The following is a 115,640-nucleotide window of genomic DNA, read 5'->3' as shown; positions in this document are numbered from 1 at the left end:
GTCTGCCCTCAAATTTTACAATTCTGCCTTAGCCTCCTGGGGGCTGGGATGACAGGTGTGCTCCACTTCTGGCTTTTTGTGATTAATTGGTGGTAAGTGTCATGGACTTTCCTGCCTTGGCTGGTTTCAAACTATGATCCTCAGATCTCAGCCTCCCAAGTATCTAGGATTACAGGCATGAACCACTGACATCCTATTGATTTTTTTTTTCTTTTCACTTTGCAGCCAGGACTTTTATTCAGTCAAAATGAGTAGTCTGTGACAAAATCAAGTTCAGGAGAGAAGCTGCAGAAGGGATCAGGGGTTGCTGTATTTTTAAGTATCTGAGATAACTGCCAGGCACGATCATAAACACCTGTAATCCCTGCACTTGGGAAGCTGAGGTAGGGAAACAGAAAGCTGGTCTTCAGTTAGTAAGATACAATCTCAGAACACAAAAAAGCAACTAAAAATGAGATGATGGGCGGATAAAAGTTTGCAGCAAAGTACTTATCAAACATCAGATCCTTCACCAAAATGAAATGATTGGCAGTTGAACTAAGGTTAACACCAGCGGTGCTATTTAGTCCTTACCAAAGTGCCTATTCGTGCATTCTGTGGATGCTGATGAGGTACCATAGTTGCAGTATTGAATACAGACTCCAGAAACTGCCACCTGAGGTCTGGAAAGGTGGCTTAGTGGTAGAGTGTTTGCCTAGCATGCATGAAGCCCTGGGTTCCATTCCTCAGTACCACATAAACAGAAAAAGCCAGAAGTGGTGCTGTAGCTCAAATGGTAGAATGTTAGCCTTGGGCAAAAGAAACTGAGGGACAATGCTCAGGCCCTGAGTTCAAGCACCAGGACTGGCAAACAAAAAAACCAAACTGACACCTGAGTTAAGGTCCCAGCTCACCCCTTCTTGGCCTGAGATACTTTGCTCATGTAAAATGGGACTAATAATGGCACCCCATGGATGTTTTGGGTACCTCTGCATAGTCAATATATGTTGAGTTTGAGGAACACAGTATATCTGTGTTGACTCTTGCCTCTTTTCAAGTACTTTGTGCTAAACTAGTAGTTCTTGGTCCTTGCCCTATTAGGGAAGTTAGTTAATCTCAAACAAATGTGGGGTTGTGAAACCGACACATGCCAACAAATGAGCAGCAGAGCCCAGAGAAAGCTGACCTGAAGAATGGTGGAGAGCTGTTCAGATGAGGAGGAAGGAACAGCTTGTGCAGAGATCATCCATGGTGGGACAAAGCTTAGGGACATAAGGAGCAGAAGAAAGGCAAATGTCCCCAAAATAGAGAACAAGGGACTGAGAACTAGAATGCTGAATAGGGACAAAGCTACAGAAAATCTTGCATGCCACGCAAGCAGTTTTGTATCCTAAGAGCAAAGAGGGACTCTTGGAAGGGTGTTTTTTTTTTGGGGGGGGAGGGGGGGTTATTTGTTTCAGTTTTTGGAGACAGGATCTCAGTATGTAGCCCAGGCTGCTTTTCAAATTCTGTCTTCCTGCCTCAGCCTCCTGAGTGCTGGTATTGTAGGGCTGTATTACCATACCTACCTAGAAAGGTTTTAAGAAGGTTAGAGGCTGGATGGAAAGGGGATGTGTGGGTTCAGAGCTCAGTTTGGAAGTCATCACTGTAATCCAGGTAGAGGTGATACTTAGGAAAAGGAGAAGTGTATATGTAATGGCAGAAACAAATACATGGCACTTAGAAGGTGCCACTATGCCTGATAGATTTCTGTGGTACAGATGGATGGCACTTTGCAATGTACTCTCAAGGAGAAGAATCAGAGCCCACCTGATTTATTAGAATGAGGAGGGAATGATTTATTAGAATGAGTACATGGGGCTTCAAGTGGCATGTTTGAACCATGTATGGATTACATATGTTTTGATATAATTCTCTGTAATCTTTTGTATGTCAAAAATATTCATGAGCCAGGCACTGGGGACTCACGCCTGTAATCCTAGCTACTAAGGAGGATGAGATCTGAGGATCACGATTCAAAGCCAACCCGGGCAGGAAAGTCCGTGAGACTACCTCCAGTTAACCACCAGAAAACCAGAAGTGGAGCTGAGTGTCCTGCTTTCTCTTCAGCGTATGTGGTTGGAGAGTGGGGTTTTCAGTTGTTTGATCTGCATAAAAGCGGTATATTGGCCCTTTGTGGGGGGGATAGTAATAGTAATGGGGTTTGAATCTGGAGCCTTCTTTTCTTTATTAATTTATTGTTATTATAGAGGTGATGTACAGAGGGATGACAATTGCATGAGTCGAGTAACGAGTACATTGCTTTCACACAGTGTCTTCTGTTCCCTCGTTCTCTCCCAGTCCCTCCCTTCCATCTCCACCCATAAGTTGTATAGTTCACTTTCACCAATGTCCTGTGAGCTTCACTACTGCACTTTTCCCTTGAGTTCTGTGCCTGCTCTCTACCTTCCTGAAGATATACATGTGAATACACCATACATAAGGTAAAGAAGACAGAATTATCAAAAACTAAAAACTTTGCCGGGCACCAGTGGCTCACGCCTGTAATCCTAGCTACTTAGGAGGCTGAGATCTGAGGATCATGCTTCAAAGCCAGCCCGGGCAGGAAAAATCCAAGAGACTTTTATCTATCTCTAGTTAACCACCAGATAACTGGAAGTGGCACTGTGGTTCAAGTGGTAGAGTGCCAGCCTTGAACTGAAGAGCTCAGGGAGAGTACCCAGGCCCAGAGTTGAAGCTCCATGACCCCCTCATGAAAAAAATACTAAAAACTTTGTCTCTTGGGATTCCTTTCAGTATGAGTGTTATTTTATATAAATATGGAGAGGCACTTAGGCATTGCACTCCTGCATTTCTCTCCTAACAGTAACCTCTTTTGGTCTCACTGTTTTGGAGTATCTAGAATCCTGTATAATTTGTCATATCCCAGTGTGTTTTAGATCTAACTTCCACATATCAGCAAGAACATGCGCTGTTTGTCTCTCTGAACTTGACTTGCTTCACTTAACATGATTTGTTCTATCCATTCACTTCCTGGCAAATGACATTATTTTATTCTTTCTAATAGCTGTGTAAAATCCCATTGTGTATAGGTACCACATTTTTGGGATCCACTCATTTATTGTGGGGCATCTGGGCTGTTTCCATATCTTGGCTATTGTGAATAATGTGGCAATTAACACGGATATGCAGACGTCCTTATCATATCCTGTGGAGCCTTCTTAATTAGACTGGAGCCATGTCTCCAGCTCCAGCTTTTTTCCTGGTTAATTGGAGATAAAAGTCTCCAGGGTTTGTCTTCCTAGGCTGGCTTTGGACCTCAATCTTCAGATCTTAGTTTCTTGAATAACTAGGATTATAGGTATAATACAGGTGCCCAGCTCCAAACCCATGCTTTAAAATGATAAATATTCCCAGAGAGATGTGGAAAGGTTATTTGCATGGAACAAGAATAGGAAGTTGGAAGTAGGTTGGGATATTGCAATCATTAAAACCCACTAGAGGATCCTAGCTACTCAGGAGGCTGAGATCTGAGGATCGTGGTTCAAAGCCAGCCCAGGCAGGAAAGACCGTGAGACTCCAATAAACCACCAGAAAACCGGAAGTGGTGCTGTAGCTCAAGTGGTAGAGCGTTTGCCTTGAGCTGAAGAGTTGAGGGACAGCGCCCAAACCCAGAATTCAAGCCCTACAACTCACCAAAAAATAAAACCCAGTGGAGGTAGCCAGATGTTTTCTTCCTTATTTTTCTTGTGCTTGAAGGCAGGCATTATACCATTTGAACCATGCCTTCAGACCTAATTTTGTTTTCTTTTTTTTTTTTTTTTTGGGTCCGGTCGTGGGGCCTGAACTCTGGGCCTGGGCCCTGTCCCTCAGCTCTTCAGCTCAAGGCTAGTGCTCTACCACTTGAGCCATAGCGCCACTTCTGGCTTTTTTCTTTTTGCTTATGTGGTGCTGAGGAATTGAACCCAGGGCCTCAGGCATGCAAGGCAAGCGCTCTACCACTGAGCCACCTTCCCAGCCCCCTAATTTTGTTTTCTTATCTATACAAAGTTGTCCAAAACATTCCAAAGTTACATTTAAACCAAGTAAGCCTTACATGTGTTGAGAGGTCACAAAAAAGAGGGATGGTGCGTTTATGGGACTTGGTCTGTGTAGGTGGAATGGATACAAATTTGATGTCCTGGGCCTGCCACAGAACCTCACTGGAAGATCTAGATAATGTGGGGATTCTAGTGTGTACATCAGGCACAAACCTGTACTTATCTCTGGATATTTTTGCCTGCTCTTGTGATTTTTCAAGAAAAGTTAGGGGTTGGGAATGTGACTTAGTGGTAGAGTACTTGCCTAGCATGCATAAAGCCTTGGGTTCACTTCTTCAGTACCACATAAACAGAAAAAGCTGCAAGTGGTGCTGTGGCTCAAGTGGTAAGAGTGCTAGTCTTGAGCAAAAGAAGCTCAGGGACAGTACCAAGGACCTGAGTTCAAGCCCCAGGACTAGCAGAAAAAAAAAGAAATGTGTGTGTGTGTGTGTGTGTGTGTGTGTGTGTGTGTGTGTGTGTAAGAAGCTCAGGGACAGTACCAAGGACCTGAGTTCAAGCCCCAGGACTAGCAGAAAAAAAAAGAAACGTGTGTGTGTGTGTGTGTGTGTGTGTTGGTGTGTGTGTGTTGGTGTATTGGTCCTGGGGCTTATGCTCAGGGCCTGGGTACTGACCCTGAGCTTTTAAGTTCAAGGCAAGCACTCTACCTCTACCACTTGAGCCACGGTTCTGCTTCTGGCTTTTTGATGATTAATTAGAGATCAGAGACTCATGGACTCTCCTGCCAAGGCTGGCTTCAAAACATGATCTTCTGATCTCAGCCCTCTGAGTAGCTAGGATTACAGGTGTAAGTCACTGGCACCAGCTATTGAAATGAAATTTTTGTTTTTGTCACTTGTGAGTATTGAAATCATGGCCTGGGTCTTGTCCCTGAGCTTTTTTTGCTTAAGACTACTGCCCTATCACTTTGAGCCACAGCTCCACTTCAAGTTTTCTGGTAGTTAATTAGAAACAAGAGTGTCATAGAATTTCCTGCCCAGGCTGGCATTGAGCCATGATCCTCAGATCTCAGCCTCCTGAGTAGCTAGGATTACAGGAGTGAGCCACTGGTGACGGGTGAAACTTGAATTTTTATGATACCTCGTTTTAAATTTTTTGTTCTCATTGGTGTCTTGAGACAAGGTCTTCTTGTATAGTCTGTGTTGTCATTGAACTTTTTTTTTTTTTTCTGGTCCTGGGGCCTGAACTCTGGGCCTGGGCACTGTCCCTCAGCTCTTCAGCTCAAGGCTAGTGCTCTACCACTTGAGCCATAGCGCCACTTCTGGCTTTTTTCTTTTTGCTTATGTGGTGCTGAGGAATCGAACCCAGGGCCTCAGGCATGCAAGGCAAGCACTCTACCACTGAGCCACCTTCCCAGCCCATCATTGAACTTTTTCTTTTGTTGTTGTTGGTTGTGGGGCTTGAACTCTGGGCCTGAGCACTGTCCCTCAGCTCTTCAGCTCAAGGCTAGCACTCTACCGCTTGAGCTACAATGCCACTTCCAGTTTTCTGGTGGTTTATTGGAGATAAGAGTTTCACGGACTTTCCTGCCCGGGCTGGCTTTGAATTGTGATCCTCAGATCTCAGCCTCCTGAGTAGCTAGGATTATAGGTGTGAGCCACCAGTGCCCAGCTCATTGAATTTTTTGTGTGTGTCCTGAGGCTTTTTTTTGGTCCTGAGGCTTGAATTCAGTGCCTAGGCACTATACCTTCACTTCTTTCCTCAAAGCTAGAGCTCTACCACAAATCCACTTATGGTTTTTTGGTGGTTAATTGGAGATGAGTCTTACAGACTTTCCTGCTCAAGCTAGTTTTAAACTGTCCTCAGATCTCATCCTCCTGAGTAGCTAAGTTTATAGGCATGAGTTACTCGTGTCCAGCTTTGGCACTGAACTGTTGATCTACCCTGCTTAAGCTTCCTAGGTCTTACAACACTGCCATGCTAGCACAAATACTTTGGCTTTTTTTTTCTTTTTTGGAATATTTGAAATTTTACAAGTTAGTATTTAAATTTTAAATAGACTTAAAAACATTGTGTAGGGGTTGAGGATATTATAGCTTAGTGGTAGAGCATTTTCCTAATGGTACATAAGTCCCAAGGTTCTATCCTTAGCGCCACCACAAGAAAAAGGATGTTTTGAGCTCACCCCTATAATTCTTGCTGCTCAGGAAACTAAGATCTGAGGATTGTGACTCAAAGCTTGTACTGGCAGAAAAGCCCACCAGGCTGTGTATCAAATCAGTTGGGGCATGACTCAAGTGGTAGAATGCCAGTTGTGAGCAAGTAAGGTGAGCGAAAGCTTGAGGCACTGAGAAAAGTTCCTGAACAGGCAAAGAAAAGAGGAAGAATGAAAGCTTGCAACCTCTGGTGTGCTTTACTGTACACAGTGGCCTCTGGCAAAGAACTGTCCAGTTCTTCCTAGGTCCAAGAATCAGGTGTGGAAGTGAGGGCTCACATGTGTACTTCTGCACTTGGGCATTATTTAGTATTTTGCAAGCTAAGAGGAAGAGAGGAAATGACCCAGAATGAAACATTAAACTCTTCATAGTAGCTTGTCCTGTTGGAGAAGTAAGTCTGGGTCCCATCCATTCCGTGAGGTTTGACTACAGCTTGTGCATACTTCTTGAAGCCATTGTAAAGTATTGACTTTTGGCTTTTCCCTCAAACTTAATGAAGTTGCTTAAGTGAGATGATAATTTTGCTATGAGCAGCTCACAGGAATGTAAGGTTTTGGTAGCTTCTACCAAAATGGAGCTAGTACATGCTGGGCCCAAGCTCTGGCTGGAAGAAATCAAGACAAAAATAATGCTCTGGTAGTCTGCTGAGGCAGAAGGCTGATCTTTTCTGGAAGTGTTGTTGAGGAATACACATTGCCATAAATGGTCTGATCCTTTTCTCAACAGCTGAGCTCACCCTCAGGACTTCATGAATTGCACATTTAGAAGTCCCAGCTGAAATATATTTCTTGACTTTTCCATCAGTTCTCTGGAGTAGGCCAGGATTTTAGTTGTTGTTTTTTGCCTGGGGCTTGAACTCAGGGCCTAGTCACTGTTCCTGTGCTTCATTTGCTTAAGGCTAGCATACTACCACTTGAGCCACTTGCAGCTTTTTCTGTTTATGTGGTACTGAGGAATTGAACCCAGGGTTTCATGCATGTTAGGCGAGTGCTCTACCACTAAGCCACATTCCAAGCCCTCAATGTCTCTTATCTGTGCTAGGTTCTAAGCTCCATGCACACATAACAAGTCTGCAATATTTGGTATTATAGACTTAGTGGCTAGTACCATATACTTTTGCCCTGAAAGCTTTTGTAATCATCTTTCATATCCAGCCTTTGAATACTCCCCTCAGGTTCAGTGCTATGTGACTTTCCTGACAAGATTCTCCTGGTATTTCAATGACCATGATCTTTTGATTAGTGATGAAATGCACATCTGCCATACCAAATAGCAGGTTGTGAGGTTAGATCACATTGCCACTATATTATGACTTGAAAAAGTGTGTTAAGGCTGGGGTGTGGCTTAGTGGTGGGGTGTGGCTCAGTGGTAGAGTGCTACTAAGTGGGAGACTGAGTTCTAGTCCCAATATCAGAGAGTGAGAGAGGGAGAGAGAGGGAGGGAGGTAGAGAGAGAGACAGAGGGTCAGAGAGAGAGGGAGGGAGGGCGGGCCAGAGAGAAAGCACCAGTGTTGTTCTTACTAGACTCCTGTTTCTGTAATGCTTATATGCCAATGGGAATTTTATCTAGCATTCCAGGCATGATCAAGGATGGGTCATGAATGACAAGGATTTAAAGGTAACCACATGATTCCTCACGTCCTTCTGTGTTTAGTGCACACTTGGATCATAAATGGATGATGTGTGTAGTAGAATGAACTCAGGGCTTTGCCCATGCTAATAAGCAAGCCATGCATTCAGCTTTATCTCTAGTACATTTATTTGTTGGAAGAAGTGAGGTATAGTCACCAAATTAATGGGGCAAGCAGAAGAGTGGAAGTAACACAGTTGCTCCGGCTGGTGTAACAGGCATGCAGCAAGGTAAACAAGCTCCACTGGGAGGAACTTGTGGCCTCATTTCAACAGCACCTGCAAGTTGAAGTCCGTGCAGGTTGGGAATTTGTGAGGGCATTTTTCTTTTCTTTTTTTTGTCGGTCATGGGGCTTGAACTCTGGGCCTGGGTGCTGTCCCTCAGCTCTTCAGCTCAAGGCGAGCACTCTACCCCTTGAGCTACAGCGCCACTTCTGGTTTTCTAGTGTTTTATTGGAGATAGGAGTCTCATGGTCTTTCCTGCCTGGGCTGGCTTTGAACTGCGATCCTCAGATCTCAGCCTTCTGAGTAGCTAGGATTACAGGCATGAGCCACCGGCGCCCAGTGGCATTTTTCTTTTTTTTTGAAACCTGCTACCTCTACCAGTCTTGGTGAAATGTGTTGTCATTTAACTTCCTAAATTCAGATAATTGTGTTATTAACCAAAATCCATACCTAAATGCTCATAGAACAGTGCTTAAGATGATAATGATTGGCCGGGCGCTGGTGGCTCACGCCTGTAATCCTAGCTACTCAGGAGGCTGAGATCTGAGAATCGCGGATCAAAGCCAGCCCGGGCAGGAGAGACCGTGAGACTCCTATCTCCAATAAACCACCAGAAAACCGGAAGTGGCGCTGTAGCTCAAGTGGTAGAGCGCTCGCCTTGAGCTGAAGAGCTGAGGGACAGCGCCCAGGCCCAGAGTTCAAGCCCCACGACCGACAAAAAAAAAAAAAAAAAAAAAAAGATAATGATTGGTTCAATAATGTCTCCCTTGAGGAAAGAATGCACTGAGTGAATTCATTATATAAACTACTTAAAATAGAGCCAGGCCAGGCACCTGTGGTACACACCTGTAATCCTAGCTACTCCAGGCTGAGATCAGAGGATCACAGCTCTAAGCCAACTCTGGGCAAGGCACGAGACTCATCTCCAATTAACTACCAAAAAGCTGTAAATGAAGTTGTAGTTCAAAGTGGTAGAGTGCTAGCCTTGAGCATAGATGCTCAGGGACAGCATCCAAGCCTTGAGTTCAAGCCCCATGACCAGGAAAACAAACAAGAAACCTAACTGAAGCAAGTGCAGTCACACTCCTCAAATGTGGGCACTTGCCATGAGGAAGCCAGGCAATGAAGCCATGAATTTAAACAGAAACACCTCCAGATATGCATTTGTGAACCAGTACTTTGTAGTTTTTGGTGAGTATGACAGTGGAGGTTGCAGGTCTGAGCTCACACATAAGAGCATCACAGGCTGAAAAAAGCCAGGCACCGGTGGCTCATGCCTGTAATCCTACTCAGGAGGCTGAGATCTAAGGATCACCGGTCAAAGCCAGCCCAGACAGGAAAGTCCTTGAGACTCTGATCTACAAAAACCACCAGAAAACTGGAAGTGGCGCTGTGGCTCAAGTGGTAGAGTGCTAGCCTTGAGCTGAAGAGCTGAGGGATAGCGCCCCAGCCCTGAGATGAAGCCCCATGACCAACCCCCCTACCCCCTCACCCCAAAAAAAGGCTGAAAATGTGTAGCTCTGGTTATAACCAGGTGCCAGGTGACTCATTCCTATAATCCAACCAGCTCAAGAGGCTGAGATCTGAAAATCATTGTTTGAAACCAATCAGGGCAGTAAAGTCCATGAGACTCATCTCCAAAAAGCCAGAAGTGAGAAATGGCTTGAGCCTTACCTGGCACAAAGAAAAAAGTTTTAAACAAATGAAGTTAGTAAACAGAACGTTCTTAGATGAAGAACAAATTCTACCACATAGAAAGAAATACAGATACTAAGCATAGAAAAGGGTGGTCTCTATAACCTTCAGTGGTAGATATGATCTCCATTTGTATAGTCCAATATAGTAGTCACAAGCCACCTATTTACTGAGCATCTGCAATGTGGCTAGTACAACTGAGCAATGTTTTATGTAGGTTAACAGCTGCATATGGCTAGTAACTGCTATAATGGACAGAAAAGTGTGGAACTTCACTTGCTGAAGAAATACCATCAGCAGGAAGGGAGAAAGCTTAACTTTCTCTCTGTAGCCAAGAGTCATGTAAGTGAGGGCTGGGGATATTGCTCAGAGCTAGAACACTTGCTTAGGATGAGTAATTCAATCTCACACTCGTAAGAAAATGATGGGTGGACTAGAATTGTCGATACACTTGCACAGTTTGTCAAACTGATGACAGAGTGTTCATGTAGGGTGAGGGCCAAGGGGTGTCTTAAATGGACCACACAGTATATAGTCTGTTTGTGCCAGTACTGTGTCTTAAACTTGAGCTGAGCACTCAGCTTTTTTGCTCAAGACTGGCACTCTACCACTTGATCCACAGCTCAATTTCTGGCTTTTTGTTGGTTAATTGGAAGTAAGAGTCTCATGTACTTTCCTGCCACGCTGACTTTGACCCTAAGGTTCTCAGATCACAGCCTCCTGAGTAGCTAGGATTACAGGCTTAAGCCATTGGAACCAGGCTATGGTTGTCATTTTAACTAGTGTATAGTTCATCTGCTGTTAGCTATTGGCAGTCTCCTTGGGAAAGCACAGATCAGGTAATAACAGTAAACTATGTTCCTTCTCTACTAATTTTATCCAAATGTAGAACAAGTTCAGTAGTAAAAGCTGTAGCTAAGATACAATGGAACAAAGGGATGTAGTTCTTTGCAAGTGGAAATAATAACCCAATCATCTCCAAACTGGCTCACAACTGAAGGGGAAAAAAATGCTAGCAAGGTGTAGCTTAATAGTAGAACATTTGTCTACCATTCTCAAGGTCCTGAGTTCAATCACATTACCATTCATAGGAGGAAAATAGAATGCAGCACGATGAACATCACCAAAAGCTTGTTTTATTTTTTATAGTTTGCTAAAACAAAAATCACTAAGTTTCTAGTGGAGCTCCATAAAGTCTCTAGCACATGCTGGGTTTAAATTTAGTATCTCAGACTTGTTAGGAAGGTGTTCTACACAGCCATATCTATATGCCTTTGCTTTAGTTTTTAGCTAAGGCTTTTTTTTTTTTGTGGCCAGCAGATGGCCTTGAATGGCTAACTTCCTATGAATGCCTTCCAGATAGCTTATAGATATAAACCGTGACTAGATTATTTGTTGAGATGTGGGTCTCCATAACTGTTTTGCTCTGGCTTAGAGTCTTGAGTCTCCTGATCTCATATTCCTCTAAGGCAGGTGAGATTATAGGTGCACACTACCACATTCAAAACCAGATTTTGTTGTTGGTCGTGGGGCTTAAACTCTGGGCCTGGGCGCTGTCCCTCAGCTCTTCAGCTCAAGGCTAACTCTACCACTTTAGTCACAGAGCCACTTCTGGACTTTTCTGCTTATGTGGTGCTAAGGAATTGAACCCAGGGCCTCATGCATGCAAGGCAAGCATTCTACAACTGAGCCACCTTCCCAGCCAAACCCAGGTTTTCTTCAACTCAAAGTTTTGTGTGTGTGTAGGTCCTGGGGCTTGAACTCAGGGCCTGGGCACTTTCCCTGAGCCTCTCTCTGCTCAAGGCTAGCACTCTATAGTGTCACTTCTAGTTTTTGAGTGACTAATTGGAGGTAACAGTTCATGGGGACTTTTTTCTGCCCAGGCTGGCTTAGAACAGCCATCTTCAGATCTCAGCCTCCTGATACAGTAGCTAGGATTACAGATGTGAGACATTCGCTAACCCTACTGAATCGTGGGAACATTTTCAGCCTCTTACCAAAGAATAAAGGAAATCAGGACATCAGTTTTACATTGACATTTTTATTAACGCCAACTGTTTTTAATTATTTTTTAAAACGATAGCACAAAGTTTCAAGGAAGCAGTCTCACAATCTGATGACCTTCCAAAATACAGTTAAGCCACACCAAATATGAATTTGTTAATAACAAAATTTTTTTTTTAAAAAAACAGGAGAAAGAAAAATAAAAAGGGACAGAGGAAGGGAAAGATTTACACTTCAAACTTACTAGATTCGGTAGGTGAGGCTCATTAGTAGGATACACTGTGGAAGCAGAGTGGCACACATAGGCGTAGTCTGTTTTTTAAACCAGTTACCACTAATATGTGGGCCCTGCAGCAATTACCACTGGCTTCTCACATGCACACGAACTAGGAGAAGCCAGATTTGGGTTGATACTGTTATAGAGAGGTTCAATGATTGGCCTGCCAGACAACCAAGACCATTTTTAGCAGAATAACTCCCTCAGAAATCTTTGTTTCTATCTCACCTAATATTTTCTTCAAGGTACTTAAAAGTCATCTTAAAAGAGAAAGAAAAAAGCAATGTATATCAGTTTTTTATTCAATGTGGCTATGGGAGATGTTTCCCTATTATTTCTTGATCTCTAAGGACACTGGGAGTGGGGACTGGGATAGACCTAAAGGGAAGAAAAACCCACAACAGGGTAGGTTTTATAGTTTTTAACTTTTTTTTTTAAAACTTTTATTAACTTTTTTCTTTTTTTTTTTGGGGGGGGGGGGGCAAGAGGGATCACACAGAAGGGAGGCGAGGAGGAAAACTACAATCCTTGGTTCAAACTGAGTTATACAGGAAAAGGTATCTTCCTGGTCAGACCCCATGCCCTTTCCCCTCAAAACAAAACAAAACAAAAAACCCACTTGTAATTATACACAGACTCCGACTATGTAATACCTCCTTGTCAGCCTTTTGTGTTTAGCTATTTCCAGCAATGCACATTATCTGGGGTTGTAGGCTGCTTGCAGAACCCACTTCACAAAATTCCTCTTCCCCAGAAGCCTCTAGTTTCCTTTTGGTAGGTTATAAAAACAACATCTGTCATTAGCAGGAGAGTGTTAAATACTTTGAACCACTGACAAGGCTTCAGGAAGTTTCACAGTTTCATTATGCTCTATTTTATTACTATCATATTTACATTTTTATTTTTATTTTTTTTGCTGAATTGCTGATTTTCCTTTTTCAATAGTATTCAATTCTGGAGTGTGAGCAGGAACCCGTTAACTACATTCATTGTCCAACCCCCACTGGTTTTAAAGAAGACTCCAAATTCTTGGCATATGAATCAGCTGTTCCGTGGCTCCACCTTATCCCTGCAGGGAAGCAGCAAAACTGCAGCAGTGGCTTGCTCACACTCATGGTTCACACTGCTGGTGGTGAGGCTTTTCGCTGAAGGAGGTACTGATGGATACTGTCGGCATCTCGCTTTAGCCAAGCAGCATTCAGCAGGATATTTTCACAACACTGCTGGATGGTACGCTCAGCTGAAGGAGCTGGGTGACTCTCAAAGAAAGCCTGGTGTCAAACAACCCAAAATGTAGAATCACTCACTGCTAGCAATAGTAAGAAGCTAAAGTCACAGGTATAAAAAAATACTCTCTGGTTTAAATAAAGAAGACATAAGCCTCAATCATGAGAACTGACCACTGCTGCTTTTAGGCTAAAATAAGTAACCCTATGGCTGACCTGCATATAGGAATCTTCCTCCAAGTATTAAGTGTGTAAAATCTAATCTTTCTCTAAGAAAAAAAAAAGCAAAGGAAATAGTGTTCTAGATTGAAAAATGAAAAGTAAGCACTACTTACCTTAACTTCTCCAGCCATTTTATCAACTGCAAATCCCTCAACTGACAGCTGAAAAACAGAAGTAGTAAGTGAACCTAAGAGATATGGATCAAACTTCCACTTAACAACAACAACAACAACAAAAAAAAAAACACACAAAAAAAATTCAGTTTTCTCCTCAGTTTGTTCTAGAGGATGTAGAACACAGAACTTTTTTTGTTTGTTTTGTCAGTCTCAGTGCCTGAACTCTGGGTTTGAGTGCTGTCCTTGAGCTTCTTTTGCTTAATGCTAGCACTCTACTACTTCTGGCTTTTTCTGAGTAGTTTGTTAGTTTTTGGTTGGTCATGGGCCTAAACCCTGGGCCTGGGCAGTGTCCCTCAGTTCTTCAGCTCTTCTTTACCACTTGAACCACAGTGCCACTTCCAGCCTTTTCTGCTTATGTGGTGCTGAGGAATTGAACCCAGAACCTCATGCATGCAAGGCAAGCACTCTACCACTGAGCCACCTTCCCAGCCAAAAGAAACTTTTTTTTTTTTTTTGTCATTCGTGGGGCTGGAACCCTGTCTGGGCTTGGGTGCTGTCCCTGTGCTCTTCAGCTCAAGGCAAGTACTCTACCACTTGAGCCACAGTGCTACTTCGGTTTTCTAGTGGTTTATTGGAGATAAGTCTCATGGACTTTCCTGCCGGGGCTGGCTTTGAAGTTTAATCCTCAGATCTCAGCCTCCTGTGTAGTTTAGGATTACAGGCAAGAGCCACAGGCTCCCGGCTCTGAGTGGATTATGAGTCTCATGAGGACTTTCCTGCCTAGGCTGGCTTCAAACTGATTCTCAGATCTCAGCCTCTTAAGTAGCTAGGATTATAGACATGAGCCACCAGCACCTGGCCAGAAGCTTTAACTATTTGAGGAAACTTTTAACTTCCCCAGTGCTGGAACAGAACCCAGGCCTTCACTAGGGCTAGGTAAGAACTCTACTACTGAGCTATATCTCTAGTCCTTGAAGAAACTGCAGCAAAGATAACAGCTTATGGGCCTAATAACTCATGGATATCACTCAGAATATCCACATATTACAGGCTACTCAAGTTTCACAAACCTTTTTTTTTTGCCCATCCTGGGGCTTGAACTAGGGTCTGGGCACTGTCCCTGAGCTTCTTTTACTCAAGACCAGCACTCTACCACTTGAGCCACAGTGCCACATCTGGCCTTTTCTGTTTATGTGGTACTGAGGAATCAAACCCAGGGCTTTATGCATGCTAGGCAAGCACTCTACCACTAAGCTACAGTCCCAGCCTCACAAACCTTTATTAGTCTGGATATTAAGAAACCTCCTTGGTATCGATTATAAAGTTCTTCCCAGTTGTCTTTTATAAACTTCCAAGCAGCTTTCCTTCCATGCTTGCTGCCTCCAGCTACTCCACCAATTACTGACACAGTATCCTGTGGACGTACCTCTTCCTAAACAGATAAAGAAGTTTAACACATCCAAAATATCTTTTAGTGCCAGAAAGTACAACATATTGTTGAAATACTGAAGAACCATATTGAAGACATAAATTCCTTGTTTCATGAATAAGTGGCACCAGAAGCTTCCAGCAAAGAAGAAACAATTAACCTAAAGACCAGTCAAACTGAGAATGAGGCACAGACAGGAATAAACAAAAAGACAGCTCAACAGATACTGCTAGAGTCCTATAGGATAAAAAGACAAAGCAAGCAACAAAGGACAGCCTCCCAATTCATGATCCCTTTTTTCACTGTTCTACTAATTACCACCTCTCTCAACAATTCAGATTCTCACCACTAGTGGGAAATAGCAGAAGTTGGTAACAAAAACAACAGTTTTCCCAGAAGGGGAAGTACTAGTTTAGTGTTAAGGTAGATCAAGATGATTCTGAATCAAAGACATTGACATTTGCCTTAGATCAATTAGCAACAGTTCCCTCTTAAAGCAGTTTTCCTTATAACTTACTGAAAGTGCAAAAGTGAGGACTTTTTGAATCAGTTCAGGTGAAAGAGTAGCCCCAAGGACTCGTTCAATTCGGTTTTTCTCTTCTTGCATATCAGCTTGTTTGTGTAGCTATAGGGAAAAATAATAAAGACAAGGATAGTTAGCTCTGCCCTGGAAATTCTGTGGATGCTTACATAAGCTTCTCTTCCAATATGGTATAACTTCCATCTTTCATTCTCATGGGTAAGACTAGAATTACATTAAACAGTACACTTGTTCAGATGGCTGGGTACTAAATTTGTCATTACAGTAAATCATTAGATCAATAGCCTGTCCTTTCTAAACCATTTAACATCGGGATCTAACATCACAATCTGAAAAGTAAGCTCAGCAACGGTGGCTCACATCTACAATCCTGGCCACTTAGGGGGATCAAATCTGAGGCTCTCAGGAGGAAACCAAGTCAGACAAATCTGTGAAACTTTTTTTTTTCGAGGGGGGTCCGGTTGTGGGGCCTGAACTCTGGGCCTGCGCGCTATCCCTTAGCTCTTCCTTCAGCTCAAGGCTAGCACGCTACCACTTGAGCCATAGGCACCACTTCCGGCTTTTTTTTTTTTTTGCTTATGTGGTGCTGAGGAATCGAACCCAGGGCCTCATGCGTGCAAGGCAAGTGCTCTACCACTGAGCAACGTTCTCAGCCCAAATCTGTGAAACTTCTATCTCCGATTAGCCAGCAAAAGCTAGAGTAGAGGAATGGTTCAAGAGGTAGACCTCTGACCTTGAACAACAAAAAAAAAAAACAAGGGAAATCTAGAGGGCCTGATTTCAAGCCCTGGTACTAGAGGAAAAAAACTAATTAGCTGGGTGCTGGTGGCTCACACCTATAATCCTAGTTACTCAGAAGGCTGATATCTTAGGATCATGGTTCAAAGCCAGACAGTGGCAGGAAACTCCATGAGACTCATCTCTAATTAATCACAGAAAAAGCTGGAAGTGGCACTGTGGCTCAAGTGGTAGAGTGTTGGGCTTGGGCATGGTCCCTCAGCTCTTCAGCAGCACTCTACCACTTAAGCCACAGCACCACTTCTGGTTTTCTGGTGGTTAATTGGAGATAAGAGTTTCATGGACTTTCCTACCCAGGCTGTATCAGAATCGTAATCCTCAGATCTCAGCCTCCTGAGTAATTAGGATTACAAGTGTGAGCCAGCAGTACCCAGCCTAATTATTAATCTTATGCTAGTAAAGAGCTGGATACTGTAATTATTAATTTTTTTTTTTGGGTCCGGTCGTGGGGGCTGAACTCTGGGCCTGGGCGCTGTCCCTCAGCTCTTCAGCTCAAGGCTAGCGCTCTACCACTTGAGCCACAGCGCCACTTGCGGCTTTTTTCTTTTTGGTTATGTGGTGCTGAGGAATCGAAACCAGGGCCTCATGAGTGAAAGGCAAGCGCTCTACCGTTGAGCCACCTTCCCAGCCCCAGTAATTATTAATTTAAAAAAAGATGCATTTGAAAGGTACAGTGAATCATAGTCCCTCTACAGTTGGCATGGTGGTACACATCTGTAATCCCAGCTCAGGAGTCAAAGGCTCCTGACAAAAGTACAAGACCTTGGGCTGCGAAGGTGGCTCAGTGGTAGAGTGCTTGCCTAGCAAGAATGAGGCCCTGGTTTCGATTCCTCAGCATCACATAAACAGTAAAAGCCAGAAGTGGTGCTGTGGCTCAAGTGGCTGGGTGCCTAGCCTTGAGCTCAAGAGCTGAGGGACAGCGCCCAGGCCCAGAGTTCAGGTCCCATGACCGACCAAAAACAAAACAAAGCAAAACAAAAAGTAGAAGCCCTATCTCAAAATCAAACTAAAAAGTAAAACATCTGGGGCTGGGAAGGTGGCTCAATGGTAGAGCGCTTGCCTTGCATGCATGAGGCTCTGGGTTCGATTCCTCAGCACCACATAAGCAAAAAGAAAAAAGCCGGAAGTGGCACTATGCCTTAAGTGGTAGAGCGCTAGCCTTGAGCTGAAGAGCTGAGGGACAGCGCCAGGCCCAGAGTTCAGGCCCCACAACCGGACCCTCCCCCCCCCAAAAAAGTAAAAGATCTGACACTACTGGGGTTTGAACTAAGGGCCTAGGCAAGTACTTTACCAGCCATTTTTATGCACTGGTATTTTTGACAGGATCCTTGCTTTCTGCCCAGACACTCGTCGGGATAGTGATCGATTTTGTATTTTTATTCCTGCCATAGCTGGGATGACAAGCATGTACCCTCTTTCAGGCCATGGTGTCCAGCTACTGGTTGAGAAAGTCTTGTGAACTTTTTTACCTGGACTGTCCTTGAACTATGATCCTCCTGATTTTGGTTTGCCAAGTAGTTAGAATTACAGGCAAAAGCCACTAGAGCCTAGCCCTCTTTATTGCTTTTGAGATCTGTTTTGCTACATAGTTCACATGATCCTTCGGCTTCACCTTTTTTTTTTTTTTGGTCATGGTGCTTCATCTCAAGGCCTGGGTACTGTCCCCAAGCTCTTTCTGCTTAAGGCTAGTGCTCCACCATTTTGAGCTACAGCTTCACTTCCAGTTTTTTAGTGGTTAATTGGAAATAAGAGTCTCGGGGGATTTTTCTGCTCTGGCTGGCTTTGAACTGTGATCCTCAAGATTTCAGCCTCCCTCCTGAGTTGCTAGAATTATAGGCATGAGCCACCAGCACCCAGCTTGCTCCAGCTTTCTTGTTTTGGTGCCAGTCCTGGAGCTTGAAGTCATGGCCTAGGTGCTATCTCTAAGCTTATTTGTTCAAGTCTAGCACTCTACTGCTTGAGCCATAACTCCACTCCTGGATTTTTTTTTTTTTTGGTGATTAATTAAAGAGTCTCATGGACTTTTCTGACCCCCTGGGCTAGCTTTGAATTGTGATCCTCTAATCTCAGTTTCCTTAGAATCTAGGATTAAAGGCATGAACCACTGGCACCCAGTTTGCCTCAGCCTCTTTGGTGCTGAGATTACAGGCATGTACCACTCTTATTTTTAACTGCATGAATGTGGAATGTAAGTGTCATAAAGAATAAAAATCACTATTATATGTACATTGTCAAACCTATGTTGAAATCATATTATAGTGCTGTTTTTAACCAGAGTTTATTTATTACAGGTAAGTTTTATTTTCTTCATACTTTTCTAGTTTCTAAACCTAATATTTTCTTTTCTTTTTTTTTTATATTTTATGATGAGCTTTATTATTTTATCAGTGAAGAAAAAAAATAGGCCATAAAGTAGATGAAACTAATTTTTACCATTAGTGTGAAATTTGGTTTTGGTGCTTACCTAATTTTGTATGCAGATTGGTTGCTGTCTGGAGAATACTATACAAAAATACTTTATGGTATCAAGCACAATTAAGTCAACGAATTCCTGCATGTGACAGACAGTTAACTGAAAAGATGACACACGAAGCATCTACTGTCAAATCCCTGTTATGTCATATACAAGCTAACTTACAGACTGCTGGAGGTGGTTTAAACCAAGCCCCAGAACTTATGTCTATCAATGGTCAGTATCTTATAAGCAACTTCTGATTATAAATACATGAAATGATCTACACCTTTGATTTTGTAATTGTTTGCAATTATTTGTAAACCTAATATTTTCTTTTAAAAAAATTTTTTTTTTGGTCAGTTGTGGAGCTGTTAATTGGAGATAAAGAGACACACTCTGGGCATGTGTGAGCTGGTGGCTCACGCCTGTAATCCTAGCAACTCAGGAAGCTGAGATCTGAGGATCTCAGTTCAAAGCCAGCCCACGCAGAAAAGTCCAAGAGACTCTTACCTCCAATAAACCACTAGAAAACCATAAGTGGCACTGTGGCTCAAGCGGTAAAACTCGCCTTGAGCTGAAGAGTTGAGGGATAGCGCCCAAGCCCAGAGTTCAAGCCCCATGACTGACAAAAAAGAAAAGAAAAGTCACGGACTTCTCTATCTCAGCTGGCTTTGAACTGTGATCCTCAGATGTCAGCCACTTGAGTAGCTAGGATTACAGGCGTGAGCCACTGGCGCCTGGCCTAAAATTTCATATAACAAATATACAAGGGGCTGGGAAGGTGGCTCAGTAGTAGAGCGCTTGCCTTGCATGCATGAGGCCCTGGGTTCGATTCCTCAGCACCACATAAGCAAAAAGAAAAAAGCCGGAAGTGGCGCTGTGTCTCAAGTGGTAGAGCGTTAGCCTTGAGCTGAAGAGCCGAGGGACAGCGCCCAGGCCCAGAGTTTAGGCCCCATGACTGGACCAAAAAAACCAACAAAAAAACAAATATACAAAATTTTTCCTAGTCTGACACAAAATATACTGAAAAAATCAGAACTGCAAACATGAGGTACTTCTCTAAGACAACTAAATTTTCAGACCGTGTGTGTGTTTGGCTTCTTAAACACTAGGCACACTCAACCACTATACACCTATCCTGTACAGACTCTCTTGATCTTTTCTCTCCCTTAATATTTAACAATGCTTATATACTTGGAGAGCCTATCATAGTTTGCAGTTTCCTCTGAATTTTTCTGTTTGTGACAGGGATTGAACCCAGAAAGCCTCTCTATGTCACTAATCCTCACTGCTAGCCCCTTTTGGATTCTCTTAAGAAGCTGTTCTACAATAGATCAAATGTCAGAAGGCCTGGATTATCATCACCCTATTGCTTCTAATTGGCCTTGTAATCTTGACTAAGTCCTTACCAGCATTGGGTCTGTTTTCTTATCTGTAAAATAAAGGATGGGTGAAATGACAGATGATTTTTGTTTTGGGTCAGTCCTGGGGCTTGAACTCAAGAGTTTGGACAACATCCCTGAGCTCTTCTGCTCAAGGCTAGTGCTCTACTACTCGAGCCACAGCTCTACTTCCAGGTTTCTAGTGTTAATTGGAGATTAAGAATCTCCTGGACTTTGATGCCTGGGCTGGTTTTGAACTATAATCCTCAGATGTCAGCCTCCTGAGTAGTAGCTAGGTTTATAGGCGTAAGCCACCTGTGACCTGCCCTGACAGGCGATTTCTAAGGGGTTTTAAGCTCAGAGACTGCACTATTGCTTTCAGGAAATTTTTCCTCCAAAGAGAACGGTTATACAAGTCCACTAGATGGCACTTTAACACTCTATTTCAAATATACAATTAATTACTTAAATCCTGCCACATTATTCCTAAATTATCAAGAAAATACAATTCTCATGTCTCACCACGGTTTCTTCCCCCTCCGCCCCCCGGGCCTGGGCGCTGTCCCTCACCTCTTCAGGTAAAGGCTAGCGCTCTACCTTTTGAGACAATACCACTACTGGCTTTTTCTGCTTATGTGGTGCCAAGGAATTGAATTCCCAGTGTCTCGTGAATGCAAGGCAAGCACTCTACCACTGAGCCACCTTCCCAGCCTTCACCATGATTTCTTGAAGAAACAGTTGTTTCTTTATTGAAGCTCTTTCCATAATAAAACTGACTAAATAAACTTGCAGCAAATGAATGAAAACCAGAGGATGGTGGCTCACATTGTAATCCTAGCTACTCAGGAGTTTGAGATCTGAGGATCCCGGTTCAAAGCTAGCCTGGGCAAGAAAGTCCATGAGACTCTGGTCTCCAATAAACCACCAGAAAACCGGAAGTGACACTGAGGCTCAAGTGGTAGAGTTCTTGCCTTGAGCTGAAATGCTGAGAGACAGTGCTCATGTCCAGAATTCAAGCCCCACAATTGACAAAAAAAAAAAAAAAAGCAAGGGGCTGGGTAGGTGGCTCAGTGGTAGAGCACTTGCCTTGCATGCATGATGTCCTGGGTTCGATTCCTCAGCACCACATAAGCAAAAAGAAAAAAACCAGAAGTGGCGCTGTGGCTCAAGTGGTAGAGTGCTAGCCTTGAGCTGAAGGACAGCGCCCAGGCCCAGAGTTCAGGCCTCACGACCCGATCCCCCCCCCCCCCCCCCCCCCCCCGTGTGGCTCAAATGAGAGAGCACCTTGAGTAGCAGAAGCCAAGCATGAGACTGAATTCAAGCCTCAGTACCAGCAAAAAACAAAATGCTAAAAATATAAATAAATGCAAATTCCTATTAAACATACACACTTTCATACTTTTGTGAATTTGTTTTTTTCTTTTTGCCAGACCCAGGGCTAGAACTCAGGCCTCATACTCTCAGCTGGTGCTCTATTTGAGTCATACCACCACTTCCAACTTTTTGCTAGTTAACTGAAGATAAAGAATGAGGATGTGTCTGCTGGGGCTGATTTTGAACCTTAATCCTCAGCTCTTAACCTCCTGAGTAACTAAGATTATAGGCATGAGCTACCAGTGCCCAGCTTTGTGTGAATTCTTAAAATTGTGCTATGAAATTGCCATCAAATTTTCAGAACTCCTATTCCATTTATGGAACAGACTAATAATAGTATAAAGTAGGGGCTGGGAAGGTGGCTCAGTGGTACAGCACTTGCCTTGCATGCCTGAGGCCCTGGGTTCGATTCCTCAGACCACATAAGCAAAAATAAAAAAGCCACAAGTGGCGCTGTGGCTCAAGTGGTAGAACACTAGCCTTGAGCTGAAGAGCTGAGGGACAGCGCCCAGGCCCAGAGTTCAGGCCCCATGACCGGACCCCCAAAAAAAGCATAAAGTGCATAATTCACTCCATGCACATAATTTAACATACCATGGTTCATAAAATATTAATGCCGATAATACTAAGAACCTTAGTGTTTAATTGAAAGGGCAAGTTAGATACCTATGGCTTATGCCTGAACTCCTAAATACCCCGAAGGCTGAGATCTGAGGATCCTGATTTGATATTGGCCTGGGCAAGAAAGTGAGTGAGACTTCTTTTTTTGCTGGTTGCTGGGCTAGAACTCAGGATCTGAGTGCTGACCTTGACCTCTTCTGCTCAAGACTAGGGCTCTACCACTTTGAACCACAGCTCCACTTCTGGTTTTCTGGTTGTTAATTAAAGATAAGAGTATCAGACTTTTCTGCCATGGCTGGTTTGAACCATGGTCCTCAGATCTCAGCCTCCTAAGTAGCTAAGATTTACAGGTATGAGCTACCAGGGACCTGTGTCAGTGAAATTCTTATCTCCAATTAACTACCAAAGAAGATGGAAATGGAGCTGTGTCTCAAGAAGTAGAGTGCTAATAGTGAACAAAAAAGCTCAGGGACAGCACCTAGGCCATGAGTTCAAGCCTTAGAATAGGAATCTAAAAAGATAAATAATAATTAAAAGGATAACCTCCAAGCTGGGCACCAGTGGCTCATGCCTATAATCCTAGCTACTCAGGAGGCTGAGATCTGAGGATCATGGTTCAAAGCCAGCCGGGGCAGAAAAGTCTGTGAGATTCTGATCTCCAATAAACCACTAGAATACCGGAAGTTGCGCTGTTGCTCAAGAGGTAGAGTACTCGCCTTGAGCTGAAGAGCACAGGGACAGTGCCCAGACCCACAGTTCAAGCCCCATGACCGACCAAAAAAAAAATAAAAAAGGATGACCTCCAAACTCAGTCATTCCTCCCAGCCCCCCAGGTACTAGGACTTGGACTCAGGGCCTCAAACCCTGTGCTTGCTCTAAGCTAGCTAGCACTCCACATCCCTAGCTCAGCTTTTTGCTAGTTAATAGGAGACCGGAATTTTTAATTGATTAATTTTAATTGGTTGGCGGGAGATGGACTTTTCTGTCCTGGTTGGCTTTAAACCACCATCATCCACATCTTAGCTTCCTGAGTAGCTACAATTACAGGATTAAGGCACAAGCACCCAGTTATAACTTTTATATTAGAAAGGAAACACATGTAACTTTTGATACAATTTGAGGCAGTTTCTTTTCTTTTTTTTCTCTGTCATGCGGCTTGAACTGGGGGCCTGGACATTGTCCCTGAGCTCTTTTTGCTCAAGGCTAGTGCTCTATTACTTTGAGCCACAGCAAAACTTTCAGTTTTCTGGCAGTTTTTTCTGGAAGTTGGCTACTGGCTTCAAACCATGATCCTCAGATCTCAGCCTGAGAAGCTAGGATTACAGGTGTTAAGTCACTGGCACCTGGACTTTCCCTTCACCTTTAATGTAATCAATAGAGTCTCTTTTTTCCTAAACTGATAAGGAATGGACAAAGACCAGAGAGAGCACTTTTTTCACAGTACTAGTTTCGATTCAAACTTTCAAACAGGTTGCTACTTTTATAAAGACATAGGAGATTTTATCTGTAAAAACTAAAGGCTATGAAGAAGGCACATGAGTTATTTTCTTGTTCACTAATAAGAAATCCTGAGACATGAAAAACTTTCCTCCTTCCTTCTCTTCCCATTTTCTTCCTCCCCTTGCCCCCCCCCCCCCCCCAAAATGACTTTGGCATCACCTTGGTGGTATAAATGAACAGACATTATACATTTTCCCTTGGCTTCCTTTCTTCTTAACTAGGCAAGTATTCTACCATATCTCTAAACTCTCCAGCAGGTCCTTAATACATGCGTGTAACAGTCATGTCTTTCTTTTGCCAGAACTTTTCTTTAAATCATTTAAAGTTGTATTTTGTACATCCAAGTTAAAATCTGGAAATGAGACCCTTTTTCTAATACACTCACCTTTAGCATAATATCTAAGGTAGTGCTATCACCATGCTTCAAAACAGTCAGATAGACCTATGAAGAGATAAAGGAACATAAAAAGTAGTCATCTGGAGGCATGAGGGGGTTCTGGAGTTTGAACAATGGACCTCTAACTTTCTGGGTAGGCACTCTACCATATGAACTACGTCAACTTTTTTTTTTGCTTGAGTTATTTTTCAGATAGGTGCTCATGATTTTGCCCAATGCTGGCCTCAGACTGCAATCCTCCTACTTATGCCTCTCAGCAGTTAGGAATTATAGGTATGTCCCATTTGTTCAGCTTGCTGATTAGATGAAGTCTCACTAAACTTTTTGCTCAGGCTGGCCTCAAACCTCAATCCATTTGATTTCTGCCTTACCAGTGGCTCAGACGATAGATATGTACAACCCTACCCAGTAAAAAGATGATGAGTTCACATATCTAGTTTAAATATTCTAATGTTAGGAAAATATATAAAGCAAGCTAAAAAATGCAGTCATGTGTGATATACAACTGAGAGCCCATGAACAACCAAAGATGTGGATGACAGTCATGACAGAGAACAACACCAGATCTCTTAGGGGAATATGCATGGCTAATATCCTTTAGCACTGGAATTGTCGGCTGAGAAACTTAAAACAAATGAGAAGCTGGTTATTTTCTTAAATTGCTTATGTTAAAAAGGAGCTAGACACTGTTTGTGGGGTGGTTTTTAGGTCAGTTTGGTTACTAATAAGTTGTATGCTTCACCGAACGAGGCAGGCAGCTAAAAGTCAAAGAAATACATTAAGAAAACTTACAGGACTCCTCAGATCAGCAGAGAGACTCTGTTTTCCTTCCACATGATCCTTAAACCGACGACGGGCTTCTTCTAATGTTGCCTTATGTCCTGCTTTTCCTAGTTTTCCCAGAACCAAACCCCTTAAGAGTGCATCTAGATGACCTGGTTGAAAAGAAGAACAAAAGACTACTTGAAAAGTCTGTTTTAAAAAACTTGCAATTATAACTGTGTCATGCCAAATCTCTCATCTTGAACAATTACCCAAATACTGGAGAAAACATTTATTTCTATTTCAACTTATCAAATCTTAAGAGGAAAGGAAGTAACAGATTAAATTTGCTCACTTCATCTATACTCACAAATGCCAACTGTTAGAAGTTAGTAAGTATTCAGTCTGATTAACAGTACTGCTAAGAATTACATGTGAAAAGCAGCTCATCTTCCCCCCCCTTCTTTTTGGTGGGTGGGGGGTCAGTCTTGGGGCTTTAACTCTGGGCCTGGGGGCTGTCCCTCAGCTCTTCAGCTCAAGGCTAGCATTCTACCACTTGAGCCACAGTGCCACTTCTGGCCTTTTTTGTTTTTTTTTTTTTTTTACTTCTGACCTTTTCTGCTTATGTGGTGCTGAGGAATCGAACCCAGGGCCTCATGCAAACCTTCCCAGCCCCTTTTTCCTTTTTTGTTGACTCAAGTTCAAGAAAAAGAAACATATAGAACTAGTATTCTCTGTGAACAATAAGTCAAAATTTTAGGGTTTCTTTTTTGAGTGGCACTGATCTTTGAACTCAGACCTTGCAACTGCTATGTAGACTTCACCACTTGAGCCACAAAAATCCCCTAGTCCCCACCCCCCAAATTGTACAATCTAATGGATTATGAGCCAGTATTGGTGGCTCATATCTATAATCCTATCTACTTAATAGGCTGAGATCTGAAGGTTGCAGTTTGAAGCCAGTCAGGGCAGGAAAGTCCATGAGACTTTTATATCTAGTTAACCAACAAAAAACAAAACAAAATAAATCCCACCACCAACAACAACAAAGTAAAGCTAATAAAAGTTCAGAGACAGGGGCTGGGAAGGTGGCTCAGTGGTAGAGTGCTTGCCTTGCATGCATGAGGCCCTGGGTTCGATTCCCCAGTACCACATAAGCAGGAAAAAAAAAAAAAAAGCTGGAAGTGGCACTGTGGCTCAAGTGGTAGAGCGCTAGCCTTGAGCTGAAGAGCTGAGGGACAGCGCCCAGGCCCAGAGTTCAGGCCCCACGACCGGACCAAAAAAAAAAAAAAAAAGTTCAGAGACAGTGCCCAGGTCCTGAGTTCAAGCCTCAGGACTAGCACACACGCATGCACAGTCAATAAATTATTATTCCAAAGACTTGCAAGTAGCAAATAAGCCCATAAAAAGATGTTCAATGGCCAGGCACTGATGGCTCATGCCTGTAATCCTAGCTATTCAGGAGGCTGAGATCTGAGGATCATCATTGAAAGCCAGCCCCAGGCAGGAAAGTCCATGAAACTCTTATCTCCAATAAACCACTAAGAAAACTGGAGGTGGCGCTGTGGCTCAAGTGGTAGAACGCTTGCCTAGAGCTGAAGAGCTGAGAGACAGTGCCCAGGCACAGAGTTCAAGCCCCATGACAAAAAAAAAATAAAAACAGTTCAGTGGGCTAAAGCAATAGCTCAGGTTATAGACAGCCTTCCTAACAAGCATAAGGCCCTAAGTTCAAACCTAGTACATCCTCCCTCAAAAAAAAAAAAAAGAAAAGAAAAGAAAAAGATGCTGAACATCATTGGTCACTAAAGAAATGCAAATACCAGGCTGATGCTGGTGGCTCACGCCTGTAATCCTAGCTACTTAGGAGGCTGAGCTCTGAGGATCACAGTTAAAAGCCAGGCTGGGGAAGAAAGTTAAGTGAGACTCATTTCCAAATAACCACCAGAAAACCAGAAGTGGTGCTGTGGCTCAAGTGGTAGAGCACTAGCCTTGAGCTGAAGAGCTGAGGGACAGTACCCAGAACCAAGTTCTAGCCCCACAGCCGATTAAAAAAAACAAAAAAACAAATACCAATCTATACTTATTGTTATACTACAAAGTGCCTGCCTATATTTATCTTATATTACAGAGGGCCCACCTAGTAAGTGCAAGTTTAAACTATAATAACACCAAGATAAATAAAATGAAAAGGACAGGCAATAGGTGTCGGTAAAAATGTAAAAAAAATTGGAACCCTAAGTCCTTTTGGTGGAGATGTTAAATGGTATGGCCACTTAGAAAAATAGTTTGGCAACTCCTTAAGCATAAAGTTATCACATGACCTTCAATTTTACTCTTAGCTATCCAAGGGGAATGAACACACACACACACACACACACACACACACACACACACACACACACACACACACACGTACAACTATTTATAGAATTAATGTCTGAAAAGTGGAACCAAAACAGATGTCCATCAACTAATAAACAATAAAATGTGTTGTGGTCACACAATGGAATACTACTGTACCATACAAATCATTAAGATACTGATATATGCCACAAAATATGGATGAGTCTTGAAAGCATTATGCTAAATGAAAGAAATCAGGCACAAAAAAGTCGCATATGAATCTATTTATAAAATGCTCAGAATAGACAAACTTGTAAAACAGGAAGATTAGTAGTTGCCAGGTAGTAGACAATGATTGTCACTGAACCCAGAACTTCTCTGGAAAAAAATACTGAAGCAGGTATGATGATTACATACTTATAATCTTAGCATTCAACATGTCAAGGTAGCTGTAAATACTATGTGCATTATAATAACTCTCAAATATTTATCCTGTTTGGCCTTCTGAGCCGTCTGCCTTAAGATGTTCAAAATTACCTAAAATTTAAGATGTCCAGTATCAAATTTCTTGATTCCTATTTGCACTTAATGTTGCTTCTATAGTAATTCTCTCCTTTCCTGCCTCCCTTCCTCTTTCCTCTTCTCTCTTGCACCTCTACTTGCTTTCTCTCCTCTCCTCTCCTTTTTTTTTTTGTGGTATTGTGGTTTGAACTCAGGCTCTTGTACTTGCTAGGCAGATATCATCTGAGCTAATGCCACGCCCTACAATAAGTCTTGACTTGATGATTCCTTTTTTTCTGTCACTTGCTAAATCCTCACAATAGTTTCTATACATAGAACATATTACCTGCAAGTGCTCATCACTGAAACTCAAATTACTCTCAATAGTTTCTTTTCAGTTTGTTCTTCGCTTAACCAAGTAATTCAAATCATGTTTCTCTGCCCAAAACACTAAAATTAGCATCTCACATCACTAAATGTGAAGTAAAATGTATTACAGTTTAAGTTCTATAGGATCCAATCTTACTTGCCTTCACACTTACTTCTGTCTGACTTACATTTTCCTGCCTTAGGTCCTGGGTACTTGCTATTCCCTTTGTCTGGACCACTTTTTCCTAGAGAACCTCACATCTCTCCTCAGGTCTCTGCTTATACTCCAAAATCACTTTATAAGTTTCCCCAACCATTCAAAATAGAAGCTCATAGTACTTCTTTACCTTACTCAATTTTGATTTTTGTTATAATTGCTACCATGCAGAAAACAACGTATTTAAATGTCTGCTGGAGTCTCCCATTAGGATGTAAGCCTTACAGGGCAATGTTTTTCCTGCTTTTATATTATTAGCTCCTAAAAAATGGACATTTACTAGCTGTATAAATATGTGTTGATTCCATGAAGGAAAGATTTAGAGTGCCAGGTATTGCAACTATTTCTCTTATTCCATAGGACTCTGAGATTAACAAGACATGAATGTAGCTCAGTGGAATAATGCTAGCATGTACAAAGCCCCTGGGTCTACTCCCCAGCACCACCATTCAAAACAACAACAACAAAAGACTCCAATATTAAGACTAATCAGGAGAAAATGCCATCATTCATTATTAGTAGATGGAAGTAAGTTATAAAGCCTTCAAATCACCATTTTCAACATTTAAATGGAAAAAGAGAAAATACATGATTACAGGGCTAGATGCATGGCTCAAGTGGTAGAGCACTTGTACAGCAAGCATAAGGTCCTGAGTTCAAACTTCAGTATTGCCCAAAAAATAAAAATAAAAAATATGATTATAGAAATAATTTAGAGAACAAATCCTTAATTCAGAAAGCTAGCTGTTGTGTTTCTAAGCATCTTTAAAAACTGTATCTATGGTACCTTGAATATATGATAATATAAATATGAAAGTCTGTTTAGCTTTTATTGACTATCAACAGGTCTTTGGAGCTATATAATACCTTTATTTCCATCAGTCTGCAGAAATCATATTTAGCAGTGGATACATACATGCATTACTTTTTCTATGTTGTTGACCCATGTAATTCCACTTGTATATTAAGACTACTTGTTTTATTTTCTGCTAGTTGAATATTTACTAATATCTAGCAAATACAAAGGAAATGCTAATTAAATTGCTAACCACTAAGTGAGTCTTTCCATTCAGTATATTTATTACCTTCTCCAGGTTTGGGGTCCCAGCCCAATCTCTCCCCTATAGGTGAAAAGACATCTTTCACAAACTCCTGGATTTCCTCATAGAAGTCTGTGTGGGATAAGAGAGTTGAGAGAATCCCCAGGTTACAGCTCAGGTCGCTCCATACAGTGTAATTGGGTTCATTCACAAAAGCTTCCATGACTTTTAGAACCTCTACAGTGCTAATGATTCCAGCTCGAGCCTGGGATAGGAAAAAACATAAATTAACCTATCCTTCAAACAAAACAAGACAAAACAAATGAGCATGTACTTTTGGAATTATCTAACAATGTTTTTTGTATAATGACATAAAATTATAAGCTCAGAAGAACATGGTTAAAGCAGATAAAAATTCTGACAACACCCCTTATTTTTTTGTATTAAAAACTTAAAAAACACATGTAACTTCTGTAATTCAATGCAACATTAAACCAGTTAACATCTATTTCTACTCAGTTTCTAGGACTTTTTGTTCTAGAATTTTTCATACTTTCAGAAAATCGATAAAAAATACTTGGGGCTTTGGTTCTTGACAGAAGTTGCCTCAAAACTGAATGTGCAAACTGATAATTTAGACCTCTCCTTTACTCATTTCTAAGAGTGCAAACTGGAAGGTTCTACAAATTTAGAGTCTTTTCAGTAATAATACAATTAAGAAAAGGAATTTCTGTTCAGCAGCCATCTGCATGAACGGCTCACTCTCTAGGGATAGTTCTCCCCCAGCAGATGCGAAGGTTTTTTTTTTGTTGTTGTTTTGGGGTTTTTTTGGTTGGTCCTGAGGCTAGAACTCTGGGCCTAGGCGCTGTCCCTCAGCTCTTCAGCTCAAGACTGACTAGCACTCTACCACTTGAGCCACAGTGCCACTTCTGGTTTTCTGCTGGGTTACTGGAGATAAGTCTCACGGACTTCCCTGCCAGGGCTGGCCTGAAAGAGGATCCTCAGATCTCTCAGCCTCCTGAGTAGCTAGGATTACAAGTATGAACCACCAGCGTCTGGCTAGATGTGAAGTTTTATGCATCAATGCTAATGTGTGTTTATACAATGGAGGATCTAAAACTAGTGACTGTAGAAGGCAGGGAAAATTTAAAGGCCAATTTAAATGAATACTAAAAGGAATTTGACTCTGTGTGTATGTGTGTATGTGTGTGTGTTTGCACACACACTGCTTTGAGGCTTGAACTCAGGGGCAGGGAGTTGTCCCTGAACTTTTTGCCTCTAGGCTAGCAGTCTATCATTTGATCTACAACTACTCTTCTAGCCTGCTTGCCCCCCCCTTCCCTCTCCCTTTCCTTCTGCCCCCGCCCCTCTCTCAGGTTAATTGGAAAAAATAGCCTCATAAGACTTTTATGCCCAGGTTGGCTTCAAACTGTGATCCTCAGATCTCCGCCAGTAGCTAGGATTACAGGCATGAGGCCACATCCCTGGCAGAATATGACAGGACAATTTTATCTTAGTCAAAGATATCCAGGAATTACCTAAATATGTTGGAGTCACAAACACAATCCTACTAAATGTAGCCTTAAATCCTTTCTGGAAAAAAAGCCAAATATAAATGTAATTCTCAAGTTAATGTGTTATAAACCAGAATAACAGTATTTAAAAAGCCTAGCTTGGGGCTGGAAATGTGGGTTAGTGGTAGAGTTCTTGCCCTAGCATGCATGAAGCCCTGGGTTTAATTCCTCAGTACCATATATAAACAGAAAAAGCTGGAAGTGGTATTGTGGCTCAAAATGGTAGCATGCTAGCCTTGAGCAAAACAAGCTCAGGGACAGTGCTCAGATCCTGAGTTCAAGCCACAGGACTGACAAAAATTTAAAAAAAATTTAAAAGTTTAGCTTTTTGGTAATTACTTTGTACCTCAGTAAAACATAAAATCACTCTGAATTATTTTTTTAAAAATCAGCAGACAGCTCACGCCTATAATCCTAGCTACTCAGGAGGCTGAGATCTGAGGATAACAGTTCAAAGCAGCCTGGGCAGGAAAGTCTGATCTCCATTTAACCACCAGAAAACTGGAAGTGGCGCTGTAGCTCGAAGAGCTCTGTGATAGCACCCAGGTCCAGAGTTCAAGCCCCACAACAAATTAAAATTTAAAATCACTAGAGAAGATTTTCCAGAACTCATATCTATTTCTATTAAAACAGCATCCTTTGTAAGGCAAAAAGTCCTTTCTTTTAATAGAAATAGATATGAGTTCTAGAAAATCTTCTCTACTGATTTTTTTTTAAATTTGGCTGTTGTGGGGCTTGAACTCTGGGCCTGGGTGCTGTCCCTCAGCTATTCAGCTTAAGGTGACTGTTCTACTATTTGAGCCAAAGTGCCACTTCCAGTTTTCTGGTGGTTAATAGGAGTCTCAAGGACTTTCCTGCCCAGGCCGGCTTTGAACCTCGATCCTCAGATAGATCTCAGCCTCCTGAGTAGCTAGGATTACAGGTGTTAGCCACTGATGCCCGGCTATTTTTGATTTAAGAGCAAAAGAAAAGTTTATTGAAAAGAGAAAGATGGAGCTGCCCATGAAAATGGACAGAGGGCCAGAGCTGGTAATCCCAAAGGATGCTATAAAAATAGGTACAAAGTAAGTGGCTTAATAGTGGTGAGAGGGGATTTATTTTTGGTAAATCACATAGGATCAAATCTTGCTATATAATTAATAGTAAGTCATCTGCTTGCACCCCAAAGTTGCCAAACCTTCCGAATAAACTATATTATTTTTCAAGTACTCTAGGAAAAACAAGATTCTTCAATAAACAAATTCTACTGTAATAGTTCAGTGATAGATGCTTACCAAGGAAAAGAGGTCATTCTGTAATCCAAGTCGATCCACAGGAGGCAGAGAAAGGTCACGGATGCCTGGTAATAAACTTTCCAGCATGGCAGAGCTATACTGGGTCCTATAAAAGCCAACTGTTCCCAGATTCAACTGAAAAGATCCAATATATATCATTAACCACTCTCACATTTATAAATTTTAAAAAAATTGTTTTGCAGTGCTGGGGAATCAAACCCAGGTTCTTACACACATGCTAAGCAAATGTTCTACCATTTAGCTAAATTACCAGCCCCATTTCTTTCTTTTCTTTTCTTTTTTTGGTGCCAGTCCTGATTGAACTCAAGGCCTGGGTGCTGTCTCTGAGCTGTTTTGCTCAAGGGTAGTACTCTAATACTTGAGCCACAGCACTACATCAGCTTTGTGGTGGTTAATTAATAGGAGTATATCACTTTCCTGCCCAGGCTGGCATGAATCTCAGATCGTAGCCTCCTGAGTAGCTGAGATTATGGCATGAGCCACTGGTATTTTTTTTTTGTCTTTTATTTATTTATTTTTGGTCGGTCGTGGGGCCTGGGCACTGTCCCTCAGCTCTTCAGCTCAAGGCTAGAACTCTACCACTTGAGCCACAGCGCCACTTCCAGCCTTTTCTGTTTATGTGGTGCTGAGGAACCAAACCAAGGGCCTCATGCATGCAAGGCAAGCACTCTACCACTGAGCCTGTCATTTTTTATGTATATGTAAAACAAATTCTAGCATGCTCTCTCTCTCTCTATACACACACACACACACACACACACACACACACACACACACACACACACACACACACACATATGAGTAAAAGACAAGAGCCAACAATGTTAATAGGGATTAAAATATGCACAAAGAGTCAGGTGCTGGTGGCTCACATCTATAATTCTAGCTACTCAAGAGCTGAGATCTGAGGATCATGGTTTCAAAGCCAGCCTAGGCAGAATTCATGAGACACATTTCTAGTTAACCACCAGAAAACCAAAGTAGAGCCGTGATTCAATGTGATAGAGCACTAGCCTTGATCAAAAAAGCTCAGGGTCAGCACCCAGGCCCGCATTCCAGACCCATGGTTGACCCCCCCCACACACACACAAAAAAAAATACACTACAACCACAGTAGTTTCTTACCTATACTCCCAGCTACTCTGAAGGGAGAGATAAGAAGAAGGTAGTTTAAAGCAGCCCAAGCAAAAAAGTTAGTGAGGAATATCCTCCCCCTCCCCCCAATCTCAACAAAACAAGCAACATGTGAGGCTATAGATATGAAGATCCCAGTCTGAGACTAGCTCTACACAAAAAGCAGTAGAGGGACTAGGAAGGTGGCTCAGTGGTAGAGTGCTTCCCTTGCATGCATGAAGACCTGGGTTCAATTCCTTGAGCTGAAGAGCTGAGGGACAGTGCCCAGGCCCAAAGTTCAAGCCCCACAACTGGCAAAAAAAAAGGCAGGGCTGGGAAGGTGGCTCAGTGGTAGAAAGCTCCCCTTGCATGCTTGAGGCCCTGGGTTCCATTCCTCAGCACCACAAAAGCAGAAAAAAAAAGCTGAAGTGGCACAGCGCTAGCCTTGAGCTGAAGAGCTGAGGGATAGCACCCAGGCCCAGAGTTCAGGCCCCACGACTGGACCCCCCCCCCCCTCAAAAAAAGGCAGTAGAGCACCTGCATAGCAAGGGTAGGGCCCTGAGTTTGACGCTAGCACTCGCAATAAAACTCTAGCACCACCAACTTTAGTGGTTAACTAGAGATAGAGTGTCATGGATTTTTCTGTACCAGGGCTGGCTTTGAACAGCTATCCTCAGATCTCAGCCTCCTGAGTAGCTAGGATTGGAGGCATGAGCTATCAGCACCTAGTAGGAATTCATCTTTACCTAATTGTAATAATAAGATACATAGTTCTTGTTTATAAGAAAATTTTGCTAGGGCTAGGAAGGTGGCTCAGTAGTAGCGTGTTTTGTTTGCCTTACATGCATGAGGCCCTGGGTTCGATTCCTTGGCACCACATAGGCAGAAAAAGCCGAAGTGGTGCTGTGGCTCAGGTGGTAGAGTGCTAGCCTTGAGCTAAAGAGCTGAGAGGGACAGTGTGCAGGCCCTGAGTTCAGGCCCACAGAGGGCAGGGGGAGGGAGGGTAAATTTGGGGGGACTCCAGTGGCTCTTTCTTATAATTCTAGTTATTCAGGAGGCTGAGATCTAAGATCAAGATTTGAAGCCAGCCCTAGGCAGACAAATCCAAGAGACTCATATTTCCAATTAACCACCTAGGAGCTAGAACTGGAGGCATGGCTTAAGTGTCAGAACACTACTAGTCTTGAGCAAAAAAGCTAAGAATATGAGGCCCTGAGGTCAAGTCCCAGTATGGTACAGGAATTAAAGTTTTCATATTGCTAATTATAGATAGTTCAAGTACTAAATATTTCACTGGGTGTACTTTAAAAAAATAAAACAGGTAAGTAAAAAATTCTGAGGTCTTGTAACCCCTCTATATGATATTTTCACAATAAAAAATAAAATTAAAAAACTCTGAGGTAATGTATAGATCCCATTAGGAAACCTAAAATTTAAGTAAATACCCACTGTTTTGTTGTTGTTGGTAGTGGAGCTTATACTCCAGTCCTGGGCACTGTCCCTGAGATTTTTTACTCAAGGCAGCACTCTGCCACTTTGAGACACAGAACCACTTCTGATTTTCTGGTAATTAACTGAAGAAAGTCTCAAGGAGCCAGGTGCCAGGGGCTTATGCCTGTAATCCTAGCTACTCAGGAGACTAAGATCTGAGGATCACGGTTCAAAGCCAGCCTGTGCATGAAAATCCGTGAGACTCTTATCTCCAATTACCACCAGAAAACAGGAAGTAGCACTGTCGCTCAAGTGGTAGAGTGCTTGCCTTAAGCTGAACACAGCTCCCAGTCCCAGAGTTCAAACCCTATGACTGACAAAAAAAAAAAAAGTCTCATGGTCTTATGTGCGTAGGCTGTCTTTGAAGTACAATCCTCAGATCTGAGCCTCCTGAGTAGCTAGGATTCCATGCATGAGCCACCAGTGCCCAACACCCACTGGTATTTTTTTTTTTTTTTTGGTCATGGGGCTTGACTTCTGGGACTGCTGGGGCTATCCTTCTCTTCAGCTTAAGGCTAGCACTCTATCACTTAAGTGACAGTGCCACTTCCAGTTTTCTGGTGGTTAATTGGAGATAAGTCTCACAGACAGTCCTGCCTGAGCTGGCTTTGAATCAGGAGGAGCTAGGATTACAGGCATGAGCCACCAGAACCCCTGGAATTTTTGCAATATATATATTTTAAACATCAGCTAAGGAATTTCACATTTCAATGACATAAACTGATTATCTGTGTTTGATTTAATTTGATTATAGTTGTATACATTTGATGACAACACATCATTAAGGTAAACATATCATTACAATGAGAAGGCTGGGGGCTAGGAAGGTGGCTCAGTGGTAGAGCACTTGCCTTGCATGCATGAGGCCCTGGGTTCGATTCCTCAGCACCACATAAGCAAAAAGAAAAAAGCCGGAAGTGGCGCTGTGGCTCAAGTGGTAGAGTGCTAGCCTTGAGCTGAAGAGCTGAGGGACAGTGCCCAGGCCCAGAGTTCAGACCCCACGATCGGACCCCCCCCAAAACAAACAAACAAACAAAAAATAATGAGAAGGCTGTTTGAAACTACAAGAGTACAAATGTTTTGGTGAATTTGACTTAGCCTACTGTTTTTCAGTTTTTTCGAGACACGTCTCACTATGTTTCCTAGGCTTGGCCTTAAACTCAAACCTCTTGCCTCAGCTCTCTTAGTGCTGGGATTACAGGTATGTGTCGTCATACCCAGGTAGTCTACTAATTGTTTTTCACTTTAGTCTTTGAATCTGCTTTTCTACTACTTCCTTACCTAACATAAGGGCCAATGTTTGGACACTACTATTATTTGAGAATTGGCCCTAAATTTTACAATATTATATACAATAGAAGTCTATGCTCCATCAGAAAGAAATCACACAGCCCCACTGGTTAGGAAATTGAGAGACTTGGAAAAAATTATATTAAGTGAAGTAAGCAAGGCCCAAAGAAACATAGGTCCCATGTTTTCCCTTATTTGCAATAACTAGTATATGTCTAGGACAAGCAGAAAAGGTCAAAAGCTATGGACATATGATCATGTAAGATGATGCTAAGTGAAATGAACCCCAAGACAGGGACACAAGAGGCTTTATCTTTGTTGCTGTTGTTTTAAATGTATTTATAATGTACTATGTGATTTTTTTTTATTTCTTTTGTATGTTCTTCCCCCATGGTATAAACCGTTTTAACTCTATTTGATTCCAGTGCCCTGCATCTTGTATATACTTTTTTCTAATTTGGGGAGGGGAAGGGAAATAACAAAATGCTGAAACAAGGATACAGGTTGACCCATTGTAACAATGAGATGTACAAGACATTATGTTGAGGGGGAGTGGGAGGTAGAGTTAGGGAAGGGATGGTAGGGGAAAAACAAAGGAGGGGTAACAATGCTTGATAGGAAATGTACTTATCTTACTCATAACTGTAACCCCTCTGTATAGTATCTTTACAATAAAAAATATATATTAAAAAAAGATTTAAAAATTTTACAATATTAGAAATGTTTTTCCTAGTCAGGTACCAATAACTCACCCCTGTAATCCTAGCTACTCAGGAGGTTAAATTCTGAGGATCAAGGTTTGAAGCCAGCCTGGGAAGAAAAATCTGTGAGACTATTCTCTACATTCAACTATACTAACAAATCTGGAAGTAGAGCTGTGGCTTATGTGGTAGAGCACTAGTTTTGAGCAGGACAGTATGCAGGCCCATAAGTTCAAGTCCCAGGACCAGCACACACACAAAAAAATGTTTTCTTTAAGAAGTCCTAGCCTAGGGGGCTGGGAAGGTGGCTCAGTGGTAGAGCACTTGCCTTGCATGCATGAAGCCCTGGGTTTGATTCCTCAGCACCACATAAGAAAAAAGAAAAAAGCCGGAAGTGGCGCTGTGCCTTAAGTGGTAGAGTGCTAGCCTTGAGCTGAAGAGCTGAGGGACAGCGCCCAGGCCCAGAGTTCAGGCCCCGCGACCAGACTCCCCCCTCCCCCCCACCCCAAAAAAAAGTCCTAGCCTAAACTGAAGCAGTAAATTTTAGGGTCAGTCATAAAATACATAAAATGAGACCAAAAAATCATTTTAGTTAAGATAAAAATGGCTATGCTAGTTTGGGAATGTGGCTCAGTGGTAGAGTACTTGCCTAGCATACATGAAGCCCCTGGGTTTGATTCTTCATTACCATATAAACAGAAAAAAGCCTGAAGTGGTGCTGTGACTCAAGGGGTAGAACACTAGCCTTAGGCCAAAGAAACATAAGAGACAATGTCCATGCCGATTTAAGCCCCGTGTCTGGCCAAAAAAAAAAAAAAAAGGGGGGGGCTATGCTACTTCTGTACGCACCTTCACCCACTGATCTGGCTTGACATTTTTCAAAACCACATTCATTTCTGGCTTATCCATTAGAATTTTTTGTTTGGCTTGATTGGGGTCTTCACTAGTAGAGATTGTGATAGGAACCATCCATTGAGGACAATCTTCTCCTAAGCAAGAGAAAAACAAACAGAAAATTAAAAATTGATTTTCAACGGAAGAAATGGATAATAAAGTAGAAAAAGATGTCAGGGAGCCAGGCACTGGTAGCTCACACCTGTAATTCTAGCTACTCAGGAGGCTAAGATCTGAGGATCATGGTTCAAAACCAGCCCAGACAGAAAAGACTCTCATCTCTAATTAATCAACAAAAATTTTGTCAGGAAGTAGAGCTGTGGCTCAAGTGGTAGAGCACAATCCTTGAGTGCAAAAGCTCAGAGACGGCAACCCAGGTCCAGAGTTCAAGCCCCAGGATTGGCACAAACAAAACAAAAAAGTAATTATAACAGTAAGGAGGATAAAGGGCAGAAAGTCATGTTTCTTTATCAAATTTTGTGAGTATAACATGATAAAACATAGGTAGTTGTGACATATATACATATACTATATATGTCTAATGACATGAAGAAATACTTGCAAGTATTTGACTATCAGGAGGTGAAGGTAGGAGGATGAGTTTGAGATCAGCTTGGGCTACATAGTAAATTCCAGGTCAGACCAGCAATGCAGTAATACCAAATCTCAAAGCAAGCACTTACAAGCATAAATTCTTTAACTTACTAAAGAGGTAGACCTTAAGAAAGTTGAGAAGATTTAAAAAAAAAAAATGTAGCCACCCTAAACACAGTAAGGCCTCTCTCAGGGATTAAGACTAAAGACATCACTTCTTGAGTGTTCCAATCTTTCTTTACTCTCCACGGCCTTTAATAATAGACATGAAATTTTTAAAAATTCTAAGTGACTAAATACTACAAATATCTTGTAAAATTCTTTTCTTTTTCCTTTGAGACAAGGTCTTATGTAGTCTAGAACGTCTTGAGATTCTCCTAACCTCATCCTCCCAACTGATGATTACAGGTGCCAACATTTCCAGCTTAAATTTTCTCTTTGGATTTCTTTCTTTCCTTTGTCAGTGGTAGGGGGCTTGAACTCTGGGCCTGGGTGCTGTCCCTGAGCTCTTCAGCTCAAGGTGCACGCTCTACTACAGCACCACTTCCAGTTTTCTGGTGATTAATTGGAGATAAGAATCTCACAGACTTTCCTGCCTGGGCTGGGTTTTGAACCTTGATCCTCAGATCTCAGCCTCCTGAATAGCTAGGATTACCGGCATGAGCCACTGGCTCCTGGCTCTTTTGATTAAATTTCATTTTTATTCTTTCAACATCTCCTTGCTTTTACTTAATCCCATTAAGTTATAAAAATGAGTATCATTTCCTATTAGCTGGAACACTACTGGTATGGTACCCAAATTTGTTAATCAGCTCCCAGTTATAGCTATTGCTTACCAACATATGGTCCACTGGCACAGAACTTCTTTTGAGACAATCTCAGTAATCTGTCATCATCTACCTGAAAAGGTAAAACAAATGCTATATATAACAGCATCAACCATCTTTTTTCCCCTGTGTTTGTGGGGGTTTTTCTACAAGAATTAGAAGGTAGAACCAATATAATCAAATGTCTTATGAGTGCACAAAACTTAATGGCAATAAAGATGATTATACCATGGAATGGGCAAAAAGCTCACTATTTTTTCATTTAACCATCAAAATAAAAATATTCTAAATAAAAGCTCAAATTCTAGCTGGGCCTCAGTAGCAAACCCTTGTAAAACTACCTACTCGGGAGGCTGAGATCTCAGGATTAGGGTCCTAAGCCACACCTCCACTTCTAGATTTTTGCTAGTTATCTGGAGTTAAGAGACTCAAAGGTTTGTCAGCCTGGGCTGGCTTTGATCCGCAGATCTCAGCATCCTGGTAGTTAGGATTACAGGTGTGAGCCACTAGTACTTGGCATGGATTTTCTTTTTTGAGACAAAGTCTTGCTGTGCAGCCTAACATGGCCTCTAATTCCTCATTCTCCCACTTCAACCTCCCATGTGCTGGGATTACAGGCATACATCTCTACACCTAGGTTTAGAAAGGATTTTTTTTTTTTTTAGGGGGGGGGAGGGCGCGGAACCTCAATCCTGGGGCTTGAACTCAGGGCCTACACATTGTTCCTGAGCTTATTTTGCTCAAGGCTAGTGCTCTACCACTTGAACCACAGTATTACTTCCGGCTTTTTCTACTTCTGTGGTACTGAGGAATCCAACTCAGGGCTTCATAAATGTGAGGCAAGCATTCTACCACTAAGGCACAATCCCAGCCCTATAAAGGATTTTTTTTTAAGAGTACCTGTTCAGCTTCCACATAAATGAGAGGGAATCCCATTTGTTTGGTCCAGGTATTCATCACAGCTGCTATAGGTTTGCCACTAGCACTTTCCAAACTTTCCCAAAGATCCTCTAGAAAGTAAATGTAAACAATATTAATCTAAAATGTTTATTTTCCTAAATCATCAGAAATTTTATATAACTTTTAACACTATTTAACTATTCTTTTGTTCTTTTAGGTTCAGGAAACAATAATTCTAACATCTACCCCTGAATACCATCCTTTGGCCCTCTGCTGGAAAAGTAGAATCAAGTCTCAATAATGCCTTTTTAATTGAATCCTCTAGTATTATAGACGTAGGACAGTACTGTATCATCCCTCTGTGAATATAAATCCCTTGTACCTGACCTGCTTTATGATACGTAATAGTGACTGTGCTTTATCAGAGCTGTTTTTAATGATGTCACTCAAGAATGTTTTCTTTCCAGATGATGACTGAGAAGTTAATAAAAAAAAAAAAAATGGTTCCAGGTACCACAACAGTAACAACTTCGCATTTTTCTGGGGTTTTGTTTTTTGTTTTTGTTTTGTTTTCTACTTTTGTCAGTTTATTAAATTGGTGTCTTAATTTTCAAAATAAGCACTAGCTACTACTTGAATGAGATTCAATGTTATTGTGATTGTGTTCACAAGTTAGGGACATTTTCCTTACTTCTCTGTTATGAATAAGACAAACCTTGTCAGTATCTTTTAGCACTTCATAGCTTAAAATTCTAACAGCTTCAGATTTAGGTTTACAGTTTGCTATTGATGAGACCAGGTCTGGTCTTGACAGTAAAGCCACCATTGGGATTTTGTTTTTTATCTTTTTTTTTTCTTTTTATTAATGGATGTGCTGGATGTCTAATTTTGTTCAGATGACTGCAGATCCTGGAAAAGCTGTTGCTGCTATTGATGCATAACATACTGCTATTATTGGTCTTTTTATATAAATATATATACATATATATAATTTGACTTTTTGGAAACTTTAGCTGTGCTGTCAACTTTGGAAAAAGTATCCCAGTTTACCGTGTTCAGTTGGCATTGTACAGAAATTAATAGCCATATTGGTCTAGAAATGTTAAACTTAATTTTTTTCCATTTGTACAGTAAATGCATTGTATTAAATATGTAAGGTCTTATCTATGTGGGTTTGATTACAGAAACTAATAAAGTATTCTCTAAATAATGAAAAAAAAACAATGTTAATCTAAAATGTTTATATGTTTATTTTCCTAAACTATCAGAAATTTTATATAACTTTTAACACTATTTGATTATTCTTTTGTTCTTTTATGTTCAGGAAACAATAATTCTAACATCTACCCCTGAATGCTGCAGCTAAATAAATTTCATCATAAAAACTGGTCTTTAATTTTTAACATGTACTTAATTATTCTAATGTATAAAAAATTATAACTGACAAAAGATGGAGGAATTCAAAGAAAAAATAAAGATAGACACAGTAACATGTTCATGTATACTACTTCCTAAACAGTCACAAACTTAAATGCCATTACATCCATTCAATTAACCAAAGTTAAAACACAGTCAATGATAAAACTGAAATAAAACTTATGAGTTGTTTATCAGACAAGGGAAGGGAATATTCCAGGTAAAGAGAATAAATGATCTATGCACAAACAGGGAAGCATAAGATAGAAAACTTGAAGCAATACTTGTTGAGGCAACAACTCAGCAGTGTCTTCATTAAGCTACAGAATAGGGAGCACACTAGTAGGAGTAACAGATGAGGTCAAAAAAACTGGCAGAACTGTTTCAGGCAGTACGGCTTACAAAGAGGGATGAATCTGGTGATCAAGTAGAGTGATAAAACTAGCTACACCCTCTCTAGAGAGATATTCATTCTAGCTTTAGTTTAGCAAATGAAGTTGAAAGGAATGGGAAAGGGGATGAAGTAGTGAGTTAATTAACAAGTAATTGCAGAACTGTAGTGGAGAGATCACAAAGTGGATTAGAAGGGCTACGTGAACAGACAGATGACTCTGGAACTTCGGCAAGAAGTTAAAGATCATGAGCAATAACTAAAATATAGTTTAATAATAAGTATCTTTCATAAATAACAGGACCAAACAAAACTGTCAAAGAGTAGCCTTTGCTATTCAAAGTGTAGCATAACTCAGTAAGGCTAGATTTACCCAGGTATGTTAGAAATGTACTAACATATACAGAGTAACAATATTTTATCTCCATTTCAATCTCAACCTATTAAAGATTACCTGTGGCAGCATTCTTTTGTTGAAACTTGGTTAAATACATATTCATTCCTTTTTTAAAGTCCTGAGAAAATAAAGTTAAATGCAAGAGTCAGATCTCAGGATTTATATTGTATGTGCATATTTGTAGTCAAAAGCAAGGCTGGCACTGTCAAACTTGTAATCCTAGGTACTGAGAAGGCAGAGCTATGAAAATCTCAGGTTTTAACTGGCCCAGATAGAAAAGTCTGTAAGAGGGCTGGGCAGATGGCTCAGTGGTAGAACGCGTGCCTTGCATGCCTGAGGCCCTGGGTTCGATTCCTCAGCACCACATAAGCAAAAAGAAAAAAGCCGGAAGTGGTGCTGTGGCTCAAGTGGTAGAGCGCTAGCCTTGAGCTGAAGAGCTGAGGGACAGCGCCCAGGCCCAGAGTTCAGGCCCCACGACCTGACCAAAAAAAAAAAGAAAAGTCTGTAAGATTCATCTCCAATTAACTAGCAAAAAGCTAGGCTGGAAGTGTAGCTCAGGTGGCAAGAATGCCTGTCAGCTGTGAGCAAAAAAGCCAAGCAAGGCATTGATGACTCACATCTCTAATCCTAACTTACCCAGGGCAGGTGAGATCTTAGAAATATAGTTCAAAGCCAGCTCAGGCAGGAAAAAAAAAACACCCCATGAGACTCCTATTTGCAATTAACCACCAAAAAGCCAAAAGTGGCTGTTGCTCAAGTGGTTGAGTCTAGACTTAAGCAAAAAACCTAATGGAAAAGAATCTAGGCCCCAAGTTCAAGTCCTAGTAATGGCACCATGTGTGCACATACACAGAAATTAAATACTCAAGTGTCAGATGTACTACAAAATATATATTCTTTTTCTTTTTTTTTGGGGGGGGGGGTCCAGTTGTGGGGCATGAACTCTGGGCCTGGGTGCTGTCCCTCAGCTCTTCAGCTCAAGGCTAGCACTCTACCACTTGAGCCACAGCGCCACTTCCGGCTTTTTTCTTTTTGCTTATGTGGTGCTAAGGAATCGAACCCAGGACCTCATGCATGCAAGGCAAGCGCTCTACCACTGAGCCACCTTCCTAGCCCACAAAATATATATTCTTTTGATGCCTACTACCTTAAGACTGTATACTTGCCAGACACCAGTGCTCATACCTGGAACCCTAGCTACTTGGGAGGCTGAGAACTGAGGACTGTGCTTCCAAGTCAGCCAAAGAAGGAAAGTCTATGACACTCGTTCTCTCCAATTAACTACCAAAAAAGCCAGAAGTGGAGCTGTGGCTCAAGTGGTAGAGAGCCTTGAGCAAAAAAGCTCAGGGACAACATTCAGACTGAGTTCAAGCCCAAGAATGTATACTCTTTTTCTTCTACTTTTGCTTTTAAGTTTTATACTAACTTCCCATTGCTACTCCTGCACATCGCTCTTCTAGAAGACCTCAATAGTCAATATAAAAAGAAATACAGGACGGGCACCGGTAGCTAACGCCTGTAATCCTAGCTACTCAGGAGGCTGAGATCTGAGGATCGCGGTTCAAAGCCAGTCCGGGCAGAAAAGTCCATGAGACTCTTATCTCCAATAAACCACTAGAAAACTGGAAGTGGCACTGTGAGTCAAGCGATAGAGCGCTCGCCTTGAGCTCAAGAGCTGAGGGACAGCACCCAGGCCCAGAGTTCAAGCCCCACATCCGACAACCCCCCCCGCCCCCCCACACACACAGATAAAGCAAAACATATAGAGAAATTTAGCTTTAAACAATGAGACATTTTGTCCATGTAACCTGTGAACAGAAGATTAAAAAAAAAATGTTCTTTTACCTTATCCCCAATGTAGTCATGCAGCATTCGGATAACAGACGCACCTTTGCTATATGATATAGCATCAAATATCTCATCAACTTCAGATGGATGGCCCACACTGACCTGGTAGACAGTGTGATTCAGGGTTATGACAGGAAGCAGACAGCCTGTAATACTAAATTACATAAAACTTTCTAGGAAAACCCGTCTAATTCCTAAGATATTTTTCTGCCTTTAATGCACTCATAAAGTACATAACAATCATCAAAAGTGTAGCTAATTAATCTTAATAAAGTGGAAGATGATGAGGATCATGTTCTCTATTCTAGTCCTGACACTGCTCTGCTCAGAGGCAAGTCATTATATTTATTTATAGAAGTATAGGGAGAGGTGAATAGAGAAGAAATGTAGAGATAAAAACATTTAGTAAACTACACTAATTATAATTACTTTATGATTAAAACATTAAATAATTACTTTACAATTAAAGAAGATACGAGCTAAATATGTTAAAGTAAGATTGTTGCTCTCCTTCGGATGCAAGATTTCTATATATAAACTAATTGTAGTAAGAATAGACTAAGTCAAGAGAAAACAAACACAGAAACAGACTAGAATAATAAAATATGTCCATATTTTCCTTGAAACAATGGAATCATAGTGTTACTCAACAGATATAGTTTCTCTCACACTATTCAATAAAACCTTATGTAGTATCTTCCTCTACAAAGATAAAATTTTTATAAGGCCTATCTTAAAAACATCAATTAGAATTTACTCTTGTCAGATTTTTAAAGACTGGAAATATAAACTAAAAAACAAGCTATACCACCCAGCAATTATCTTTTCATTTCAGAATCCTAAGCATCTCTAAAACAAATTATTTTATTGGGAAGGAAAGTAGTTATAGGCCAATGGTTGGAAAGTATAGCTCACTTCAATAGGATGACTGTTATCTAAGGCATCAAGCTCCTGGGCTCGGGTATAATCAGCAGAAACAAACTGAGTCCAGATATCATACTCTGGAAAGCAGTGGTCCACACATAGATATTCAATCCAGGATGCAAAGCCTTCATTTAACCAGAGATGAGTCCACCATTCCTTTAAAAAAAAAAAAGTATAAAAATAAGTGAGGAAAACAAAATGACTGTCCTTCTACTAATTTGAAAAAAAGTTGCTTAAGGAAAAAAAAAGTTTGTTCTACTATACTCCCAAATTTGTAATTTAATGAGCAAAAATTCTGAAGCCACTTAGTGAAAAACTCATATTTTGTCAACAGATGGCAAGAAAGGTCAGTCAGCTGGTGATCTTAAAATTATGCTTGGAGAACATTTTCAAAACTCCAGAAACTTCTTATTACCACAGGTAGAAAGAGGGTGGAGTACATATATGGAAAAGGGAAAGAGCAGATAAAAGTAGGCAAGAGCAGAGAAGTGAAAAATATCATTATATAAAATTTAGCTTAGTAATCAACTGTTATGGCTCACACCTATAATTCCACCCAGAAAGTGGAAGTAGGAAAATTATCAGGTCAAGTCCAGCCTGAGTTGTGAGAAGTTGCTATGAGACTCTGTCTCAAAAACAGCTCAGTGGTACTGTGCTTGCCTCGCATGCATAAGGCCCTGGGTTTGATTCCTCAGCACTACGTAAGCAGAAAAAAGCCGGAAATGGCACTGTGGCTCAAGTGGTAGGGAGCTAGCCTTGAGCTGAAGAGCTGAGGGCCAGCACCCAAGCCCAGAGTTCAGGCCCCTCGACCGATCAAAAAAACAAACAACAACAACGACAAAAAAAAAAAACCCCAAAAAGCTAGGCTTTAGTGGCTTATGACTGTAACCCTAGCTATTCAAGCTAAGAGGCTAAGATCTGAAAATCAAGGTTTGAAGCCAGCCTGAACAGGAAAGTTCATGAGACCCTTACCCCCAATTAACCATCCAGAAGCTGGCAGTGGAACAGTGGCTCAAGTGGTGTAGATGGGGAGCCTTAAGCAAAAAACTCAGAGACAAAGCCCAGGCCCTATGCAAAAATTCTGAAGCCATTTAGTAAAAAAATCATTTTTGGGGCTGGGAAGGTGGCTCAGTGGTAGAGCATTTGCCTTGCATGCCTGAGGCCCTGAGTTCGATTCCTCAGCACCACATAAGCAAAAAGAAAAAACCCTGAAGTGGCGCTGTGACTCAAGTGGTAGAGCGCTAGCCTTGAGCTGAAGAGCTGAGTGACAGTGCCCAGGCCCAGAGTTCAGGCCCCACGACTGGACCAAAAAAAAACCCAAACAAACAAAAAATCATTTTTGTGTCAACATATGTCTAGAAAGGTCAGTTGGGGATCTTAAGAGTTATGACTAGGGAACATTTTTTTTTTTTTGGGGGGGGGGGGGTCCGGTCGTGAGGCCTGAACCCTGGGCCTGGGCGCTGTTGATTAGGGAACATTATTAAAACACTAAAGTAATTTCTTCCAAATTTTTGTGTCCAGATTGACACAAAAACAAAACAAAGCTCAAGACAGACTATATTCCTAGCTATCTGGAGGCAGATGAGGGATAGAGGTTCAAAGCCAACCTGAGAAAAATGTTCACAAGACTTCATCTCATCCAGGAGCTGGGTATACTGACATATACTACCTATCATCACATTTGTATGGGGAAGCACAAATTGGCTGGGCCTGGACATAATCACAACAACAATAATGCAAAAAGGACTGCTAGAGTGGCTCAAGTGATATAGTTTCTATCTAGCAAGTATGAGGTCCTCAGTTAAATACCAAAAAGACAAAAATAAAATAAAAAGCTAGTGGGAAAAAATAAAGGGGTGGCTAGGGGCAAAGCTCAAGTGATAAAGCACTTGCCTATAAAGTGCTGCATATACTTCAATCGCCAGTATTAAAAACAAAACTATTAGCTGGGCATCAGTGGCTCATGCCTGTAATCCTAGCTACTCAGAAGGCTGAAATCTGAGGATCATGGTTCAAAGCCAGTCCAGGCAGGAAAGTCCGTGAGACTCATCTCCAATTAACCACCAGAAAACTGGAAGTGGCGCTGTGGCTAGAGTGCTAGCCTTGAGCTGAAGAGCTGAGTGATAGCACCAAGGCCCACCCAGAGTTCAAGCCCTATGACCACACCCCCCCCCCAAAAAAAGAAAGAAATATCATGGTAGGAAGTAGTTCAATGATGAATGTTAATATTTGAGTATGAAATTCTCACCTGCTAATAAAACTACATGGCAAGTGGGATGAACAAAGACTGAGTGCCAAAATATTTTTTGAGGTGTATCAACTTTTTAGAAAGATGATTTCAATCTAATTTTACTACAATTGATTAAAGTGCTTAGTAATGTATTAATCCAAGACAGAGGCCAAGGGATTTTGGTTGAAAAACAAAGTGCATTTTGAAATTCTAAAAGAATCAGATTGGGGAAAGGGGATGCTTGAACTCAGGGTCTCAAGCTTTCACCTAGCTTTTATGTTCAACACTGGCACACTATCACTTGAGCCATACCTCTACTTTCTTTTTTTTTTTTTTGTGCCTGTCCTAGGGTTTGAACTCAAGTGCCTGGGTACTGTTCCTGAACTTTTTTTACTCAATGTAGTGCTCAATCACTTGAGCCACAGCTCCCTTTCCAGCTTTTTGAAGGTTAGAGATAAGTGTCTCGCAGACTTTCCTGCTTGAGCTGGCTCTGAATCATGATCCACAGATCTCAGTCTCCTGAGTAGCTAGGATGATAAGCATGATTCACACTGGCACTCAGCAAAAGGGTTGTTTTGGTTTATTTTTTTTTCCCCCTTCTGGTACTGGTTCTGGGGTTTGAACTCAGGGCCTCAGTGTTTTCCCTGGGCTTTTTGCTAAAGGTTAGTACTCTGCTACTTGAGCCACACCTCTACTTCTGGCTTTTTGGTGGTTAACGGGAAATAAGAATGTTCTAACAGACTTTCCTCCTGAATAGCTAGGATTACAGGCATGAGCTACCAACACCCGGCCAAAAAGTTTATTTTTGGTTGTTGTTTTTTTTTTTTTTAAAGCAACTCTTTAGATGTCTCAGTTGCTAAATATCTTACTTTCTTGCTTATTTAAATTTTTTTTTTGGGGGGCTGGTCATGGGGCTTGAACTCTGGGCCTGGGGGCTGTCCCTCAGCTCTTCTGCTCAAGACTAGCATTCTACCTACCACCTGAGCCACAGCACCACTTCCGGCCTTTTCTGTTTATGTGGTGCTGAGGAATCAAACCCAGGGATTCATGCATGTGAGGCAAGCACTCTACCACTGAGCCACCTTCCCAGCTCCTTTCTTGCTTATTTCTAAGACATAAGGAAGTTAACTAATACCCAAGCAAGTATACAACTCTTGGAAGTCTTTTAAGTGCTGTCAAAGAATCTGGTAAACCCAGGGCTTTGCATATGCTAGGCAAGTACTCTACCACTAAGCTACCTCCCTAACCCTGATAAAGTACTTTTCTCTTTTTTCCCAAAGATTTCTTTATTAAGTAACTACATATATTTTATACTATAGTGGCGTAGTTATACTTAGCTAAAGTCACCAATGCATTTTAACCTTCACAATGATAATCATCTTCATTCTAATCTACAAAGTTTATGAACTTTATGAACATTAACAATAAAACTATTTCTTCCATGGGGAAAAACAAAGGAGGAGGTAACAATGCTCAATCGGAAATGTACTCATTACCTTACTCATGTAACTATAAACCCCCTGTACAGTATTTTTACAATAAAAAATATGTCTTTAAAAAAACAAACTATTCTTTCAGATCGGGTGATATGTATATTTCTTTCCTTCTGCTTAGTCCTAATAAATACTTTTCAAAGGCAGATCTTGAAAATAAAATTTTTCTATCACTCAACTATTTTTAGGGTAATATTATAACCAAATATTATAAAAGCTGATGTGGTCAAGATGATGTACAGCAGGATAAAGATAAATATATTAGAGCACTTAAAAATATTAAATACCATAGTAACAAGATTTCCAAACCATTGATGGGCAAGTTCATGTCCCACAACCAGAGCAACCCACTGGCGTGATGAAGAACAGGAGTTTTTTGGATCAATAAGCAATGCAGTCTCCCTGTATTTCAAAAAAAACAACAACAACGAAACAATGTAAATATTGCATTAAAAGTGGGCATACATAGTGAGAAGGATTCTGACAGTAAATGATATGGCCAGATTAGGCTTTAAAGATATTAATAAAACAATTCCAGAATATATAGAGTAGAAAAAGTCTGAGGACCACCATAATAATAGAATTCATTCAACGAAAGATCAAACTAAGCCAGGGTGCCAGTGGCTCACGCCTGTAATCCTAGCTGCTCAGGAGGCTGAGATCTGAGGATCACAGTTCAAAGCCAGCCCAGGCAGGAAAGTCTATGAGACTTTTATCTCCAATAAACCACTAGAAAACCCGAAGTGGCTCTGTAGCTCAAGCGGTAGAGCACTCACCAAGAGCGCAGGGACAGCACCCAAGCCCAGAGTTCAAGTGCCACCACCGACAAAAAAAAAAAAAAAAAAAGGATCAAACTAATCTCCAGTGGCTCATCATGTCTATAATCCTAGCTACTCAGGAGGCTGAGCCTGGGCAGGAGTCAGAGACTCTTATCTCTAATTAACCACCAGAAAACAGTAAGTGGAGTTGTGATTCAAAGTGGTAGAGTGCTAGCCTTGAGCAGAAAAGCTCAGGGACAGTGCACAGGCTAAGTTCAAGTCCCATAACTGACCAAAAGAGAGAAAGAGGAGAAAGAGAAAGAGAAAGAGAAAGAGAAAGAGAAAGAGAAAGAAAGGGAAAGGGAGAGAGAGGGAGGGGGAGAAAGAGAAAGAGAGAGAGAGAGAGAGAGAGAGAGAGAGAGATCAAAGGCATGATTCAAATTTATTTTTTAATCTGAAATTTTGTAATTATTTCTGATTAGAGATGATTATGCTAGACAAAGTCTTTTCATTAAATGAGGGAAATATAACAGAGGAAAATGCATTCCAACATCCTCAAAAGAACACTGAACAGGCTGTCTAAAACTTAGCTCATCTAAAAAGGCAAGTGAAAAAGCAAAAAATTGTTTAAGGACTCTGCTTCAAAAATTATACAAACCACATGTTTGTGTTATGGTAACAGACATGTGAAAAATTAGCTAGAAGATACAAAATAAGGGGAGGTTCTTCAAATTGGATAAATAACTGTGAAACTACTGGGAGGAAGAAAAGGCACCAAAATGAGAAACTCAGCCAAGAACACAACTAAAAACGCTACTAATGCCAGATGCTCACTTTCATTTCTTTTTTTTGTTTGTTTGTTCTGGGGCTTGAATCATCAACTTTCAAAATCTTACACCCTTGGATAGTAGCACCAGAAAGGGAAGTCCATCTGCATTCTTGAAATGTTAATGGAACTGAGGGAGAGGCAGAAAGTTTTATACCAGATCATAAAGCAGAAGCTACTCAACTGTGATTAGGAGTGAAGACCTTATGAAGTCAGTGATTGGAAAGATAAGGCAGGGTGACGTGTCATTAACATACCTATAAGTAACAAGGCCCCAGTTCTCCATGGCACCTTCATAAAATAAATATAAACATTTATTGATATACATATGTGCATACTTTTTCCTCAAAAAAAATCACAAAAATTCAAATAAAGTTATTACAATTCAGCAATAAAACGAAATTTACTTTACCAGCTGCAAAGTCAGCAATAGCAATGAGATCAATTTTAGGTAGAGGATAAGGAACATTGAAGTATTCTTTATAAAAAGGCAAGGTTTTAGCAGCAACCTATAAAAGCACACAAAAAAGAACCATCTGATGAGTATTTTTTTAATGAGTCATATACAAATCCACAAAGGAAACCTGCTGCAAGACAAAGTATCTCAAACTATGAGAAATCAATTCTAGAAAGCCCTTCTCCTTCACAGACTAACTTAGCCCAAGCTTTTTATATATACCAGCCAAACTGACTCGTAAGTGTAACTTATATTCCTACACTCATTTCCCTAGGAAAATAAGTTCCACTTTTATATTCTTTCTTCTTTTTCTGTGGGTTTGAACCCACAGCCCCATGCATGCTAAACATGCACTCTACCACTAAGCTATATTACAGCACTGACTTTTATAGTCTTTGAATAGTTATAAAATGTTAATGTAACATCAATGTTGATATATCCAAAATTCTATTAAAAATAAAATGAAAGAAGCATAAAAACTTTCAGACTAAATTACAAGTAACTGTACTAATAATTGATCAGAAATGTAAATTCCCCAACCTGGAGTTATGGACTGTTGGAACAATCCTCTTCAAGTACATTTACCTCTAACGCAAATTTTCCTTGTTCTGCTTTGCCAACAGGGGTGTAAACACGGACACACACACCATCTTTTGACCTTGTTTCTACAAAGTCATATTCACCCACAACAAATGCCACCAGATATGTAGACATAACAGGTGTGCGGGCAAACTTCACTTCCACTAAATTTTCATCATCAGGGTATGGTTTCCGGTCAATTACATTCTTAAGGGGGAAAAAAAGGAAAATTTAAACATTTTCATTAATATCCTAGAGCAAACACTAGCCAAAAACTATAGGCTTTCATTCAGTGTTTTTATCCTGTTAATATCTTTCCTCTAAAAAGTGATCTGAGCTAGGTACAGGTGCTTGTACTACTCAGGAAGTAACTATTCAGGAAGCTGACATCTAAAGATCTCGGTTCCAAGGCAGCCCCCAAAGACTTACCTTATCTCTAATTAACCACCCAAAAATTGGAAGTGGGTTGTGGCTCCCAGTGGTAAAACACTAACCTTGAGCAAAAAGCTTAGGGACAGTACCCAGGCCCTGAGTTCAAGTCTATAATCCACAAAAAATAAAAAAATAACAAGTGATCTGATAATGCACTTATACTAAAAAGTGGGTAGCTAAAAAGTATTAAAATTCTCAAGTACTTGAGACAAGAGGAATCAATTTTTCTTGAATATATATTATACACCAAGCACTGGGATGTTTTCCAGTAAGACTTCAATACTTTTCAAATGAAATAAGAACAGGAGAAAACAATTAGTAACAAATGACATTGTATATCAAGCACTGGCTGCTCATGCGTATAATCCCAGGTACTCAAGAGGATCTTAGGGTTCCAGTTTAGAACCAGACCAAGCAGATAAATCCAAGAAACTCTTATGTCTAATTAACTGGGCTGGTGTGGGGGTGGGGGGAGACCACACACAGAAGTACAGGCATAGCTCAAGTGGCAGGCAGGAGCAAAAAAGCTGACCAAGACTACAAGGCCTTCAGCTCACACCTCAGAATACACACACACACACACACACACACACACACAATTAATTAATTAATTAAAAAAATAGATTGTGGGCTGGGTGCCAGTGGCTCACCCCTGTAATCCTAGCTACTCAGGAGGCTGAGATCTGAGGATCATGGTTCAAAGGCAGACTGGACAAGCAAAGTTCATGAGGCTCTTATCTCTAACCACTAGAAAACCAGAAATGATGCTGTCTTGGAGCGCTTGCCTTGAGCTGAATTGCTCAGGGACAGTGCCCAGGCCGAGAGTTCAAGCCCCACAACTACCCCTCCATCCCACCCACCCCCCCCAAAAAAAAAAAGAAAAGAAAAAAGATTGTGGAATCTCTCATCTCAAAAGGTATGGATTTCTAGAGTATTCTCTGAACCAAGGCGCTGGCTCTACACAAATTGGTGAAGTTTTCATTTACCTTTGAAATTCCTAACTTCCCTTGGTCTACTCCTTCTTTTCTACTCAAGCTCTTATTCCCTCAAATTTTATTGTTTCTTCCAAGAAAGAGTTAAATAAAAAAATACTTGATATATTCATTTACACTATCGAATCTTTGAGAAGAGAATGATATTCTACCTATGGAATTCTCTACACCATAAGCAGGCAAAAGGCCAGTTAATTTCAGAGGTAATACACTTTTCCAATATCCCCAGAATCAGAATATAGGCTACAGGTTATTTCACATCTTAAAATAAGGCAAGCCTAAGCAATGCATTTTAAGTAATAAATGGCTTACTTTATATAAATGGTTAAGAGTATAAAAAGCATAGTCATTAAAGAAGATGATAACCCAGAAGCTAAAACATACTTTGTTATAAAACTACAATTTCTGGTACTTAAAATATAAAAGTTCTTTTCTTTCAACTAATTTATCTAACATTTGTATTGCTAAATTAAAAAACTAAATTTTTCTTAAAGCAAATGATTATATTACTGTATTAACAAGGATTCGTTATTCAACAGGGGAAATCCCTCCAAATATAAAAGGCAATTGAGTAAAAGAGAGCTCACTGAAAATAAATAGTAGTTGTGTTTGCAGTATGTACTAAAGTTACTATGCTAAGTAATAATAACATTTTACACCATCTAATCACAGCAAACCAAATATACCATAATAAAAATTTTGAGACTTTTAAGCACATACATACCATGTTTGATAAAGCTACTCTGTCTTTGGGAACAACCAATGAGATATCAAAAGTTGCTTTGATGGCAGGTTCATCCCAGCAAGGAAAAGCTCTCCGGGCATCAGTGGCCTTGAGAAAAGAATATGAAATACAAATACCATTAAGTTAACCTTACAGTCTATTTCATGAAACAACTACCATTACTTTATAATTCAGTAATTTGTCAGTTGATATTCAACCAAATATTTCTTTTCTATTCAGTGTCAGGCAATAGGCTACAAACTAACTACAAAGAAAGGTGGCTCAGTGGTAGAGTGCTTGCCTAGCATGCATGAAGCCTTGGGTTCGAGTCCTCAGCACACATAAACAGAAAAAAGCCTGAAGTGGTACTGTGGCTCAAATGGTAGAGTGCTAGCCTTGAGCTGAAGAGCTGAGGGACAGTGCCTAAGCCCAGAGTTCAAGATCCGCAACAGATCCAAAAAAAAAAAGGAATGTTAAGCAAGTTCTGTGGATGGATAAATTATTAGTAAGAGGGGAAAGAGTAAATGGAAAGGATAGTTCAATTCCTCAATTCCTCAGTACAATATAAACAGAAAAGGCCGGAAGTGACACTGTGGTTTCAGTGGTAGAGTGCTAGCCTTGAGCAAAAGAAGCTCATGGATACTGCCCAGGCCCTGAATTCAAGCCCCAGGACTGGCAAAATAAATAAATATTTTTTAATCCATATACCTCACCAATAAAACACAAAACAAAACATTGTTTGGAGATATAGTACAGCCATCATTCTTTTTTTTTTTGGTCAGTTGTGGGGCTTGAACTCTGGGCCTGGGTGCTGTCTCTCAGCTCTTCAGCCCAAGGCTAGTGCTCTACCACTGGAGCCACAGTACCACTTCCAGTTTGCTGGTGGCTTATTAGAGATTAGAGTCTCCCAGACTTTTTTTTTTTGGTCTGTGGTGGGGCTTGAACTCTGGGCCTGGGCGCTGTCCCTCAGCTCTTCAGCTCAAGGCGAGCGCTCTACCACTTGAGCTACAGCGCCACTTCCGGTTTTCTGGTGGTTTATTGGAGATAGGAGTCTCACGGTCTCTCCTGCCCAGGCTGGCTTTGAACCGGATCCTCAGATCTCAGCCTCCTGAGTAGCTAGGATTACAGGCGTGAGCCACCAGCGCCCGGCTTCCCAGACTTTCTTGCCTGGGCTGGCTTTGAACCATGATCCTCAAATCTCAGCCTCTTGGCCGGGCTTCCAGCCAACATTCTAAGATAAAGTATCCAAAATAGCTTGAGACAGGCACTAGAGTAATTTCAAATATTGAATTAAACCTAGAGAATTGTGGTAAATACTATTTAAAAATAAAAGGATGGGGCTGGGAAGGTGGCTCAGTACTAGAGCACTTGCCTTACATGCATGAGGCCCTGGGTTCGATTCCTATAAGCAAAAAGAAAAAAGCCAGAAGTGGCGCTGTGGCTCAAGTGGTAGAGCATTAGCCTTGAGCTGAAGAGCTGAGGGACAGTACCCAGGCCCAGAGTTCAGGCCCCATGACCGGACCAAAAAAATAAAAAATAAAATGAAATAAAAAAAAAATAAAAGGGGGACTGGGAAGGGGGTTCAGTGGTAGAGCGCTTGCCTTGCGTTCATGAGGCCCTTGGTTCGATTCCTCAGCCCCACATAAGCGCCGGAAATGGCGCTATGGTTCAAGTGGTAGAGCACTAGCCTTGAGCTGAAGAGCTGAGGGACAGCACCCAGGCCCAGAGTTCAGGCCCCAGGACCGGACCCAAAAATAAATAACAAAAATAAATAAATAAATAAATAAATTATATATATATATATATATATATATATATATATATATATATATATATATATATATATATATATATATATATGAAGGTAAGCCAGGCCCAGTGGGCGCCAGTGGCTCACACCTGTAATCCTAGCTACTCAGGAGGCTGAGATCTGAGGATCATGGTTCAAAGCCAGTCCAGGCAAGAAAGTCCTTAGGAGTCTTATCTCCAATATACCACCAAAAAGCCAGAAGTGGCACTGCGACTCAAGTGGTAGAGTGCCCACCTTGAGCTGAAGAGTTCAGGGACAGCACCCAGGCCTAGAGTTCAAGCCCCATGACTGACCAAAAAATAAATTAATAATAATAATTTTTTTAAAAAACAAAAGGTAACACAGAATTAATGGAAGAGGAGATATACTACATAACAGAAATTAGCACTAAACTAGACGTACATTTTCATAGTATGCAAAATAATTAATCTAGGAACATGGGCAGAAATTTAACAATGGATATCACTAATTGTTATGTTAATTATATTAAAATTCATAAAATAAATTCAGTAAGATTATCACATTAAAGTATCATTGACAGATAAAAGTATATACAAGACTTATAAGTATTTAGTAAATAAAAATTAAGTGAGTATAGTAATATAAAATAAAATGCCAAAGAAAGAAAGAAATGCTTTGAAACAGCTAATAATTCACTAGGAAAAGATATAGCTATCAAATATTTCAAGGATGATTGTGATTTTAAAAGGTATACAATCCAGACACTAGATGCTCATGCCTATAATTCTAGCTACTCAGATAGCTGAGATCTGAGGATCATAGTTCAAAGCCAGCAAGGGCAGGAACATCTGTGAGACTCTTATTCCAATAAACAACCAAAAAGCAGTAAGTTGAGATCTGAAGATATCAGTTCAAAGCCAGTCCGGGCAAAAAAGTCCATGATAATCACCAGAAAACTGGAAGTGGCCCTGTGGCCCAAGTGGTGGAGTGCTAGCCTTGAGCTGAAGAACTCAGGGATAGTGCCCAGGCCCAGAGTTCAAGCCTCACAACCGACCAAAAAACAAACAAACAAACAAACAAACAAAACCAGTGGACTAGGAATGTGGCTCAGTGGTGGAGTGCTTGCCTAGCATTCACTAAAGCCGTAGATTCCATTCCTCAGTTAACACACAAACAGAAAAGGCTGGAAGTTGTGCTGTGGCTCAAATGGTAGAGTACTAGGCTGAGCAAAGGAGCCCCAGGCCTGGTACATAAAATAAAATAAAATAAAATAAAGTAAAAATAAAGTCAAGTAGCTAGGCAGCAGTGGCTCATGCCTATCTAGCGACTCAGGAGGGTAAGATCTAAGGATGGAAGTTCCAAGCAGACCAGGCAGGAAAGTCTGGGAGACTTTTATCTCCATTAAACTACCAAAAAGCCAGAGATGGAGCTGTGGCTCAAGTGGTAGAGTGCTAGCCTTGAGCAAAAGAAGCTTAGGGACAATGCCCAATCCCTGAGTTCAAGCCCCAAAATCAGTTCCAAAAAATAAAGCCAAGGGCTGGGATGTAGCTCAGTGGCAAAGCGCTTGCCTAGCAAGTGCAACGTCCTGGGTTCGATCCCCAGTACCAAAAAAGAAAAGACAAAAAAATACAGTTAAAAAAAACCCAAACAACCAAAAAATAAAGCCAAATGTAGTAGCCATGTGTCTAATCACAGCTATTTAGGAGGTGGAGATAGGAGGTCTCTGATCTGGAGGCAGCACAGGCAAAAGTACAAAACCCTATCTGAAACTACAAGCAAAAGAACTGGTGGCATATCTCAAGCGATAGAGCTCTTGCCTTGACAAGTGCCCAAGAATAAAGAAAAGAGAATGAGAAGAAAATTACACAATATAAAACAATTCAGATATTGAAATTTTGTTACCATGTGTGTGTTGGTATACATCTATATATAATAGTTGCCACATAATCCACATCTTTCTATAGAGATAATTGGATGAATATAAAATAAAAACATTTTAAAACCCTAAGTATAATTATGGCTAAAGGAATTTGGCCTTAAGAATCACCTTAAATAATAGCATCAAACTGAGTCAGGCCAGGTGACAGTGGCTCACACCTATAATCCTCGCTACTCAGGAGGCAGAAATCTGAGCATCATGGTTCAAAGCCAGCCCAGACAGGAAAGTTCATGAGATACTTATTTCTAATGAACCACCAGAAAACCAGAAAAGTGGCACTGTGGCTTAGTGATAGAGCTCTAGCCTTGAGCTAAAGAGCTGAGGACAGTGCCCAGGCCCAAAGTTCAAGCCCCACAATTGACAAGGGGAAGAAAAAAAAAAAAAAAAACTGAGTCAGATGCTTAATTATACTATGTTAAGCCGAGTGCCAATGGCTCATGGCTGTAATCCCAGCTGAGGATCAAAGTTCAAAACCAACCCATGCAGGAAAGTTTATGAATTTTTTCTTTTTTTTTTGGTTGGTCATGGGGCTTGAACTCTGGGCTTGGGCGCTATCCCTCAGCTCTTCGGCTCAAGGCAAGCGCTCTACAGCTTAAGCCACAGTGCCACTTCCAGTTTTCTAGTGGTTTATTGGAGATAAGAGTCTCACGGACTTTCCTGCCCGGGCTAGCTTTGAACCTCAATCCTCAGATCTCAGCCTCTTGAGTAGCTAGGATTACAGGTATGAGCCACTGGCCCCCGGCAGTTTGTGAGATTTTTATCGCCACAGAAACTGCTAAAAAAGATGGAAGTGAAGCTGTCTGTGGTTCAAGGGATAGAGTGCTAGCCATGAGCAAAAGTCTCAGGGATAGAGCCCCAGGTCCTAAATTCAAGCCCCAGGACTAGTACATGTTATAGTATTTTAGAAGTTATAGTATTTTAGAACCAGACACCAGTGGCTCACACTTGTAATCCTAGCTACCCAAGAGACTGATATCTGGGGATCACAGTTCAAAACTAGAAGACAAGAAAATCCATGAAATTCCTATCTCTAAGTAACCAATAAAAATCCAGAAGTAGAACTATAGCTAAGTGGTAGAGTGCTAGCTAGCTTTGAGCACAAAAGCTCAGAGACAGTGCCCAATCCCTGAGTTCAAGCCTCAGTTGCAGCCAAAAATCAAAAAGAATTATAGTATGTTAGAGAAAGATAATACATACCTCAAACTGTGTTACAGCAGCATAGCGCACCTCTCCAGAAGGGGTGGTATATTTACTTCTATAGAAACCTTTCATTTTGTCATTCAGCTCTCCAACAAAATCTATCTTTAAGGTTCCTGTACCTGTGATCGAAGATAAACAAAATCACTTTTATGGAAATGTTAAGAACAGTTATCAAAAGTATGACCTCAAGATACTATATTTAGATGGCTATTTACTAAGTACAAATCAGTCCTTCCTTTCTCAAATACTCCTGGCACTGGAGAGAATATTCTGTCGGTTGATACAAATGACAAACTAATCCTAAAATGCCTCTTTCAGGCTATGTTTAGAGTGCCTGCTTAGAAAATAGTTTCAATAGTCTAATCTCCAATTCCCAATCCATGAAAATAGGAACAGGAAAGGAAACATTTATTATTAAATGCCTGACACATGCTACTGTGTAAGGGCCTTTTAAAATATTTATGTATATTCATAAAGATGAATGTGGATATTGTCCCCACTTTTTCAGATGAGGAAACTGAGGCTCATATTTTTAGTAAGCAGCAAAAATAGGAAAAAATGTCTTAACACCAAATTTATGCTTTCTGACAACATATGAATTGGTCTTTTTTTGACTGTTTCATGAATAGGAAAAGAAATGTAACCAACTGTTCTGTGATGAAAGACAAACATTGCATCTCTTTAATCCAAACAGAACACTAACTACCTACTTTTGTAGGAACTACCAGGAAGACCAATTATTTGGTCAGCAAAATGACATAAAAACAAATTTAGTCATTTAACCGATTGAATATTGACATTAAAGAAATATTTAATTGATAAATTATTAAATACAAATAAAAGTACAACCTAAATGTGTATCCTACTGTTGTGCCATGTACTTTATTAAAAAAAGAAAAATAACTATCTAGTAGCCATCTATTAAATTCAGATGAATGGCAAAACAATCCCATTCTACATTTTAAAAATCAAATCTCACATACACAAACAAAAATATTGATTTCAGTGCCTATTTATAACAAGATCCTAGGGCATGAGAGTCTACTAAAATCAAGGATATGGTATGAGTAATTACAAACTAGAACAAACTTTTATATCCTATTTTTCTAAACTTCTGTCATTTGAAGTTCTACACAGCACTGACATTTGACATTGACCAAAATGTTTCTGACATTTTCAATCTTGACATACTCTTCTAGGTGATCTTAAAGTCAAACACTCATCTTCTAAAACTAAATTTGCGTTTTGGAAAGGTTCAAAGTCACCGGGTATACAAGTCAACAGAATATATGAAGGACAAACTATATATTGTTTCTACACAAAGGCTGTCTGTAAAGCAATTAAACTGATTTAATTTGTCTCAAACTGGTTCTGAAAATAATCTAAGCAAAAATTTCAGACCTTTGTAGCAAAGCCATCACTAAAAAAACTGGCATGTTCTTAAAGCAATCATGTTGTAAATCAGTAACAACTGAAATTCAATTACATAGACATCTGTAGTGGCCATAAAAAAAAAAATCCGACAAATGTGAATATCTGAAGGAACAGTGAATACCTGTTTGCATGTGTAGTGCTAGAAATAAACCCAGTGCCTCACTAATGCTAAGCAGGCACTTAACTATTGAACTACACACCCAGATTCAGTCAACGTTTTAAACAGAATGACATATTACTGGGATATTAAATATAAGTCCGTGAGAGAATCAAAAGGAACTCTTAAAAACTGACACTAAAGAATTAAATTACACAATTTTAAGAAAAAAAAATTAAAGTTATTCTCTACTTTCTTTAGGAATTCACTGATATCTTTTTCAAAGCAGATGTCTTCATGTTAAAATTCACAAGAAAAATCTAACTGATTTTAAATTTCACTACCTTTAATGGGAATTGACGAAATTTTACACTAATTCCACAGATTAAATTGGCCTGTTTTCACTAAATCAAATGCTAAAATATTTTAAAATATAACTTATATTCATGGTGAGTATACTTTCAATTTTTTCCTATTTGGAACAAAAGTGGATTTAAAACTCATAACTAAATAAGAAAGGCTGCTTACACTTTTACTCGGTTTTAAATCTCCAAGGCCATCAAACCATAACAAGATATTGATAGTGACCACTTCCAAAAAGTGGCATACTAAACAAAATACAAAGTATTGGAAAGGATTATTACCTGAAATTCAAACAAAACACAAGTTAAAGTTTTTAAAAATCATTAATAAATTCAATTAGTGTCACATTATACAGTACTAATTACAAGTATTTACTAGTGAAAATAGAATTTTAGGGCAAGCAAGGAGAAAAAACTTTTTGACAATTTTAACTTGTTGAATACCATAATGATCACCAGTTCTAATTTTATACCTAATCACACATAAAATTTACATTATTTCTTCAAATTAGGTACCTTATTTCAGTATCTAGTGTACTTAGCTATTTGTGTGATAAAGCTTTTATAATAAAATAAGCTGATTTATAAATTAAACAACTAAAACTAGGACATCCATTGTAAAAACTAAGAGTAGATCTTTATACTTTATACTTTAACAAGAAGAAACATAATAAGCCTACTGAATGCTATAAAATTAAGGACAATTTATGTAAAAAGGGAGTGAAAGTCTTGCTGTTGGGACAAGATTTCTTCTTATCCTGGTTCTCAATCTTTAAAATGGCTAAAAACTACTAGTGAATCTTTATATAAATGACACCCCATATACTACTCAGGAGGCTGAGATCTGAGGATTGATCTTGACCAAGCCAGTCTCTAATCTCCAATAAACTACTCAAAGAAGGCTGGAAGAGGCCCTGTGGCAAAAGTGGGTAGAGTATTAGCCCTGAGCCAAAAAAGCTCAGGGAACGCACCCAGGTCTTGATTTCAAGCAGCTGGACTAGCATCAAAAAAGAGACTATAAACCCTTAACCGTGGATTCTGAAGTTGTTGTTAGACCTTAAAATAATAATAGATTCATCCCATCACTCTAGAACAGTGTCAAAGATGGTGTTTTAGTCAGCTATAATAACATAAAGGTGATTGTATATAACATAAAGCTTTTTTTTTTCTTTTGATAGGTCATGGGGCTTAAACTCTGGGCCTGGGCACTGTCCCTCAGCTCTTCAGCTCAAGGCCAGTACTCTACCATTTGAGCCACAGTGCCACTTCCAGTTTCCTGGTGGTTTATTGGAGATAAGAGTCTCACAAGTCTTTCCTGCCTGGGCTGGCTTTGAACTGTGATGCTCAGATTTCAGCCTCCTTGGTAGCTAGGATTACAAGCATGAGCCACCAGTGCCAAGCAAAAGTGTTTTTGTATGGGTTTTGTTGTTGTTGTTGTTGTTTTGCCAGTTCTGGGGCTTGAACTCAGTGCCTGGGCACTGTTCCTGAGCTTCTTTAGCTTAATGCTAGCATTCTAACATTTGAGCCACAGAGCCACTTCCAGTTTTTTCTGTTTATTTGGTACTTAGGAATTTAACCCAGGGCTTCATACATGCAAGGGAAGCACTCTACCACTATGCCACATTCCCATCCCATAAAGGTTATTAGTAATTAAAATGTGTTCATATTTATTCTATTAGCATACCATTTCTGCAAACTGTTAAAAATGTGAACTTTGTTTTAATTTTTTTTCTTTTTAATTCACAAATAATAACTATATATTTAAGGGGTAAGAACTTGAACTCAGGGCCTGGATGCTGTTCTTGAAGGGTTTTTTTTGGTCAAGGCTAGGACTCTACCACTTGAACCATAGTTCCACTTGGGCTTTTTGATGGTTAATTGGAGAAAGAATCTCATGGACTTTCCTGCTGGCTTTGAATGATCTTCAGGTGTCAGCATCCTGAGTAGCTTGGATTACAGTTGTGATCCACTGGCACCTGGCAGGAATTCATTATTCTTTTTCTTTTTTTGGTGCCAATCCTAGGACTTGGGACTCAGGACCTGGACACTGTCCATGTGCTTTATCTGCTCTAGACTATCACTCTGCCACTTGAGCCCCAGTTCCACTTCCAGCTTTTAGAGTGGTTAGAGATTAAGAGTCTCGCTGACTTTCCTTCCCAGGCTGGCTTTGAACTGTGATCCTCAGAACTCCTGAGATCCTCAGATCCTCCAGAGTAGCTAAATTATAGGCGTGAGCTGCCAGCACCCAGCAAAAACAACAATTTTAAAAAGGAGAAGAGAAAGCCTGAAAATATAAAAAAAAATTAGTGTTGAAGCACTTGCCTGACATGTGCCAGGCCCTGGGTTTAATCCCCAATGCTGCAAAAATATACAAATAAAAATAAAAAGCATAAAACTAGAAGTGCAGTGTTTGTATTTTCTATATTATTTGCCAAACATAAATGAAGCACTTTTGTCAGTTTAGAAAGCCTGTTAAAAGTAGGTTTTAATTGTCAAATATGTGCTTTTGTGTGTGTGTGTGTTGTTGGTACTAAGGTTTAAAATTAGAGCCTCAAGTTTGCTAAGCAGAGGCTCTTCCATTTAAGTTATACCCCTAGTCTTTTGCCTTAGCCATTTTTCAGATAGGATATCAGGTTTTTTTAACCAGAGTCAGCATTGTATCTCAATCCTATGGCATAGCTGGATGATAGTTGGTATTACCACACCCAATCAGTGGTATAAATGGACTCCCTGAAAAAATATTTTTTTTGGGGGGGGGGGCGGAGCCTGGACTAGCCTTAAACACAATTATTTCCACCTCCCTCATAGTTACAATTATAGGCTTATACCTGGTCTCTAACAAGTAACATTTTGATTTCTTTACATAAATAAATCATCTTTAACTTTGATAAAATAAATGAGATGGCTGTATTTCTTAATTCTAAACAACATTTATGAAAATAAAACATGCTCTTTGTTTTCTCGGTTGTTGGGCCTGAGTGCTGTCCCTAAATTCTTTTGCTCAAGACTAAAGCTCTACCGCTTGGAGCCACAGCTCTACTTCTGGTTTTCTTTTTTTTTTTGCCAGTCCTGGGACTTGAACTCTAGGCCTGAGCACTGTCCCTGAGCTTCTTTTGCTTAAGCAAAAGAGCCACTGCTCCAGTTCTAGCCTTTTCTGTGTATGTAGTACTGAGAAATCGAACCAGGGCTTCATGCATGCGAGGCAAACAATCTACCACTAACTACACATCCCCAACCCCTACTTCTAGTTTTCTGGTGGTTAACTAGAAATAAAGAGTCTCACAGACTTTCCTATCCAGGGTGGCTTTGAACCTCAATCCTCAGATCTCAAACTTGTGAGTAACTAGAATTATAGGCATAAGCTTACAGTGCCCACCTCTTGGGCTTTTTTTTTTTTTTGGTCAGTCATGGGGCTTGAACTCAGAGCCTGGGCACTATCCCCAAACTTTTTTTTTTTTTTTTTTTTTTTTTGGGTCCGGTCGTGGGGACTGAACTCTGGGCCTGGGCGCTGTCCCTCAGCTCTTCAGCTTAAGGCTAGCACCCTACCACTTGAGCCTCAATACCACTTTTAAGTGGTTTATTGGAGGTAAGAGTCTCACAGCCCTTTCTGCCCAGGCTGGCTTTGAACCCAATCCTCAGATCTCAGCCTCCTGAGTAGCTAGGATTACAGGCATGAGCCAATGGCGCCTAGCTATCTTGGACTATTTTTTTTTTTTTTTTTGGCTTATGTGGTGCTGAGGAATCAAACTCAGGGCCTCATGCACTCATGCATGCAAGGCAAGCACTCTACCAATGAGCCACCTTCCCAGCCCCTCTTGGACTATTTTTAAAACTCAACGTTTTAATATTACAATCTTTCCTACTCCATTTTTTGCAGGTTTTTTTTTAATGTGCAATGAGGTTCAAACTCAGGACTATAAGCTTGCTAATCAAGTACTCTACCATTTATGTCACATTCTCAACACTTTTGCATTTAATATTTTTCCATGAGGTCTTTCTTTTTCAAAAATAGGCTGGTCTGGACTGCGATCCTACTTATGCTTCCTGAGTAGTTGAGACCAAAAAAAAAAAAACACATGGGCTGGGAAGATGGCTCAGTGGTAGAGCGCTCTCCTTGCATGCATGAGGCCCTGGGTTCAATTCCTCAGCACCACATAAGCAAAAAGAAAAAAACTGGAAGTGGTGCTATGGCTCAAGTGGCAGAGCGCTAGCCTTGAGCTGAAGAGCTGAGGGACAGTGCCCAGGCCCAGAGTTCAAGCACCACGACCGGACCCAAAAAAAAAAACACAAGTGCCACCATCCCCAACTTTTTATTGGCTGATAGGGTCTTTTTTCTGTGTGGGTGCTGTGTGCGTGTTTGATGCTCCTGGGGCTTGAACACAGGACCTGAGCACTACCTCTGAACTTTTGTGCTCAAAGCTAACACTCTGCCACTTGAACCACAATTCCACTACCAGCTTTTTGTGCTAAGTGGAGATTTTTTTTTTTTTTTTTTTTTTTTTGGTCCAATCATGGGGCCTGAACTCTGGGCCTGGGCACTGTCCCTCAGCTCTTCAGCTCAAAGCTAATTCTCTACCACTTAAGCCACAGCGCCACTTCCGGCATTTTTCTTTTTGCTTATGTGGTGCTGAGGAATCAAACCCAGGGCCTCATGCATGCAAGGCAAGCGTTTTACCACTGAGCCACCTTCCCAGCCCCTCTTGAGGACTTTTATGCCCAGGTTGGCTTCAATCCACAATCCTCAAGATCTCAGCCTCATGAATAGCTAGGCTTACAAGAGTAAGTCAATGGCACAACAGCTTGCAAATAATCTCATCTGCATGGTTTCTACTTGATTATATACTGTTTCCTCATCTTTCTATCCAAAGACTTTTTTCTTTCATTTACAGAGTTAAATTTTCTATCACCTTGAAAAGCTGACAATATCTTTATTTTACTCTCACACAAATTCAGTTTGGCTAAGCACAGAATTCTAGGATGAAACTCACATTCACTTAGTATTCTGAGTTAGCAGTAACTCAAGCGTCTTGTTTTCATTGCCAGCTTGTTCTTTTTTTTTTTGTCCATCATGATGGGTCTTGAACTCTGGGCCTGGGTACTGTCCCTGCACTCTTCAACTCAAGGCTAGTGCTCTACCACTTGAACCACAGTGCCACTTCTGGATTTCTGGTGGTTAATAAGAGATAAGAGTCTCATGGACTTTCCTGCCCGGGTTGCCTTTGAACCTCGATCCTCAGATCTCAGCCTCCCGAGTAGCTAGGATTACGGGTGTGAGCCACTGGCACCTAGCTTATAACAGCTTTTTCTTCTGTCTCATTCCAAATATGAACTCTCAAGAGAGTCTCACTTTATTCAAAGTTCCAAAATTTGCTTCTACGGTTCTAAATTGCCCAACTTCTAACACTAATCTTTTTTTAAGTGCCAGTACAGGGGTTTGAACTGAAAGTCTTAGTACTGTCACTTAGTTTTTTGTTTTTAGCTTCAAGCTGGTGCTCTAGCATTTGAATCACAGCTTTACTTCTAGTTTTAGGTGGTTCATTAGAGATGAGTCTCATGGACTTTCCTAACCAGGCAGGCTTCTAACTACAATCCTGAGATATTTCAGCCACCTGAGTAACTAGGATTACAAGTTTGAGCTATGGGCATCTGGCAACATTTTAGTCCTCGACAGTCGCATCAAAATATAGTCTTCCTTTGTTAACTGTTGGTAATGGGGCTTGAACTCAGTACTTGGAGTTTCTACCAATTAGAGCCATATCCCCAATCTATGCCTTCCCCTGCCCCCAAATAAGAGTCTCTCCAATTTGTCTGCCTGGACTGACTTCAAACCCCTATTCTCAATCCTCAGCCTCCTGAGTAGCTAGGATTTGTAAGCATAGCCCACTGGAATCCAGTTTTCTTTCAAGAGTCTCACACTTATGCTAGGCAGGTACCCTATCACTTGAGTAGCAACCTCACTTTTTCTTTTTTAAGTTGATAAGAAAGTTGGGTTTCTCTTTGTATTGGTCCTGGGATTTAAACTAGGGCCTAACTACTATCCCTGAGCAGATGAGCAGTCTAGAACTTGAGCCATAGCTCCACTTGCAGCTTTTTAGTGGTTAATTGGAGATAACAGTCTCTGGGCCATTCCTGCCTGGACTGTTTTTGAATTGCGATTTCAGATTTCAGCCTCCTGAGTAGGTAGAATTACAGATGTGAGCCACCAGTACCTGGCAATAGGAAAGTTTTATTAGAATAAAAATACAACAGGTAAAGATGGCATTTCAATCTATCCCTGCCATCTTGGTAGTCTTCTTCTCTTTTTAGTTTTTAGTTACTTTTTAAATAGGTTTGTTTTTTGCTCAGGGCTAGCCTCACACTGTGATCCTCCTAATGCCTTTCACATAGCTGGGATTATAGCTGTGTACAACCATACCCTACTTGTTTGTTTGAGATTCAGTCTTGCTAATTTCTGGGACTGGCCTAGAACTACAATCCTCTCCACCTCTGCATCCTGAGGGAAGGAACTTCATTTATATTTTAGTCAGTCATGGGGCTTGAACTCAGGGTCTGGGTGCTGTCCCTGAGCTCTTTCCCTCAAAGCCAGCGCTCTAGTGCTTTGAGCCACAGCTCTACTTCTTGTTTTCTGGTGGTTAATTGGAGATAAGAGTCCCATGGACTTCTACCTGGGCTGGTTTTGAACTACAATCCTCAGAACTCAGCCTCCTGCGTAGCTAAGACTACAGGGATCAACGACCAGCACCCAGCAGGGAAGAAAATTTCTTAATTTATGTCTTAAATCTTCTATTTTTCTATTTCATATTTCTTTGTTTTTCCTAGTATTTGTAGAAGATTCTTAATTTCATTTTCTAAAACATCTTTGTTCTTATATTTATCATATTATAATTTCCAAAACTTCTTACTCTAATTCTTCCTGTGTGGGATTGGGAATGTAGCTTAGTGGTAGAGTGCTTGCCTAGCATGCATGAAGCCCTGGGTTTGATTATTCAATACCACATAAACAGAAAAAGCTGGAAATTCTTCCTATGTGATAGTCCTCTGTCTGTCCTTATTTAATGAATGTCAATACTGGGTGTTTCTTAACTTTCTCAGGATATTAACTGGAGTTTTTGTTTGGTTCTTCCAACTTCATAAATTTTTTATACTTAATGCTTTGGTTTTAACTCTACCTTTCATATTAAAAGTTCTTTCCAGGCCACGCCTGTAATCCTAGCTATTCAGGAGGCTGAGATCTAAGGATCATGGTTTGAAGCCAGCCCCAGCCTGGGCAGGAAAGTCCACGAGATTCTTATCTTATCTCCAATTAACCACCAGAAAACCAGAAGTGATGTTGTGGCTCTAGTGGTAGAGCGCTAGGCTTGAGCTGAAGAACTGAGAGACAGAGTCCAAGCCCCACAACTAACAAAATCAATCAATCAATAAATAAAAGTTCTTTCCTCAAATGTCTGGCAACTGCTGTCCTAGTGACTTTCAGTCATATTACTTGCTTTGGTCAACAAAATATAAGTGGGTATTAAATGTGCACCATTCATGAAGAAGCTTTAAATGTGAGTTTATGGTTCAGCTCTCTCCCCATCCCTGAGATTCGCCATCTGTCATGTTTAAGAATAGCATGCTGCAGGCAGTGCCTGCTCATTCCAAGTCCTAAAATGAAAAGACCTATGAGGTGAGGAGGACCCAGTAAAACCGGCAATATGGTTTCAGGTATTCAAGCAGTCCTGGTAACCACATGTCAGCAAGAAATATTGTGGTAAAACACAGATCTGTGATCTTATTGTAGGCTAACTTATAAACATCTACTTTGTATATACATAAAGTATTTCTGGAAGGATTTACTAGGCAATGGAAGTAAAAGGGGTCAGAGAGAAGCGCTCTCAGTTTTCACATTACTGTATATATTCTTCAGTGTCTTTTAAGATATACTCAATGTAAAACATTTATTACAATAATCGCACATAAAAATACTTTCAAAAGTACTAAAAAAAAGATACAACTTAATTTTTTTCTGAAAATACTTTAATATAGAGCAGTAGATTCTCAATATAAAAAATTTAAAACCAGCCGGGTGCCGGTGGCTCACGCCTGTAATCCTAACTACTCAGGAGGCTGAGATAGCTGTTCAAAGCCAACCCGGGCAGGAAAGTCCATGAGACTCTTATCCCCAATACACCACTCAGAAAACCAGAAATAGCACGGTGGCTCAAATGGTAGAGTGCTATCCTTGAGTTGAAGAACTGAGGGACACCATTCAGGCCCAGAGTTCAAGCCTCATGACCAACAAAAAAATAAAAATAAAAATTTTAAACCAAAAGGTATACACTGAATGAAAAAACACCAATTATTTAACTCAGACATAACCCAGACATTATTCCATTTGTGCCACTTTAAAGATATGAATCATCAACTTAACTATGTAATTTCAAACTGTTTTTCAATTTTATAATGAATACCTCATAGTGTTATGAATTCACAAGTTATATAAATCTTTTGCCTGTTTGAAACTTCAGCTAACTTGACAAAAACTGGTTTAGAAGTCAGTTATTTGGATATATATTGTTACTAGAAAACTAAGTATCTTTTCACACATTTAATAGTTACTTAAAATTTTTCTTTATGAATTATCTATCACTTATTTACTACATTCATACTGATTTGCCAATTGATTTGCATTTATCCTACTATATCAACAAGTCTTCTATATTTCATTGTGCTTTTTTTGGCTAATAGTAACATATCAACGAATCTTTCTTTCCTTGATCTGATAAACATAATACCTGTATATCAAAATAATGTGTGGACAGCTGGGGACATGGCTCAAGTTGCAGAGTAGTTGCCTAGCAATAGTAAGCCCAAGTCCCTGAGTTGAAACTCAAGTATTTTAAAAAAAAGAAAGAAAGGGCTGGGAAGGTGGCTCAGTGGTAGAGTGTTTGCCTAGCATGCCTGAGGCCCTGGGTTCGATTCCTCAGCACCACATAAGCAAAAAGAAAAAAGCCGGAAGTGGCGCTGTGGCTCAAGTGGTAGAGCGCTAGCCTTGAGCTGAAGAGCTGAGTGACAGTGCCCAGGCCCAGAGTTCAGGTCCCACGACCAGACCCAAAAAAAAAATAAAAAAGAAAGAAAAAAAGAAATGCAAGAATCATGTATTGAGCATTCAAATAAAAATTGGGATTCAATCAAAAGCTAAACAAATGCTTAAGTGGCGTGCGTGTGTGTGTGTGTGTGTGTGTGTGAGAGAGAGAGAGAGAGAGAGAGAGAGCGAGAGAGAGATTCTTCTATTTATACTTCCTGCACAAGTGAGATGACTGATGCATACCACCATGTCTAGCTTTTTATTGGTTGAGATGCTTGAGTTGGCCTTAAATTGAGATCCTCCCAATTTCAGCCTCCTGAGTAACAGAGATTATAGGCATGAACAACTGCCCCAAGTGAAAAATATATTTTTCTAAAGCTCAAACTGGAAAGAAAGTATTTTATTCTACAACAGAATGATCCTCTGATTTTTCTGTTTTGTTTTTTTGGTTGAGAACATTATATAGTAAAGGAAAGTTTTCTATAACCCCAAATTCTTAACAAATATCTTTTGGCATCCTCAAAATTGAAAGGAACCTTTCTTTTTTTTCAGTGGTGGTACTAGGGTTTGAGCTGAGGACTTTGTGCTTGATAGGTAGTCACTGTATACCACTAAGACACACCTCCAGCTCAGAAAAGCCCTTTCTCAATAAGCTAACAATAGGGGGAAAATGACATGCAATACATTTCTTTGGACAATTAAAATGCTACTACTTGTGGAATTGTACAAAACCTACATCTCTTACCTGTTTGAAGAGTACTAGGAAAAGATAAGGTGACTTTTTCATCTTCATTCTGATAGTTAAATCCTGTAGCATGTATTTCTAGAAAAAGAGGGGAAAAAATTACAAATGTGAGTTGACTGGTAAAATGAAATCTTACTAGAGGTATTAACATTTTCAAAAGCTCAAGGCTAACATTCTATCTCTTTGAGTCTCAGCACTACTTCCCATTTTTCTGGTCGTTAATTGGAGATAAGAGTCTCAGGGACTTTTTCTTGTTTGGGCTTGCTTCAAACCACAATCTGAAGATCTCAGCCTCCAGAGTAGCTAGGCTGAGCCACTGGCACTTGTGGTTAAATTAAAACTATTTCAGCTGGGTGCTGGTGGCTTACAACTGTAATCCTAGATACTTCAGGAAGCTGAAATCTTAGGATCGAGGTTCAAAGCCAGCCCCGGCAGGAAAGTCTGTGAGGCTCTTATCTCCAATTAACCACCAGAAAACCAGAAGTGTCGCTGTGGCTTGCCTTGAGCTGAAGAGCTCAGAGACAGCGCGTAGGCCCAGAGTTCAAGCCCTACGACTGATAAAAAAAAAAATTATAATTTTTTAATTTAGCAAATCAAGTTTCTACTAACAAGAATGTCATTTTAACTTCACATATTTTAGGTTATACAACCTAAGTGAAATAAAATTATGTATTATTTATCCTTGAATAATTAGTCAAGGGCTAGTCAAGGAAGGTGGCTCAGTGGTATAGTGCTTGCCTTGCATGCATGAGGCCCTGAGTTCGATTCCTCAGCACCACATAAGCAGAAAAATATGTAAATGGCACTGTGGCTCAAGTGGAAGAGTGCTAGCCTTGAGATGAAGATCTGAGGGACAGCACCAAGGCCCAGAGTTCAGGCCCCCCCCCCCACACACACACACAAAATTACAGTCAGGTGCCAGTGGCTCACACCTATAATAACTATTCAAGAGGCTAGATGTGAGAATTGTTTAAAGCCATCCTGAAGCAGGAAAAGTCCATTATTAGATGCTTATCTCTACTTAACCACCAAAAAGTGAAAGTATGGCTCAAGTGGCAGAATGCTAAAATTGAGTACAAAAGCCCAAGGACAGCGCTCAATCTCTGAGTTTGAGTCCCAGGACTGGCACAATAATAATTATTATTATTATTGTAAGGTCTGCACAGGGACACCTCCCTACCTCTTGGCTAAGTTTCTGCCCAGTATCTGTTACCTAGGTAACTGGCAGACCAGGAAGCAGTCACCTTCCCACCTTCACATCCTGGGCCACCACTCACACAAGCCTCCCATCTGACCTCAGGAGGGTCCCAGACCCTGAGGTCATGTCCAGATCCAGTGTGGCCACACCTTTCCCCCATCTGGCCACACCTCTTCCTGTCCCTGGTCTAGATAAATTCTGACCCAGGGGTGGGTCCCCCTTCCTTTTCAGCCATGCCTCTCCGCCATGCACGGTGGGGGCAGCAATTCAGTAAACTTCTCCTGCTTGAATATCGTGTGGTGTTCTCTTCATCAGCTACCTAATAAAACCTACCTATGTAATATACCTTACAATTATAATTATACATCCTCTATAAATTCACAAACCTTTAGTGATGTAAGATAAATGGTGTTATTACTATTACAAAAGCGATAAGCTTTTCTTTTTGTTTAGTTTTTTTTTTTTTTTTGGGGGGGGGGTAAGTCAGAGAGCCTGAACTCTGGGCCTCAGTGCTTTCCCTCAGCTCTTAAGCTCAAGGCTGCACTCTACCACATGAGCTACAGCGCTACTTCCTGCTTTTTCTGCTTATGTGGTGCTGAGGAATCGAATCCTGGGTCTCATGCATGCAAGGCAAGCGCTCTACCATTGAGCCACCTTCCCAGCCCCAGATATTTATTTATTTATTTTATTTATTTATTGGAGACCGAGCTTCACTAAATAGCACACACTGACCTCAAATAAGGTTTTCTATCACATTTTCAGATGTACTTCATTTTACTTTTTGTGTGTCTAATTTTACATTTTCCCCCCTGGTTCTGTGTCTTAAACTCCCAGAGCTAGATGCTGTCCTGAGCATTTTTCCTCAAGGTTGGCATTCTACCACTTGAACCACAACTCCCACTTCCAGAATTTTGGTGGAATTTTAATTGGAAAGTAAGAGTCTCAGGACCTTTCCTGCCCAGACTGGCTTCGAACTGTAATTCTCAGATCCGCTGCCTAAGTAACAAGTATTACAATCATGAGATACTGATTTCTGGGCCCCTAATTTTGCTTTCTATGCTGCACTCCTGTAAGAGGTAACCTAGAAGATGTTTTTGCTAAGTCTGGAGCTGATGGCTCACGCCTGTAATCCTAGCTACTGAAGGTTGAGATCTGAGGATCACGGTTCAAAGCCAGCCCGGCCAGGAAAGTCCATGAGACTCTTATCTCCAATTAACAAAGAAAAAACCAAAGTGGCGCCATTTTGCCTCAAACTGGTAGAATGCTAACCTTGAGCAAAAGAGCTCAGGGACAGAGAACAGGTTCTGAGTTCAAGCCCCATGACCCATAAAATAAAGTTTTTGATGAACCCTGTGAATGAACTAAAAGCTCCTCCAACTCTATATTTGTATTCTTTGACCTATTGACTGCTGCTATTCACTGCTGCCATCACTTTACAATCACCTTGGGTACCAAGAAAGAATAGATTTCCCTGATAAATACCTTATGTGGAAAGTAAACTACCCCTCAGTCTTCTTTTCCTTTTAAAAGATACAACTTGTTCCTGTTCTCATTCCAATGGTAAAGTGATAATGATTCTCCAGAATACCTCCAAGGACTAAGACTGCAATAAAAGTCAAACCAAGCCACACTTGGGACTGTTCTAACTATGCATATCTTTCTCATCCCCAGTTCCAATTCTCACTACTTAACCTGAAGCCACTACTGGTATCCTCGAAGATGGCTAAAGAAGAATGAGGTGCTTTTGTCCCATGACTGCAATGTGATGAATTTCCTTTCTCTGCCCTTTACTTTATTTGGGATATGGGAGCAGTGGCCAGACCTAACTTGGGACTTCCTGGACTTTAGACCTGGGGTTTAAAAATCAAGTTAAAAAAACTTTTGTGTGTTTTTTTGTGTGTTTTTATTTTTTGGCCAGTCCTGGGGCATGAACTCAGGGCCTAGCTACTGTCCCTGAGCTTCTTCTTCTCAAGGTTAGCACTCTACCACTTGAGCCACAGCACCACTTCCAGCTTTTTCTGTTTATATGGTATTGAGGAATGGAACCCAGGGCTTCACATGCATGCTAAACAAGCACTCTACCACTAAGCCACATTCCCAGCCGCCAGATGCAGTCTTATTCAAGAACATTTTAAAGATCTAATAAAGTGCCAAGATTTTGGTGCTGAAGATATAGCATGAATGTTCTGTACCCACACGATAGATAACAACTCAAACTAAGATATGAATCACATGTACTTCTGGTAAAAAATTTTGTTTTTACATTTTACACAAATACAAAGGATCAGAACACACTGTATGAATTACACTAAGGCTTTATTTACTGTTTCCCCTGCAGTGAGAAAAGACTGATTCAAATGACTGGTACTTTACTGTGCTTAAAATGTTGACACATTAAGGAAAGAACTTGTGAGCCAAGTTTAACCCATTCCAAATGAAAACCCAGCCAAAGTAGATTTAATAAGCATGTGAGAAGATACTCAGTATCATTAACCATTAGGCAAATTTGAATGAAACACCACTTCAGATCCACTAGAATGACTGTGATCAGCCTGGGCAAAAGTAGATCCCACCTCAAACAATATGCTGGGTGTGATGGTTCATACCAGTTATCTGAGCTACTTGGTAGGTCCAGTTAGGAAGATTACATTCCAAAACTGGCCTCTGACATAAAACAAGAGACCCTATCTAAAAGCAAACCAAAATAGGACTGGAAATATGTCTACGCAAGACTTGCTCCCAAATGTTCATAATAACATTACTTATAGTAGTAACTCCAAAGTAAACAGAGTGTTACTCATATATCCATCAATTGATAAATATTAAAATGTGATGAGTCCAGAAACTTAAATGCTATTCAATAAAAAGAAATGATATATTAACACATGCTACATAATATTTTTATTTATTTTTTTTTTTTTGTCGGTCGTGGGGCTTGAACTCTGGGCCTGGGCGCTGTCCCTCAGCTCTTCAGCTCAAGGCGAGCGCTCTGCCACTTGAGCTACAGCGCCACTTCCGGTTTTCTGGTGGTTTATTGGAGATAGGAGTCTCACGGTCTTTCTTGTCCGGGCTGGCTTTGAACCGCGATCCTCAGATCTCAGCCTCCTGAGTAGCTAGGATTACAGGCGTGAGCCACCAGCGCCCGGCTACATAATATTTTTAAAAATATTATACTAAAGTAAAAAAAAAAAAAACTACATACAAAAAGCCACATATTCATTCATATATACAGAACAGGCAAAACTTCAGAAACAAAGGGGGTTGTAGAGGGTTGGAGGATTGAGGGAAATGAGCAATGACTAATGGGTCTTTTACAGAGTTATGAAAATGTCCTAAAATTGATTCTGCTAATGATTATAGAACTCTATTAATATACTGAATTAGCCGGGCACTGGTTGCTCACCCCTGTAATCCTAGCTACTCCGGTTCAAAGCCAGCCCAGGCAAGAAAGTCCATGAGACTCTTATCTCCAATTAACCACCAGAAAACTGGAAGTGGTGCTGTGTGGCTCAAGTGGTAAGAGCACTTGCCTTGAGCTGAAGAGCTCAGGGACAGAGCCCAGGCCCAGAATTCAGGACCCTAATGGACAAGGACAAAAACAAAAACAAAAACCTATTGAATTGCATATGCTTTAAAGGAAGAGATACACTGCATGATATGTGAACTATATCTTAATAGGTAGACAGGATTTCAAAATTACTGCTTCAAACATGTCTCTTTAAAAGCTAAAATCTGAGAAACTGTAATTTCATATTTATTTATTTAGCCAATTCTGAACTCAAAGACTCATACTCTTGATTGGCTCCTCCAGCCCAGCTTTTTGTTCGTTAATTGAAGATTAATTCCCAAGGACTTTTCTTTTTTTTTTTTCCCCAAGGACTTTTCAAGCCCAAATGCTGACTCAAACTGTAATTCTCCATACTTCAGCCTTCTGAGTAACTATGATTATATGCATGAGCCATCCAGCTTATAATTTAAAATTTTTAAAGAATTTTAATCAGTCCTCAAACCAACCTTCATTTTATAAGTGAAGAATATGAGACACATAAAATAAAGGATTGACAGACTACAATTCTTTCTACTCCTATTGCCAAAACTCATAAGCTGCCTTTTAAATTTAAACAGAACCAAGATTTAGAATATTCAAAATGGTGATAAAATCTCTACTGTAACAATTATGGTTTCTATTGGCCGAAACTCAAAACATGCTGTAACTTGAATCTCAAGAATTTAAGAATCAGCCGGGTGCCAGTGGCTCATGTCTGTAATTAATCCTAGATACTCAGGAGGCTGAGAACTGAGGATCACAGTTCAAAGCCAGGCATGAAAGTCCATGAGCCTCATCACCAATTAACCACTAAAACCAGAAGTGGCACTGTGGCTCAAGTGGTAGAGTGCTCACCTTGAGCTGAAGAGCTCAGGGACAGCACTCAGGCCCAGAGTTCAGCCCCAGGATCAACCAAAAAAAAAAGGAAGGAAGGAAGGAAGGGAGGGAGAGAGGAAGGGAGGGAGGGAGGGAGGTCATACTTAGCCTAAAAGGAAGCACAAACTCAGCCTACTCCTTAAGAAAGCCCTTTTCTTTTCTTTCTAGGTTTCATTCTGTAGTTTCTTTGAGACAGGGGCTCAAGTTGGCCTGCTATATAACCCCAGGCTAGCCTTAAACTTTGTATACTCTAGCCTCAGACTCTCAAGGAGCATAGCAGAATGGAACAGTCCTTAAAACGATGCTTTCTGGTCCAGGTTAATAGCAATCACTTGTAATCCTAACACTTAGGAGGCAACAGGATAGAAAGCTGGAGACTAGCCTAGGCTACACAGCACAAAAAACTGTCTAAAGAGCAGCCAAGTTGAAGTGGAAGGGGAGAATGTCATTTTGAAAAGAAAATGGTGTTGTGGTAGTTCCAATCAAAGACCATTTCCATTAATGTATACTAAAGCCAACTTGTTTTTATATATCAACAAAAGAGTTTCAAACTAGCACACACACACAAGACTAGTAGTTTATAACCTGAAACAGCAGGGCTGAGATATTTGAGGTTCAGAGGACCTTGGCTCAAAGCCAGCCAAGGAGAAAATTCCAAGAGACCCACCACCAATTAACTATATAACCAGCAAAATGTCACACTGGAAGTGTGGCTCAAGTGTAAAGTACCAGCCAAACAAGGAAGAGGCCAAATTCAAACCCAAAATACCAAAAAAAAAAAAAAAACCTTAAAACAATTAGTTTTTATACTGATACAGTCTCTTCCACAATACTCTTAAATGTACATTTCAACTATATTATATAATTACAAAAAAAAAAAACAAATTTTCCTCTAAATTTCTCTCAAAAAAAAGTAACTATCATATATTTCCATTTGAAAAAAAAATTATGCTAGTACTGTAGCTTGAACAGAGAGGCACCAAGACCTCCAGTTCTAGCTTGGCTTTTTTGCTCACAGCTGGTATCTTACTTCTAGAGCCACGCCTCTCCTCTAGCCCTGCATTCTGATGGTTAATTGTAGATGGTGTCTCCTATGTTACTGCTTGGGCTGGCTTCAAACCAAAATCCTCCAGATCTTAGCTTTTTCAGTAGCTAGGATTACAGGTGTGAGCCACCAATACCTAACTAAATCCTAAGATAGTAATAAATTCTATTTTAAACATACATATTCCGGGCTGGGAAGGTGGCTCAGTGGTAGAGCGCTTGCCTTGTATGCATGAGGCCCTGGGTTCCATTCCTCAGCACCACATAAGCAAAAAGAAAAAAGCCAGAAGCGGCACTGTGGCTCAAGTGGTAGAATGCTAGCCTTGAGCTGAAGAGCTAAGGGACAGCGCCCAGGCCCAGAGTTCAGGCCCCACGACCAGACCCCCCCCCCCCCAAAAAAAAAACACAAAAAACTTATTCTTTGTAAAATGAAAAAATAATTATCCTAAGGCTGTGGTGGTGCCTACCTGTAATCCTAACTACTCAAGAGGCTGAGCCTTGAGGATCGAGGTATAAAGCCAGCCGGGTCAGTCAAGTTTATAAGACTCTTATGTCCAACTAATCACAGAAAAAGCTGGAAGTAATGCTGTAGCTCAAGTAGTAGTAGAGTACCAGCCTTGAGCAAAAAGAGCTTAGGGGCAGTACCCAGGTCCAGAGTTCAAGGCCCAGAACCAGCAAAAAAAGAAAAGAAAAAAATATATACAATTATCTTCAAATAGTTGTACAAGATTTTCAATTTAACATGTGTATTTATATGTACAATGCATACTGGTCAGTTGCCCCTTCTATCAGCTTCCCTCCCACCTATACGTTCTCCCACTAATCACATTGTTTCCTACTTTCATTTTCACATATATACTCTGAAAAATATTCCTACAAAATTTAATAACTTAAAAAGTTTTCCCAGCCAGGGGAATCCTAGCTAATTCCAAGGTGGAGATGAGGATCAAGGTTCACAGTCAGATCTGGAAAAAAAAGTTTGGAAGGTCCTGAAACAATGAAAAACCTAGTCATAGTGGTACACACCTGTCTTCATCCCAAATATTTAGGGGGATCTAAAAGTAGGAGGATCAGAGTCTAAGCCAGCCTAGGCAAAAGAAAAAAAAAATTTTTTTTTTGAGAACCCTACCTGAAACCCTACCTAAAAACAAAAAGGGCTGAAAAAGAGTGTCTCAAAGTGGCAGAATGCCTGCTTACTAAGTACAAGGCCTCAGGTTCAATCCATTCCATCCCCAAATAAGAAGGAAAAACACACAAAAGAATATTATTCCTCAGTGCCGACTGTCTCAACTTCTTTCAGTTTTCTTTAGTGTATTTATTTGCTGCCCTGTTTTTTTTTTGTTGGTGGTGGTGGTGATGGTATGTGTGTGTGTTGGTAATGGAACTTTAACTCAAAGCCTTGCACTAGGCTTTTTCACCCATAGCTATAATACTCCACCACTTGAGCCACATGTCTACTTCCAGCTTTTTGCTGGTTAAGTAGACATAAGAGTCTCTCAGATTCATATGCCCAGGCTGTCTTTGAACCTTAATTCTCAGATCTCAACCTCATGAGTAGACAGAGGTGAACCACCAGTACTATGCATTGCCTATTTTTAAAGTAATTTGCATATGCTGACATTTTTAAACTTTTCAATTTTGGACATTATGTGTTAACTCCATCCTTTGAATATTAGCATTTAGCTTTTAAAAAATGTACTGGTACTGGGGCTTGAACTAAGGGCCTGGATGCTGTCCATCAGCTCTTTCACTCAAGGCTAGCACTCTACCATTCGAGTCACAGCTGTACTTCTGGCCTTTTGGTGGTTAATTGGAAAGTTTCACAGGCTTTCCTGCCCCAGCTGACTTCAAACTACAATCCTCAGATCTCAACCTCCTGAGTAGCTAGGATAATAGGTGTGCACAGTATTTAACTGTGTGTGTGTGTGTGTGTGTGTGTGTGTGTGTGCGTGTGCGTGTGCGTGTGATGGGGCTTGGGAACTGTCCCTGCCTGCTTCAGCTCAAGGCAAGTGCTCTACTGCTTGAGCAACACCACCACTTCCGGTTTCCTACTGGTTTACTGGAGATAAGATTCTCACAGACTTTCCTGCCCAGGCTGGCTTTTAACCATGATACTCAGATCTCAGCCTCCTGAGTAGCTAGGATTACAGGTATAAGCCACCAATAGCCAGCTCGATGCCTTTTTTTTTTTGGAAGGGGTGGTGGTGGTGGTGGTGGTGATACTGGAGTTTGAACTTAGGGCTTCATGCATGCCGCGCAGGCACTCTAAAACCTAAACCACCCCTCTATCCAGTTTTGCTTTATAATTCAGGTGGCATTTCCTATTTTTACCTAAGTCAGCCTCAGACTTAAATCCTCTTACATAATGACTTACAGCAAGGACCACAGGTACTAGCTACCATATCCAAGTAATAGAATGATACAGTGCCTTATTAACATTTTTGCCCAGGAGGGCAATCTCTACCTCTCAGAGGTAGAGATAATCAACCTCTTTGTTTGTCTATCACTACTGGGGTTTGAATTCAGGGCCTCAAGTTTGCTCCTTTGCTTGCTCAGCTTGCTTGCAGGTTGGTGCTCTATCACTTGAGCCACATCTCCAATATGGCTCTTTTATAATAGGTATTTTGGAGATGGGAGTCTCCAAGGACTTTTTTTTTCTGTGTGCTAGCACTGAATCTCAAACTTCCAGATCTCTTGCCAGGCATCAGTGGCTCATATCTGTAATCCTAGCTACTCAGAAGGCTGAGATCTGAAGATCTAGGTTCAGTTAGTCTGTGCAAGAAAGTCTGTGAGACACTTAACTACAATTATCTACCAAAGGGCAAGAAATGGAGCTATGGCTCAATGGGATGGTTCCAACCTTGAGCCAAAAAAGCTAAGGGACAGCACTCAGGCCTGCCTTCAAGACCTGGTACTGGTACACATTAAAAAGACAAGATCTACATATCCTAGACTGGCCTAGAATTTTCCATCATCTTGCATCAACTTTCCAAGTGCTGGGATTACAGGCATACATCACCAATCAAAAGGCTTGATTGGGCCTTTTTTTTGGCCAGTCCTGGGACCTGAACTCAGAGTCTGGGCTGTTGCTGAGCCTCTCTCTAGGTTCAAGGCTAGCACTCTGCCAGTTGTGCCACAGAACCCTTTCCAGCTTTTTTCTGTTTATGTGGTACTGAGGAATTGAACCAATTCCCATCCCTGAGAGCCTCTTTTATTTATTTTTATTTATTTTATTTTTTGGGTCTGGTCGTGGGGCCTGAACTCTGGGCCTGGGTGCTGTCCCTCAGCTGTTCAGCTCAAGGCTAGCGCTCTACCACTTGAGCCACAGCGCCACTTCCGGCTTTTTTCTTTTTTGCTTATGTGGTGCTGAGGAATTGAACCCAGGGCCTCATGCATGCAAGGCAAGCGCTCTACCACTGAGCCACCTTCCCAGCCCCCGAGAGCCTCTTTTATAAAGTCAATAATCCCATTCATGGGCATGAAATCCTCACGACCCAATCCTGTACTTGAACTCTTTAAAACTCTCTTGTATTATAGAAATTGTTCTAACAATTTTATTCTGAATAACATTAACATCCAGGTTGAAAAACCATCATTCAAAATTCAAAATCTGAAATGCTCCAAAATCTGAAACTTTTGAGCATTATGAGCCTCAAAGTATGTAAATAGCCACAAGGAAAACATCATCAGTTATCAAGAAAATGCAATAAAACCACAATGACTACACATCTATGACAATACTTTTTTTTTTGTCAGTCATGGGGCTGAACTCTGGGCCTGAGCACTGTCCCTTAGCTCTTCAGCTCAAGGCTAATGCTCTACCACTTGAGCCACAACACTACTTCCAATTTTCTGGTGGTTTATTGGAGATAGTTTCACGGCCTTTCCTGCCTGGGCTGGCTTTGAACCATGTTCTCAGATCTCAGCCTCCTGAGTAGCTAGGATTGCAGGTGTGAGCCACCGGTACCCAGCAATACTAACTTTTTTAAAGAGTGACAACAAAAATGCTGACTAAAACTAAAACTGCTTGTTCTACCTGTTGTTCCTAAAAGACTATAAGCATTCTCTAACCTGAAGAGTTTCTATACCTGCTTCAACAATTCTTAGATCTTTCTCCAGACCTCTGTCCGACTTTAGATATCTGTTCTATTACCTTAAAAAACAATCCTTGGGGGGGCTGGGAAGGTGTCTCAGTGGTAGAGCCCTTGCCTTGCATGCATGAGGCCCTGGGTTCAATTCCTCAGCACCACATAAGCAAAAAGAAAAAAGCCGGAAGTGGCGCTGTGGCTCAAGTGGTAGAGCGCTAGCCTTGAGCTGAAGAGCTGAGGGACAGCGCCCAAGCCCAGAGTTCAGGCCCCACAACCAGACCCAAAAAAAAAAAAAAAAAAAATCCTTGCCAAGATTGGTGGCTCACACTAGGTAAGTACAGAGATGACATTAGATAAATCTACTGCAAAGAGTTAGCTATTAGTATTTTTAGTTATCTATACATAGCTGCATAAAAGGATATATATTAAGAGTTGGATAAAGGCATAGGCCTTAGCAAATAGGAAGAATCATTCTTTTTTTGTCAGTTTAATGGTTTTGTTCTGAAATTATTGGTTCACAATATTCTTAAACTGTTTTGTTTCATTAAATACATGCACAATCCACACACATACACATTCAAGCATACAACTGTACTTCAAAAAATGTTAGCATTGGGCTGGGAAGGTGGCTCAGTGGTAGAGCGCTTGCCTTGCATGCCTGAGGCCCTGGGTTCGATTCCTCAGCACCACATAAGCAAAAAGAAAAAAGCTGGAAGTGGCGCTGTGGCTCAAGTGGTAGAGTGCTAGCCTTGAGCTGAAGAGCTGAGGGATAGCGCCCAGGCCCAGAGTTTAGGCCCCATGACCGGACCCAAAAAAAAAAGTTAGCATTTATGTGCCTTACAGGAGAAAACCAAAATGCTGCTGGCAGATTTGAAGCTACACATTAGAACTTTGATAAAATGTGTCACCAATGAAAAAAAATTCTAACATTGTTAAATTCTGTGAAAAAATACCTAACAAAGTACACAGAGGTAAGGGGCTGGGAAGGTGGCTCAGTGGTAGAGCGCTTGCCTTGCATGCATGAGGCCCTGGGTTCGATTCCTCAGCACCACATATGCAAAAAGAAAAAAGCCGGAAGTGGCGCTGGGCTCAAGTGGTAGAGCACTAGCCTTGAGCTGAAGAGCTGAGGGACAGCGCCCAGGCCCAGAGTTCAGGCCCCACGACCGGACCCAAAAAAAAAAAAAAAAGTATACAGAGGTAAAAGTTGGCATAAAATTTTCAAGAGGGGGGCTGGGAAGGTGGCTCAGTGGTAGAGCGCTTGCCTTGCATGCCTGAGGCCCTGGGTTCAATTCCTCAGCACCACATAAGCAAAAAGAAAAAAGCCGGAAGTGGCGCTGTGGCTCAAGTGGTAGAGTGATAGCCTTGAGCTGAAGAGCTGAAGGACAGCACCCAGGCCCAGAGTTCAGGCCCCACGACCGGACCCAAAAAAAAAAAAAAAAAAAATTTTCAAGAGGGGCTGGGAAGGTGGCTCAGCGGTAGAGTACTTGCCTTGCACACATGAGGCCCTGGGTTCAATTCCTCAGCACCACCTAAACAGGAAAAAAAAGCCGGAAGTGGTGCTGTGGCTCAAGTGATAAGAGTGCTAGCCTTGAGCTGAAGAGCTAAGGGACAGTGCCCAGGCTCAGAGTTCAGGCCCCCAAAAAAAAAAAAATTTCCAAGTGATGGGGGAGAGGAGGAAGAGGATTGAATGGAGGGGGCAGGGGAAGGATAGGAATGGATGGAAGGGGAAACAAAGGAGGAGGCTACAATGCTTGATAAGAAATATACTCATTATACAATTACATTATCATGCAATTGTAACCCTTCTGTACAGTATTTTCACAATAAAAAAATTTTCAAGTGATCATTTTCTATGTGGTTTTACCAAAAGCATTTATTAATGATAAATTAAGACTTTTTACCAGTCAGGACCTGAGTTTGGGCACTCAAAAGTTTCGTATTTCTTTTGCAGAAGCTGAAGACAATACTAATCCCTGCCCTATGTAGGGAGGTACATTCCTTGCACTGGCTTAAGTGCTAGTGATTTCACCAACCCTTGAAGTGTAGAACAGTTTAAAAAACAAAACAAAACAAAACAGGGCCAGGAACGGAGCTCAGTGGTGGAGTGTTTGCCTTGCATTGCATAAGGCTATGGGTTTGATTCCTCAGCACCACATAAGCAGAAAAAGCTGGAAGTAGCCTTGAGCTGAAGAAGGACAGCACCCTGGCTCAGAGTTCAGGGCCCACGACCAGCAAAAAGAAGGAGGAGGGGGAGGGGGAGGGAGAGGAGAAGAAGAAGAAAGAAGGAAGAAGGAGGAGGAGGAGGAGGAGGAAGGAGGAGGAGGAGGAGGAAAAAAAGAAAGAAAGAAAGAAAGAAAGAAAGAAAGAAAGAAAGAAAGAAAGAAAGAAAGAAAGAAAGAAAGAAAGAAAGAAAGAAAGAAAGAAAGGAAAGAAAGAAAGAAAGAAAGAAAGAAAGAAAGAAAGAAAGAAAGAAAGAAAGAAAGAAAGAAAGAAGGTATAATCTAATTAACTCATTTATTCCCCTTTTACCAGCATATAGTCTTGGAAAGACATAGTAGTCAAACTTTTTTTTTTTTTTGGTCGGCTCGTGGGGCTTGAACTCGGCTTGGGCACTGTCCTTGTGCTCTTCAGCTCAAGGCAAGGGCTCTACCACTTGAGCCACAGCGCCACTTCCAGTTTTCTAGTGGTTTATTGGAGATAAAGAGTCTCCCGGATTTTCCTGCCCCAGCTGGCTCCTAAGTAGCTAGGATTACAGCTGTGAGCCACCAGCACCTGGCAGTAGTCAAACTTATCAGGTAAAAATAACAAAATGCTATTATGTTGAAAGGCAAACTTAAGCTATATATGCATAGATATTTTGTTACAAGGTCAAATTTATCCCTGTACCTGAGTCAAACCTTAATGTACCCAGTTAATATATCCCCTAACTTACACTCTAAAATTAAATAGGCTTCTACATGACTTCCAGATTTTTCCTGTTGCTATAGCAGAAGGGGCTTAAGAAATGTATCTTTGTTAGATCTGAAGGAAAATATTTCATGTACCTAAAATATATATAATATTTCATCTGAATAAGTCCTCTGAATCCTTTTCCTGGGATTTTAGTAGGGGAAAATGAAAAAAAAAAAAAAAAAAAAGCTGAAATCATGCCAACTAGAGGAGGGTAAACATTAACTTTTTTGGTCTATATTAATATACAATGCATAGTTCTTTTTTATTTTTTTGCTGCTAGTTCTGGGCCTTACCAGGGCCTGGGCACTGTCTCTGAGCTTTTGTGCTCAAGGCACAATACAAGCACTATCCACTTAAGAGACACGGGGCTGGAAAGGTGGCTCAGTGGTAGAGCGCTTGCACTGCATGCATGAGGCCCTGGGTTCCATTCCTCAACACCACATAAGCAAAAAGAAAAAAGCCGGAAGTGGCGTTGTGGCTCAAGTGGTAGAACACTAGCCGTGAGCTGAAGAGCTAAGGGACAGCGCCCAGGCCCAGAATTCAGGCCCCACAACCGGACCCCCCCCCCCCAAAAAAAAGAGGCTTTTTGGTAGTTAGTTGAAGATAAGGATCTCATGGACTTTCTGTCAGGGCTAGCTTTGAACCTCAATCCTCAGAGCTCAGCCTCCTTAATAGCTAGGATCACAGGTACTAGTCACCACTACCGTATACAACACTTTTAAATCATATGCTAATTGAAATATTCTCTACCTACAATAAAGAAAAGCTTGTCTTGATATATGTGGCTGAAGTGTTTTAATTTTTCTTCACTATTTAAGAAATTAATCACTTTTTCACTAACAGATAACTTTTTGTAAGCTGGCTCTCCATAAAGTCTATTGAAAGGTTCTGTTCCTATACACTTTTTTTTTGGGGGGGAGGTCCAGTCGTGGGGCCTGAACTCTGGGCCTGGGCGCTGTCCCTCAGCTCTTCAGCTCAAGGCTAGCACTCTACCACTTGAGCCACAGCGCCACTTCTGGCTTTTTTCTTTTTGCTTATATGGTGCTGAGGAATTGAACCCAGGGCCTCATGCATGCAAGGCAAGCGCTGTACCACTGAGCCACCTTCCCAACCCCATGTTCCTATAAACTTAAATTAGCAGCAGTTGGTCTCATTTAAACTGCACATAACATATTTGTGGCAACATATAGACAACTGCTATGACTCCATTTTTCTGTGGACAATACAATTTTTTTTTAATCACAATGTAAGTCTTGCCAGAGCTTAAAATGTAACTTGAATACTCTCTTTTAGAAAAATGTGAAGGAGAAAGAAAATAACAATACAAGTTAGAAGACCAAATCTCCAATTTATATGTTTTTATTTTATATGAAATGAAAAAGCTTTTTAAGAAATCTAAAAATGGGGCGGTGGCTCAGTGGTAGAGCACTTGCCTTGCATGCATAAGACCCTGGGTTCAATTCCTCAGCACCACATAAGCAGAAAAAAAAAGCCGGAAGTGGTGCTATGGCTCAAGTGGTAGCGCACTAGCCTTGAGCTGAGGGACAGCGCCCAGGCCCAGAGTTCAGGCCCCACGACTAAACCCACCCGCAAAAAAAAAAAATTCTAAAAATAACCAATAAATAAATCATTCTGAAGTCGAGCACTGGTGACTCATGCCTGTAATCCTAGCTATTTAGGAGGCTGAGGATCACAGTTCAAAGCCAACCCAGGCAGGAAAGTCTATAAGACTGTTATCTCCAACTAACTACCAGAAAACCAGAATTGGTACTGTGGCTCAAAGTAGTAGCGCACTAGCCTCGAGCAAGAGCTCAGGGTCAATCCCCAGGCCCTGTGTTCAAGCCCCATGACTGACAAAACTAGTTGCTTATATGAGAATAATATTTGAGGCCCAGGGGTGGGAAGGTGGCTTAGTGATAAAGTGCTTCCATAGCATGCATGAAGCGCTAAGTTCCATTCCTCAGTACCACATAAACAGAAAAGGCTGGATGTGAGCTGTGGCTCAGGTGGTAGAGTGCTAGCCTTGAGCAAAAGAAGCTCAGGGAATGTACAGGCACTGGATTTAAAAAAAAAAAAAAAAAAAGATTTGAGGTCCAAACTGGTTATTGTATCCTTATTGAAACTACAAAGCCTAAAATAGTTCTCATTAAAATAGTTCTCATTAAAGATGCTAAGAGAGGGCTGGGAAGGTAGCTCAGTGGTAGAGCGCTTGCCTTGCATGCATGAGGCCTTGGGTTCAATTCCTCAGCACCACATAAGCAAAAAAAAAAAAAGCTGTGGCTCAAGTGGTAGAGTGCTAGCCTTGAGCTGAGGGACAGCACCCAGGCCCAGAGTTCAGGCCCCACAACCGAACCCAAAAAAAAAAAAAAAAAAAAAAGATGCTAAGAGAGTTCTCACACATTGTATAATACATTCCTTTTTAACAGTCTTCCTTACAACTTACCCTACTATCTAGTTCTAACATTCATGTTTAGCTTCATAATGCAATTATTTTTCTCTCAATTATGATTCACACTTATTTCATAGCTCAAGGGAGGGAGGACTCTTATGAAAAATACATATAAACTAAGTTCCCTTGAAAAATAATTCATCAACTTAAACATACTCATTTTACACGTGATTTACCTAGAGTCACAAAGTAAGTCAATGTTTCCAAAAGAATTTAAGTTGTTACATTTCTTTTATCACATAATATAGTTAGACCATACTAATTCAAATATTTCTCATAAACACCCACAGAATCTTCCCTCCCTCTATTCTTTATTGTAGTTTGAATTAAGACCTAGGCATTGTCCCTTAGCTTTTTCACTCAAGGCTGGCTGAGTCTACCATTTGAACAACAGCTCCACTTCCTGCTTTTTGCTAGTTAATTGGAGATAAAGAGTCACACAGATTTTCTGGCCCAGACTGACTTCAAATTGAGATTCTCAGATCTCAGCCTCCTGGATAGCTAAGATTATAGACATGAACCACTAGTACCGTGCAAATTTATTTAATTTTTTTTTTTTGGTCGGTCGTGGGGCTTGAACTCTGGGCCTGGGCGCTATCCCTCAGCTCTTCAGCTCAAGGCGAGCGCTCTACCACTTGAGCTACAGCGTCACTTCCGGTTTTCTGGTGGTTTATTGGAGATAGGAGTCTCACAGTCTTTCTTGCCCGGGCTGGCTTTGAACCGCGATCCTCAGATCTCAGCCTCCTGAGTAGCTAGGATTACAGGCTGTGAGCCACCAGCACCCGGCTCAAATTTATTTATTTTGTGGTGGAACTGGGGTTTGAACTCAGAGCTCTGTGCTTGCTAGGCAGGTGCTTTACTACTTGTACCATGTCCCCAGTCCAAATTTTCTCTTTTTTTTTGTCGGTCATGGGGCTTGAACTCTGAGCCTGGGCACTGGCCCTGAGCTCTTCAGCTCAAGGCCAGCACTTTACCACTTGAGCCACAGCTCCACTTCCAATTTTTTCTGGCGGTTAATTGGAGACAAGAGTCTCATAGACTTTCCTGCTCAGGCTGGCTTTGAACAGTGATCCTCAGATCTCAACCTTCTAAGTAGCTAGGATTACAGGCGTGAGTCAAGAGCACCCAGCCAAATTTTTTCTTTTCTTTTTTTTTTTTTGTGGGTCATGGGGCTTGAACTCTGGGCCTGGGCGCTGTCCCTCAGCTCAAGGCAAGTGCTCTACCACTTGAGCCACAGCGCCACTTCCAGTTTTCTGGTGGTTTATTGGAGATAGGAGTCTTACGGTCTTTCCTGTCCGGGCTGGCTTAGAACCAGGATCCTCAGATCTCCGCCTCCTGAGTAGCTAGGGTTACAGGCGTGGGCCACCAGTGCCCGGCAAATTTTCTTATTTTTAAAGTAGTAAACATCCATGTCTAAACCTGGCAGTATGTATTACTAACATATGCTAACACATACACTGGATTAAAATAGAAAATAGTTCTTACCTTCATCTCCTTCTGGTGCATATGAAGCTGTAATAATGTCAATATCAGCACAATTCATTACAATTTGATTGGTCGCCTGCCTCACCTAAGAGAAAAAGAAAATCAAACATCAAAAGTAGCCCAGATTAATAATATAGACATCTTTATCTTGAACTAATATTACAGGCAATTTTTTTCTTTCTTGATTTTACTATATAGCCCTGGCTAACCTGAAACTTATCATGACCCAAGTTGGCTTCCATTTGTCAATTTTACTGTCTCAGCTTCTGAGAATTGTGATTACGTATATCATGTACCAGGCTTTAAAGACAATCCTCAAATCTCAGCCTCCTAAATAGGATTACTGGTGTGAACAAATAGCAGGCAATTTTTGCTTTTTTTTTGGGGGGGGGGGGTCCGGTCGTGGGGCCTGAACTCTGGGCCTGGGCGCTGTCCCTCAGCTCTTCAGCTCAAGGCTAGCGCTCTACCCCTTGAGCCACAGTGCCACTTGCAGTTTTTTTCTTTTTGCTTATGTGGTGCTGAGGAATCGAATCCAGGGCCTCAGGCATGCAAGGCAAGCGCTCTACCACTGAGCCAACTTCCCAGCCCCTACAGTTCCTATTGTTATAGTAACAATCTACTACCTACTTAGTAGCTTAAGAACACACATTTATTATCTTTTTTTTTTTTTTTTTAATTTTTTTTTTGGGTCCGGTCGTGGAGCCTGAACTCTGGGCCTGGGTGCTGTCCCTCAGCTCTTCAGCTCAAGGCTAGCGCTCTACCACTTGAGCCACAGCGCCACTTCCGGCTTTTTTTCTCTTTGCTTATGTGGTGCTGAGGAATCGAACCCAGGGCCTCAGGCATGCAAGGCAAGTGCTCTACCACTGAGCCACCTTCCCAGCCCCACATTTATTATCTTTTAGCCAAAATCTGTTTTGGAGACAGGTCATTAATGACACCTTGAATTAAGGGTCTCATGAATTAAAGGTCTTATGTTCTCAATTAGCTTTTTTTGTTCATGACTAGCACTCTACCACCTGAGCCATGCCTCCACTTACTGTTTATTGCTGGTTACTTAGAAATAAAAGTCTCTTGAATTTGTCTACCCAACCTGGTTCTGAACCTTGATCCTCAGATCTCAGCCTCCTGAGTAGTTAAGATTATGGGCCACTATAGCCTGGTTCATAATTACACAACTTGTATGCCAAGCTCCCCCACAAAACCTTCGAGAATATAGGAGGTTGAAAGTGGCTCTGTGGCTCAAGCAGTAGAGCGCTCACCTTGAGCTGAAGAGCGCAGGGACAGCGCCCAAGCCCAGCGTTCAAACCCCATGACCAACAAAAAAAAAAGAGGGGCTGGAGCTGGGTGCTGGTGGCTCACGCCTGTAATCCTAGCTACTCAGAAGGCTGAGATCTGAGGATCGTGGTTCAAAGCCAGCCCGGGCAGGAGAGACTGTGAGACTCCTATCTCCAATAAACCACCAGAAAACTGGAAGTGGCACTGTAGCTCAAGTGGTAGAGCACCTCGCCTTGAGCTGAAGAGCTGAGGGACAGCGCCCAGGCCCAGAGTTCACGCCCCACGGCTGACAAAAAAAAAAAAAAAAGAAGAGGGGCTGGGAAGGTGGCTCAGTGGTAGAGCACTTGCCTTGCATGCATGAGGCCCTGGGTTCGATTCCCCAGCACCACATAAGCAAAACGAAAAAAAAGCCAGAAATGGCGCTGTGGCTCAAGTGGTAGAGCGCGAGCCTTGAGCTGAACAGCTGAGGGACAGCGCCCAGGCCCAGAGTTCAGGCCCCATGACCGGACCCCCCCCCTCAAAAAAAGATCCAGGACTAATGGCTGATTCCTATAATCGTAGCTACTCAAGAGGCTGAGATATGAGGATGGTGGTTCAAAGCCCACCTGGGCAGTAAAGTCCATGAGACTTACTTCCAATTAACAACCAAAAAGCTGGAGTGGAGCTGTGGTTCAAAGTGGCAGAGCACCAGTCATGAGCAGAAAAGTTCAAGGACAGCACCCAGGTCCTGAGTTCAAGCCTTATGACTAACAACAAAAACAACAAAAAACTAAAGGCATGGCTCCAGTGATAATGCACCTGTTTAGCAAGCATGAGGCCCTGAGTTCAACCACCTGTAAAAACAAAAACACTGATGTATGAGGTGCTCTTCCTCCCCCCCCACCCCCCCACACACACCCAGGTCAGTTGTGGGGCCTGAACTCTGGTCTGGGCCTGGGTGCTATCCCTCAGCTCTTCAGCTCAAGACTAGTGTTCTACCACTTGAGCCACAGCACCACTTCCAGTTTTCTGATGGTTTATTGGAGGTAAGAGTCTCACGAACTTTCCTGCCAGGGCTGGCTCTGAACCACAATCCTCAGATCTCACTCAGCCTTCTGAGTTGCTACCATTATAAGCATGGTGCCACCAGCACCCAGCATATAATGTACTCTTAAAGTCAGGTGCCAGCGGCTCATGCATGTAATCCAAGGTACTTGGGAAGCTTAGAGATAAAGGATCATGATTCCAGGTCATCCAGGGCAGGAAAGTTCTGAAGATTGTTAACTCAAAATAACCATGAAGACTGGGAAGTAGCTTACTGGCAAAATGCTTGCCAGCATGCACAAGGTCCTGAGTTCTATATTTTTCTAGTTTAAAAAATAAGAATAAAATCATTTTAATAAAAAAAATTTACTTTTAATTTTTTTTTCAATAACCATGAAGCTCACCCCTATAATCCTAGCTACTCAGGAAACTGAGAGCTAAGGATCTCAGTTCAAGCCAGCAGGAGCAGAAAAGTTCTCCAGACCCTATCTCAAAAATAACCATCATGCCAGGTGCTGGTGGCTCATGCCTGTAATTACAGCTACTCAGGAGGCTGAGATCTGAGGATCTCAGTTCAAAGCCAGCCCATACAAGAAAGTCCGTGAAACTCTTATCTCCAATAAACCACCAGTAAACCAGAAGTGGCACTGTGGCTCAAGAGACAGAGTGCTTGCTTTGAGCTGAAGAGCTAAGGGACAGCGCCCAGGCCCAGAGTTCAAGCTCCATGACAGACAAAAATAAAAATAACCATCATCCCAAGCCCAGAGATCAAGCCCCAGGACCAACAAGAAAGAAAGAAAGAAAGAAAGAAAGAAAGAAAGAAAGAAAGAAAGAAAGAAAGAAAGAAAGAAAGAAAGAAAGAAAGAAAGAAAGAAAGAAAGAAGGAAGGAAGGAAGGAAGGAAGGAAGGAAGGAAGGAAGGAAGGAAGGAAGGAAGGAAGGAAGGAAGGAGAAACAAACATCATGCCTGTAATCCTAGCTACACAAGAGGCTGAGATCTGAGGATCTCAGTTCGAAGCCAGCCTGGGCAGAAAAACCTATGAGGTCTATGAGACACTCCTCTCCAAACCAACAAAAAAAAAAAGCTGGAAGTGGAGCTAAGGTTCAAGTGAGAGAACACCAGCTAAGGGTGTAAAAAAGTCAAAGAACAGCATCTGCACCCCAAGTTCAAGCCCCAGTACAGGAACCAAAAAAAAAAAAAAAAAAAAAGGGAAGTAGATCTGTGGTTCAGAAAGTAGAGCAACAGCTTTGAGCAAAAAGCTAATAGTGCTAAGGTCCTGAGTTGGAAGACACACACACACACACACACACACACACACACACACACACACACACACACACACACACACACACACACACACACACACACACACACACACACACACACACACACACACACACACCCCACCCCCATCATCCTAGCTTCTCGGGAGGCTGACATCTGAAGACCACAGTTCAAATCCAGCCCAGGCAGGAAGGTCCACGAAACTCTTACCTCCAACTAATCACCAAAAAAAGACAGAAGTAGCCAGGTGTCAGTGGCTCACACCTGTAATCCTAGCTACTCAGGAGGCTGAGATCTAAGGATCACCGTTCAAAGCCAGCCTGGGCAGGAAAGTCCCTGAAACTCTTACCTCCAATAAACCACCAGAAAACTGGAGGTGGCGCTGTAGCTCAAGTGGTAGAGTGCTCACCTTGAGCTGAAGAGCTGAGGGACAGCGCTCAGGCCCAAAGTTCAAGCCCCACGATGGACCAAAAAAAAAAAAAAAAAGGCACAAGTGAAGTTGTGGTTCAAATGGTAGAGCACTAGCTTGAGTAAAAACAACTCAGGGACAGCACCCAAGCCCAGAGTTCAAGTCCCAAAACCAGCATAAAAAAATCAGTAAAAAGTAGGACTAGAGGTCTGACTCAAGTAATAGAGCACTAGCCTCTCACGTCCAAGGCCCTGAGTTTAAACCCCAGAGCCATAGTAAAACAAAAAACAAAACAAAACAAAAGTTGGAGTTCCCTCCTATCTATGGTCAACTACAGCTTGAAAATATTAAGTGGATTTTTTTGTGTGTGTGGTGGGGATCAAACCCATGGCCTTGTATGTATTAGGCAAGCACTCTGCCAGTATTCTTATCATTGAGCTACATCCCTAGACTGAACAACTCTAAAGTTTTAAATTGCCTCCGATATTATCAGATTGACAATTCAGCTATGGTATACAAGTAACTCTTACTTTACGTAATAATGACCCCATGATTTGAGAGTACAGAAAAAACCAGCCATAGCATTAAACATAGTACGATGGATTAATTCCGGAACCATGAGTCAACACCACAAGGCCTAGAAGAAACTTAAAGAGTATATTCAGGTTTCAATACTATCCATGCAGACATTCACTGGGGATCTTAGAACATATCTTCCACAAACAAGAGGGTACTACTGAAGAGATAAGGAAATGTCCTTCCATTCTCTCATTCCTGAAAGGTAACAACTATCCTAATGATGTATCATTCTCATGTATACATTAAAAATATGCAAGCAACATTTTTTAAATTTTACACAAATGGTATCAAAGTACCACCTAGGCCCTGAGTACAAGTCCCAGAACTAGCAAAAGAATTTTTTAAAATTTTAAAATTTAGTTTCAAATAATTAAAATTTAAAAAAGAAAAAAGTTATTCTACAGTCTTAACTTTGTTCTGTTTATGTATAAAATGACTGTAAAAAGTTATCCTTGCCGGGCACTGGTACCTCACACCTGTAATCCTACTCAAGAGGCTGAGATCTGGGGATCACAATTCAAAGCCAGCCCAGGAAGAAAGTCCATAAGACTCTTATCACCAATTAACCACCAGACAACCAGAAGTGGCGCTGTGGCTCCAGTGGTAGAGCACTAGCCTTGGGGCTGAAGAGCTGAGGGCCGGAGTTCAAGCCCCAAGACTGACCAAAAGAAAGAGAGACAGACAGACAGACAGAGAGACATTTAAAAACAAAGGAAGGGGCTGGGGAGGTGGCTCAGTGGTAGAGCGCTTGCCTTGCATGCATGAGGCCCTGGGTTCTATTCCCCAGCACCACATAAGCAAAAAGATAAAAGCCGGAAGTGGCGCTGTGGCTCAAGTGGTAGAGCACTAGCCTTGAACTGAAGAGCTGAGGGACAGCGCCTAGGCCCAGAGTTCAGGCCCCACGACCGGACCCCCAAAAAAATAAAATAAAATAAAAATAAAAACAAAGAAAAATGAGAAAAAACATTTAAAAATACAGAAAAATGAAACAATTACTGGGGTATGCTCCAAAGGATTAAAGGAATAAAAATCTTTTAGTTTAAAGTTTATGCCAACAAAACAGTAAGAGTGGCTTAGTTTCTGGTCTTTTTTTTTTTTTGGGGGGGGGGTCCGGTCATGGGGCCTGAACTCTGGGCCTGGGCACTGTCCCTCAGCTCTTCAGCTCAAGGCTAGCACTCTACCACTTGAGCCACAGCACCATTTCCGGCTTTTTTCTTTTTGTTTATGTAGTACTGAGGAATCGAACCCAGGGCCTCATGCATGCAAGTCAAGCGCTCTACCACTGAGCCACCTTCCCAGCCCCTAGTTTCTGGTCTTAAGTCTTCCTTAGGCCATCACATTGTGACACATCAACATCTACAGTTAATTTTAATAGTAGAAAAGGAGTTAATCTACCAAATACCAATATATCTGTAAAACATTATATTTGCTAAACCACACTTAGCACACTATCATTGTAAGCATTCTGAAAGTATTTAAATGTTTGTGTACTCTGGAAAGACACAGTACACATCATCCAATTACATTCCAATTCCTTCTCTATTTAGAGAAGTCCACCTGTTTATCTACTGAATTATGTTGCTTGTTACTTAATAGTTACTACATTTTTTTCAGGATATTGTCATTTTTGGAAGAGCAAAGAGTTAAGAACAAAAGGAACAAAAATAGTTATTAAAAATAGAACTCTAGCCGGGTGTTGGTGGCTCACACCTGTAATCCTAGCTACTCAGGAGGCTGAGATCTGAGGATCATGGTTCAAAGCCAGCCAGGGCAGGAAAGTCCAGGATACTCTTATCTCCAATAAACCACTTGAAAATCGGAAGTGGTGCTGTGGCTCAAGCAGTAGAGCGCTCGCCTTGAGCTGAAGAGCGCAGGGACAGCACCCAAGCCCAGAGTTGGAGCCCCACAACCGACAAAAAAAAAAAACTAGCTGAGCGATGGTTTAGGCCTGTAATCATAGCTACTAAGGAGGGTAAGATCTGAGAATAGCTATTCAAAGCTATCCCAGGCAGGAAAGTCTAATCTCCAATTAACCACCAAAAAGTTTGGAGTGGAGCTGTGGCTCAAGTGGTAGAGTGCTAGCCATGAACACAAAAACTCAGGGACAGTGCCCAGGCTCTGAGTGAAGCCCAAGGACTGGCACAAAAAATAAAATAAAAATAAATTTTAAAAAAATAGAACTCTAGGGGCTAGGAAGGTGGCTCAGTGGTATAGTGCTTGCCTTGCATGCATAAGGGCCTGGGTTCAATTCCTCAGCACCACATAAACAGAAAAAGCCGGAAGTGGCGCTGTGGCTCAAGTGGTAGAGCTCTAGCCTTGAGCTGAAGAGCTGAGGGACAGCGCCCAGGCCCAGAGTTCATGCCCCACGACCTACCAAAAAAAGAAAGAAAAAATAGAATTCCAACAGAACACGGTGTACTACTGTAATCTCAGTCCTGGGGCGGCTGAGGCAGAAGAATCTTGAGTTCCAGGCTAGTCCGAGTTTGAGGCTGGCCTGAATTCAAGACAAGCTTAAGTGAGCAACATAGAAAAACTGTCTCAAAAAAAAAAAAAGAAAGGATACAACATTATTCTGATTTTAAAAATCAGTCAATACGTTATGCCCTATAATAGACATATACTGATTTAAAAAGCTGAACAAAAATGGGATAACTGGCCAGGTGCCAGTGGCTCATGTCTGTAATCCTAGCTACTCAGGAGGCTGAGATCTGAGGATCAAGGTTCAAAGCCAGCCCAGGCAGGAAAGTTCATGAGACTTATCTCCAACTAATCACAGAAAAGGCCAGAAGAGGTGCTACGGCTCAAGAGGTAGAGCACTAGACTTGAGCACAAAGAGGCTCAAGAATAACACCCAGACCTGGAGTTCAATCCCCAGGACCTGCAAAAAAAAAAAGGGGGGGGGGGGGGGAATAATTGGGCTGAGGTCATGATTCAAGTGCCGGAGTGCCTATCTACCACACACAAAGTTAGTTCCTAACCCAAACCCAGATCCTAATCTTCCATGACCCCCCCATACAAGGGAAAAGGGACGATAGGCTACAGAAAATGAATATAAAAAAAAAGTGATTGTGTTAGCACTTACTGCCTTACACAGTAATTACTATAACATAATTGATTTTATTAAGACACTTGTATCTGAGATTAATCAAGTCCTAACAGCATTCACCTAACAATTTATAAAGCACCTGACTAAAATAATATGAAATTGAAGAATATGTGCTAATACGTATCAACTTTGGTTATCAGTAAGTATGTATTTTCTAGGAAAGGTTTTTTTTTTTTTTTTTTGGTCAGTCAGGGGGGCTTGAACTCTGGGCCTGGGCGCTGTCTCTCGGCTCTTCAGCTCAAGGCTAGTGCTCTACCACTTGAGCCACAGTGCAACTCCCAGTTTTCTGGTAGTTAATTGGTGATAAGAGTCTCACAGGGGCTGGGAAGGTGGCTCAGTGGTAGAGCACTTGCCTTGCATGCTCAAGGCCCTGGGTTCGATTCCTTAGCACCACATAAGAAAAAAGCCGGAAGTGGTGCTGTGGCTCAAGTGGTAGAGTGCTAGTCTTGAGCTGAAGAGCTGAGGGACAGCGCCCAGGCCCAGAGTTCAAGCCCCATGACCGGACCCAAAAAAAAAAGTCTCACGGACTTTCCTGCTTGGGCTGGCTTTGAACTGCAATCCTCAGATCTCAGCCTCCTGAGTAGCTGGGATTACAGGCATGAGCCACCAGTGCCCAGCTAAGAAAGGTAATTTTAAAATATTCATATTGACATAGGCATATATGTTGACTTCACCATAGAGTGAGATAAATCTTTGGGCTGGGAAGGTGGCTCAGTGGTAGAGCACTTGCCTTGCATGCCTGAGGCCCTGGGTTCGATTCCTCAGCACCACATAAGCAAAAAGAAAAAAGCTGGAAGTGACACTGTGGCTCAAGAGCTAGAGCGCTAGCCTTGAGCTGAAGAACTGAGGGACAGCGCCCAGGCCCAGAGTTCAGGCCCCATGACCAGACCCCACCCCCCAAAAAAAAAAAAATATATATATATATATGTTCCCAGCCAGGAGCCGGTGGCTCACACCTGTAATCCTAGCTACTCAGGAGGCTGAGATCTGAGGAACAAGGTTCAAAGCCAGCCCAGGCAGGAAAGTCTATGAGACTCTTATCTCCAATTAACCACTAGAAAACTGGAAGTGGAGCTGTGGCTCAAGCAGTAGAGCCTTAAGCTGAAGAGCGCAGGGACAGTGCCTAAGCCCAGAGCCCCACGACCGACCAAAAAAAAAAAAAAAAAAATTAAGTTCTCAACATTAACACAAGTGTTAAAGTTGACAAACAACCTGTGTTAACACTCTCAATTTTTCCATTTGATGCTATTAAAGGACAGAATGTTATCATATCCCTTCTTTGCTTCAACCCCAGGGTTAAGTCTTCTTCAACTCCTCTACAGACTGTACTTTAACTGAACCACATGCTAAGCAATAGCTGTTCTGAAGAGGCAGCATGACCCTTGGTAACAATTTTACAATGGAAGTTTCCTATGAGCTAGGGATGTAGCAATCTGAGACAATTTATTCCTGAATGACTCTTACTACAATCACTCAAAAATACCTCTGACATTTACTATAGTGAGACTCAATCAATTTTTTTTCTTATAAAGTCCAGAGATATTAATAAAAGAAAATATCTAATGAGACAATTCCAAATAATAATCCATCAGGAGCCTGAGTTAATTTCCCTAATTGATTTTATTACTAAAGTTTTGTAATAATAGTTGACCGGGTAGAACAATGACATAATTTTTCAACTCAACAAGAAGCAAATAATTAGTTAATTAAAACTGAATCAAATTTTCTAACAAGAAAGAAAATTTGAAAAGAGCAAATAAGAGGAAGTCAAATACAATAACATTAATGCAAAAAATTCGGGCTGGGAAGGTGGCTCAGTGGTAGAGCGCTTGCCTTGCATGCATGAGGCCCTGGGTTCAATTCCTCAGCACCACATAAGCAAAAAGAAAAAAGCCGGAAGTGGCGCTGTGGCTCAAGTGATAGAGAGCTAGCCTTGAGCTGAAGAGCTGAGGGACAGCGCACAGGCCCAGAGGTCAGGCCCACGACTGGACCCAAAAAAGAAAAAATTCAAATATATAGAACATTTACTTAATTATAGAACATTATAGTTAGCAGCTACTTGCCTACTCAATGAAAGTTTAAAACTACAGTAGGAAGAAATAACATGGCAAAACATGCAAATGAGTTTTAGTAGTAACTTTCATTATTTTAGTTTCCCCAAAACAGAATGAAGTCTGAAGCAAATAAGGCAAACATTAAATCTTAGTGGTGGGTTAATTTTCTTTTTTTTTTTTTTTTTTGCCTGTTGTGGGGCCTGAACTCTGGGCCTGGGCACTGTCCCTCAGCTCTTCAGCTCAAGGCTAGCACTCTACCACTTGAGCCACAGCGCCACTTGCGGCTTTTTCTGCATATGTGGTGCTGAGGAATCGAACCCAGGGCCTCATGCATGCAAGGCAAGCACTCTACCACTGAGGCCACCTTCCCAGCCCTGGGTTAATTTTCTATAGTTCTAAAAATATCTGATTTAAAATTTGAAAAAGATTACAAATGATCAAATAAATCAATAACCACCTGCTTGTATGGTATTCAAAACAAAATCTCTAAAATCTGGAGAATTAATCTCAGTTAACAACAAAACAGCTATCAGAAGGCTTAGTCCTTTGCCACTGACAAGTCCAGATTGGAATAAGATTTATTTTTCAATAGAATAGTCTCAATAGCTGGCCCTTGGCTCATGCTTTGTAACCCTAGCTACCCAGTACTGTGAGATCTGAGGATCCTGGTCCAAGCCAAAGCAGTAAAGGTCATACAACTTAGCAGAAAAAGGCTTTAACTTGGTGCGTGCGGGTGCATACGCGCGTACATGTACACGTACACGTACACGTACACACACACACACACACACACACACACACACACACACACACGGCTCATTTATGTGGCAAAGTTCAGAGAAGCTTCATAGATAATTTATAACTCAAGACTACACTTATCCAGGTTGTATTAGACAGTATCAATTATGCAGAACAAGGAAGTTAAAAAAAGAAAACAGCCCGTATGCAAAGCTACAATAGATGATACAAAGTCCATACACTAAAGCTCATAGCCTTTACTTAAGACAATCCAACAAACTCTCACTTAAAATATTAATTTTCAACTCATACAAACTTATTTATCTGATTACATAGACCTCTACAGCTCAAATTCAGTAAAGCCAGTGAAGAAATTATAAAATAGGGAGCAACAAGGCACAATGAGCAGTAATAATAACCTGAGAGCAAGGAAAACAAACCATCTTCAAAAACTAATTAGCCAGTCACTGGTGGCTCACGCCTGTAATCCTAGCTACTTAGGAGGCTGAGATCTGAGGATCATGGTTCAAAGCCAGCCCGGGCAGGAAAGCCCATAAGACCATCTCCAATTAACCACTGGAAAACTAGAAGTGGTGCTGTGGCTCAAGTGGTAGAGCACTAGCCTTGAGCTGAGAGACAGCACCCAGGCCTAGAGTTCAAGCTTCACAACCAACAACAACAATAAAAAACTGAAAAATTATAGTACATAGTTTGAGGTAACTTTTATGAGAAAGAAAAAAGGAGGGAGACAAGGAGGAAAGGGTGAAGAAAAGATTACAAAAAGTATAATGCCTAAAAAGGTAATATATTTTAGGAAGAATTACACCCAAAGCACCATTTTTCTTTTTCTTTTTCTTTTTTTGGGGGGGAGGGGGGGAGTCTGTAAGGCTTTAACTCTGGGCCTGGGCGTGGTCCCTCAGCTCTTCAGCTCAAGGCAAGGGCTCGACCACTTAAGCCACAATGCCACTTCCCGCTTTTTCTGCTTATGTGGTGCTGAGGAATCGAACCCAGGGCCCCATGCATACAAGGCAAGCAGTCTACCTCTGCGCCACCTTCCCAGCCCTATCACCATTTTTCTTTATAGCCTAGATGCCTTAAAGGATAAGCTTCATTTATTTGGAAAATTCACTACAGAATATGGTACCAGATAACATTAGCCAAAGATTAACACATAAAACATGGAGGAAGCTATTGATTGAGTCTAAATCTAGGTACTCTTACCACAAAGCTACAGTTTCTTATACTTCTCATAGATAGATTCCAAAAATCTGAACAAATTCCTCACCACCAATATTCCAAATTTAATTTTTTTTGAAGGCAAGGAACTGCTAAGGATTGGACCCAGGGCCTTTGAAACATGTATTTTACTACTAAGCTACCCACCCTCATTCTAAATTTTGAGACCATTTAATGACCTGGCACAATGCTAATTATTGATTTTACCATTTTTTAAAGTAACAGCAACAACAAAACCACAGTAAAACTTGGGCAGAAAATTTTGCAGCATAGGGTTGACAATAACATCCATTTAGGTGCCAAGTTTTTGGCCTGCCAAACAAACTACTATATTTGTAAGTCTCCTCTTAGTGCTGAATTAGTCATCCCCAACATGAATATTTTATTGGTGGAGACCAGACAGGCTAATATATCCTGATTTTTAACCTTCATGGATGAAGTCAATTTCTCTGGTACAGATAAAAGTAATTCTCTAACAGGAAGTCCAATTACTGAACCAATCACTATACAATGATAGTCAAGAACTGTAATCACAATCTTCCAGTGCTGGCGGCTCATGCCTGTAATCCTAGCTACTCAGGAGGCTAAGATCTGAGAATCATGGTTCCCAAACCAGCCCTGGCAGTAAAGTCTGTGAGACTCTTATCTCCAGTAAACTACCAGAAAACCAAAGTGACCCTGTGGCTCAGTGTTCACCTTGAGCTGAAGAGCTGAGGGACAGTGCCCAGGCCCAGAGTTCAAGAACCATGACTGACCCCCCCCCCCAAAAAAAGAACTGTAATCACACTCATGTAAACCTATAATCCCTTTTAATAATTAGCCATAAAGGAAAAAGGGAATCATAATTTGAAATGTCTACAAAAGTTCACTGAGGACTGGGAAGGTGGCTCAGTTGGTAGAGCTCTTGCCTTGCATGCATGAGGCCCTGGGTTCGATTCCTCAGCACCACATAAGCAAAAAGAAAAAAGCCGGAAATGGCGCTGTGGCTCAAGTGGTAGAGCGCTAGCCTTGAGCTAAAGAGCTGAGGAACAGCACCCAGGCCCAGAGTTCAGGCCCACGACCGGACCCCAAAAAAACAAAAAAACAAAAACAAAAAAAAAGTTCACTGATCTCATATATCCAATGTAAAAAGAAGGGAAAGAAATAAACTGAATTATGGACCCAAAGTAAGTTCTGGTATAAGTACCAGAAATTCCTCCAGGCCCATGAAAAACATTTTCAAAACCTAATGAATAAGAAAATATTCACTCTATGTCAAAATCAAATAGTTTTTTTTTCCCAACAAATTCTTAAATCAGTGAATACGGTCTCATTTTTTTCACCTTTTGGCAAGGCCACACCCCAAGCCAGGTTAAAAATATACTAAGTTTCTAATATGTAACCTGTACAAATACTCTACTCTTATCATAAAATTTTGCAACTAAAGCAACCAAGCAACTTGCATACTTTGTGTAATGTGATTCCAACTGTTAGAAAAGTGACTTACTATCAGTTATAAATGAAGATTTTTTAAAAATAGTTGTCAATAATTTTTTAATTTCTCCAGTAAGGTATCATATAATGCCACACAATTTAAACTTACAGCTTCAATTTGTGGGTTTTTAAAACACTAATAATACATGCTGCTAGTTAGTTCTTACAAATGTTAACTCCTCTTTTACACTTCCAAATGTTGTCAACAGGTACAATTTAAAAGTCCAATCAGGGCTGGAAAGGTGGCTCAATGGTAGAGCCCTTTCCTTGCATAAATGAGGCCCTGGATTCGATTCCTCAGCACCACATAAGCAAAAAGAAAAAAAGCTGGAAGTGGCGCTGTGGCTCAAGTGGTAAGAGTGCTAGCTTTGAGCTGAAGAGCCGAAGGACAGCGCCCAGGCCCAGAGTTCAGGCCCCACGACCAGACCCAAAAAAAAAAAATTAAAAGTCCAATCATCCTTTAATTCCCATGGTACAATCTTTATATTACCACATAACCTGCAACAACAACAAAAAAAGTTTCTAGGAAAAAAAAAATGCTTGGTGGCTGAGAAGGTGGCTCAGTGGTAGAGTGCTTGTCTCACATGCATAAGGCCTGGGTTCGATTCCTCAGCACCACATAAGCAGAAAAAGCCGGAGTGCTGCTGTGGCTCAAGTGGTAGAGTGCTATCCTTGAGCTGAAGAGCTAAGGGACAGCACCCAGGGCCAGAGTTCAAGCCCCAGGACCAGCAAAAAAAAAAAAAAGTTTGAAAAGCTCATATTACTAAAAAGATCCATTTATTGTCTTGTATCAAATAAACAGGCCAGCCAAGTAGTATGTAGTATGTACTCACAATCCCAGCTATTCTGAGGCAGGAGGATTAAAATTAGGAGCCAGTTAACTTGCTATGTTGCAAACACATGAAGACCCTGTCTCCAAAAACAAAACAAATTAACAAATTCCTGCTATTAACTAACATATTACCACTTTATGCTCAGTAACAAAAGCAGTCTTCCTAGCCAGGCACTAGTGGTTCACATCTGTAATCCTAGCTACTCAGGAGACTGAGATCTGAGGATCACAGGTCAAAGGCCAGACTGGTCAACAAAGTCTGAGAAACTCTTATCTCCAATAAACTATTCAGGAAAAGTACGAAGTGGCCCTGTGGCTCAAATGGTGGAGCGCTAACTTTGAATATAAAGAGGCTCAGAGATAGCACCCTGAGTTCCAGCTCCAGGACAGGTTCCATTGTTTGTTTTTTGTTTTTGTTTAAAAAGTCGTCCTCCCACATACTTCCATCTCTTTGGAAAAGTAGAGAAAAGCATGTCAATACTTCTTGTTCTGTACAAGAGTTCAATAAAACTTAACTATTAGTAAACAACCACTTAAAAATCTGTACATTATTTTCCTGAAAAACTTTTCCCTACACATTTATCTCCCAAAATTATCAAGCCATCAGACCAGCTAATGGGTTAAAAAACAAATTACTTTTTAATGTTAGTCTTTTCACGCAATGCAAACTCATCCGTCCTTCCAAAGGTTTGCAAAGTCACAAGACACTCTACTGTTTACAATCCCTTCCATCTGCCCCCTCCCCTTCCAACATACATCAAACAACTCTAATCACTTGGTCAAACCATTCTCCTAAATAACCCTCTCAAATTCTAATTTATACTCAAAACGTACTGTTCTTTATTTCTCTTTCCTTCTTCCTTTCTGTCTTGGGTCTTGAACTCACAGCCTTGAGGTTGTCTGCAAGCTGTTTTTGCTAAAGGCTAGTGGTCTATCTCTTAGAGCCACAGCTCCACTTCCAGTTTTTTGGTGGTTTACTAGATTAAGACTACCCAGTGGCAGACTTAGAATTGAGGTCCTCATATCTCAGCCTCCAAAGTAGTTAGGATTACAGCCGTGAGCCACCAACGCCCATCCAGATTTATTTTCTTAATGGAAAATTTTTAAATCACCTGACTTTTGAAGTTCTGCCTCTTGATGCAACGACTCTAGAGCCCTTATGCTTTCAAATCTACACCCCAAATCTACTTTTAAATTCTGTACTTAGAAAAATGTTTTCAATCTCAGTATTATACCCTCTTGGCTTTCATAGGCAATTGCCAACCTTCAATTCATTTCCGCATCAGTTTGCATTTCTTTAATTTCATTGCTACACACAACTTGATCTTTCAGGTGAAGGCCTATTGATTTCTTCCCCTGGTTGCAGTCGGAAAAGAAACAAAATACATTTATCACCAAATAGCTGCTTAATGGCTGTATGGCCATTTTTCATTTCAAACGTCATGTAACAAACACATAAATATCGTGAAAGCTTATTGTTCAGAACCTTTGTAGGGCATCTATACTAAAACTCTCCAAAGTCAAACAATATTTCAGATAATGCTGCGAGAAGAGGGAGGAAAGTATGATTCACCAAAAACTGCAATGAAGAGTAATGGAATATTTTCACCAGTGGTATATGCTAAAACTAAGAGCTTCTTTCAGAGGAGGATACTGCTAAGCAACCATCACTGTAGCAATAAATCCACCAACTTCAAAGGGTGGAAAGCAAGGAAGATAGGGGGAAATGCGGGGAAGGGGGTTCTCCTGCAGCTTCTCTAGAGGTTGGGAGAGAACAAAGTCACGGCTGCACTGTCACTAGAGGGGAAGGGGGAGGGGGCGGACCATCTTGAAAACCCAGCCTCAGGGCAGAAGCAGGCGGCGAGAACTCGGCGAGGTTGCCTGGGATTAACATTCTGGTTCCACTCTACTCCCCCCCCCCTCCTCCTTCTAGAAGCTCCCCTCCTCGCTCCAGCGTGGCGGCCCGGGTCCCAGATGACTGCCTCCTCCAACCTCTCCTCCGAGAGGTGTAAGGACAACCGGAGACCAGAACTGAGTCCGAAGCCTTAGCAAGAGCGGGGACTCCCAAGACCCTCCCCCCCTCCCGCGACCTCCCGCAGCCCCGGAAGCTGGGGGCGGGGGGCGCCCCACACAGGTGTGCTGGCCGGGGAGGAGCGGCCGGGGCCCGCGGCGCGGCCCTCACCCCCGGCCCCGAGGGGTAGAGCGCGCCGGCCCAGCGCCCGCGGCCGCCTGGAGGGGCGCGCCAGCGCCGGAGCCGCCCTCGGCCCGGGTCCGCGGCGCCCGCGGCCGACTCGCTCTCCCGCCCCCCCCCCCCCACTGCCGCCAGTCCAGCCCGCCGGCGCGGCCTAACTACTCGCCCGCAGCTCGCCCCCGGCGCCCGAGGGTCGCCGTACCTGGGCGGCGGCCTCCAGCTTGCCCTCGAAGGTGAAGTCCAGCAAGTCGGGCTTGAGGCAAAGGCTGTAGTTGATGGGAGACACATCGGCAGGCAGCCGCTCGAAGGGCCTCTTCTCCGGCATCTCGGCGAGGCCCAGGCTGTGGAGGTGGAGGCGGCGGCGGCGGCGGCGAAAGGAGCGGCTGAGGAGGAGAAGGAGGAGGGGAGGAGGCGGAGGGCCGAGGAAGAGCAGGCGGCGAGCGAAGGAGGGGGCGGCGGCGGCGGCGAGCCACATCCACCGAGCGCGGGCGACCGCCGGAGGAGAGCCACCGGGGGAGCCTGGGGGCGGGGGGAGCGACCCAGCCCGAGCGCCAGGGGCCGGGAGGGCGGCTGTGCGAGCGGGCGGGCTGCCTACGGGGAAGGGGGCGGAGGGGAGGGAAGGGGAGGAGGGCCCGCAAGAAGGGAGGGAGGAAGGGAGGGAGGGAGGCAGGGAGGGAGGGAGGAGGCGGCGGCAGCGGTAGCTGCGTGCGCGGCCCCGCCGGCCGGGCGCGCCCCCGCGGAGCGCGCGCGCGCGCGGGGCAGGGGGCGGGGCGGCGAGGGCGTGGCCGGCGGGCCGGGAGGGCGCGAGGCGGATCCTGGCGCTGCACCTGTCCCGCGCTGCTGGGGGAAGGGGGAGGCGGCCTGCGAGCCGGAAACAGCCCGGAAGAGCTTGAAAAGCCCTGGGGCCGGCAGGAGGGGCTTGGGGTTCAGAGGGAAGTTGAGGCCTTCTCAGTTGGTCGGGTCAGCTAGGGTGGTAACATGTTAATAGGGCAATTCAAAGCAAACCCTAAACTAGGTTCTACCTTCCTATCAGCGGGAAACTGACTCCTCTTCCCTGTTTTAAGTATCAAGCTTAAGAGAAGATTTGGGGGAAAAAACAATTTTTTTATTCTATAATTCAAGTTACTTCAGCCAATGACACTTGGACCTTTAATCAAACTTAGGAAGATTGTTGTGCCCAGTCTATGTTGTACTCAATGTAATGTTTGAAGTGTTATAAAGGAAGATGAATGAGTTTGAATAAGGTCAAAGTAGATTTTTTGCAATTATGAAAACAGAACAGTGAGATTGTTGAAATTCTTTTGTTTGGGGGGAAGGAGAAGAGTGGTAGAGTGGTTGAGATTGATTGAAATGTATTGTAAAACGTGTGGGAATTAACAAATGAAATTCCCCTCTACATAACTAATGTAAACTAATAAAAAAAAAAAATTTACTCCTTTTTTGGAGATGAACCATGGGCCTTGAGCAAATTAGGCAAGCACTTTGCCACTCAGCTACACTGTCCAGCTCTTTTTCCAGTTTTTAATCTTTGTTTCCTCCTTTTAAAACTAAAAGACCCCTCACCAATTGTGACCTATTTAATGGTGAACTAGCTATTGCTCTCTCCATTCTATAGATATCCCAAAAGCTAAGGTCTATATATTAACAAGTGTCAAGACCAAAGAGATTAATCTAAATAAGCCATATTCTTTTTATAGAAACTTCTCAGAATCAAAATGTTGCACTAGACCAGCACTGTCAGAAATATAGTGTGGAGCTGGGCGCCTGTGGCTCACACCCACAGTCATAGCTACTAAGGAGGCTGAGATCTGAGGATCACGGTTCAAAGCCAGCCTGGGCAGGAAAGTCCATGAGACTCTTGTCTCCAGTAAACCACCAGAAAACTGGAAGTGGTGATGTGGCTTAAGTGGTAGAGCAATCGCCTTGAGCTCAAGACCTGAGGGATAGTGCCCATACCCAGAGTTCAAGCCTCATGACCCACCAAAAAAATATATATATATACATATATATAGTATGGAATTAATTTTTTTCTAATAGCCATATCACAAAAGAGTCAAAAGAAAACAGGTGAAATTAATACATCTTATTTAACCTGAGGCATCCAAAATATTTCAACCTGTAATTCGTTTTTTGGTTGTTTTTTGTGTTTTGTTTTGTTTTTTGCCTGTAATTAGTTTTTAAAGTGGTTTTGGTGGTTGTTGTTGTAGGATCCCACTATGTACACTAGGCTGGATTCAAACTGTCCATCCTCCTGCCTCAGCTTCTCCCAAGTGCTGGGATTATAAATATACACCAACAAACTCAGATAATTTTATTTTATTTTTTTGTTGGTCCTAGGGCCTGAACTCTGGGTCTGGGCACTGGCCCTCAGCTCTTTAGCTCAAGGCTAGTACTCTACCCCCTGAGCCACAGCACCACTTCCAGCTTTTTTCGGCTTATGGGGTGCTGAGGAATCGAACCCAGGCCCTCATGCATACAAGGCAAGCATTCTACCACTGAGCTACGTTTGGGATTGGTAATGGGACTTGAACTCAGGGCCTAGGTGCTGTCCCTGAGCTGTTTTGTTCAAGGCTAGTGCTCTACCCATTTGAGCCATAGCTCCACTTCTGGCTTTCTAGTGTTTAATTGGAGACAAAGTCTCATGGACTTTCCTGCCTGGACTGCAACTCAACTAATTTTAAAAGCATTGAGAAGTTGGACACCAGGGGCTAATGCTTGTAAATCCTAGCTACGCTGGAGTCTGAGGTCTGAGGATTATGGTCTGAAGTTAGCCTGCACAGAAAAGTCCATGAGATTTTATGTCCAGTTAGCCAGAAGTAGAGCTGTGGTTCAAGTGCCCAGCCTTGAGCAAAAAAATTAGGGATTGTGCCCAGGTCCTAATTCAGTACACACACATGCAAACATACACACACAACATTGAGATAGTTTCTTTTTTTCATCCACACTTTGAAATTCAGTATGTTTTACATTTTCAGCCTATCTCAATCCTCATTGATTACATTTCAAGTCGTCAAGAGTCATATGTGAGCCGGGTGCCAGTGGCTCACACCTGTAATCCTAGCTACTTAGAAGGCTGAGATCTTGAGGATCAGGGTTCAGAGCCAGCCCAGACAGGAAAGTCCTGAGACTCTTATCTCCAATAAACCACTGAGAAAACCAGAAGTGGTACTGTGGCTCAAGTGGTAGAGCGATTGCCTTGAGCTGAAGAGCTAGGGACAGCACCCAGGCCCAGAGTTCAGGACCTGTGACTGTCCAAAAAAAAAAGTCATATATGACTAATGACTACTGTGTCTGGCAGCAGTTTTGAACATTGGCCTGCCCTAGTATACTCTGAATTTATGTGTGCTAAATTTACAAGGACAGCCTGATCTAAGAAGGATGCATTTCTACACTACTTTAGTCCAGAAACAAAATAACATAAGTATTTTACATAATTAAGCATAAAATAGTAATTTAACTATTACTGAATATTTGTTAACTGCTTGCTAAACACTTTCACATATTCCTTTAATCCTCTCAGAAATTCTGTGAAGTGGACACTGTTCTGTTTAACAGATGCAAAAGTAGGCATAGAGAAATCCAATGGCTTGCCCAAAGTCTTATGGCTAAAATCTGGCACATTTGGAATTGGGATCCAGGCAATTTTTATCTCTCCTCCAGAGTTTGAGTGTAGCATCTCTACATTTCTAACTCCAGTTTTGTTATGTTCAAATCCATCTGTGTCTCAGCTTCTTAAAATGTCAGTTTCATTATGCAAAAACCCAACTCGCTCCCTCTTGTCTGTTCAGGCAAATTTGATTCATAACCATTTAAGGCTGTCCACTAGCTATTCTTATCATTTTCCTAGACTTACATTTTATCATCCTCTAAACATAAATTTTCTAGTATTTACAAACCAGCCTAGTTGTTCATCCCTTACTGCTTGCTCATTCTTTCTTTTCTAGCATTGCTCATGCATTATTGCTGGAATGACCTCCTCATCCTTTTGGGCAAGTCCATGCTCCTCCCTTCTTTTTTAATACTTACCTTTTCCAGAAAGCCCTACTGACTGACTCCACCCAACTCTAATCCCTTTCCTGTCCACTCACAAGAACTGGCTTTTGCTGATTTATCTGTGCTTATTCTTCTGTTCTATAATTGTAACTTTAATTTGTTTTCATTGTTGTTTTCAACATATAGTATTAGTAAGAGCTTGCTTTCTTATTTCTGGATAGACATGGTGGCTCACACTCATATTCCTAGCTACTTAGGAGGCTGAGATCCATAGGTTCAGTGTTCAAGGTTAGCTGAAGGAAAAATTTGTGATACACCTTTTCAACCAATAGCTGAGCGTAATGGTGTGTGCTGTCATCCCAGAAACAGCAGGAAATGTTAAACAAGAGGATGGAACTCCAAGCATGCACCCATATAGAAATGGAGACCCTGTCTCAAAATAAACAGTACAAACAAGAGTTGGAGTTATATACATCAGCGCTTTAGCAGGCACTGTACCTGAGTTCAAAGTCCAGTATACTAAAAAGCAAAAACAAAATACTTTCTAATTATTTTATTACACTCACATTACTCTCAATACTGAGCCCTATACAAAGCATTATCAATTTTTATTGAGCTGACCGACCAATTGACTAAGAGGAAATATATTCATCAGTCTGGAGGCTTTTTTTTTTTTTGGTCAGTCGTGGGGCTTGAACTCTGGGTCTGGACACTGTCCCTGAGCAATTCAGCTCAAGGTGAGCGCTCTACCACTTGAGCCACAGCCCCACTTCCAGTTTTCTGGTGATTAACTGGAGATAAGAGTCTCACAGACTTCCCTACTCGGGCTAGCTTTAAACCCTGATCCTCAGCTCTCAGCCTCCTGAGTAGCTTGTATTACATGCATGGGACACCAGCGCCTGGCTCACAATCTTCTTTTATAAAATCAGAAATAAAATTAAAAACAAAAGTATACATGGGCTGAGGATGTAGCTCAGTGGAAGAGCACTTGTGTCTAGCATGTGCAAGGCCCTAAGTTTGATCCCCAGAACAGGAAGAAACCAGGGGGAGGTGGGGAGGGGGCAGAATAATAGAATTCATATCAATAGTAATTGGGATCTTGCTGAGGAGATAGGAAAAAGTCTTACTTGGCCCTTTCCCTGGACCCTTGACCCAGGAGATTTCAGTGCAGCAAGTCATGAATAAATCTATATCTACAACCTACAACTCAAGACTGGGAGTGGAAGGTAATAGTTATCTAATCTATGACTGGATGGCATTTGATATATGTTCCATGTAAACTTCTCTGACATAGCTGAAATGAACTCAAGGGCCTTCTTAAACACATTTCCTTCCATGGTGCTTCTGAAGGCATAGGAAAGTCAATAATGTCTCGAGATCAACAGTCCACTTCTAACATTTCTAGGATTCTGTTTACCAAGCCCTTGAAAATCTGCTAATGAAAAACCTGTGCAAGTCCATAAATTTCAATAAGAAGAAAGCTGGGGAAGTAGCTTTGAGATAGAGTGTTAGCATCTCATTTGAGGTTTCAGAATTTCTCAAAAAAAAAAAAAAACTGTCAAATGGACTTCAGAATTTCTCAAAAACAACAACAAAAAAAAAAACAACTGTCAAATGGTCTTCATGGTGGCTCATGCCTATAATCCTAGCTACTCAGAAAGTTGAGATCTGAGGATTGTACCTCAAAGGTAGCCCGGGCAGGAAAGTCCATGAGACTCACCTCCAATTAACCACCAGAAAATTGGAGATGGTACTGTGGCTCAAGTGGTAGAGCACTCACCTTGAGCTAAAGAGCTGAGGGACAGCGCCGGGGCCCAGAGTTCAAGCCCCATGACCGACAAAATAAAAATGGTTTTCATGCCAAGCACCAGTGGTTCACATGTATAATCCTAGCTATTCAGGAGGCTGAGAGATCTGAGGATCACAGTTTGAAGGCAGAAAAGTACCTGAGACTCTTAAATCGAATTAACCAGCAAAAGAAGCTGAACTAGAAGAACGGTTTCAAGTGGTAGAGTCTTCATGAGTGAGAACGTGAAGCCTTGAGTTCAAGTCCCAGTATAGGCATGTATGTGTGAGCCTGTGCACGAATGCGCATGCACGCATGCACATGCACGCACAAACACACACACACACAAAGATTCTTTAAAGCAAGAGCAATTAAAAGAAAAAAAAAGCTGTGCACCAATGGCTCATACCTATAACCTACTCAGGAGGCTGAGATCTGAGGATCACAGTTCAAAGCCAGCCCAGGCAGGAAAGTCTGTGAGATTCTTATCTCCAATAAACCACCAGAAAAATAGAAGTGGTGCTGTGGATCAAGTGATAGAGGCTCACCTTGAGCTGAAGAGCCCAGGGACAGCACCCAGGCCCAGAGTTCAAGCCCAATGACCGACCAAAAAAAAAAAAAAAAACAGGTACCAGTAGTTCACACCTATAATCCTAGCTACTCAGGAGTCTGAGATGTCAGGACCACCATTTGATGTCAGCCTGGGCAGGAAAGTCTGTGAGACTCTAATCTCCAATTAACCACTAGAAAATCGGAAGTGGCCTGTGACTCAATGTGGTAGAGTGCTAGCCTTGAGTGAAAAAGCACTGGGACAGCGGCCCACACCTTGAGTTCAAGCCCCAGGTCTGACAAAAAAAAAAAAATTGGAAGCCAGGCGCCGGTGGCTCGTGCCTGTAATCCTAGCTACTCAGGAGGCTGAGATCTGAGGATTACGGTTCAAAACCAGCCCAGGCAGGAAAGTTCCTGAGACTCTTATCTCCAATAAACCGCTAGAAAACCAGAAGTGGTGCTGTGGCTCAAGTGGAAGAGCGCTCGCCTTGAGCTGAAGAGCACAAGGACGGCACCCAAGCCCAGAGTTCAAGCCCCACGACCGACAAAAAAAAAAATTGGAGTAAAAGAGTTATAGAACAAGCCGGCACCAGTGGCTTACACCCATAATCCTCAGCCTCCTCGGGAGGCTGTGATCTGAGGATTGTGGTTCAAAGCCAGCCCAGGCAGGAAAGTCCATGAGACTTTCTCTAATAAACCACCAGAAAACCAGAAGTGGCGGTGTGGATCAAGTGGTAGAGTGCTCACCTTGAGCTGAAGAGCTCAGGGACAGCACCTAGGCCCAGAGTTCAAGCCCCATGACTGACAAAAAAAAATAAGAGAACAAATGTAAGTCATTGAAAGATGTTTCTTTGCATCTTTCAAGCAAACAAATATAAAGGAGTTGGATAAGGGAGCCAAAACAAAGAATTTGGGAAACCATTACAAAACCCACCATGGTTTATCAACACAAAGTACTATCAAGTTATTATTTGTCTTCCTGATTTAGAAATTATAGGCTTCGCTGTCCATTTCAAGCATGGAAACTACAACTCTAATTCTCCTAAGTCTTACCTTCGGAATAGGATGAAAGGATTCCAAAAGCGAGGGACACAAAAAGGTAGAGAGCAATCCATAGAAAATAGATACCATAGATCCCAGCCTTGACTCTTTCCTGAAAATAAAATGGCTGTTGGAATGACAGTTGGAAATGTGGGTAGACGGAATGTTGCCCCTGCATCCTGTGTTTTTCATGAAATGGAAATAAGTTAATTCAATATGCTCCTCAAAGTATTACCAATTTGGTTGGTATCTGTATATGATACAATAATATATAATAATATATTATATATAATGATATGGAGAGAAAGAAGAGAGATTAATTTCAGAGTGGAAATATGACAACTATATCCAACTATAGCCAAAAAAAGGTCCTACCTATCCGGTCCAAAAGATTTCTATTTTTCTTAGTATCTTTCCATTAGGAACTTGAAGAAGTCATACATTTCCACCTGTCCTGCTTCCTTCCTCCTCCCCCTTTAGTACTTTTGTCCCTTCTCACAACCACTACTTCAGGTTTTATTTACTGGTCCTAGTCTTGAATGACTAGCAGCTTGATGACTTAAATTCAGCCCCTTCATTGGTGATTCTTACAGTGAGATGAACCTGTTTGGCTATGACTTATCAAGAAGGGTTAGCCAGCCACCATGGCTTTGCAGAATGTGGATTGGGGAATGAAACCAACACCCTCTGCTGCAGGCAAGAATGCATCTGATGCGTGGGTCTCTGGAATGCTACTGCAACAGTTCTTGTGGAATCCCAAGTCTTTAAAGGTTTCAGTGTTCTGAAGCTAGCATGTTTGTGTTATATTCACAACAAAGTTTGCCTTGACCAAAAAGTAAAAGAAAAAGCTCACCATGGGCTCAAGTTGATCAGATCAGTAGAGTAAGTAGCGAAGAGGATAAGAAGTCTCAGCAGCCTGGCAAAAACATCAAGGCCTCAGTTTCTCCCCCTTTGGCTCTATTTTTGCTTGCTTCGTACATCTCTGACAAGAATTAGGCCTCACTATGTGATCCCATGCCAATCCAGAAGAATAAGCTTGACCCTTATCCAACCCCATATGGAGGGTGGAGTGAAGAGAAAAAATCCTGAACATCAAGGCCTGCCTGCCAACCTAGTAGGATCTCATCTTGTGGGCTGTGATTTTACAACAGCAATTTCCCTTGTCTCAGACACATAAATAACTGCGAATGAGACTCTTCTTCTGTCAGCCTTCCTGTGGAGTTTGCACAGGAGTCAAGATTAACACATACTTAAAGAGGGTAGGGGAGGCTGGGCTCACTGGCTCATGCCTGTAATCCTACCTACTCAAGGAGTCTGAGAGCTGAGGATTGTGGTTCAAAACCAGGCTGGGCAGAAAAGTCCCTGTGAGACTCTCATCTCCAATTAACCACTCAAAAACTGGAAGGGGAGGGGCTGGGAAGGTAGCTCAGTGGTACAGCACTTGCCTTGCATGCATGAGGCCCTGGGTTCGATTCCTCAGCACCACATAAGGGGGAAAAAAAGTTGGAAGTGGTGCTGTGGCTCAAGTGGTAGAGCGCTAGCCTTGAGCTGAAGAGCTGAGAGACAGCGCCCAGGCCCAGAGTTCAGGCCCATGACCGGACCCAAAAAAAAAAAAAGAAAGAAATGTACTCATTACCTTGCTCATGTAATTGTAACCCTTCTGTACAGTATTTTCACAATAAAAAAAATTAAAATAATTTCAAAGACAAAAAATAAAAATCCATCCCTAGATTAAACTGAAAAAAAAAAAAAAAAAACTGGAAGTGGTGCTATGGCTTAAAGTAGTAGAGAACTAGCCTTAAGCAAAAGAGCTCAGGGATAGTACCCAGGCACTGAGGTTAAGCCCCATGACCACCATCACTACCAACAACCAAAAAAGAGTTTAGGGGAAACTAGACCTGTTTATTCACAGGACTCAACTGAAAGTCGCCTTGTCTCCAGTAAACAAATAATGCTAAAGAGCAACTGTAAGGTAACTATCTAGGATACACTCATTTTCAGATGACATATTTCCTAAGAAAGTAGTCTTGGCATGGAGGCCAGCTTCTGGGAACTAGAGTTGCTTTTCTTATATTTTTAGTGAAATCTAAATAGTAACATGTCTGTATTGTATTGAAGTCAAAGAGACAAACATCATTCAAACTGCTTATTTTCTTTAGCCCTAGAAACTTGGACTGGAGGGTTTCTGGATATAGTCTATTTTAGTTGAAAGTGCGATCACACTGTATAAAATATACATTCACTGAGAATGAGGCATCAGATACCCTTGGGACCTGACATCAGGAATTAGGGCAGGTCAAAAAAAAAAAAAATTAAACTTCTTTAGACAAAAAGGCACAGCTGCACGCCAGTGGCTCACTCCTGTAATCCTACCTACTCAGGAGGCTGAGATCTGATGATTGCCCTTCAAAGCCAGCCCAGGCAGGAAAGTCCACAAGAGTCTTATCTCCAATTAACCACCAGAAAACCAGAAGTGGCACTGTGGGTCAAGTGGTAGACTGTTCGCCTTTTGCTGAAGAGCTGAGGGACAACATCTAGGCCCAGAGTTCAAGCTCCATGACTGACGGGGAAAAAAATAAAAGGCACAAACCAATCAAAAATAGTTTAGGATCTGGGTACCAGTACCTCATCTCTATAATCCTAACTACTCAGGAGGCTGAGAAAAATTGAAGGTTCATTGTCCTAAGCCAGCCCTGGCAGAAGAGTCTGAAAGACTGTCTCTAATTAAACAGCAAAATGCTGACTGGAGATGTGGGTACAGTAATAATACTAGCTGTGAGCCAACGAGGTGAACAAGAGCATCAGTCACCTGAATTCAAGTTCCAATGCTGGTGTATGTGTGCTCACATGCATGTATATTATATTTACAACACACAAGTCCAGGTTGGGTTCTAATATGAATTTTACAAGTTGCAGAGCTGAAAGCTGACACAAATTCATTCTTCTTGTAAACAATGAATTAAGCTGGGGATGTAGCTCAGTGATAGAACACTTTACTAACATGTATGAGCCTCTGGGTTCAATCCCACCCTTGCTTCCACACATACAAAAATACCTTAAGGAATTCAAATGGTAAAATTGTCAAGGCCTTTGTTTTCCATAACTTACTTTCCCTCTTGAAAAGGAATAGAAAAAAAAATCTCATGTGCTATGTTACAAAGCCTAAGATTCATAAGTTGTATTTGAAGGATAACCAAAGTAAACTCGAAGTGAGATCCTTTTTCTTTTTTATTATTGTTGTAGATTCTTCAAATAAAAGGAGAGAAGCAACTGATACAAGATTTAGAAGAAGAAAAAAAAAAAAAGATGCACCAATTTGCCCAAAGTTAACTGCAAAGCAGACTGGAGTCATGATGAAAAGGGTTTCTGATTTCCAGCCTGATCACCTTTCCAAATATCCATGTCCTAGGTAACTGACAGAGGTTAAAGTAACAGGCAGACCACTCAGGCCCTGCAAATCTTTTCCACTGTTGCCATAAGCCATGTAAATGTCTTAGAAACTCTAATATGCATTTGAGTTTAAAGAAAATGAAAAGATTATATGCCCCAGAGTCAAGGCAAAGAGGGCACTTGAATAGCTGGTGTCAAGGTCAGATAACAAGAAGGAGACAGAAAGATCTGATTGCTGAAAGAACCAGGCAGCTCAAATGAGAGTAATAGAATCCCAGGCTACACAGCATCAGCTGATGCTGAAAAGAATGCCCTCTCCCAGAGTGTTTCAACCAGACTCAGAGTGGCACTGCTATCTTCAATGCACCCTTGGCTACTCCAGGCCTCTACCTTGCAGATCTGACATAGTACAACAAGTCTTACAAAGCCAAACTATGGGGTAATCCTTTAGTGAAAGAGGTGGGTATGACTTCATTAGGACATCAGCATTGCTGAAGTCCTCAAACTGCTTTGCGAAATCAACTCTCCTCATGCTTTACTAGGAATAGCAAACCTAGCAAGAGAAACAAGTTCTCTAGGTTCATAAATCTGTATGTTTAATCCTAGGCTCTTAGCCCCTGCACAAACAAACCTAAACCAAGCAATCCAAATAAAGTACACTATCTGGTACAATATTGGCACTCTGAATAATGAAAAATATATTTAAAAGTTTTTCACAGTGTAAAAAAGGGTGGAAATCCATGGAAAGATAGAGTGGAAATCCATGGAGCAGGAGAAAAATTCCATTTTCTTTTTACCATGACATTGCTAACTTCAGAATTCCCTGGAGTAACCACATTCTCATCAGTTAGGTTTTGGTTCTATAGAGTAATGATGAAAGAGCTAGGCCAAGAAAATTCTTTCCAGTACTATGGCTGCAAAAAAGGG

The 115,640-nt window shown here is 41.5% G+C and overlaps 1 protein-coding gene across 2 annotated transcripts; it reads right to left on the bottom strand.

The window, feature by feature from the left end:
* Positions 1–11,801: 11,801 nt before the first annotated feature.
* Positions 11,802–104,544, bottom strand: Npepps (aminopeptidase puromycin sensitive). 2 transcript variants are annotated; one of them, XM_042672213.1, is made up of 23 exons: positions 104,157–104,544; positions 87,755–87,839; positions 70,116–70,193; positions 58,408–58,529; positions 53,501–53,608; positions 51,359–51,559; positions 50,729–50,825; positions 50,574–50,607; positions 49,020–49,134; positions 45,001–45,165; positions 44,083–44,187; positions 42,295–42,355; positions 40,034–40,143; positions 39,143–39,206; positions 37,668–37,807; positions 32,203–32,337; positions 29,400–29,619; positions 24,915–25,057; positions 24,111–24,167; positions 15,572–15,679; positions 14,902–15,057; positions 13,623–13,670; positions 11,802–13,332 (listed from the first exon to the last, which is right to left on the bottom strand). In XM_042672213.1, the coding sequence occupies exons 1-23, from the start codon at positions 104,427–104,429 to the stop codon at positions 13,180–13,182; spliced, it is 2,778 nt and encodes a 925-aa protein (XP_042528147.1). In that variant the 5' UTR covers positions 104,430–104,544; the 3' UTR covers positions 11,802–13,179. The 2 variants fall into 2 exon arrangements, with proteins under 2 accessions (XP_042528147.1, XP_042528148.1); XM_042672214.1 differs by lacking the exons at positions 70,116–70,193; positions 87,755–87,839; positions 104,157–104,544 and adding an exon at positions 60,470–60,548.
* Between the last annotated feature and the right edge of the window lie 11,096 nt (positions 104,545–115,640).

Source organism: Dipodomys spectabilis, unplaced genomic scaffold (genome assembly GCF_019054845.1).
Source record: "Dipodomys spectabilis isolate Male_0828 unplaced genomic scaffold, ASM1905484v1 ptg000018l, whole genome shotgun sequence".
NCBI classification, from domain to species: Eukaryota; Metazoa; Chordata; class Mammalia; order Rodentia; family Heteromyidae; genus Dipodomys; species Dipodomys spectabilis.
This window is presented reverse-complemented; position numbering and strand designations above follow the sequence as displayed.

What these genes read in the sequence shown, in the direction of transcription:
- Npepps (XM_042672213.1), bottom strand. Translation starts at nt 104,429, where the DNA reads ATGTGGCTCGCCGCCGCCGCCGCCCCCTCCTTCGCTCGCCGCCTGCTC. An exon ending in TGCCAGTGGACCATATGTTG is followed by an intron (nt 37,808 to 39,142) that starts GTAAGCAATAGC and finishes TCTCTTGCTTAG; the next exon opens with GAGAAGATTGTCCTCAATGG. An exon ending in AGAATGACCTCTTTTCCTTG is followed by an intron (nt 29,620 to 32,202) that starts GTAAGCATCTAT and finishes TTCCTATCCCAG; the next exon opens with GCTCGAGCTGGAATCATTAG.